Source organism: Acomys minous (assembly GCF_964271855.1).
Source record: "Acomys minous genome assembly, chromosome: 8".
In the NCBI taxonomy this organism is placed as follows: domain Eukaryota; kingdom Metazoa; phylum Chordata; class Mammalia; order Rodentia; family Muridae; genus Acomys; species Acomys minous.
Window position 1 is genome coordinate 20,916,755 of NC_140489.1, and position 144,179 is coordinate 21,060,933.

Genomic DNA, 144,179 nt, shown 5'->3' on the forward strand with positions numbered 1-144,179 from the left:
ATGTCTTTCACTCTTCCTGTAATGTTCTAGGTGCTTTCTTTTTCCCTGTCTTCTCTTATTCACTTTTAGAGTCCTTTATCTAGGGAAAGTTTCCTCTGCTTCCAGTTTCCTGAGCTTTTTAACATGAGTAAGAATTAGATTTGTTAAATGCTCTTTCTATGTTTGATGAGATTTTTATCTTTTTTCTGTTTATGCTGTATATTACACTGTCTGGCATCCAGATGTAAACAGCTCTGCATTCCTTAGATGTGTCATGCCCAATCGGTTTCATCACCCTGTTTATGCACTGGTGTGTGTCACTTGCTAGCATTTCAATAAGAGCTTCTGCATCTGTGCTCATGTGCAGTATTGTCCTAGTTTTATTAATTACAATATCATTGTTTGCTTTGGGCCATCGAATGATCCCTTTTAAAATTAACTGGGAAATGGCCTCTCTTCCTTAATTTTCTTCACTCTTAGAATTTTTAAGTTCCCTCACTCAGAGTCTGCTCAAAAGACAGAAGACAGAAACCACACCAGAAAAAAGCAAAAACGAAAACAACAAAAACCAAAAACTTAACACAAAAGATGATAAACTAACCATGTGAGATAAACTCCTAAGAATTAAAAGAACTCTAATGGACTCCAAGAACTGGCCAGACCTGGCAGTCCGTGTCTGCAATCCCAACACCAGGAGGCAGAGATTGGAGGAGTTTGAATTAAAGGACAGCACAGTAAAACACTGCCTCATCTCCTTTCTCCCCTGCCCCCTGCCCTGCTTCTGTTTAAGAAAAAAAAAAAAAAAAGAAAGAAAGAAAGAAAGAAAGAAAGAAAGAAAAAGAAAAGGCAAGAAAAGCAGCACTCCCCCACTTCTTTGGCTGCAGTAGCCTACCCAGGACAATGCAGAAGCAGATTTGGTAGAGATCTTTTCACTGACTGATGTTTGGCTCTCACTGAACATGGTTTACCTATAGTGCTGAAGGTTGAGATGTTTGCTGAGATGCATGCTGAAGCTGCCAAGTAGAAAACTGCTTCCTTGGGTAGACAAAAGAGTGGCAAAAAAAAAAAAAATCCCTGAAATGTGTTAGAGCACATGTAACACTATTAATGTCTAAGCCTAGATCTCACTTTATTAAAGGAGTAATAGTTTATGGAGCCAAATATGAGTGACTGACTGCTGCCCAGGAACACAGATGTAGGTTATCCCAGTGTTTCTGTGTGGCGTTTTCATGAAGTTCTTGTAGTAACAGAACAACAGACATCATCAATCAATGCACTTTTAAAGAAAAATTGATAGCAACATCTGTAGATGGGGAACAGCAAAATGGGGAAGTCCCCAGCTATGGGCTTCAGCGGTTATCTGGTGACATTCTTAGTTTGGGGTTGGTGGGAGCTTAGTGCCTGTTCCTACAATCTCAGAAGAGTTTTATTTGAGGGTCACAAGGATGTTAAGGTGAAGCAGTTGGTAGTGAATTAAGGGGACAAAGATAGCCCAAGATAGTTTGGTTCCAGACCCACAGTATTCCAGCTTTCCATGGTTACAGACATTCTAAGCGGCCAATCAGCGTTGGAGAACTTTTAACATAGATGCTATTATCTGGAAACATCAGTTCCAATATCTCATAAACCATGTGATAAGTTCTCAAGAACCTCTCTCTTGGGAAGTCCACACACACTCTTCAGTGCGTGTTATTCCCCACGCTTCTCTCTTTCTGAATGGCAGGATTTATGAAATCTCTGTTACAGGAGCTAGAGAGATGGCTCAAAGGTTAAGAGTGCTCATTGCTCTCGCAAGTGACCTGAGTTTGGGTCCCTACCACCCACATCAGGTGGCTCCAGGGCCCACAGCACCCCTGATCTCTTTAGGCTTCTGAATCATGTGCATGTACCCCCCCCACACACACACAGAGCCCCAAGAGAGGAGAAGTGGGGAGACTCGTGGGGCTTTGGGATCAAGAACATGCCCTCTTGGGTTGCACCTACTCAGCCACAGACTCCATTGCTTCACGTCTAAGGAATGGTAGAAAATTCTTTAGCCCTTTGGGACCGCATTATTTCTTTTCACGAAACGTAACAAATCCTTGGCATCTGGGAGCCAGCATGTTCAAATAAAGACTCATGAGTTCTTGCTGCGCCACTCACACTATTTTTAGCAGTGAATGGACTGTTCCCATTCTTAGCGTCTTGAAATACTATCAGCAGGCATTTATTGAGAATTAGTTTATAAGCTCCTTGGAAACAAGGATTAAGTTTGATTCCATGCAGAGCCATATCTGGAGTACCTCGCATAGCCCTGGATAATTGATGCCAAAGCAACAGATAGGTTAGCTGCTGGTAGGTATCTGAGTTTCTATTCTATTGCTGTGAAGAGAAAACATGAGCCGTGCAACTTATGAAAGAAAAAGCGTGTCACTCAGGCTCTACTTAACAGTTTTTAGAGGCTGAGTCCAGCGTGACATCAGGCAGGCAGGCATGGTGCTAAAGCAGTAGCTAAGAGCTTGCATCTAATCCATAGACATGAGGCAGAGAGAGAAAGGCTGGGCCTGGGGCAGGCTTTTGAAACCTCAAAGCCCACCCCCCAGTGATACACCTCTTCCAACAATGCTATATTTCCTCCAACAATGCTACACCTCCTAAGCCTTCCTGGGGGGGAAAAAAAGTTCCACCAACCAGGGAGCAAGCATTCAAACGTATAAAGCATTCAAATACATAATCCTATGGGGCTATTCTCAAACTACTGGAGTGGTAGGTAGAATATTTGTGAGGTGTGTGTTGAGTAACTCACGTTTCTGTCATTTCAGACCTGTGACAACCTCACCAATTAGATAATGCTTGCAATAATAGCTTACAGCATGTCTGTGCTGGCACCTGGATTAGTCAGCCCGACTCCTTCCTAGATCACCAGGGAAGCTGGGAACTGCCACTGACTATCATATGTGATGTCTGAAACTACTTTTAAATTGGAAGATGTGTGTGTGTGTGTGTGTGTGTGTGTGAGAGAGAGAGAGAGAGAGAGAAGAGAGAGAGAGAGAGACAGGGGAGGGAGGGGGGCACGTGTGCGGGGGAGGGGGAGCTGTTTGCCTATGTATATGGATGTCAGAAGTCAGCATCAGGTGTCTTTATCACTCCTCACCTTATTTTTTTGAGACAGGGTAGCTCTGAACCTGGAGCTCTTTGGTTTGTCCAGGCTGTCTTGCCAGCGGTCATAGGGATCTTCATGTCTCTGCCTCCCTAGTGCTGGGATTACAGATATGTACTGGTGCACATGAATTTTGACGTGGGTGCTGGGGGGACCTGAATTCGGGACCTTACCTGTATTCAGCAAGTCCTTTACTAACAGTGAATTTCCCTGCCCAAGTGGGGGAATTTTACAAGTCCATCTGACTAGCTGGCGTGTTATCAGGCACAACAATTAATCTTATAAACATTAGGAGAAAATGTTAAAAGGCTGCCATGATAATTTAGCTAGAGATAACTTGGGTATTTTGGAGGTGAATGGGGTGATCCTGAGTGGTTAGCAGTTAATCAAAAAAGCCTCCACCTTATGCTTTTGGAGTTGTTCATACATTCAACTTAGAAGTGTTGTCTTAGCATGTGTCGTACCTAGGTCCTGCATGAGAGACATTGATTCTTTCAGGATTTGGTTTATTTCCATGGTTATAAAGTTTCTGAAGGAAATCACAGGGTTTTGCAGGCCTAGAAAACAAAGCTGGCTCTCATGCCTCTGGCACCACCCTTACATCTCCATCAGGAGAGAAGTTTGGCATGCTTGTTTTATTTATCACTTGTTCTTCCTGAGGTTTTTTTTTTTGGCGGGGGGTACGGGGCAAGGGGTGCAGGCATTGAGACAGGATTTCTCTCTGTAACCTTGGCTATCCTAGACCAGCTTTGTAGACCAGGCTGGCCTTGAACTCAGTGATCCAACTGCTTCTGCCTCCCTGAGTGCTGGGATTACAGGCGTGCTTGTATCACTGTGCCCCGCCTTCCTGAGCTCTTTAAAAGCTCTTTACTAGAAGCCTATGTTAAGTGCTGAGACATGTAATGGAAGTTTTGGTTTCTTTAAAAACTCAGTTATGTTATATAAGCATGTTTTTGTTTTAATCCCAAAGTGGGGGGGGGGGGGGGAGAGTTTAGTTTGTCCACAGCTGATAGTTGCTTCCTGCAGGGGCGTGGTCTTTGCCAGCTGGGATTAGTTGAGTGCTGAGGACTCTGAGCAGTATAAAAAAAGAGAGCCTAAAGGTTGAGTGGTGGTTTGGAGGAGACTGAAGGAGGGCTGCCTGTGGCATTTGCTACTGACAACTGAGGCTGATATTGCCCCCCCCCCGCCCCCATCCCAAAGAATCTGTTGACCCTACCCATCTGGAAGAAGTAAAGAGGTCTGTCTATGTCCCCTGTTTTCCTCCTACTAACTTTTTTTCTCTCTCTTCCTAGGGTTGAGGGGTTGGAAGGGAGGCCGAGGGCATTTAACAACCCTAAATAAAGTAGGGTTGTGAAAAATCTAAGCCTACAGAGGCTGACTAACCTTCCATCTAGTGTAGGCTTCTTATGTCAGACTTAGGGACCAAATAAATCTTGCAGCAGCGACAGATATGGATTAGAATTTGTGGCTGGGATCTGGCCCTGGCATCCCTTCAGCATGCTGCTGGTCTTTGTGATCTCTGTTGAATTAATTTAGACAAGTCCCAGAAAGCAGAAGACAAGCAGCACTTACTGTAGACGTGCTCTCAAGGCTAAGAAGGGACAGTGGAGGACGGCCATTGTACCTACCCTTTATATAGTGGTTTTTATGCTAATTTATACAATCTCAGGAATAGAGGTGTTTAACTGGCTAGGTGATTGATAGCTCTATTTAGATGAAGAAAAACAGAAATAGTATGTCTTTGTTCCTTAGCAGGGAGTGTCTGATAGTGATCTTATGAGCTTTGGGGAACTCCTATCTTCACCCAAGGCTAGAAATATGACTTGGATCTCATTCTTTTGATAAGTGATCAAAATCTGAGTTCTTGGTTTTATAACCCAAAGATTATAAATGAGGGGGTCCATCCTCAGACTTCCAAGCCTGCTAACACCTGAGTCACTAATAGAGACAACATGGCTGTATTCCCATACGAGCTTTCATGTCTCCCTACTCCGCTCTTGCCACCACTGTAGAGTACAGTTGCCATCAGCACTAGGTGCACATGATGAGCATCTGTGGAGACTTAAAATTCAGATACCCGCCTTTGCACCCAGAGAATCTGGTTGGATTAAGGGAGTGGTTTGAGGATTGGTTCTTATTTTACAAGTACTGCCTGTGATTCTCGTCTGCAGTAAGGACCGAGAGCGATCCTTGGAGGAGAAGGCGGCTCTTCTGGAGGACATTTCTCCCTCTTTACCTTTCCTGTGTCTCTTGTTAATTTAAAAGTAGGCCTAATAAGTGTTTATTATTAGGCTAATTATTATTGCTGCGGTGCTTTCTAGCAGTCAATGAAATCACACACACCTGATGTATTTTATAACAAGCCTTTGCCTGGGGCAAGGCAGGTGTTACCTCCTAAGCCGTCCTCCAATAACTCTTGGTTCCTATCCCGTTCTATCTGCTTCTGATAATTTCTATTTGGGATACCTCCCACCCGTAATCCAAAAATACTTGCTAATGTTCTGCATCTCTTTCCATTCAGAATTCCTCCTCTGGGCTCACGTGCCTCTATCCTATCCCATGGAGAGATTCTGCTCCTCCTTCCCCCATCCCCTCTTTCCTTCTCCCAATATTCTCGGACTCATGCCTCATGCCTCAAAACCCAAGGAACCTTCACTCCGACCCCTTGTTCTGCCTCGCCCGTCAGGGAGGCAAGGTTCAGGGCAGTAACAAGATCTTGCGACCCAGCAATTAGCATCAGACCAATCTCCAACACATGTCCTTCCTCACATAGCTTGTGGGCTCTTGCTTTTGGTGGAAGGTATTCTAATGACCCTGAGAGACTGGGCTCAGCCAGTTTAGGTCAATAAGGGGAAAAGGCTATGAAACACAGAATGTGATGTACTCAACACTGAACTCTCTTTTAAATTACATGCTAATCAAGGGAATAAATACTAACCAAACCTAGGCTGGAAAGTTTCATAGGTTTCCTTTAACTGCTATGCCCAGGCGTGGATAACCTGCCAACAAATGGCAGAATGAGCCCAAATGAGTACTTTCTATGAAAAGATCTGAGTAGAACTAACTGAAAAGAAACGGAAACAAATGAAAATGACCAATTATCATGGAACAAAATGAGCCATTTGCCATAAAACATCAGGCAGAAACAGTTTCCATTTGGGCAAATCCGCTGACTAAGGAGCAGCCAGCTCCCTGGGCAGTTTGACAGAGCGAGGGAGAAGGGACACTTGCAATGGTCTCTGGAAGCAGGCCCCTGGACATAGTGGGCCAGAGCAACACTGCCCTTGGTCACGCTAAGAATATCGATATGAAAAACTGCAAATAAAGTGCAGAAGTGCAGACAACTAGGATCTAGCAAGGAACAAAATGATAGCAGCATGCCCAAGTGAAGTGCAGTGTAACAAATCAAAGGTAGCTCTCAACAGCGGAAATCTGCTAATGTAGTTCTCTGTATTAATGGGGAGAGGAGGCGGGAAGTGCGCGGACTTTAACGGGAGGGTGAAAGCCAGTGTGTGTGCTGTGTGAGCAGTAAAATGATACTGGGAAGAATTCCATGAGTTATTTCCAGTGTGCTACATGGTAAAATTCTAGAACCATTTTTTCCCCCAGAATGATCTTTAAAAAAAAAATTGATTAAATTTGTTCTTTGAGAATTTATGTCCTCAGTACATTCTGTTTGCTTTCACCCCGACCCTCTTTAATCTCCTTGCCGTCTCTGTTGTTCCTTGTCCTTCCTTCTACAGGTCCCTTTTCCTCACAGGCCTTTTGTTTTGCTTTGTGACTTTCAGTTGGTGCCAAGCTGTAGTCTCCACGTTTACGTTTGTCCCCATAGATAGAAGCCACTCCTAGTCAGAGAAGCTCATCTTTGCAGTAAACGGTGGCGATGGCAGGGGTTTATGTCTGCTCAGGGTGCTGAGAATATATGACTGGATTTTAAGCAGGGCATTTATATCCCCTACTCCACCTGCACAAGGCTCAGGGAACCCTGCAGAAGGGAGAGAAGAAGGAATGCCAGGACCAGAGAGAGAAAACCATTCTTCAAGTTAGAAATAAGCAAGGACGTGACTTTTCTTACCAGACAGCAACAAGTGTAGAGAACCAGAACAGTGTATTCTCTGCATGCCAGGCAACTCATCAAACCCTCCCAGACCCTGCAAGACAGATACGATTACTCCCATGTTACCCACAAGAAAATAAGAAGAAGGAAAAGTAGACCCCTAGAGTCTCACCGCCCGTGGGGGACAGCACTTAGATTTGAGTCTTTGCTTAGACTAACCCACAAGGGAAGAGGATTAGTGATATTCGGAGACTTAAGAGAAGAGAGACTGGAAGACAATTTTGTAAGGAATACATTTCTGCTAGGTCTGTGTATTTTCTTTCTTTGTAAATATGTGTATGTATGTGTGTGCTCATGTATGTACATAGCATGGTTGCACATACATGTGGGGGTCAGAAGTCAATTATGGTTGTAATACCTCAGGTGCCATTCACCTTGTTTTCTTAAGTCAGGGAAGAGCGAGGCCTCTGGCTTGCTTATCTTACTGGTAGGTGTATCTACTGAAGAAGGGGATGACCTCATAGAGCTACAAGGGGTCTAGTCAAGCAAGTGTTAGTGTTACTTGTCATTGCCAATATTTGTCACCAACCATATAACTACCCATCAAAAGGGGCAGGAGGATAGACAGTGGTACATTTATGCCACTTCCCTGCCGCTTGAGTTTACAAAGTTTACAAATGGAGACCACTTCCCTGCCCCTTGAGTTGGTGTGAAGAGCCAACAGAGCCTACTTCTTCTTCAGGATTCCAGCATATAAAAAAGACCAGATGAGACACCTAGCCTGATGGGACTGAGCAACTACTAGATTCTTGGACTTTCCATTCACAAAGAGCCATTGTTGGATTAGCTGGATTGCAGTATATATATATACACACTAAGACAGAAAGATTCATTCCATAAGCCTTTTGCCTTTAGATATCCCTGACTAATATAGATACCTTTGAGAAATGATAATTTTTCAAAAGTAGTAATATTGTTTGGCATAAATGTACCACTGTCTATCCTTCTGCCCATTTTCATCTGAGCAGGAACACCCAAATGCTCCAATACCAGTCAAGGAATATGCTAGCAAGGTGCAGCCAAGCAGGTAAAGCAAAACCTCCCTTCTTCCATGCCCTTATATAGGTTTCCAGCAGAAGGTGTGGCCCAGATTAAAAGTGTCTTCCTGCCTAAGGGTTTGGATCAAAGGCCTGTTGTCCTTCCACCTCAAAAGTCCAGATTACAAGTAGACTCACTCACTCACTCACTTCAAGGAGCCACAGGTGTGCTCTCCATTTCTGGATTGTAGTTCACTCCAGATGTAGTCAAGTTGGCAACCAAGAACAGCCATCACAGCATCTGAGGTCTTCAAGTGCACAAAGGCTTCAATCTCTCTCCTACCACATCCTAGCTATGTGGTCTTGGAGATCAGTACATCCCTTTGCTATTTGAAAAATAAGATAACAGTAAAATAGTCACAGTAACAAGTGACTTACTTGCTTGGAGTTTATGAGAATTAAATGAATTAGTAAAGTGTGCCCCTTTTAGTTTCTGTATATTTGAACTTAGGAGATAACAACAGCAATTTCCAGTGTTCTTTATATACAAGAAGCCTTCTTAAGTAGAATTTCAGGTGGTTTTATTTTGTTTGCATTGTGCAGTATTTGTATACATATAAATGTATTTGCTTATAATGTGTATGTAGTATTTTATAAAGTTATTAAAATTTATTTAAAGAACACAAGGCAACGTTCTGAAGTCCCTCATTTCTAAAAATCATTTTGACTAAAGTGAAATATAAGTCACTGCTGGCAGAAGGGATCTGGGGTCCCTGAAGGGAAAGGGGGTGTCTTCAAGCTTGGAAACTCACCATACCCCAGCAGGGAGGAGAGAGGTGTCCTAGCAGGAGGCAGGTACCAGCTCAGGTCACCATGGCAACCACAACCCAGCATCAACTATGGAACCTGGAAGGAATAAAGTGTTTCTCTTTATCATTCTCACCTTCTCCTCCCCAAATAGTTTAGACTCACCCTTCACAGCAATCCTCCTTCCTCTGTGGGTGCCACAGCAAGAATCCCAAACTTTGCCTATAGGACCAAGCAGCAAATGGATGATTTGGCACAAAAGTTCTTTTCCTAAATGGCCCTTCTTGACAAAGCCTTGTTCTTGTAATGACCCGTGGACCCTTGGAAATGGTTTAATAAGCATGATGAAAATGCAAGATCCAGATGAGTGGCTTCTTTTTCACAATAGAATTAACGAATCTTTTGAGTTATTTGGAGATCATGTGGGACCTTAGATGAACTCATACTTCTGTAGCTCCTGCAAATGATGGTGTGATTTCCACCTGACCTCTTCAGTGGCAGGAGCCTCTCTCTGTTCATCCACAGACATGTCTTTATGCCTTCAGGAGTTATCATCACTAGAAATTATTTCTTTTGAACCTACAGATATGGCTTTATAGAACTTCCACCAACTGATTCTAATTCTAGGTCAGATTCAACTCAAAGAAGGCCTGATTCTTTTTCTACATCTAAGCTCTACAATAGATTAGAGGCCACCGTTGTGAACAGTTTTGGAAAGTGATATTTATTGGCCCTGATGGGATATTTGGGGATTCAGAGATGCTCGATGTGGAAGACCAAATCATACCTATCATGTTTTTGAGTGCCATTTAAAAGACGAATGCAACTTCTCTTTGTCAACCCCCTATATTGTGATTTGCATTCATTTATTTTGTGTGACAACATCAGTGACCATGCATGTGGCTGCACATGTGTAGGTGTGCATGCATGTGAACTCCCAGAAGACAACTTCATGTAATTCCTCGGACACTGTCTGCATTATTTACTGAGAAAAGGTCTGTCACTGGTCTGGGACTCACCACATAGGCTAGACTAGCTGCCAGTGATCTCGAACCATCCACTTTTCACAGTGCTGGCTTTTTCTTCTGACTTGGGGGTTAGACCAACTGAACTGTCCCCTTGGTCCTAATAGTGTCCTGTTGATGTAGTCTACCCTTCACAACTGAGGACAAGGATCCATCTTAGTGTCCTGCTTCTCTCTCAAATAAGTGTTCCTTCGCTACTGTTGTCCCTGATGTGTGAGGGTTTAATTTTCAGATCCATTTTCTTAAATTAATGGCCACTCTGATGGCGTGAGGAGGTGGGATTGTATCCATCCGGGTTCCCAAATACCTCTCATCTTCTGATAAATGCCTGTCATATTCCTGATAAATATTGAATATGTGCTGTGGCTGGTCCAGGAGGCACAGGGACCAGTGCTTGCACCTGGCCCCTCTCCTAGTGCAGCCCAAGGTGCCTTTATTTTTTTGGCCCGTCAGTCGTTGGTATCTTATATTGAGCTGCTATAACCGAATGCCACATACTGGGAATAGATATTTATTACTCTATGTCTGGAGACTGGAAGCCCAAGGTCAGGCTTCTGGCATGTCCTGCATATGGGGAGGGCCCTCTTTCTTTTTTGTAGGCTGCCGCTTTTTGGCTGTGTCCATACAAGGGAGAGAGACAGCCAGTTCTCTGGTGCCCTTCCTTATATAGCTTTAATGCCACCCATATTCATGACCTCATCCCTACCCTAGTGCCTGCAAAAGCTGTACCTCCTAATTCCATCACACTTGCGGGTGGCCCGACATTGAAATCTGGAGTGCATTTATCCCAATGAGTGTGTGTGGTCTGTTTTCTGACAGAACCAAGCTGTCTTCTTTTACTAAATGATACATTACAGAACTTTTGAGAACTCTAGCCAAGGATAAAGAGTGATTTTTCACTGGGGTCTGCCCAAGATTTTGGGTCTTAAGCCATTATGAAAAATAAAAATAAGGTGTCACTGATAGGTAGGTAGAGAATGGAGTTACTTTTTTAGAAGTTTTCAGCCAAGCCCTACCACTGAGTATTGGTCACTCTGTGTAGTGTTTGCAGCTGCCTACCTCCCCATAGTTCAGGAGACACCAATTGGAGCTAAACTCATTCCTGTTGAATCATTTCTCTTATAGATAGATGATCTCCTCCAATAGAGAGAAGCCCTAAGATCCTAAGGATGCTTGAACCATTCCCACCTCTACTATTGTGGAAACAAATTAGGGGTCACCCGTTGTCTCCTCTGCCCATGCCCTGACACTGGGGAAGTCTGGAGCAAAGTCCTAGGAGAGGCATGGGGTTCTGGGCAGCCCTGCGAAGCTGCTTTGATATCACGGGTGTGGTGGGGACATCTTAGCTTTCTTGTGCTTCTAGTGGATGCTTAGGAAGGGATGGCATTCTATTCTGTTTTTCAGGTCTTTTCTAAAACAAGATTGCCTACTTGGATAAGACTCTCAGAAACCCTGTCCTAATCAGTTTAGGAAGCAGGAAAAAGTCAGTGGTGTGTAGTTTGAAATAAGATCACATTTCCCCTTGAAACATCTGAATTCTAACATTCTGCTTGCTTTAAGTTCAGAAATCCTGTCTCCAATGTAATTCTGAGCTGTTCTATAAGGGCTATCTGTCAACTATACTCAGGACCAATTCTTCCTTTTACTCTCCAGCCTCTACGTGCTGTGTCTACATTGCTGTCACCTGAACCATGTTTTTCTGTAACTTACAGAAGCATTTCAAAGACAAGAAAACCACGGAGATTAACTTAAAATCTCTACTAGTCGCTATGGCCTATACTTTTCCAGATTGGCCTCTGCAAGGCCATACCCCTCCCCGACTCACCTCTTAGCTGGCCAGTCAGCCCAAGAAGCAGGCCCTTATCCAACACTGGGATAACCCAGGGCCCTCTCTTGTTCAGAGCCCATAATATCTCCCTCAGTATCTGGAGAGAGGGGGTGGGGGAGGGAGATAAATAGTTTCACTTCACCTTAATATAGAGCCTGCAACTCTACAGAAACACACTCCTATCTGCCTTATGAAATAGCATCAGGGACATAACCATTTAGTTGCTCGACTGTCACAGTTCCTGATGGTACCAGATGGGACACTATTTATATATGAGTGGGATAGCTTTCCTAAATTAAAGTATGATCTTCTTTGAAAATAAGTTTACATCTCCTTACTTTGGAAGCAGACACTATTTGTAGCACCAACGATCTTAAATTCATATTTAGAGAGAGAGAGAGAGATTCTACTGCTTTACTATTATAATCGTGGCAGTAAGGCAGTATTCACTTGGCTGTCCCAACCTGATTATTTTATTACCTGATCATTTTATTAGAAGCCCAGGCCTACTTTGTAATTTTAACGCCATTTTTATTATTTATTTAATCAATATTTGTCGTATATTTACAAATTCTCTGTTTTGGTGGCATTCACAATCGATAGCAAGGATTAACAAGCTTCAGTAGCAAGAGAGTAAATATTCGAGGCTTTGAAGATTATGCATTCTGTTTTAACTAGTCAACTCTGCCCTTGTAGCACTTAAGGATGTCACCATGGATAACCTGCAAATGAATGGTGTGAGGGGAAAAAAAAGAGCATTGGATACTTGTTTTAAAATTACACACGAAACATTTATTGAAGTTACTGTAATAAGGAGAAAAGACTTTGCTATGGAACTACTCAGCAGATGCGGCAGAGTGAGCCTTGGGGGGTAGTAAATGCCCAAGAGCTATACGATGGAATATCACACAAAGGAGATTCTCATTAAGCTAACCTAATAAAATTATTTTGAAGAACATGCCAAATTTTTAGGTAATGGATTTGAACGCTATCAAAGGTGAGAAGAGTCTTATTAAACTGACTTTGTGGAGGTCTTGGCGAATTTTAGCTTAGCAGTCTTGGAGTCAGACTGATAGTGGCGCAGTTTCAGAGGACACTGACTGATCTATAGGGTCTATATGTGCAAGGTGTATGGAAGGCTGACTGAGTGTTAGGATTTTAAAAGGGAATAGCAACTAGCAGAAGGTAGATGGTGTAGGGATTTATGTTGGGTAGGATAGCCTGAAGTTCTGAGCAGGCAAATGATCTGACTGGGTGCCCAGAGAGAATGTGTCATTCCGGAGTGGCATGCTGCAGGGGCATGGACACTCAGAGACCAGTTAAGATGTTACTTCAGTGGTCTAGGTACCAGTGAATTGTGGCTGGCATCAGGGTGGTGGCCACTATTGTGGTAAAAAGCAGTTCAAATTGGATATAATTACAAGGTAGAGGAAAAGCTTTCCTGATGGTCCAGATTTAAGGCATATCAGAAAGAGCAAAGTCCAAGGAAGGCTTGAAGATTTTACCCTGCCTCTGGAAGAATGACTTTTCCTTTTGAGATGATCAAGGATGAGGCGAGCAGAGTTGAGGTAGAAGACCAAGGCTTATGTTTGTGACTTTTTAGGCTATAGACCAGATACCCAGTAAAGATGATGAATGGTCATTGTACTGATCTGTAATTGAGGAATCTGGTGCTGAAGTCTGAGTGTCATTGGCATGTAGATAATTATTTTTCCCTTGTTTTCTTTTTAAAAACATTTTTAGTTAAAATATAATGAGATAATTTTCTCCCTTCCCTTTCCTTCCTCCATTACATTCCATGTCCTTTCTATTCAGTGTGTCCTATGTCTTCCCAAAATCTCTCCTATGTTCATAATTCTTTTTTATGATTATATATATATATATGTATATATACACATATAACCTGCTGAGTTTGTTTAGTGTTTGCTTGTATGATAGCAGGGCTGACCACTGAGTATTGTATAACTAATTGGGGCCTCATCTCTAGGAAGACAAGCTCTCCTTCTTTTAGTAGTCATTAGTTATCTGTACTTCTTGTCAAGGGTTAGGGACTGTAGGCTTAGATTTTCAAAACCTTCAATCTCACTTCTAACCCACTGACCAGAGGAAGGGGAGAAAGAATGTTAGTAGGAAAAAGGGGTTGTGAGCCTGTTTAGACATAGTTCCTTGGGCCAATTCCACTCTGTGTTGTCAGGATACCAGCAGTCTAGTCCAATGGAAAACACCAAACAACAACAGGAATCAGTAGTGGTGGCCTGATCCAGCAAAAACAGCAATATTCTGCTGAATTGGCATGAGTCAGCGGAAGTAGCCAGAATCAGAGAACCACAAGAAGTTCTCTGGAATGCTTCTCTCTGCAAAGTGAAAAAGAGCAGCAAAGTGTTGCCCGGAGTAAGAGTATGACAATGCAAAAAGTATTGTCCCACTGTCCGAGAGGCTCTATTTATTCTCCTTCCAAACATCACGTGTCCTTCTCATGTGTCTGCTCCTAGCAAAACACCACACACATGCCCTCTCACACGACATCTTCCAGAAAAACATCACATGATACAACTGAGTCTCCAAGGAAACCAGAAGCTTCCACTTCAAGGGCCTCTTGGCATTTCCTCCATGTAAGCATGTCTATTGACCTTGTTTTCGTTTGGGACTTGATTAGGTGGCCATATTGTTGTGGTATCACGGGTATAGCTCCCCCGTCATTTCTAGGGGACAGGGTTGCACAGCAGATTTCTGGTCCTGTGGCTTTTATAATATTCCTGTCTCCTCTTCCCAGGATGTTCCCTGAGCCTTAGGGACAGGAATTATCTTGTAGATATTTCCAGTGGGGCTGGGCTCCCCATGACCTATTGATCTCTGCATTATGTCCAGTTGTGTTTTTCTGTAATGGTCTCCATTTGCTGAAAAGAGAAGCTTCTCTGATGAGGGGGTGAGAGCTACATCTACCTGCCAAAACCAGCTCAAGAACTGACATATGTACGGTTCTTTAGCTCTAGGTAAGATCAGGCGGAGATCTAGAAATAATGAGATGAGAGCTGAAAGGCCTGAGACCTGGCCTGTTCCCCAGTTTGGAGGGTTACGGAAGGGAGGCACAAGTCAGAGAAGCAGAGAGGTCGCCAGTGTGGTAGAGTGCAGGCCAAATAGGATGTGGGCAATGAGCAGGGCGAGAATGCGATGATGCTAAGTGCAGCTGCTGGGGTGATCAGCAAGAGGGCTTAGAGCATCTGCATCTCATATGGTGCATTTGAACGATGCATCTGCAGGAGAGTGAGCCTGTGGTCCTCCCTTTAGGAAGGACACCTTATTTCCAGCTTTCTGTTGCCTGCTGCTTCTCTCAGGTATCCTCTCACACCATTGTTCTTTCCAGATCCTTCTCTCACTAGCTAAGCTGTGTTTCTTGCACGCCTTTGCAATGTCACAGGGAAATGACACTTTCCCAATTGCTCACAACCCTAGGCTAAGCTGCCCTCTTTGTAGTGAAGGGGGAGGGGTAAGGAGAAGAATCACACTGAGAGAGTGATTCTATAATCAATTTCAAAATCTGGCAAAGCTAAAACATGCTGCACATCTATACATCGGCTCTTCTTCCCTTGGGCAGGATGGGTGAAATCCTGAAATCACCTCACTAAGGCAGCAGTGTTTTCTCTTGGCCGGGTAGATGTGTCTCAGCCACTGTCCTGAGCAGTGTAGGAAGCTTACTAGCTTTCACATGGACACAGAAAAAAAAGCAGGGCTGGTCTTTTGTTAATGAGAAGTAAGCAAGTAGGTATGTTGACAGCAACTGTGGAGTAAGCAGGAGGTGGGCAGAGAGGAGACAGGATGCCCCAGGCAAACAGGCACCAGGAGGCAGGCGTTTTGTATATAAATATGTCTTCAGTGTTTTGACCTGAACTAGCCCAGTGTGTCAGTTCCTGGAGTCAGGACATTGGTTGTTTCCTTTTCTTTCCCTTCTTTGGACCATGTGAAGATGACACCTGGTGCTCTGAGCTTGCATCTGCTGACAGCTTGGTTCTATTTTTTTCCTACTCAGTTCAATTTCAGTTTTTTGGCATGTTCAACTGAGGTTTGAAAGTGACACCCCAGCTGGTCCCCTCTATGCCCACTCCTACTGATTATTTTTGAAATCCCTTCTGCTTGGCAAGACTTTCCTTAGTTGCCGCTATGTAGTCTTCAGCAGTCCGCTCTGCTTTGACACAGGAGCATGCTTGCAGCCTCCCGCCAACGGTCCTCTTCGTTATTGAACATCTGTCTTCAAGGCTTCAAATTTTGGTGTTGGTAGATGTCCAGCTATCTTTGAAAGGAGCCAGGCTTCTTGGTAGTTTCAGTTCTAGACCAAGGGAATATATACAGCCCCCCTGTGTTTTAACACAGTTCCAGCCAGCAAACTGCTTTATATTACTGAAATACTCATAAAGATGGACTAGCCTTAAAACTGTTTAACGATGGTTTTTGTTGCCAGGATTCACCAAATCCAGAGCACACCATTTCTTTCTGGCCACCAAGTATCAAGCCATAGAAAAATTAATTAGATAGAAATAAGTCTAGATGGCAGGTTAATATTTGGAGAGTGTCTTGGCAAACCATTTGGGGAGAGAGCAGGGGGCACTGGGGGCTCGCAGGAGTCTAGAAAGTAGGTAGGCATCTCTGCGCGTGAGATCTTGGTACTGGAGAACAAGGTAAAGTGACACAGCTGGAACAATGTCCAGAGGCCACTGAAGTGGTCCTGCTGGAGGCAGGGAGGCCCAAGGAGTGTCGTGCACAGAGGTGATGGCTGCTCATTTCAAGGGGCTGCACTGTAGTGATGTCACGCTTAAGTTTCTGGCCTTTGGTTAAATGTATTGTACCCTCAAAGCATATTTTTAAAGCAGTATGTAAAGCATGTCTATGTATGGGTCTATATGTGTGAAGAGCTTTAAGGATATGCATATGTGTGTGTATGTCTGTATGTGTGTGAGAAAGACACACACACACACACACACACACACAGGCAGAGGAAGAAGCAGAGAAACATAGAACAGTGTGTGTATAAAGAAGAATCCAAGTTTCTCCATAGGAGGACACATGGCATTGCACAATAGCATGGATGATGGGACCACCCAGAAAGAGCGAGTTCAGCAAAAGCAATTCTGAATCCAAGGTGGGAGGTAGGTGTGGACACAGTGTATGTCTGACTAAAGCAAAATGAGGGTGGCAGACAATCTCATCTGTATTGTAAGGAGTTTGGGAATGCCAGGGCCTCTCTTCCCTAGCAAAACACAAAGGCCAAGGGCTAATGACGTCACTATCCAAACATAACTGCCCTCCATTCTCAACTGAGCAAAATCTGGACTGCTCCTTTGCCTTGGATTTCCTGCCTGGTTCTCACCATGGGATGGCTTTTTATGCCCCTTTATGGGTGTCACTCTGGCCTCATTTTAGCAGACAGAAATTTCGAGGCAAGGGTCTGATTTCTGTAGTGGCTTGGATGCCAGCTCTTTTCAACGGAATTTTCATTTTGGGACCTAAAAGTATGGTTCATTGCTGCCATGGTTGTGTGTATCACTCAGGAGGATGAGATAGGAAGTTAACTAGGTAGAGACTAGCCTAGGCTATGTAGCAAGTTCAAGGCCAGCCTGAGCTACATAAGGAGGCTTGGTTTTTAAACAAACAAACTGCAATTTAATAAAAATGCCTTTGTTTACGTAGAGTGACTAGGACACTGGTCTTCTAAGAAGAGATTTTCATGAAAAACTATGAATGACTGACGGACAAGACCCCAGTACAGTGTTTGCCTGCAACCTTACATGACTTTATAACTGTGCATTTATCTTATAACACTGGTGGGGCCCGTATCACCTCTCCCCTAGCCATTGCGGTGGGTGGCATCAGTGTCAGCTGCTGAGTCCTGTTCACGATAGGACACACATAAACCTGTATGAAAGACTCATATGAACAATATTTTCAGAATGAAAATAGATGCAGATGCCAAATTCACAAGGACACTCTTACAACTATTTAAGACCCAATAAAAGTCCACTTTCATAAGTATTGCCTACTTTCCTGGCACCCATTAAATGCATCTCAAAGCTAGGCAGAGTGAGATTTGTGATCAGATTCTAAGCTTTATTTTATTTATGCTGCTTTTCAAAAACTAATATAAATTGTCTAAATGAAGTTTTGGGCCATGTATATACTGCTCAACGAGGTAGAAAACTTTACTGAACTTTTCTTTTCCTGATACTTTTGTTTGTTTGTTTTTTGTTTTTCGTGGCAGGGTTTCTCTGTGTAGTCCTGGCTGTCCTGGACTCGATTTGTAGAGCAGGCTGGCTTCAGAGAGTTCCTGCCTTTGCCTCCCCAGTGCTGGAATTAAAGGGGTACACCACCTGGCTTGCTGATACTCTTTATGTGACCCTGTTTAGGCTGAGTTGTGTACTATATGTCAAAATTCTTGTATGATGGGCAAAGGCCACACAGACTATCTGCAGCTTGACTCTTGTTGCCTCCCTGATCTTGGACAAGGCAATTAAAAGAGGCAGACTTTTAATTCTGTGAGTATTTTGCAGGTAAAGTAAGGTGATGTATGCGATGTACTTGGCTCAAGCCTGGTGTATACTAAATATTCAATAAGCGGTTGCTGTTATTATAAGGTTGCAGTAGCAAACCCAATTGTTTTTTATAAATATAAACACTTATTTAAATAATTGAATATTGAAATTTCTATTTTTTAAAAATGATTTATTCGTGTTAAATTCTGATTGTTATCCCTTCACTTGCATCCTCCCATTCCTACCGTCCCTCCCTCTTCCACCCTGTCAAACATATTCATCCTGACTCATAGGTTGAATTATTTCCTTTAAGAACCATTATAACAAAGGAAAAGAAATTTTTAAAAAACCACAACTCACTCCCAATTCTTATATAAAGTCAAAGCCCTGTTTTTATCTTTTTTTTTGGGGGGGGGAGTTTCTCTTTCAGCTCCTTACCAAATACATTTGACATTATTGCAGCCTGTGTACACAAATAGCATCATTCTATATTCTGTATTTTAATAAAATGTCCTATTAATAGTTTTATTTATCCTCATGGCATAATATTGCCTTGTTTTTTTAAGGTAATTAGATATGCACATGACACATCTGCATGTGCTTTGACTCACTTAGCAAGATGAGAAACGCTGGCACGTGGTATGACGCTAGCTGGCTCCTTGTTTGAGGAAGGATCCAGGTCTCTGGTCTCTCCTTCGTGTTGGTTAGCCTCCCTGGTGTGACTTTACAACCACACCGATGTGTGTGAAGGCCTGAAGTGACATGTTCCTTTCTCAACAGTACCATGTTTATCACACAGCACTGTTCACACTTGCCTGGGAACAACAAGAAGGGAAAGAAAGTGACCTGTCAGAGTCCATCACTATCTGTTTGAGGTCTGTTCCCTCCAAGACACACAGCAGAGCTCAGAAAAAAAGGGTGTGGGGAAGACACATTTTCTCTACTGAGAATCTTCTCAATTTAGACAAAAGATGAAGGACAGGAATCCTACTTCAGATCATTGAGTGTGGCCGACACATTGGAAAATATCTTTCTACTAAGCCAGGGACCAGGGCTAGTGTGAAAAATGCTGCCCTCAGAAGAAAAACTACATTGGATCCCTGTCTACCGTTTCTCCGGGACAGATATAACTCAGTTCTGAGTGATGTCCACTAGATGGCAGCATGACTCCAGTTAAAACATGTTGGCTCAGAAAAGGGGGGTTCTTAATATTGCATGGGGAGGTTAGAATGAAAAGGCTTTCTGTATGTAAATCTACTCTTAAGGTATTCTAAGCTTGTGTGTGTGTGTGTGTGTATTTGCTTTCTTTCTGGTAGACATGTCTTGCTTGTACACATGTCACAGACCTCATAGGGGGGACTGAAGGACAATTTGTTTTTGGAGTCACTTCTCACTTTTGACCATGGGTTCAAGAGACTATGCTTAGTTCACCAGGCCTGCACTGCAAGTGATTTACCTTTTAAGCTGTCTCACCCACCCAAGAGTTTCTTGGTACCCTATGAAGCGCATCAGTACCCTCCCTGTAATCTTTACTAACAGTTCCTAAGTAATGTATGACTTAAGTGAGTCTATGCTGTAGCTGAGAGCTGAAAGCCTTCTGTCGTCTGCCTCCACCTTTGGTTGGTCAGTCACAGGTTTGCTTGGCTAAGGCTGTAGTCTTCAAAGGGCAGGGGATGTCAAGCTGCTAAGTGGCTCTGTTTTGAAGCTGACCACACAGCTATGATCCTATTAACTGCTGTTATATCATGATTTTTTCACTTGGTTGTGGGATGTGAGTATTTCTTCTTTTTCTGCTGCGATTTCATTTTAGTGCAACCTCATTTTTGACCTTTCACGGAGGCAGCATATTAAATAATCATGTTTGCACCGAATGCCAGGTGGTGTGTGAGCTGTTAGCCACGCAGAGCAAGATGTTTGGCGGTTTCACTCTAGAGGACCGTATACTATGATTCACACGTAAAGTACATTCTTTAATTAGAAGTAAATTCTTTACTAACATCAACCTAAGATCAAGATTCTTAATGTTATTGAGTAGAGAAATTCTTTCTAAGTCGCTGGGTGATTAAGGAGGACTAAAGAGTTTGGGCTGAAGAACACCAGAGATGGCTTTCCAAATTTAAGGATTAGTAGGAGATTTATGCCAGGATGTTCAGGGGAAACCAGGGCCCCACTGTGGCTGCCTACTATTGTCGCCATCTGTTACCTTTAAGACATGTCCATGTGGTCAAGACAAAGTAAGTTAGAGATGTGTGCACAGCAAGTCTGGTTAATTGAGTTAGTTAAGTGAACACACACACACACACGTGCACACACACACTTAAATTTATGTACAAGTGCATACACACACAGTCCCACCCAGGTACAGTGGTCCACTGATAGCACAAGCCACTTTGTTAGGCTTGGCCACATAAATCATTCTCTGCAAAGTCCCTGTAAAGTATTGATGAGGTATGCTCAAAAACGCTCCTGTGTGAGTTTCACAGCCCTGTGCTTTAAAAAAAAGAAGCACTTGGGGCCTGGAGAGATGGCTCAGTGGTTAAGAGCGCCGCCTGCTCTTCCAGAGGTCCTGAGTTCGGTTCCCAGCAACCACATGGTGGCTCACACCCATCTATAATAGGATCTGGTGCCCTCTTCTGGTGTGCAGGCCTACATGTAGGCAGAACACTGTATGTATAATAAATAAACCTTAAAAAACAAAAAGCAAAACAAATTATTGTATATAAAAAAAGAAGCACTTGGGGGCTGGAGAGATGGCTCAGAGGTTTAGAGCCCTGTATGTTCTTCCAGAGGACCAACAGTCACATGGCGCTTAACAATTGTCTATAACTCCAGTTCCAGGGGATCTGATGCCCTCTTCTGGCCTCCTTGAGCATGGCATGCACATGGTACATAGACACACATGGAGACAAATACCCTACACCTAAAATGAAGAATAAAAAAAAAATAAACAATTCTTACAAAAAGGTAAGTCATTAAAAAGATAGAAAACATAAAAAAGAAGGAAGTAACCTGTGCTCACATAGACGGCCAGTAATCAGAATTCAGAAATGCAACGATGAAACAAATATCAAGTGCACACAGAAGGCTCTCAGTAAATCGCTACTTCCCTCTGGCTACCACTCACTGCAAGCCTCGGCAGAGTGGTCTCTTACGTGCTCTTTCCAGCTCAATAATTTATAACGATGTCTTCAGATGCTTCTTCAAGCTCTTTCTTTGACTGTGTGCGCCTGATCTTCAAATTTTCCTCTTGGGGTTTCTCTGCCTCCCTGTGTATTGGCTCTGCTTCTGCTTTGGAGGAGGGAGAGCTCTGTCGGTTTGCGGCCTGCAGGGTGATGAACCAATACAGCGCTGTTACCAGGCAGTGTGTCCCTTAAGCAAAAGGCATGTCTGAGGATGCAATGTGAAAAGAGGACATCTCCCAGCCATCAGCCTGCAAAAGGCTTTCCCAGCCGCAGGGAGTGAGACTGTTCAGCGACGGATGCTCATTTATAACTTGGGCGAGCAGGGCTCTCACTGGGGTGGTGGATGTTGAAGAACACTGAGAAGCTAAAGGGAAAAGCGGTTGCTCAGGACCTTATACTATCGGATTTTTTTCCCCTCCCCTGCTAACAACAAGCACAGACAAATAGCAAAGGACACAGCAAGAGAATAAAACACCGCTGAAAGATGGAGGACTGTCAGCCAACAGGGAAGAAAGGTGCCAGGGCTCCCAGCAGTTGAATTTCCCATTGAGAAACAAATGTCTGTGGAAAGCAACAGCACCTTGTGACATTTGCTAAGTGGCTTTGATGCTTGACTTTTCAATTGAGCTTCTGTAGTAAGCAAGGGGGGTGTCGGGAAAAGCCATTTTTTTCCAAATGGGAGTGTAAAATCCTTCAGCCTAATGAAATGGGTTTTTTTTTCCTGGTCCAGAGATAACAACCCATTTTTGGTTTTTATGCCTAATATTGATTCTTTGTGTATTTTTAATAGAAGCCCTGATGAAATTCAGTTAATTGTATTTTGTTAGACTGTGAGATTATCTTTTAAAATATTCTCCCAACTTCCATGCTCATGGTCTCTCACTCCTCTCTTCCTAACAAGTGCTTAACTTTGATGAATGGTTTGTGGCAGCTTTAAAAAAAAAAAAACCTCAAAACTCTACCTTTTTGATCCCCTTCCAGTTTGAATAATTGTGAAAATGCTGAAAAAGCCAAGTTCTGCTAGGCAGTAAGATGTTGAAATATGGTCATTAAATCCTGATGGGTTTTTCATTCTGCATCCCATAATTTTAAGGAGCACCGTTTTCCGAGATGGTTGGATAAGTGCAAATGGTGGAAATAAGGTCTGAAAGCTGCTTCGCAGAGGGCTTGCTTTATTAAAAAAAAAAAAAAAAAGAAAAGAAAAGAAAAGATAAGCAACCCTAAGCCATGTAAGTCCTCAGGGGCTAGCCTCGCTTTGCAGGGGTGAGCCAGAAGCAGGATGTGAGGAGGAGGAGAGGGGAGGGGGGAGGGGTGAGTCTGTGGTTTGGTAGCTGGTGGTTGGGCTATTGTGTTTTCTCTCTTTTTACATCCTTGACGCTTTATTTAGGCATGACATTGTCTCCATAGCAGTGCTTTTTCTGTTGGGCAGTAAAGCGAGTTAATTCTGGAGATAAAGGTTCTCATCACAGAATTTGAGCAGGAAGACTTTGTGGTTTAGAGAAAGTGTAATCTTTATTGAATGGCTGGGGCAGGCATTGAAAGCGGAATTAAATTTATAATTGCTTAACAGACAAAGTGCTTTCCAATGGATTGCAACGCAGAACAGCAAAGACTCACACACATACAAAGAAGGGGGCACTTGAGAAGCCAGCCGCCAGGGATTGTGGTGCGAGCAACTCTGCTGCAGGATTTAGGAGTTTGCGTTTCAATCCTGGTTTTGCTCAGCAGCCACAAGTGTCTGAATAAATCTCCTAATGTTTGTCTGCTTCCGTTTTCCTACCTGTCAAATAGAGACTTTGTAGTGGGCTGAAGGGAGAAGTCCAACTGTGTTGCAACATACCCTGTCAGCAGTGCTGCGAGGCTGTTCTATTAAAACTCTACTTCCTTTTACTTAAGTAAGTGAACACTTTTAAAGTTGGAAACTTCCTGGGCTATTGAAAGGGGCAGAATTGGGGCCCAGACAGTCCAAGACTGATTACTAGCATCATCACAGCCTGGAGAGAAAAGCCTGGGTTAGCTTGCCCGACCGTGGTGTGGTCTACACACCTTAGTACTTATCAGAAGTCATCTAGAAGCCAGAAACTCACAAGCAAATGCAAGGTGGTCCTGTTTTCCAGTGCTTTTACCCACAGCTTCCTGCTATAGTTTGAACGAAGGTGTCCCCTCCAAAATTCATTTTGAAGCAATTCTCACTGAAGAAACAAGCCTCTAGTTGGAGGTAGAGCTCAGTTGGTAGAGTGCATGTTTACCACGCACAAAGCCGTGGTTTGATCACCTGCAGCTCACAGACTAGTGTCGAGGTGAATGTCTGCAATCCCAACACTCAGGAGATGGAGGCAAGATGACCAGAATTTTAAGGTCATCCTGTACTACGTAGCGAATTTGAGGCTAACCTGGACTAGGTGGGGAGTTATTACGTTCTGAGAGCTCTTCTGCCATGAGTTGATTATCACCTCACGAAAGGCTGAGAGGGGACGAGGATAAAGTTCTTTTGTTCCCCAGTCCCTTCTCCACTCACGGGAGTCCACAGTGTTTGAAATGCCGTCTTGGAGGTAGAGATTAGATCAGTGGTTCTTAGCTTTCCTAATGCTGTGACCCTCTTAATACAGCTCCTCACACTGTGGTGACCCCAACTATAAAGTTATCTTTCAGTGTTACTTCACAGTAAGTTTTCTATTGTTATGAATCATAAGCTAACTATTTGATACTCAGATTAACTGATATGTGACTCCTGAGCGAGTCTCAACCCATAGGTTAAGAACCATTGAACTAGATTCTCACTACATACTGAACCTGCTGGCACTTTGACTTTGGGCTTCTAAGGCTTTCACAACTGTGAGAAATAAACCCCCATAACTTAAAAATCACCCGGTCTCTGCTGTATGTGACAGAGGCAAAAAAAGGATGAGGACTCCCCCCTCCCCGCCCATTGATGAGACCTGGGAGTATCCACCTAACTCTATAAACTGAAGAGCTATGAGGACAGCTTCTCAGAGGCTTAGTGTAACAAAACGCCATCCTGGGATGGTTTAGAACAGCTGACTTTTATTGCCCCTGTGCTGGAGGCTGGTGGTTAAAAATGGAGGGATCAACCTTCCCTATGAAGGTTGACGGGTTGGTGTCCTTAACTGTGGGCAGCCTTGGGATTCCCTTTGCTTGTATATGTCCATCTTTCCACATAGCTCTTTGTGTCAACATTTCCCACCAGTGTCTTGCTTTGAAGCTTCCTACTTTCAAGGGCTGGAGGTGTAGCTCAGCGGTGGAGTGTGTGTCTAGCATGCCCAAGGTACAGCACAGTTAAATCCAGATCCCATGGTTAACTAGTGCAAAGTGACTCCACTGCTTTCCCATTGCAGTTGTAACAAGCCACACACAGTTAGTGGCTTAAGCACACACACCCATTTATTATCTTCCAGGCTAGAGGTTAGGAGTCTGAATGAGTCTTATGGGGGTCTTAGAGGGCTACAATTAAGATGTCAGTGGAGATGTGTCCTTGCGGAGCTTCTGTGGGAGAGAATTCATCCCCATCATCTGTTTCCGGCTTCCGGAAGCCACCTGCATTCCTTGGCTTGTGACCCCTCCCTCAATCTTCAGAGCTCACGGAGCAGAGTGAGTATCTTTGAACCTCTCGGTATCTGACCTTCTGCCCCCCCTGTTTTATCTTCTTTAGTGCCTTTGTGATTATAGTGGGTCCCCTCAGATAAAACCCTAAAATCGCTTCCTGTCAAGAGCTGGTCCTTACTGGCATCTGCAAAGTGTTTGCCATGAAAAGTAGTACAGTAACAAGCTCCCATGTGAGGGACACAGTCCCCACTTCAGGGACTTGGTTTGCTTGTTTTAGTCACTATTTACAGCCCATTCATAAAAGAAATTAGGGGGAACTGAGTTGTTTTCTTTCCCAAGCTCACCACCATAAATAGGATTAAAAGGAGTCATCCTCATGGCCTCCTTATCCTGGGGCCTGGCCCACAGCAGTCTCTCATTCTGTGGTGGCTGCACCCTATTTTAAATTCCTTTAAGCTGAGGACACCTGTGCAGATACCTGTGATGTTTGAGTGTTCCCAAAGCAAAGCATGTTTGTTCTGTTTCCTGAAGAGTCTGTGAAACTAAGTGTGCCTAGTGAGTGATGGACAGGCTGTCTTGAATGTCATTTCAGTCTGTTTGCTTCACTGTTCTGTCACATGGTCTACCAAGTGATTGTGCTTGCGAGAAGAGTGTATTGAGTCTGAAGGACTTCAAACTGATTCCATTTTCAGTCACTTCCATGTTTAAGACATTTTAATGGCCTCTAATGGTTGCTCTCTCACCTTGCCATCCTGCCTCAATTTAGATCTTTCCAGAGTATTTAATGTGTCTTATATAAGCAGCCTGGATAGGACAGAAGAATAAAAATTACTGTTTTTATAACTACAATAGCAACGTAAATAATTGAACACTTTGTAGCGCTACAAAGGAGTTTTTCATTCAACTATCAAATACGTGGCTGGTGGCCAAGTTGATGGTTCCACAAGCATCCTGGTGTCCAGATGCTGCCAGAGCTGACCTTGGGATCACAGTACCTGCTTTCTAACCCTACCACTGACCCTGACAAACTCAGGGACCTGAGACAAGCCAGGGATCTTTCTCGCAACCTCAGTTTCCACATATTACAATTTCTCACAGGGTTTGTAGTGATGAGTCACCCAGAAAACTTCCATCACACATCTCTAGTGCTGGCACCATCTCAGTGACTAAGTCACGCTGCTTGCTATCATTGTCATTGCTAGGATGGCTATGATTAGGTGAGAACAAAGGCCTGGAAGTCTTGATTTTATCTCTTCAGCTGAGTTACTAGAGGCTATAATCCAACGTGAGACTCCAAACCATAAGCAAAGCTTGCAAAGGCTTGTGATGGAAACCTTGGATTCCAACCCACTCTGTTCAGCCTCAGATTATAAAGGTGCTAGAGATCCAAAGAGGTGTGGGGCTCAGGACGCAGAAGGGCTGGAGTGTAGCTCATCTGGTGGGGGTGTGGCTAGCCTTTATGAAGCCCTGGGTTCTTCCCCAGCATTGTATAAATGCCGTGCGTTGGCACACATCTGTAATCTCAGCACTGAGGATGGAGTTATAGAGGGATTGAAGTTCCGGGCCCTTCTTGCCCAGTGGAGTTTGAAGCTAGCCTTGTCTACGTGAGGTCATGTCTTAAAAACAAAAACAAAACAACACTACTACCAAAAAAACAGGAAGAAGTTATGAGGTGGGTGTGATAAATCTCTCTTCTGGAGAGAAAGAAGTATAAAGTTTTCTGCCTCTATTCTTGAGAGAGCTCCCATGCAGAATCTACCTAGAAATACTGGTATTCATGATAAGTAATAAATAAGTTTTGTGGATATCATATACCAGAATGTGACTCAGCCCCAGAAATGCAGAATGTGATAGATTTGCTGGCCAATTTCTAGGAGATTGGAAGTAAGGAGAAATTGTCACCATGCTGGTGTGGGCTATATTCCAGCCTTTTTCTAGACAAGGAAAGGACGTTCTGTTGAGCAGATACCCAGAGACCACCTTATGTAGATGGCCACCAGCAAGCATGGATGTGGGAACCAACATGGGCTTCCTTACTGAACAAAATCCTGTGTCAACTGGAAGAAGCTCATTTGCCCACATGTATAGATTTTCTGGTGAGAAAACCTCAGTGATATGGCTTGCAAAGGAAGGAGAGAGATTCAGGAAATGGTCCAAGGAAAGAACCTAAGGGCTCCTGGACCCTAAAACATGAAGCCTCATTGTTTCTACCTTCCACTCACATGCTGCTTTAGAAGAGTCAGTAACCATCGTTCTATGACACGTTTAAATAGAAAAGATGACTATACAAGATGCAGAAAAGGGAAGTCAATTACCACTGTCTCCTAGGCAGCCAGCCTCCTCCAGTGGGCTGGGCTGTGAACACTGAAAGGCAGAGGATGGTATTCAATCCACTTGGATAGGAGGCATGAGTTGAACTGAGCTTTCTCTCACTAGTTGAAAATAGAGTTGTAGAATTCATTCTATATCTGATTCACAGGTAAGAGAGAGCCAGTCCTATGAAGAGAGATTTCCACAATTTACATTTGTACATTATGGTAGTTACATCATCTCTTCTGGCAGTAATGGAGCAGAGGTATCATTGCAGTGGTAATGACTATTCGGGATAGGTGATCACCACCTTTCAAAAAGGTAATATGAACAGTATCCCAGCTTGACAACTACTGGAGGCAGCACCAGGCCCTGATGCTTCTTGCTTTCATGCAGTGGTTCTCAACATGTGAGCCACAACCTCTTTCGGGGGAGGAGGGATTGAACAACCCTTTGACAACAGTCACCTAAGACCATCAGAAAACACAGATATTTACATTATGATGCACAACACTGGCAAAATTACAGTTATGAAGTAGCAATGAAAGTAATTTTATGTCTGGGTGTCACTACAGCACGAGGAACTGCATTAAAAGGTCGCACAGCATTAGGAAAGCTGAGACCATGCTCTAGTGGAACACGGAGAAGTGAGACTGTAGTCAGAAACAGTAACGGAATCAAAGCAGGTGAGGGACCTTGAGCTCAAAGCACATTCTCCTTCTTAGAAAGTCCTAGATTTTGTCAGATGGCCTGCTTCTGCCTTGTAAAGTGTTACTCATTCTGGGCCCGTGTGCATTCCAAGGTTATAGTTTGGATTCTAAATGCCCCTCAAAGTCCATGTGTTAAAGCTTGATCCCCACCAGTCTTTGGTCCTCCTGAGGTAGAATTCCTCCTGAGAAATGGTGGAACCTTGAAAAGGTGATTAGGTTGTTGGAGAAATGTTTTTGAAAGGGATGTTGGGACTCCCCTCCTCCAACTTATGCCTTCTTTTGTTTTTATCCCATCAAGCCTTTCCTGCTATGAGGACCTGCAGTGTCCTAAGCAATCAGTGTAGTTACTATTTTTCTGAAACTATGAGCCAAAGAACAGCTTTTCCCTCTGAATGTTGATTAATCTTGGGTATTTTTGGCACAGCAACAGAACACTTACTAACACAGGTCTTTGAATGGTAAAAATATATGTTAGGCCCTGCCCTGAGGACACTGGAGCAGAAGAGCCAGCCCTGCCATGATGACACAGGAGTGGGAGAGTGGGCCCTGCCCTGAGGACAAGGGAGCAGGGCCCTGATTGAGGGCTCTGAGTGGACCTCACCCCAACATCTACCCCTTGTTTGACCTGCTGGAACACATGAAGGGGCCAGATTTGCAGATACAAAGATTGAGAATCTCCTTGACACAGGCAACAATGGGATATCTGACAGCAGTCACAGTGAGGATCCAGTAACGATAGTGTAGGCCTCAACCTAGATCCATGACTTGTAGCAATGAACATTTGAAAGTAAACATATGTGGACAAAAGGCATGATACATTACAGCTTTTGTAACTGGATGTTTTTGTTTGTCTGTTTGTTTTATTTTACTTGGGAGAGGAGAGGATTTTGGTGCATGACGTGTAAATCATAGACATTCAATAAAAGTAAAAAAAAAGAAGAACCCCCCCAAATATATATATGTATATATATATATATATATATATATATATATATATATATATATATATATAATAGGATTAGAGTAATTTCTCTTTGAAAAAAATAGGGCTTTAGGAGAATTTGTTGAAGGAAAGGTGCCATTCTGATGTATTGTTTTTATTAAGGATGAGCATGCCAAATCTATTGATTACTTTATGATCAACACCCCAGATCTATTGTCTTAAAGGCTGAGCCATTCTGACAGAAACCATCTAGAGGCAAACTGAGATGATGAAATACTGCAGAAGGCCATTGTCAAGTTGCTCAGGGGCCCAGACCTATCAAGGCTTTTCCTGAATTGAACAGTTAAATTATTTTCCTGAAAGAGAACAAACTGACTTGACCAAATATAACATGCCTATGTGCTCAGCCATGAGAATGAGCTATGGCTTCTGCTTCTCTTTGGATGTTCGTGGCATTGCTGTGCTGCGGCCCGTTCCTTAGGCTTGTTATTTTCTGTGGAGACAGAGCGAAGCCACCTCCCACTACCTTCAGTGAGGTAGAATTCTTTCTGCCTCCAGGAAAATGATTCATTTGAGGAGTTTGGTTCTCACACCACTTCTATTTCCTGATCACGCACAGTAGGCCGGCTGTGGGGTGTGGGTCAGTGTCTGTGCCACCCCCACCCATGTGTCAGGGAACAGTCTGTGTTAGGAGTCTAAGATTGCCCTTCACTCAAATTATCTCTCCTTTGGCCAAGGGCTAGAAGCTGTGACTAGAAAGCTAAATGTCACATTGCATAGTCTTGATGGCAGCTGAAGGAAAATAAAAATAAAATGAAAATATCTCACTGCTCTCTCTCCCCATGTCCTGAGGCTTCCATCCTGCTGAGATGACAAAACTGAAAATTAAGGTCATAGTCATTTAGGAAGTCATCTGTGTTTGTGGCAGATCCTCAAGCAGAGATCTTGTCATACACCAAGGTAATTGAAGAAAAGGAAGCATTCAGCTCAGAAACAAATAGGAACGTAGGATAAAAGGCCTGTTGTATAGAGGAAGATCTACTTCTTCTCTGTGGGACTAAGGACAGACTCAGGGAAGGAGCTCAGTGCTGATCAAACATGCCTGGGTTCATTAGTGTGGACAACTTTCTAGCCCAGGGACTGTCAGGCTTAGATGTTCTTTGTAGATCCGGAACAAAATTAACCAAATGTTTGTTTCACTTTGCCCTTGGCCTTTTCTCCACATCTCTCCAAAAAAGCTAGTCATCACCAGTTATATCCAAAGGGAGTCACGAGGGATTGACCATGGGGTGGAATGTTCCAGAAGACATGTTTCTTTTGAAAGAAGTCAGGGTTTAGGTTTTGATGGCATATTCTCCCTTTGGTGGGGCATGGGAGAGCGCAGGTTTTAGTCAGAGTGCCATTAGTTCCAGTCTTGACTCTGCTGCTCTTAACTTGGGGGAGGAATCAACTTTCTAGGCTTTACTTTGTGGGATGCAAAAAATTAACATCACTTATCTCAGAATAGTTGTCAGGACCTGACATCTGACAATAGTAACAGATACAGAAAAGGCAACCTTAAACTACCCTATACAGCTAGTTGTCTCAAGTTCACTTTGGAATACAGATACAGACCAACAGTACTTTCCATAAACCTGTTTATGTGGGGGTGGGGCGACACATGGCTCAGTGGGTGTGGTGGTTTGAATGAAAGTGGCTCTATAGACTCATAGGGACTGGCAATATTGGAAGGTGTGGCCTTGTTGGAATCCATGTGGATTTGTTGGGGGAGGTGTGTACTAGAGGAAGGGCTTTGAGGTCTCAGAAGCTCAAGCCTGACCCTGAGTCATTGTCATGTCCTGTTGCCTGTGGATGCAGATGTAGAACTGTCAGCTACCTCTCCAGGACCGTGTCTGCCTGCACGCTGCCTGCCTTGCTTCCCATTATGATGATAGTGAGCTGATCCTTTGAACTGTAAGCCCGCCCCAGTGAAATGTTTCCCTTTATAAGAGTTGCTGTGGTCTGATTCAATCAACTGCTGGGTGAGGCCTCTCAGTGAATGGTTAAGTTAGGCTCCTGTCTGTTAACAAAGGTAGAGTATCGTTAATGGTGCCAAGAGTTGGTTCTTTCCCATGGAATGGGTTTCAGAAGTCAGATGTTGAGACTCACATCCAAGCATTAGGTGGAGCTCAGGAGTCCTGCTGAAGAGTGTGTGTGTTGGGGGCAGGGTGGGGTGGTATGGGGAGGAGGATAGAAGGAGGAGACAAGAATGCCATAAAAAGACCAACAGTGTCAACTAATCTAGACCCATGGTGGCCTACAGAGATGGAAGCACCAACCAAAGAGCATGCATGGACTGAACTTAGGTCTCCTACACGTATGTAGCCAATGGGCAGCTTGATCCATCTTCACGTGGGTCCCCTAGGATGTTGACTGGGTGCTGTCTATGACATGGACTCTGTTGCCTGCTTTTGATCACTTCATTTTATCTGTGCTGCTTTGTATGGCCTCAGTGGATGAGGGTGAGGTCAGTCCTGATGCGACTTGATGTGCTGGGATAGGTTGGTAGGGGGAGTTCCCCTTTTCTGAGGACAAGAGGAAGGGGAATAAGAGAAAGAGACTAGGAGGGAGGGGCCAGGAGGAGAGGAGGGAGGGAGCTATGATAGAAATTACATAAAGTGAATATGTAAATTAAAAATAATATTTAAAAAAGCATTGTTGTGGTCATGGTGTCACAGCAACAAGACCCTAACTAAGTCAGAAGTTGGTACCAGGGAATGGACATTGTTGTGACAGACCTGGCATGTGCTTTCGTTTAGAGAAATGTGCTTTGAGCAGGGCTTAATGGACCATACTAGAGCATGGAAGACAGTGATACTGATAGTGGTTTGAACTGTGGAAGCACGGCTCAAGAGGCTTCAAAAAAGAAGACTATTAACATGTGGCCTAGAAATTGTTCTTGTGATATTTTGCTGAAGAGCGTGGCTGCTTTCTGCCCTTGTCCAAAAACCTGCCTGAGGCTAAACTGAAGAGTTTCGGATTAGTTGCATCGGCAGATGGAATTTCAAAGCAGCCTAGTATTGACTCTGTCTTGTGGTTTTCAGTGTTCACTCTTGTGAAGATCTATAATGAAAAGGAGCAAGCTGAGCAAGGAAAAAAATACAAATGGAGACCTGGTGGCACTCAGAGGAAGGATAGCAGGCTACCAAGAAGAGACTTGATACCCTATGAGCATATAAAGGAGGAGGAAGTCCCCTCAGTCACAGTCATAGGGGAGGGAGGAATGGGAGGATACAAGGGATGGGATAACCATTGAGATGTAACACAAATAAATTAATAAAATAAAATTTTAAAAAAGGAAAAAAAAAAAGAAAAAAATCAATATCCTAAAAAACAAACAAACCAACCAAACAAACAAACAACAAATGTATAAATGTACAGGGAGGTTCAGGGAGGAAAGGAGCACCAGGAAGTGGGATGGGAGAGATGAACAGATTAAAGAAAACCCAGATTTAAACTTATTTTTAAAAATTTATTCATTTTACAGCCCTGTCATAGTCCCCTCCCTCCTTCCTACCCCCATTCCCCTCCCTTAGTCCTCAGAGATCGGGAGCTCTTACCCCCCTGTCAACTGATCCCAGCCTATCAAGTCTCATCAGGACTCCCTGCATCCTCTTCCTCTGTGACATGACAGGGCACCAAGCCAGGGGGAAGTGATGGCAGGGACAGCCCCTGCTCCCCTTAGTAGAGGACCCCTGTGGAGACTGAGCTGCCTTTGGGCGACAACCCAATGTTAAATAGAACAAAGGGAGTGGTGACCTCAGCATAAAATTCCACCCAGCTAAGCTTCCAACTTATGAAAATTAATTTTTAAAAAAGTTCAGAGCTCGGTGTGGTGGCACACACCTTTAATACCAGCACTCCATAGGCAGAGGTAGACAGGTCTTTAAGTTTGAGGCCAGACTGGTTTTAAGATAGCTAATCTTAAACCGTGCAGGAAACCATCAAAACCAGCAAGCTGTTGACCATGTAAATGAATGAAGATTCATGTTCCAGTTCCAGCTGGCAGCCTCAGCCACATGGTTCTGGCTTTAGTGCCACAGATAGAAAGAAGAAAGGGGTTATGAGACTAAGGGAAGCTACTGAGGCCAGGCATGTGGCAGGGGTGTCCCTGCATAGAGGCCTAGAGAGGCCATTGTGTGAAACTGCGAAAAGAAAGCCTGGATTGCCTTGGAGACCCCAAAATGTTGGAGATGACAAAAGCTGCTAACAGAGAGTGGATCAACCCGAGTGTGGCAGTCAACAACTCTGAAATGAGTTGGAGATCTGAAGGGCACTTTGACATGAGACATGGAGGTGCTGTGTTTGCCCAGATGGTTTTTGGTCTTTGGTATTTCTTCATTATGCTTTGCTTTGGAATTGTAATGTAGGTCCCATGGTATTATATGTTGGAAATATGTGATCTGTTTTGTTTTGTTTTTTTCACTTTGACTCTACAGGGGATTACAATTAAGAGATTGCATGAGTCTCAGAAGAGACTTTGAACTTCACTCTTTTGCTTCCCCCATCCTCAACCCTAGAGACAGAGTTTCTCTATGTAATAGTCCTGGCTGTCCTGCAACTCTCTTTGTAGACCAAGCCGGCCTTGAACTCACAGAGATCCGCCTGCCTCTTCCTCCCAAGTGCTGGAATTAAAGGCATGTGCCACCATGCAGGGCTGAAGTTTTAAGCAGATTTGAGACTATTATAGATGGTCTCACTTTTGAAATTGATTAAGTGCAGTTTTGCATGATGATACAGCTATAAGCCTATGGAAGTCAGTGAGTGGAATTTGGTGGTTTGAATGAAAATGTCCCATGGGCCCATAGGGACTGGCAATATTGGGGGTGTGTGTGGCCTTGTTGGAATCCACATGGATTTGTTGGAGGAGGTGTGTTACAAAGGGAAGGGCTTTGAGGTCTCGGAAGCTCAAGCCTGGCCAGTGAGTCAGTGTCACTTCCTGCTGCCTGTGGATGCAGATGTAGAACTCTCAGCTGCCTCTCCAGGGCCATGTCTGACTGCATGCTGCCATGCTCCCCACTAGGGTGATAGTAGACTAAACCTCTGATCTGTAAGCCAGCCCCAGTGAAATGTTTTCCTTTATAAGAGTTGCTGTGCTCATGGTGTCTCTTGACAGCAAAAGGACCCTAACCAAGACAGTGGGTAAAGTGCTATGGCATAAGTACGAGTCTCTGAGTTTGAATCCACCACACACATAGAATCCCGTCCTGGTGAGTGGATGCCAGTAATCTCAGTGCTCAAGGGAAAAGGCAGGGGACGGGAGGGAACAGGAGGACCCCAGGGGCTTACTGTCCACTCAGTCTAGCTGACTTAGTGACCTCCAGGTTGAGTAAAGAGACCCTGTCTCAAAGAGTCAGGTGGAGAAACAAATTGAGGAAGACATTGGCCTCCACACATTCCTGTATAGGTGAGTGAACCCCCCAAAGTATCTCACACACACATGCACACACACGCACACACACATATACACATGAACGCGTGCACATGCACACACACACACACGAACACGCACACACACTGATTTCTGCACATACAAAGTTATATAACACTACAATTATAAGCCCAAGTAAGTAATTAAAAAAAACTTCATTACATTTGTTTATTTAGTGTGTGAAAGTCTGGGTGTGTGCACATGGAAGCATGCACCTATGCACGAGCAGACATGCTCTGGCATGTATGTGGAGGTTGGATGACAAGCTACGGGATTTATTCAATAATTCCCTCTTTTACCATGTGTGTGTCAGGGATTAGACTCAAGTTGTCAGGCTTGTTAGCAAGGACCTTTACCTGCTGAGCCATCTTGCTGGCCCAATCTCATGTTTTTAAAGAAGAGATCTGACCTTGAGCATTGGAAGTTCTGAGTTTTGTTCCCAAAGTTGGTTCCATCTACCAAGTCTATGTGAGTCTCTACTTGCATGTGCTAGCATATGTGATACTTAAAAAAATAAGAAAAAATAAAAAACCCCACTGCTACAAAAGCCAATTTTGATATAATTCATATGTTAAATTCAATGTAATTAAATCTTGACTTAAATTGGGTTGGCATCCACATTTGGCTACTCCATTAGCTTTATGACTGGACAAATTACTTAACCTTTTAAAAAACCTGCCTGTTCACCTATAAAAGGAAATTTCTCTGAGGATTAAGTAGACACGGAAAAATTTAATGCCAACGTGTTTTTCAAAACCTGATAAAACTATTAGATTTTCCCTATGGTTTTACTCATTATCCAATTTTGACTATTGAATGCACAATGAGGTCACTAGGCACGATGAGGTCATGGTTGTAATCTTCTCAAAGGTGTGATGTTACATTGCACAGACTTGGCACCAGCCGGGATATGTTTTCTTATGGTACTGGAAGACGAAGGCAGATTTCTAAAACTGGTCCTACAGAGCTAAATTCTATAAGGCCAAAGGGCTGGTTCCTTGTGGACGGTATAGGAGACCAGCATTTTCTGGCCCTTGACTTTTTCCGGGTCCTCCAGGGCTTGGATTATTACTACTTTTCCTCCCATCATACTAAGCTCTAGATTTTATTAACATCATTTTTTCCCATAGCCTAAGTTCCCTTTATGGTGATATTCATAATTATAGTTAGGGCCCATCTTGATACTCTCTCCCTCTTGGAATGTATACATCGCCTCAATGTAGTCCTCTATGCTGTGTCAGATCCTGTGGATTCGAAGGTGGGCTTCTGGGGGGGGCGGGAGCTGTTATTCAAGCTACTTCATTGGCTGTTATAGGTAACAAGGACCCTCCCCTTCCTTTTGATTGGTCCAGCCAAGCTGTGGCAGGCCATGATCTCACCAATGAGCGTGATGTTTGGGGGAAATGAGTAGAGGCTATGTAGGCAAGTCATCTAACCCTAGGATGGAAGGCCTTGAGCTCTCAGCCCTGCAGTGCACGCTCACGGAGTTGTGCGTCCTTCAGTTTGCACTAGGCAGCAGTCAGGGTGAGCCCTCTGCAATTGGCTCTCTGATCCTCTCACACATACCCTATGCTTGCTCCAAACTGGCAGGTGCCTCATATTTGCACAATACTTTTATGGCAGCATTGCTCTAAACATTCCATGTGTTAACTCGTTTGATAGTTCCTAGTTCTATTTTATTTTTTACCTTAAAAAATTTTTTTTTTGTTTATTTTTATTTTTTAGACAGGGTCTCATTATGTAGCTCTGGGAGTCCTGGAACTAACTATGTAGACCAGGCTGGCTTCAAACTCACAGAGATTCTGCCTCTGCCTCCAAAGTACTGGGATTAAAGGTGTGTGCTACTCTGCCCAACTATGTCCAATTTTGATGGTGAGACAATTCAGGGAAGTAACAGCCCGAAATATGGCTTCAAGGCTCACAGTTTTACACAATTTACTGGATCCTTGTTATAATTCCTCAAGATATAGTTAGTTTTGTTGGTGGTGTTGGTGCTATTATTATTATTATTATTATTATCATTATTATTATTGTTGTTGTTGTTGTTGTTGTACTGAAATGTACCTATCTCTACAGTTCTGGCTCTGCCTCCCTCTTGCTTTCTTAAAACAAAACAAATAGTCCTGTTTTACAAACAAGTAACATTATATGGACTGAACAGGATGTAGTTCTGTGTTTATACCCATACATATGTATGTAACAACAATTAATGAAAATGGATTTGAGAAAGAGCAGAGCATGTATATGGGAGGGTTTGACTGGGGTTAGGGGGAGGAAGGGGGAAAGTAGTGTAATTATAATATCAAAAATTGAAAGAAATAATTTTGAAAAACACATCTATATTGGCACGTCCATTGTCTGTGTTCATCCCATGTTTTGGGCAGTCATGCGGCTGAGGCTGTACAGGTGTAGCTTCTGACATTTCTAGGAGTCACAGTCTCATAGCAAATTCCACAATTTTTATCATCCCTCTTCCACAGTGATTTCTGAAAGCTCTGCAGGCCTCAACCCTACGCAAAGAACTGCAGGCAACTAAGGAATGCTGGGGGCAGGAGAAATAGTCTTCTCTGGGCAAGAGCATACCGATTAGTTGTCTGGATACCAAGTGGTGAGCCCTAAGAATGAACACCCCTACGCCACCCCCGCACACAAGGGAGTATTTACACACCCAACCCCTCCATACACTCAACAGAGTATTTACACACCCAACTTCCCCCCCGCCCCGCCCACACACACACAAGGGAGAAGGAGATATGATATTATTACAATTTTAAGAAATAATTATAAAACAAACAAGAAAAGAAATGCAAGGAGATAGGAAAATACGGAGTGCAAGTCTCTCTGCAATTCGGTCTAGAAGCAACATGCCCTGGGTGAGTCCACACATAAGCTATTAGCAGATCTTACAGCCTAGCGTTCAAGCCAGCGCCAAGCAGAGACTGATAAATTTCACAGAAGCGCATAAGGTGATGATTAAGCTGAAAAGAATTCGACTGGGGTAAAAGTCAGTCTTGAATTTATAGATCTATGACGACTCTGTGCATTTATGTAAAAATTCAGTCTTAAATTTGAGGCCGAACCCTTAATTTGCAAAGTAAGAGAGAAGGTGAAAGGGCTGAGCACTGGCCACACCCTGGCCAGAAGAACTTGCTGGCTCACAGCAGGTGATGGGCAGCAGCATCTTTCTAAGAGAAGGGAGGGGCTTCTCCTTTCTTTTTCTTTTCTTTTTTTTTTTTGTCTTTAAAATGTTTTTGTTATCATATGTAAATTATGCACAATAATGGGTTTATTATGACCCTTTCATACATGCATATTATCATTTCTGTCATTGTCACCTCTTGCTTGCCTTTTGCTTCTGTTTCCATTGATCTCTTTCTTCTCTCTAACTTGCTCCTTTTCTGCTTCATGTCTTCTTTTCTATTTACATTTTTTTATATAACATGTTTTCATGTTTTCTCGTTCCTCCAGATCCTCTTTTCCTCTCTTCTCATCCAACTTCAAGTTTTCTCTTTCTTTCCCAAAATAAAAGAAAACAAAGACAACACCCCTCTCTCCCGCCCCTGAAACAAAACAAGGAGAACAAAATGAAACAGGATGAAAAAAAAAGTCAAAACAAAAAGAAACAAAAATCCCTGCAAAGGTTCAGGCCATATTGAGAAGGGAAAGTGGACACCAGGTCCCATTACTGACCAAGAGAGTAATATCTGCTGGCCAAGGTAAAACCAGTGTTCTCCAAAGGAGTGCTCTGGGGAACATCAGCCACACTGTCTAGGAGCACCTGGACCAACACCAAATGAACTCCGTGTTTTGTAGCCTTTTAACCACCTAGGATTTTCTTTAGATGGCCACTGTCCGGAAGGTCTTTCTATTTGAGAGAGACTAATAGGCAAGCAATACACACTTTAGCCATCTCAGCCTGGATCTTATACCATTTTGGAATTTGGGAAGCTTCAATTCAGTTTCTGGTGAATCCCTTTCGTCACACTTTTATAAAATGGAGCCTTCTTACTACTGTGGCCTCACAAGGCAGATTGAGACAGAGAATCTAGTTTGTCTTTCTTAGACTGCCCCTTATCCTGTTCTGAGGTTCCCCACCCTTATGACCTCACCAGAGGTTTGTCAGCCCTGACTGACAGTCTGTTGCATGGCCCAGAACATTTACGAAACTGAATATTTGACTCAATGCTATAGAGAGTGGGTCACATTCTTAACCCTGTTGGGTAGACGAAGGAGCTAAGGATTACATAGTTTCTCTCTTTTTAAAAAAATATAGTTTATTAATTTATTCATATTATACCTCAATTGTTATCCCATCCCTTGTATCCTCGCATTCCTCCCTCCCTCCCATTTCCCCCTTACTCCCTTCCCCTATGACTGTGACTGTTGGGGGACCTCTTCCCCCTGTATATGCTCATAGGGTATCAAGTCTCTTCTTGGTAGCCTGCTATTCTTCCTCTGAGTGCCACCAGGCCCCATATTGTACACAGTTTCTCTTATCATGAAGTCACAGGACCAGTTGGAACCCTGGAGCTTTACCTAGCTAGTTAACCCTAACCCTAACCCTAACCCTGTGTCTTGCTGCTGAGGAAGCAATGAAGGACACTGTTGCTGACAAGCTGACTTGTAAAGATGACACATAAGTATTAGGCTTTGTGTGTGTGCGGTGCGGTGTGTGTGTGTGTGTGTGTGTGTGTGTGTGTGTGTGTGTGTGTGTCTCACATAGCTGAGGCTGGCCTTGAACTCCTGATCTTCTTGCCTCAGCCTCCCAAAGGCTTGGGTTACAAGCATGTATCCCCACCTCTGACTCTTTCTTTTAAAGGAACACAGAGGCAGGCCCATGTAACAAGTCTAACTTCCCATCTCTTGCTAAGATGACTTGGAAAGGTCCTCAGCAAGGGAGCTTTGTCTATCCTCATGGTTTGTGTCTGGGGCTTTGGCAGGTGTCAGGGCAGAGCTTTCAGCGAGACAGGAAGCAGTGTGTAAACACAGTGGTCACTTTCCTTTCTTTAGGCTACTTTCCCCTGGTAATATATGTTCCCCACTACTGGCTTCAGACAGGTCGCGGAACAGTAAGTTCAGACTGGTCTCAAGGGCTGTGATTATTCACCAGGGTCTTCAAAACGTATTCAGTTAGTTGAGCTCGAGGCAATCTTAAAAGCTGCAGAGTTATGCTGGGCAGATGAGAAATGGAGTTTTTTAGAAGGGCTTGTAGGCATCCCTACAACACTGCCTGCTCAACCTCCCCCTGCTTCTGTCCTGTTCCCCTTTTAGGGCATATCCCCAAACCATCCTCGTTTGTGTGTGCAGCCACATTTCAGTCTAAAACCATTGTTAAACACTCACTGTTAGGAGTGTGACTCTTTGATCAATAAAATACTGCTGTATATTCAAGCATGGCCTTTACAGCATTATATTAAAACAATAAATCAGGTATCAGACTCAGCGTTTGAGCCAGCTTTTATTACATTATTCCATTCTCCCCACTATCCCGCTCTAGAATCCCACCTCCTGCATTTATGATTTTGAAACATTCCATCAGTTATGTCCCCACGGCACTTTAATCTAATTCAGCACTTTAAGGGGGTAGGTAAGTGTTTAGGACACTGGGCCAGGCTCTGATCATTTTATGAAACTGTTGTTTTATAGAAGAGCATTACCTTTATTGCCAGATTCTATGGTGTGTTTGGTGGTGGTGGTGGGGGGGACGACAATCTGGTTACAATTACAAACAGCATTTTTTAAAGAGCTGCAGTAGAAAGCTCAGCCATTTGAAGATGAGATACAGCTTCCTCAATTGGCCGTAGCATATCGGTACAAGATGCCGAGAGAAAGCGAGTCGAGCCTCAGTCTCAGGCTTCTCCTGCAGGGCTTTGTCCTAACTATTGGTGCAAGTGGTTCCAATGGAAAAACTGACATGCCTCTGCCCAGAGGCACCAGGAGGCATCCTAGCACAATCAGCACCTGTATGAAAGGACAGCCTTTATGGACTGGTCAGTGTAGTTTGTTAAACTCACCCCAAATGAACTGGATGCTATTAAAACTCCAGAGTGGCGGATACCCTCTAACAAAACAGATGGTCAGACTGTCAAAGGAAGAATTCCCACTGCAGAGCTGCCTCTCGGTCCCACGGGAAAGAAGTGGGTCTGATCACAAACTATCCCTTTTTTATCTTACCTGTATTGGGGAATAGCTCAGAGCTAAAGTGATTTTTAGACACTAATCCAAGCTAGGTCAGTAGTATGTTCTTTAAAATTCAAGTGGCCTGTCTTTCATATACCATATGCCCTGAGCAGCCAATAAATGTCAAACAAATGTCAATTATTAATGTATTTATTGGGTCCCCAGCAGTGCATTTAGGAGAAAGCATTGTGTCATTTGGTCATCATGTGCTTTGAAGTAAGCACATAAGGTCTGTGCTTTAAATACATGACATAAATTTCAGTGTTCATTTCTACGTGATCACCTGCCTGTCATTATGAAAGGGCATAAGGCATGCCAGCCCTGGGATTATCTTTGCTACTTGATGCTATTTTCTCTGCTGTCTAAAGAGGTGTGCAGGTATGTCTCACCAATCAGCAGATGTCTAAGTTGGTATATTTTTTATGGCCCTGGTGTTCTTGTAGAAACCTTTTACTGCTTTTTGGTATTGAGTTGCCTGTACATTCAGTGCATGTAAGCTGGGAGGAGAGTGACAGTAGTTTATTGGCATCCAGCCAGAACTAACAAATTTATCCCATGAGCATCTAACGCCCTACCTGGTAAAGCTCATGGGTGGGTCTTTCTGATCCTTGTAGAGACGTCTCTGAAGCACACAGTGTTTATTGTGAGCACGGCTGAGCTGAATGTGAAGGCAGCCAGTTTGAACATCTTCTCTATCAAAACTGAATGTGAACATGTCATAACCCTCATTGAAAAGTAAAGTTAAAAAGTAAATAAATATAGGAAAAACGTCATTGTGTTTGATATCCTTTTCTGAAGCCACTTTCTCAAAGCACTTGATTACTACAGGCAGCATAGCTTTTTCTTTTCTGAGCTCAGACGCTAACCCAGGGTGCATACAATTCCTAGGCACTGTGTGTGGAATTGATCCTCTGCTTTTCTAGTCAGGAAACTGAGGTTGCAACTCAACTAGTGTTCCAGACACGAGGGCCAGTGTTAGAAATTTGTTTTCCTGGACTTCCAATCTATTTTGTAGGGTTTCTGCTTATCATCTGAGAGAGCCACCTCCCCCCCTGCCCCCTGCAACCCCCCCACCACTCCAAGAAATACAGATATCTTGCCTATATATTGAAAGGTGTTCCACCAAGAAATGTGATCACAACAGAGGGGTTCAGGCCCCATTCTGGCTTATCTAGCTCCTCTTCCGAGGCATGGAACTCTATTATATTCATGAGTGCAAATTATGGCAAGAGCAAAATTAGTCACCCAAGAGTGCAGCTCAAGAAAAACAGATATTTACAGGACATAAAATGAAATTGAGAGGAGTGTAGTTACCTGCACTGATTATACACCATTTCCTTGAGCATCTTAAAGAGAATCATGCATAGAAGGCAGTGGCTATCAATAACAAGTGTTAGGCATGGTGATGTATAAACATGACTGGTGACAAAATGTGCTGTGAGACCTCAGAATTTCTAACCTGGTGGTCTCCCTGGCAGCTGAACAAGGGGACCTCAAAACTACCCATGGTCAAAATGGTGTCGGGAGACTTTGGTTAGAGAAGAAGCATCTTTGCAAGAAGACACCCCTACTCTGGGTGTATTGTTCGAATAACTCATCATTGTCCATTCGGCAAACATCCCTAAATTATCCTCTGTGTCTAGCCTGCCAGGAAACTTTGTTTGTACTTGAACCTACCTACATAATGTTCTTAAGGTTGGCCTTATAGGATACTGTGCTTCAAGCAGTCATTTCTGTATGTGTGTATTGGATATTTGTTTACATATTCTTCTGATAGGCCACTCTCTCATGTCTTCTTCTTCTTCTTCTTCTTCTTCTTCTTCTTCTTCTTCTTCTTCTTCTTCTTCTTCTTCTTCTTCTTCTTCTTTCTTCTTCCTTCTTCTTCTTCTTCTTCTTCTTCTTCTTCTTCTTCTTCTTCTTCTTCTTCTCTCTCTCTCTCTCTCTCTCTCTCTCTCTCTCTCTCTCTCTCTCTCTCTCTCTCTTCTATGGATCACATTGAAGGGATATTTTCTAGCCTCTTCTGAAATTACACAAATGGGAAATACTGTGTATCAGAAAACAACATAAAAGTCCAAATGAATAATGAAGTTGGACCAATCCAGCTTGGAAGAATATGCATGATTTGGATATCATTGATGTAGAATTAACTGAGTCAGGAAAACCTGGAAAAAATAACTTCATTAATATAAAAAACTTGGCTGCTTGAGATGTACTTGACCTTTCTGAGAACACATATTAAAAGTGCCTTTGGGTTCCTCATTCGTTATCAACAATCAGTGCTCAGATAGATTACCAATCACATAAATCAGATTATTAAAATGGATCAAGAAGAAGACAGGATTTTAATTTTGTTTTATCTTATTTTGGATAAAATGTGTAGCCAATAAGTTTGTATATCTGAATATCTAGTAGTTTGGGACTTGTAGTTTTTTGCTTTTTTGGTTTTTTTCCCTTAGTCATCATACATTTAACTTTTATATTCAGAAATTTATTCTCTAAGGCAAATTATATGAGGATTTTGAAACTATTAAAAATGCAAAGTACAGAAGGGCTCCTTAAGAGGGGTTTGGGATGCTTTGAGCCTCATTTCTTAACCTTGGCTGAGATGCCAGATTTGATAATTAATTTTATATGTTTAATATGGCCAGGCTTTGGGGCCCAGATGTTTGTTCCACTATTACTGTGGATGTATCTACGAAAGCTTGTCTTTCTTTTCTTTTTGGATTGTGGTGGGGCAGTGAGTAAGATTAACATTTCACCTGGGGACTTGAGTGGAGCAGGTTGCTCTCAGTAGGGTGGGTAGCTCACTGAGTAGTTGGAGGCTGTAGTGCCAACAGCTGGACCTCCCTGAACAAATGAGAATTTTGCTTAAAGATAGACTTTGTAGTCATTGTACCTGTACTTTAGCCTGTTTGCTGTCCCGTTCGTGTTGATATTAATGTCATAATCGTGTGATCCAATCCTTAAGCTAAGTCAGTCTCTGTGTCTCCCATCTGTCTCTGTCTTCATTTATACCATTTCCATCACCTGTATCTCTGTCTCTTAGTCTCATCTCTTGTCTCTATTCTATCTCTATCATCTTTACCTCAGCCTCTATCATAGCTCCTCTTACCAGCAATGTCTCCTCTTAACTGTGTAGGTGTAGGAGTAGCTGCAACTGGAGGGAGAAGCAGGTGAGATGGGGAAGGGAAGATTTTAAGGATTGCCTTGGTGTATAGGGGAGTCTGGAAATGGGCAGAAAGTGTGGAGATTCCATTGTCATCTTTCAGCAACCATCTTGACCTCTGAGCTAACTTCTCTGAGACTAGACTGTGTGAGTTAGAGCCTTTTGATCATTGCCTCAAAATCCTTTCACCAAAACCAAAACCAACCAGCCAACCAAACAATAACAACAACAACAAAAAGCAGGATGCCTATTCTTTATGAGGAATAGCACACAAGGATGCCACATATTTCCCTTCCTCAATTTTCTCTTGGAAATACTTCATTGTCTGAGGATAGTGGAGCACAGATTGGAGCCTCTTTTTATGCGTGATGATGACATCTACAAACCGCTTTTGAATGAAACACCCAGGCTAATTTATCAAGAAAACAGCTTTTGACTCTCCTTTCTCCTGGGGGAGGGGGTTTAGGAAACTTCAGCAGGTGCATTTGGCCTTTAGCATAACAAGCTCTCGAAGCTGAAATGCATAGCAACTGAGAGGTGGGCTGATGCTGCCTCTTTTATTAAGGAAAGTAACACATTAGGGTTTTTAAATGCCCCAAATCCTGGCCTGGGTGCCTCTGTTTATGTTGAAATTTACACATGCGTGCTCATTTTTATTTTGGCTCTTGGTCTTGCTATGTGGTCCAGGCTGGCCTTGAACTTGTTATGTAGTCCAGGCTGACTTTAACTTTGCAATCCTCCTGCCTTTATCTCGAAACTGCTGCACAGGTGTATATACACATTTAGCTAAATTTTTGTTTGTGTTTGTTTGTTTTGTTTTTTTCGAGACACAGTTTCTCTGTGTAGCCTTGACTGTCCTGGACTTGCTTTGTAGACCAGGCTGGCCTTGAACTCACAGAGATACACTTGCTTCTGCCTCCCTGAGTGCTAGGATTACAGATATGCACCACCACGCTTCCCTCCTAAAACTTTGGCCAAACCAGGAAGTGATAACATACCACATTTGTTCTACATCTTCCTGAGTTTTTTTTTTTGATGGATTCTTATTAAATCTGAATTTATCTTGTTTATTTGTCAGTTTACTCATTTATTGTCCAGCTTGACCAGAAAGGATGAAAGCAACATTCCTTTAAAAATATTTAGCAGCCATTATGTGTCCAGTGCCTAGAAAAATATTTACCATATATCAGGTCCTCAATACAATTTGTGAGCTAGAGACATGGTTGGGTGAGTATGACTTAGATTACCTTGAACAAAAACTCTAGCACAGATTCTCATGCCTGTGGTACTAGGATTTTTTATTACATAGTTTACAGCTCTTATGGGGAGCCCTGTCAGCCCAAGTGGCATAACTTTGTTTAAAATGCATATGCATGTATATAATTATATAAAATACATATATAGGTATATATGTAATGTATGATGATATGAGATAATATTTGAAATACACATTGATGAAAGGATGTTAGTAAATAGTTAATTGTAGAACAGAATGTGTCAAGTCATACCTGTCCTTATAATGCTAGAGCCTTAATCTTAGAATTAGAAAGGAACTCAATAATCAGTTATCTAAAGTAAGCGTGTCTCTTGCGTTTTTCTCCCTCAGGTTCTAGGAGAGCCTGGGGATTGTGTTATGAGATACATGGCTTGCAGAGCCTGTGACAGCCGTGTTCCGTGTATCTACACTTAGCACCCATCCATCAGGCAAAAGTCATTTGTGTGCTTGGGGCATGGATAGGAGAAGGGCTATACTAGCTAGCTTTCTATTGCTGGGCAACAACACATTCCCACACTCTACTGGCTTAACAACACAGTAGTTAGCTGTTTTCTTAGAAGCTCAACGGCCTGGCTGGAACCTCTGCTTAGGGCTGCATACTCAAGTGTTTCAAAGAGGGAGACATTTACAGTAAGAATCTGGGAAGAATGTTTCTAAGCTCATTTGGCTTGTTTTCAGAATTTTTCCTAGGATTTAGAATTGAACCTTCCATTTCCTGTCATCAGGAGCTCACAGGCACTATAGGCTACAGGTAGTAGCTTGTCACTCTGCTCACATGCTTGCTTCCATGAGGACAGCTTGCAGCAGTAGCCCTTAGAACACATTTCCATTAGGTACTGATTTTTTTTTTATCCAACCACCAACTGTCTCCAACTTTCTGTCTTACTCAGGTATATATTTGATTTAGCCTACCCTGGGTATTTCCTTTTAATCAACCCCAGATAAACTGAATGATGAATGATTGTACTTTTCAAGAAGACCCTTTGCCATACAATATATAATTGTTATAAAAACGGTATTACATCTATCAATATAATGCAGTAAAGTGAGATGTATTTACTCTCTGGCCAGACTGTGGCCACACCAGGAAATGATAACATAGCACATTTGTTCTACACTTCTTGAATTTTTTTTTTTTAAATGGATTCTTCGCTCAGGCTTCCATATCCTCTTTACCTGGACTAGTTTTCTCAAAAGATGGCCTCTCATCCTCTAGGAATATGGGCTCTTTCTATGGGCATTGGATTGGTGAAGCTGCAACATGCTGAATGTAATTCCCAAGGACTCAGCTGTGATCTGCTTCCTTCCGCAACAATTTTAAGTCCTCTTCTCTCCTTCTGACAACATGACAAGTGCAGGGTTCATAAACCAGTTTATGAAGAGCCTGGCTGCATCGTTTGCCCCAAATGATTTTTTTCTAGTGCCAGTATATAGCGCTGTTATCACCTGGGCGACTAGCTGGGCTCTTACAACCAGCTATTTTTGTCTCATAGGAACGATTCCTCTGAGTTTCAGAGGTTTTTACCCGTTTTAATGTTTAAAAGGAGCCACCGGGAAAGGGTAAGAGGTGAAGTAATGTATAGCGTTAGACTGACATTCTGGTGTTTGAGGGCGCACACAGAGACTGACCCAAGTCTTCAGTGTGCAGGCAGTCATGGCACGCCAGGGGTTCTTAGGAATGCCACAGTGTCTGTGGGTTTTAGGTTTGCGACATGAAAATGGAAATGATAATACTGCATCTCAGCAATCACTTCTGTAGTCGCTAGAGTCATGAAGCAGCTTTCAGATTATAGTGGTCAGGGGATGGAGGCTTAAAAGTATGAGAAGCCAGCCTGGAGACAACGGTGATCACAAAGGCGGCTTGACCAGCAGGGAGTTCGACGAAGCAGGTGTTAAATAAATGGAAGCTGATATTTAAACTCCGCGTGAATCCCAGTTGTTGAGGGTATCGGAGAATTATTCATAAGGTGTGCATCAGCAAATGCACTGTCCTACAAACAAGGGAGATAAATGTTGCTGCGGAGAACGTGGCTCAGGAACGAACGCCATTACTCTCGCGAGCAAAGTCACAGACAGCTAGAAAACTTGGCTCTGGTGCTGTATCGTGGGGAGCAGGAGTTTGCACATCCATATGTCCAAAACAACAGCGAGCAGTTGGTAGAGTGGAAGCGGAGTTTCTAGGGAGACTTTAAAGATGCAGTTTAACTCCAGACACTCTTCTAGGGTGGTAGAGATATGAGCGAATCCTAAGCTTCATTTCTTCACCAGCTGTGGGTTACACTCGCCCCCTTACCCCATTGCACAGCAGGAAGTCATTGTATTTCTTTGGCTGGCATGCATCCTGCCTCTTCCCAGCACTTTAGATGCTTTTGCCTAAACATTCCAGACCCTACTTGTACCACCCCTGGACTGTACCAGCACTCTAATTCCTGCAGTTTTCAGCCTCCTGTGCCTGGATGGACTATGCCTTATTTCTCACCATGGCTGCCATTGTGTTAGGAACACCTTGAGTGGGTTTTCGCATTGAGTTTGGAAACAGCTCCTCTCCTCTGCTTTACTGTGAGCTGCCTGCCCCTTTCCCACCTCACTCTCTGCCCTCCCGATGGCTGAAATACCTTTCTTTCTCCCATGATACACCTCCATTGCCATTTCCCCGAGTTGTTTCTATTTACCCTATAATCATTTTCTCCACCGGTTAATAAATGGTGGGCTGGTGAGCTTTCTCCCTGTTCAGCAGGTAATGTGGTTTTGATGTGCTCTCTGTCATCCGTCTAAAAACTGCTATTAAATGGCATAGTAAGACTGTCCTCCTTCTCAGAGGGTGGGTGCTTTCATCACCAATGAGGGCTTTCAGTGGGACTTGTTCTTATTCCCCTCTGACTTGCCAGGCTCAATTTGTTCACACAGAGAGTAAGTGCTGTAAATTCTTTTGCAGTAATACAAACACCAGGCTCTCCCTGCTGCCTTCATGCATGGCTGGACCTGCTGTTGGTCCCCTCTTATCTGATTGTAAGCAATAACTTGAAGACAGTCGTCGAGGTTAGCTGCTGAGAATTTTATTTTCCAGGATGTCTTTGGTCTGTTTTTTACTAAAATGACCAAACCAAACCAATGTCAATGGGTTGATTTTAAGCTGCCACATTTTTAGTGGAGTTCCTCTATAGCCACAAGTGAAACTGTTTCCTTCACAGAGCATACTGTAAATGGATAGCTATTGTTCTTAGCCTTGTTTCATTTAGTACTTACCCCAAGAGCTGCTTTTTACCTTCGTGTGTGTGTGTGTGTGTGTGTGTGTGTGTGTGTGTGTGTGTGTGTGTGTAAGTTCATGGGAGCCAGGAAATAACCTCAAGCATTGTTTCTTATGGACCAGATAACTGATTTTTTTTTTTTTTTTAAAGACAAAGCCTCCTATTGGCCTCTAACCCACAAAGTAGTCCTGGCTGGCTGGCCAGTGTCCCCAGGAATCCCTTGCTTATACATTGCTGTTGCTGGGAATCAAATGAATCTAATTATGTCTTGTTTTTCTATGTGAATACTAGGGATTGAATTCAGGTCCTTTTGATAGCAAAGCAAACAATTTACTGGTGAAACCATCTTCCCAGTTTCATAACATCTTATTAATAACCAAAGAAATATATTCGTCAAATTAAAATGATTAAGTTTAGATAAAAATAAAGAAAATGCCCTTCTAATCTTACCATTCAGAGATAGGAATGGTTCCTCTATAATTACAAATGTGCACATGAAGCTGTATAATCCGTAGTGTGGATTGTGTGCACGTTTTAAACTATCATAATTTGGAATCATCCATAGAGCCATACAGCATGCTTAATATAATGGAACTTGATTTTATGCTAAGTTCGATTCCATGTTTGTCTGTTTTCATTTTATTAGCTAAATAAGATATTATTGTATCAATGTAGCATATTTTTCTATAATTGGTTACTTAATCTTGGCCATTCATTCACTGTTTTAACCTTTACATTCCATATACCAAATCTGAGAAAAATCTTTACCATACTTTTATTTCCCTTTAATGGATTATTGAGTAAAAACAAACAAACAAACAAACAAACAAACAAAACCAAAAAGACATGTTTGGGTCTCTAAGAATGTTCTGGTATGTTCCTACCTCCAGTCCCTGCTGCCCAGGTCATTTTTACCAGTGTATTCATTTCTCTTCCTATGATTGTGTATGCCTGTTTTCTCTTCAGCTGATATGTTTGAGTAAGGGAGGATTTGGTGGTGCAGAGACAGTACTGGACATGTTTTTGGAGAGAGTGGTAGTGATGTCAAGTCTCAAAGCAGATAGACTGTGAACTCTACCATGCAGGCTTTAGAAGCTTCCAGATACTGACAGAAACTCTACCCAAACTTCTCAGTCTATCCAGCCCTTCCCTGCTGCCCTTCTTCTTGCTGACCTCTTTACCTTCACTTTAGACAGCATACTGAGCTGTATGTTCCAGGCCTGCATTTCGCACCATCTTTTTCAGCCTCTGCGTTGACGTTGATGTTTGCAGGTGAAGATTCTCCGCTTGACTGATCTTCTCTGGGGAGGAAGGCTTCAAATTCTTCTGCCAATTAACCCTTGGTTGGACATCTGAGGACAGACTAAACCCATTCGCATCTAGTAGGAGTTGTTAGTGGTCACTTCCAGGAAGTTAAGTTGTAGAAAAACAGTGACGAGGGTGGGAAAGATGTGTTCTTCACAGTTACTAGAAAATAGAGCCCTAAGCTGTGCTTATGGGAGCCGACTGCTAAGATCTCAGAGAAATCCATCACAGGTTTTATTATCTCCTCAAGGAATCATAGAGTTTGCTATTTTCAAACCGAGTTACACGGAGAATCGAAGCTTAAATCACATTTGCCTCTTGTTTTTGCTTAGTTCCAATCTCTTGATTTTATTTCCCGAGCCAAAATTAGTAGGAGGAAGACACTGTGCTTAGCTAGAGTGGAGACAACAGAGTGTATCCGAGTAACTGGTGCATGGGGGACACCTGATTTCTTTTCAAACCCCTCTTCCCCTTCCTGGTGAGATTACTCTTGCATAATTCGGGGGTGGGGGGAGACAACCACTTAACTTAAATGCCAATATTGAGATCACCTGGATTTACAGCCAAAGATGTTCCCCTCACCTACCCAATAGATTACTTTTCAACTTCTTTGCATTTTTTTATGTGGATGAGTTGGATGAGAGGACAGAGTCACAGGGCTTTTGCTCATGGGGGCAGAAGTTAACAGTTGATGTAGCATGTAGGTATATGTACCCAGGTAGACAGACAGCTCATGTGCATACCTTCTGCACAGTGGCTAGAGTGGTTTAGGACATTAAAAAAAAAAAAAAAGGAGAGGATGAAATAGTCAAAGGGAAGTGCATGGTAATCTCCTCGGTCAGGCTTTGGGATCAACCAATTGACCAGGGTTGGTGATTTATTAGTTGGGAACAGCCACACTCAAGCGCTTAACATTGATGGATATTTTTCTCGTTACATTTCAAACATAGAAAATGGTCCTCTCTGAAATGAAGAATCTGGGGGCATTTTAGTCATTAGTCATATGAAACTTTCTTTCTCTACTGGTGTTACAGAGAGGGGGAAAATGACAAGAACTAAAGCACATTCCTTGTTCTGAATGCTTCCATAGAGAACAGAACGAACGGTTTTAAGTTTAGTACCTCTATTAGCTTGGTGCTTTGCTTATTTTTTTTTTCTATTTCCTATTTCAGTGGCCTTGTTATAGTCAAACCTTTAATTATGTGAGAACTAAGAATAATTGAGTGTGTACTGTGCCGGGTGCATAAGCCGACACATTAACTTTCCAATGGGTCCCCATGGCACCTATAATAGCATCTAACTCTATCATAGCTCATGGGAGGTGCTCAATTAATGCTTGCTTGTGGGACCGAAAGGGGTAAAACAGTGTAACTTCAACTGCACATAAGTGAAGGCAGATGCTCAGAAAACCCTGGGAAACTTCAAAGAGATAATTTAACATTAGCGAGGCCAGGCTCAGAAACATATACTTAGCAGTTGTCTTTTGAGTTCCCCTGGGTGCAGTCCTGGACTAGTGTGCCTTTACTCTCAGCAGCCAAACAGGAACCACTGGGCAACCTACAGAAAGGTGTTTTGTTCTGATGGGCACATCAATGGTAGAACTCCTCACAGGTGCCAATTGACTGGCATAGTTGCCAGGTTCACTGCTTGTATACTTGTCGGCTCATCTAGGTGAGTTCTCTCAGAGAGTCTCTAGACTGATGCAGACCACGTGATAAAGATTCCTTACTCCTTCCGCTGTAGTAGTGACATTTCAGAGGGGGCAGAGACTGTTGCTATAACCGTTAGTTCGTGGAAGTAGATTCAGTACAAGTGTCCACAGAGTAGAATTGAAAGGAGCTCTCTCATTTAGTAGTCTGGAAACCACATGTACTTTATTAAGCCCAATTGAACGAGTCAATGACTATGTCTCAAATCACATCCAAATAAGGTCCAAATCACATCTAAGGAAGCTGTGATGGTGTTTAAAGCACTTAGCATGTTTTTGGAGATGACCTCATTCCAAGTCAGTGGAGAACCTAAGGGTTTGTTATGGTCCAACCCCATACCTTTACTTTATGTTTTAAAAAACTCATCTATCTGCCTTAGATCTTAGGAGCACTTACTTGTAAATCTCTGACTGCTAAACTAGCTAAAACCAAGGCAAGGCTCCTCTCACTTCATTGAATTTGTGTGGTCTATAGCACGCTGAGTTATTTTTCTAAGCAAAAGGAAGCCATTTGCTTGATGACAACCCACTAATTTAAATATACCTTAAAGTATGGATTTTCCATAAACTCAGTAAACACCCCAGCATATCTGTTTGGCTTTTAATTCTGAAATTTATTAGCTCTTTCTTGCCATTTGCAGGTGTAAGCTCATTCCTAATTGTTTCATTTTTATTCTTACCCCCAAACACAGTAAATCTTAATGGCTGTTCTGCTAACATTAAGCAGGAATGTGGTAGCTGTAGAAAAAGTATTTCAAACACATTAAATTTAGCAACAATATAATAGCGTTTACAAGCTGTTCATAAGAACTCATTTTGACTTTCAAAGAGTAATTGTGATGAGGCATTTATTAAAGGGACCGTCCAGATGGACACATTGTCCTCATCTCAAGTCATTGACATGACATGTTTTCTTTGTCCATCCCTGAGTCATTCAGAGCTGTGAAAATTCCCATCTTTCCAGTTTAATTATGGAACTGGTGGAGACTGTGTTCTGCTGTTTGGCAGTAATACCGACACACTCTATTTGTTTATGGCACGTTGGGAGAGCCATTTTAATAAGGTCATATTTGCAATTTAAATGAACTTTAATATTTCTTGCAAAGTCTGGGCTTGCTTATTTATGCAAGGGGTGAACATGGTGGAAATTTATGGTTTAAAAATATGTTCTCCAGTTTTCTTTTCCAAATGGTGTATCTCAGGTGATAAACGCTTACAACTATATTTAGAACTTTTTCCCTTAGAAAAGGGCAGAAAATCCAAATCAGTGAAATAAATCATGGCTCTAAATGGGGTTGTTAATACCATATTCTTTGTGCTTTTCCCATTAACATTTTTATTCCAAACTCCATTGTATGCATTCATGAGTCAATATCGCTCAGTCACTATCAAATGGGGTGTGTGCTTTGTTCAGCTCTGCTTATTATAACACAAGCAAATGCAAAGCCAAACAGAACAGAGCAAAGGGCATTGTCTGAACTTTAGTCAGTGAGTACTTATGGAATTTGTTTAATCATACCTGATGAAAAGGATCCAGTTGTTTCTAGGTGAGAGGGGCTTCAGAAAAAATTCACTTGCCATTTTTGGGAACTTGCTTCTTGACTGAGAGAAATGGAAATCCATTGCTGCATATGCCTTGAACTCTGCTACCCACTTTATAGAGATGCACTGTTGGAAACACAGGGAAGGATCAAACATGCTTTGGGCCACCCGTATTGAAACCTATCTGACCACATGAGAATAGGTTGACTCTTTCCTGTCTCTTTAAATTTTCCTTCATTCATAGGGATCTCAATCTTGAGCCTTTCTACTCTCTTCATCTTCTCTGTCACCAGTGCTATTACAGAGTAGATTATTTAGTTTAATTCACTATATACTTGAAGCTCTTGTTTGTACACAAAATGTAAGTTTACTGTTATCTTAAAAAAATACAAATTTATCTGCAGAGAAAAAATTTGCAAGGACTTAAATCTTGATGGGATGATTTTCTTTTTAATCTTTCCCTCCGTCTTTCTTTTCTTCCCTCCATGAGCACATGCTGCATTGGTACCTATCGGTGGCAAAGAGGGACTAGGGATGCACTTGCAATTTGGAGGGTGGTGAAGGAACGGCCCGCAGTGTGAGCCAGGGAATGGTTTTGTGCAGCAGCCAGGGCTTGGAGGAAGTACAGGTTTCTTCACCCTAGCACTTGCCAGGGTACAGGGCAGTGTGTACACTTTGATGTGCATTTTGAGTGCACTAAGGCTTGGCTTTCCCCCATTGACATCTTTGCAATTGAAAGCCTTGAAAGGTTGAAGACTTTTGCTCACAGGGATCGCAGCCAGCTCTAGGTAGTTGGTCTAAGCCTTGGAAGGCTGTGGGTTCTCTCTCTCCAGGGTAGAGATTGAGGCAGACTGGTGTGTGTGTGTGTGTGTGTGTGTGTGTGTGTGTGTGACGAGCTGGTGAATCTAGGCTTGGGGCATTGAGGAAGTTTTCCCATTGGAGAGGGATGTCAGTTTAATACTTGCTAATGCTCTTTGTCTGGGCCAAATCTCCATCCACGCCAGCCATGTGTTTCTTCCTTTCTCTAACCCATGGCCAGGCCTTCTCCTCTGGTCTCCCCTCCTAACAATATTCTCTCTGTCTCCCAAAGCCCAGGAACTGTAGCCACGTCTATCCCATTTGCCCTGCCCAGATATGATGGCCTAGGACTGAAGAAACTTCAGTGTAATTTCTAATCTTAATCAATAAAAATGATTATGGGATATTACTCTTTGAACATACACTGTTCTGATTTTTAAAATACTACTCCTATGAGTCCATAAAAAGAGGTCTCCATTCAATGAGCATCATGGTTGGGTCTCTGGAGTAGAGCCTCTTGTGTGGTCCATGCCACAGAGTCATTCTCCGCTTATCAGACCATCATCCTTCAGCTTCCTCCAAGAGCTAAACCACAGTGAAACATAAGCACCTTCCTTAGCATTCTCCACAGGACATTCGATGTTGTTTTTCTTTTGCCTTTATTTATTTTCTTCTTCCAATATGAGTATATGTGTATGAGGTGTTTTTGCTCAGTTCATTTCCTATTTAAAGCCCTTGTTCATGTTCTTCATTTCTTTACAATGCTTTGTGTATTCTGGATGGTTCCCTCAGCAGTGCTAGGTCCATTAATCTGATGTTTAATTTGCACCATGTATCTTCTAATATATGAATGCCTGCATTTTTTCCTTTTACTGTCTTATTGGATTATATTAAAAATTCAATTATTTTAAAGCCTAGTTTCCTGTCCTGATATTAATGTTCTTAATTTTTCTTTTTGTCCTCTTTAATGATTTTACACATACTGCATTTTAGGAATGTGGGCATTGTTGGCATTTCTTTTTTTATTTTATTTTATTTTTTTTTATTTAAGTAATTTCTTCAGATTACATCTCAATTGTTATCCTCTCACTTGTAACTTCCTGTTCCACCCTCCCTCCCTCTTTCACCCTATTCTCCTCTCTAGGCCTGTGACAGAAGGGGACCTCCTCCCCCACCATATGATCACAGCCTATCAGGTCTCATCCTGGTAGCCTGCTTACCCTTCCTTTGAGTGCATTCTAATTTTTGGAATGCCAGCTATATTTCTATTTACCATTTTCTCTAACTTCTGATTCTCTTTAGGTTGGTATATGCTTTCTGTGGCTTTTAAGGTTTTATGTGTGGGGTGCATATTTGTGTGTCATTCTAAAGTTGACATTGTTTATTTATTTTCTGATGATCAGATCCTCTCTACGTTTTTATTGAGGTAGGCCCTCAGTCATTGATATCTGGCAAGCCAGCTTGGCTCAAGGGTCCCTAGTGTCTGCCCCTTGATTGCTAGCATCATAGGTAGCCACCATGCCTTCATATCTTTTATAAGAGTTCCAGCCTTTATACTCATCTTCTCATGCTTGCCTGGCAAGTGTTTTATCCATTGAATCATCTTCAAACTTCTGATTTCAAGTTGAGATGGTGAACCTATTCTTCAGTAGAGGGCTTGCTTCCCTGTAACAGTCCTGTTTGGGTGCTGTGATAACTCCCCTTCAAAACAGATCTGTATCTTTCCCCTAAGGGTACAGAAAATTCACTGCTATGTAACCAGAAGCTTTTCTTTGCATCAGACAGAGACCATTACAGAAAACCACAACCAATCAAAATGCAGAGCAGTGAAGCCCAGCCCCAGTGGATACATGTACAAAACACTACCACCCTAAGGCTCGGGGAACACTGGGAAGAGGAGGCAAAAAGATTGTAAGAACCAAAGGATCATGGGTTTGCTGTGAGGTTGTGTCTCCTGGTAATGTCAGAAGCTACCCCCATAAAGTTTCACCAACACGACTGCCTGAACATGACCCGAACAAGGACAGCAACCATAGATATACCAAAGTGGACAGGACAAAGACCACGACACCTTAACCCTTCACAAAGAGCTACAGGCACTAAGGGACACTCAGCTTGAAGGAGAACAAGAAGTGGAGAGTTTGACGCAAGGGGAGGAGAAGGGGAAATGATAAAATTATAACCTCAAAATTATAAAAAAAGTTTTGGAAAAGACATTCTCCATTCCAAAATAATAAAAATGAGTCTATTTTTTTTTCCTTTGTGGAAAAAAAAAACCTTTGGGATGGCAAAATAACTCCTCACAGTTGGCTCTGACCTCTACATGGATGCCTGCCACATTCAATTCCACACACACTCCCATCATACACATACATAATCATAAGTTTTTCAAGTTAAAAAAAAAACCTGATGCATGGCCAGTTCTGATGCTAATTTCCCAGCTTACTTTTCCTGAACCATGCAAATGTGGATTCCATGTCTGTCTCAGAATCAGCTGGGTGCTGTGCCTCATTAAAGACATTTTACTTTACCCAGAAATATGAGGTGGTGACAAGAGAGTAGAAATCCAAAGTACTTTGATAAATAGCAGAATGTTTCCTCACCTGCTTTTTATCTTTGCTTCTCTGGTACACAAACCCTTCCCCAAGACACTTATAGGACACCCTCTCATCACACCACAGAGCCTGTCTGTGCCACTTGCAACATCAGGGATGTCATAGTCTCTCCTCCAAGGCTATGTGGTACCTACACATTCTTTACATCCGGGTTGAACACTACTTCTGGAACTCTTCATTTGACTCTCTAGTGCGAACAGTCTCGGTGCTTCCCCAGAATCTATGCGTTTTCTTCTCACGCCCCTTGCCATAATGTGTTCTAATGCTTTTCTTGCCCGACACCTCCTTTGCTTCTCATTCTTTCACACCACATGGCAGAAAACAGATAATAAAGAGAAAGGCCCATCTCAACTCATTTCTGCATCCTACTGTTGGCTATGGCATTTTCCCTCCCATGTCTACTCAAAAGGGATGAAGTTAACCCTGCATCCAGGTTTGGAGGCTCTTGCCTGTAATCACTGTATCTTGGAGGCAGGGGGCTATCCAAACTTCTTAGTGAGACCTTGTCTCAAAGAAAAAAAAATTAAAAATGGCAACATATCACCAAAAAAACAAAATAAAACAAAACAAAAAACAAAAACAAAACAAAAAACAAAAAACCAAAAACCTAGCAAGAAGAAGCTTGCAGTCATTTTTTTTTTCTCCACGTGTTTGGGTCAAACTTTTGATTTGGAAAGAACACACTGGCACCACATCACTGTAAAAAGTAAGTTGTATTTATTCCTTGTGAATTGCACCTCATGCACCCCAATCCCACTCATCTCCCCTTTTCCTTGTACCCCCCGCCAACCTTGCAACCTCCCCAACAACAGAGAAAAAAAAACCTATCTCCATGTGGAAGCTGTATTGTGTCAGAGGGTGTGCTACAGTGTACCCTTTTGTTCACACTTCTTTACTTGCCAATGTTCGTTGCAATGAGTTGTTGGTCTCTTTTGAGGCCTCTGGCTTCTGCTACTCTATCAATACTGGATCCTCACTGCTACTCCTCTCAGATATCCTGGTTTTGCCTTGTGTCGTGGAGATCCTATAGTTTTGGATTGGTAGGACTGACCCCTTCATCTACTCCAGTGGTTCATTAATAGGGTAGATATTGGGATGGGCCTATCCAAAGCCCTGGATCTGACCTGCCGACTCTCCCTCTCACAACCTTGGGGCTGGTTCACCAGCAGCCTCTAAAACCAGTGCCATTTCTACCCTGCTGGCCAGGTGAGGTACAGGACCAGCTCTCCCAAGTGTTGTAGCTGGCGAGGAACATGAGTAGCTCTCCCACCTGCCATACATGTTGAGTGATGGGGGAGGTGAGGAGGGTGTCTCTCCCTAGTGCATCCCACCACATAGAAGACAAAAGGCAGGGATGGTTCTCCTGTGCTAATGTCCTGCAACCCCCACTTCCAGGGCCAGCTCTACAATGCTGTCTTAAGTGACATGCAGGACCAGCTCTCTTGCTCTCCTGAAACCAGGGCCTGTTCTGCCACCTGCTGTAGATGATGGCAAGAGGCAAGGGTGGGGAGGGGATGTCTCCCTTGCCCATGCTGCTGGATGGCAGAACTGGCTCACCCACAAATTCCACTTCTAGGGCCAGCTCTGCTCAACTGCCCAGGTGAGGTCCTGGGCCAGATCTCCTGAGTGCTGGAGCTGGTGAAGAGCAGGACCAGCTCTCCTGCTCTCCTGGCACTGTCATGACCACCTCTTTCATTTGTGATCAGTGACCTAGTGGCAAGGGCAAAATGGAAGGGAGGAGAACTCCCCCTTACTAATGCCACTACACAGCAGATAAGAGGCAGGGATATCCCTCCCATGTTCAAGCCCTCGGAACCGGCTCACCCATAACCCCCACATCCAGGGCCAGTCTACTATGCTTTTTAGGTGAGGTACAGGGCCTGTTCACCTCAGTGCTAAAGTAGGTGAGGGGCTGGTCCAGATTTCCTGCTCTCTTGACTTCAGGACAGCTCTCCTGCCTACCATAGGTAGAAAGGGTCATGGGGACATCTCTCTTTCACCCATGTCACTACAAGGCAAGACAAGTGGCGGGTCCAGATCTCCCATGCTCATACCCATGGGCTGGCTCACTTGTGGCCCCACCACCAGGCTGCCCAGGTGAAGTTCAGAACCTACTCTTCTGAGTGCTGCAGCTGGTAAGGAGCAGGGACAGCTCCCCTGTTCTCATGATACCATGGCTAGGCCTTCTACCTGCTGCAGGTGGCAAGGAAAGAGATGGGAGGGAGGTGAGTGGCAAGGTCAGCTCCCTCATGCTCATATCCTTGAGCTCGGCTTACCCGTAACTCCCGCAACATGCTGCCCGAGTCTTCCAAGTACTGCATCTAGCCAGGGTCAGGGTCAGCTCTCTCGCTCTCTTGCACTCCAAGGGTGATGACCAGGTGAAGGGTAAGGTCAGTTCTACACATCCCTCAGACATCAATCTGTCACTAGGTGGCAGCCCAGATCAGGGATATGTGCCTTGCCTTTGGTGGTAATAGACCCTTGCTTCTCCAGAGCCAGACATGGCCCCTGGTGGCAGCACAGGCTACAACCCCACTATGGTCCCAGGTGGCATCACTGGGTACTCACAACAGGCTGTTCCTCACTACCCTCAAGTCTCCAGTTATGCCTCTCTTCATAGTGCCCACTTCCTTCTGTTTCCCTTTCTTTTTCATTTTTTCACCACTTACTTGTTTCTCTTAGTGGCTCCTGTTGTGTCTGAGCGTCTTAGATCATCCCAGGAGTGGTCTCAGGTGCACTATGCCTTGTCCACTGATTACAGCACCAAGACAAGTCATCGTGGGCATGGACTTTCCCTCTAGGCCTGCCTGCATAGTGCTGGAATGGTGTTAATCTTAGCTAGTTTCCTGTCTGGGCCCCATGGTGCTATAGTCTGATGGTCGTCTCAGGATCCTTTTTTTCAGAGAATGTTAGGCTGAGTTCACAGGTCAGAACATTGAGCATAGACAAAGAACACTCTCCTCTCTGCCACCTACTGACACACAGGTGACACAGCAGCCACACCTGTAGTGCCTCTAGGCGTAGGACCATGTCACCTTTAAAGGAAATTTGTTCACAGGGTGCCCACTGTAAGGCCACTAGAATAACCCAAGAAACCAAAGTCAGCACGCTCAGATTGGGATGGAGGGAGAATATGGTTTGCACAGTTGTTTGAGGAGCACTATCAGCAGATAGAATCTGTGACTAAGCAGCAGCAGGACCTAGAGGTTTTATTGCACTCCTAGTATGGACACTGTAGTATGCAGGGACTGTTAATTGAGAGCAGAATCATTAGAGACCAGGGTAAACGTTAGAAGGGAAGAAAAGGTTCTTGACTTTGAACACATTGCTTTAAAAGTGTTTGCTGATGAATATAGTAAGAAATCACTAGTCACAAGATGCAGCCAGGCAGTAGTTATAGGCAAGTAAATGCCGAGTAAAACCACAGAAAAAGAAGAGCTTCTTCAAGGGGTCCAGATAGTGTAACCAGAAAGGTGACGAGATTGGTAGGTTAAGGAATAACAGCAGACAGTGGGACAGAGGAGAGTATGAAGGACTCTAGAGGAGACCATAGATCAGTGTTGTGCTAGAAGGCAAGGGGGAAGAGATGGGTGGCAATAGCATGGTTCACCTGGGTGAAGTGCTACATGTGCTGACTTCAGCCCTCATTGGTTAACTCTGAGTGAGGCTGAAGGCAGAACTGCTATGATCCGTCCTTGTGGTGTGATAGGCTCCCCAGTGGCATCTTAACAGAGCAGAGAGCCATAAAATTATACATTCATGAATGAATTCACAAAGAGCATAAAGGACAGTGTTACACAACATTTGGAAATGTTGCTCAACAGGTCAAGTCCAAAGACAGAAAGTGTGTAATTAAATTACACCATCCTTGAAGGCATGTATGCTTTTGAAATTAAGTCAGACTCAGCCTTTTATTCAAGGCATTCTCAGCTTCCAGATCAACCCATTTCCCTTATTATCACCCATTTATATCCATTTAAGAATCTGGAGTCAACATGGGTCACTGTTCTCTGTCAGCTAACACCACTACTTGAACCTGTGGACTATTTATCCCTCTTAAATTCCACCTCCTTCATGAAGCCTTCCTGGATTCTCCACTCCATAAAGCATTGATACCAAGCCAACTTCATTTTTGGAGCCTTAATGTGTCAAGGCTTATGACCTGGATGGAGATGTTTGATACATATTTGAAAAACAAAGGAAGGAATGCTATGTTGCATCAGACATTGAGGCTAAAGATGTGCGTTCTATCAGGAGTTAGGACTAAAGACTGGATTTCAAGTGAAAGTCAAATCCAGTAGGTACCAGGAGGAAGGTGGCTCTGTGAAGACTTCCTTGAGATTTTCCTTGGAGTGGTAGGCTGCCACAAACACAAATAAAATACATCCAGAGGCAGAGAGTATACACACTTGTGTGCACGCACTCACACACATTTTAAACAGTATATTTGAGGTATCTCAGTGTCTCTCAGTGATAGGACCAGGACGCAGGGTTTCAAGTTCTATGTGACAGAGAAGTAAATGTGATGGGTCATTTTATGTGTCAGTTTTCCCGAGTTACAGGGAGACAAGGTTAAACTTTACTCCGGGAGTGCCTGTGAGGGTGTTTCCACAGAGATAGGCATTTGAAGTGGACTCTGTGAGGCAGATCTTTCTTCCCTCTGTGGATGGTCACCACTCAGTCCACTGAGGGCCTGGACAGAGTAAAATGTTGAGGCAGAGAGGACTGTTTCTTGGATTGGAATTTATACCATCACCTCCTCTGGTTTGAGACTTCAGACTTGCATTAGCGGGAACCGCACCACTAGAGATGCTGGGTCTCTAGTGTGTAAGATTGTCAGGCTGCCCAGAATCTACGATTATGAACTAGTTTTTCCTACTAGATTCTCCCTGTTCTTTGTTCTCTGCCTCCTGTACCCCTACACCCTAATGGCTCACTGGCTCTGTTACCCTAGAACACACTATTATTATACCAGCCTTATTCATAAAAGCTTTGAGAGCACTGCTCCCAAGTGCCTCTGTAGTCTGATCTCAGCTGGAGTCTATATTGGGAACTTTGCATCTTGTACCCACCAAGATGGATCAGTCAGCAGCCAAGCGCACGCATAAGTACCTGGGAGATGTGACCCAGATCACTTCAGTGTTTATTTGGAAACCGGTGGAGCCCGTCCAAAGTTCACCTGAGTTTTATTATAATTCTTGGTTAAACTGTTTCTTCTTCTGAGCATCCATCCAGTGGTCCCTCTGTTTCTCTTTTTCATCTTATTTTATTTTTCATCTATTTTCTGCTGCTCAAAAATCATTTACAAAAAAATGTAAATAGAAGAACTTGGGATAGAAGTTGTGAACATTTCCATTTGTATCTTATCTGTCAAATAATCTCATTAATGATCGAGAAGGTGAGGCATCGTAGGCATCGTAGGCAGGGATGTATGAGAAAAAGGAGTACAGAAAAGCAAGGTACTACATGCATCTAGCTTTTCAGGCACACTTTTATTTTCAAACAGGAGATCCACGGTCCTAATCATATCTTTTGAATCTGTTTATATTCCTCAGGCATATAAGCATCTGGGATGTGATAGCTGGCAGAATGCTATATTCAACTAGGCTACTTTGTGCTATAGATTATTTGACCTAGGGATGAATGGATGAGGAAATATCGTGATGGAGGAACAAATATAAGGAGCTTAAAAAGTGAGGTTTTTGTCCATAAGCATCAAAACATGCTCATTGTATGAATAGGTGACATCTAATTCCAGCTTATCAGGGTGATAGCCCAGAGTTTGTGGAACCTCCTGGCCTTCTTTACCAAAGCTGCCAAATGGAAAAAGAAAAGGAATTGCTTTGTAAATGATTTGATATATTCTCAGAGATCCTAGGACTTCAGATCATCAGCAAATGTGCTCACCTATCTTTTCCAAAGCAGAATCATCCCTGAGATTACCTCGAGGAAGCTTCTGTGTATGGAGAAAAACAGCCCAGAATATCCAAGAAGTAATGGAATCACGAGTGAATAAGCAGCTTGGTTTCGCCACAAATAAATCATCCGAGACTGATCTGGAAGCTGTTTAAAATTCACAACGGAGGGGAGCAGAGTTGCTGCAATACATCTTGATTTGGGGAATGCATTTGATACCACATCACAAAATTATACTTATAAAATTAATTGGCACTGACTTGGATACGAGCACTGTCACAGGGATTGATAATTTTCAGGGGATCTGTAAACAAGGCATAGTGATGAATAGCATGACATCCAGCGAGGGGTAGTTGATTAGTAGGGTGCCACAGAGATTGCTGTTAAGCCCGATCATATGCAACAATGTTATTAATGGCTTCTAAGAGAAAGTAAAGAGAATGTTAATGAAATTTGCAAATTATACGAACCGGGGTGGTGCTGGAATAAATCCAGTAAGAGTGATGGATAGAATTTATTCAGAGAGATATGGACAGGTTCAATATATGGGTAATAAACAGAAAAATAAAATTCACTTTCAAAAATGCAAAGTAGGCTAGATCAAGGTACAAAACAAAAGGAGAAGTTATTTCTGTAAGGGCAGTAAGAACTTCATGTGCACAATGTTTCAGGTCCCTTTAGTCAGGTACCAACAACACACCTTTCTCTATCTCCTCTGAGTTGTCACTTTTTTCTGCTTATTGCTGACTACCTTTGCCATTTTCTGCAACCCTCCTGAATGGTCTATCCTCTTTAGATCTGTATAATTTTTGTAAATACTTCTCCCTTTTATTTCTATTTCTTCATTAGCCGTTCTCTCTGCCTCTACAGATGCTGTCTATCTCTACTGTGTGGCCACATTAGTGATCAAATAGTCGTCACTGGGACTCTTGCTTCACTGAACTTTGAATTCTTGCCCTCGATAGGAGGAAAGGGGACTGGCTAAGCTTATGGATTTGGAAATCAAACAGAATGAAGAATGCAGGCTGAGCATCACACCAGCCAACTATGAGTTATGAGGACTTACATGAGCTATCAAGATCTTTTCAGACCTCAGTTGTTCTAATAATAAAATGGACATGGTTGCAAGAATTCAAAGAACATTCTCCTTTGCAAGTGTCCTATGAGCTAGTTTTCACTCTTTGTTATTAAAGTTAATAATAACATTTGCTTAAGACTTTTTATTTTTTTTTTCATTCATAAACACTTGGAGAACTCTGTCTCCATTTTGTATATTTCCCTGGTGTCTCACACAGCGGAGCACAGTGAGGCTTCCAGGGAACTCCAGGGTAACACACAAAAAAAGCTTCTTTCTGCAGCCTTTAGATTAGTTCCTTTTGCTGTACAGACTTTGTGTTTTGCAAGGGAATGGAGAATGAGATAATTTAAGCATGCTCTCAATCCCTTTCACAGATGTTGGGGGAATGCACATGGCACTTCCAGTTCACGGCTATGCATTGCTTCCAACAGCCAGTAGAAGGTTTCTGATCTCTCTCTTGAAGTCTCGTGACATCATGTCTGCAGCAGTATGGGTATATGTGGTCCAGATGTAGCAAGATGGGTCACAGGTGAGGATAAAGACAAAAATCCATGTAGAATGGTCAAAGGACCATCTAGCTGGATTTATGAGGAGAAGCTTTGGGAAGGGTATAATGACATTTGGGCAGTACTTGAATTACCTGATACAGGGCACCCCCAAGGAGGGGCCGGAGCCATAGCAGTTTGTAATATGTGAAATTAATAGTTTGGATAAGGACAAGAAGGAAGAACTTGAAGTAAGCATTTCTTGAGACTGATGCTGCTCTCTCTCTCTCTCTCTCTCTCTCTCTCTCTCTCTCTCTCTCTCTCTCTCTCTCTCTCTCTCTGGGCATGGAATAGTCATTTTGGGTGTGGGCTTGGCTCTCATATGCATGGAGTTTCTAAAAACTGCTGCAGCACCAGGGAGACTTGAGCCAGTCACTTTCTAAAATGTGTTATGTGTTGTCTGGCACGTGGGTTTGATAGAAACTTCCCTGCATGTGTTCTCACACCCTTACCAGACATTTACTATTTATTAGTTTTTGTTAAGTAACAAACATCTCAGCTGAGGCTGCTTGACAAGCATGGATCTGCAGCACCATACAGTTTGACTGATCTGTCCTAAGTTGTGGCCATGGTGGGCACCAGTTGCATTCAAATAGACTCATGTGGCTTCCTGGGACAGACCAGAAGACCACCAAAGATAAAGCCAAACCATGGAATCCCAATTAGAATCTTGGCTTACACCACCATTACTAATATCTATTGGCCAAAGTGTATTACAAGGCCAAGTTCAATATCAGAGAGGCAGTGAGGTATATTTAGTTTATTTTATAGATAATGTAAAAGCCACATGCAGAGAACATGTGATTATGCAATGGGAGAGAATGAAGCATCCTGAGCAGTAACTTCTGATAAGTAAATATGTTTAGCTTACAGTAGCTAAGGAAAGAGAGGGCATAAAAAGTGGGGTAGCATTCAATCAGTGGGAGGGGAAACGAGTTTGGGTCTAGCTCCTGGACATGCCGGTAACCCTGGAGATCTTTCCAAACTCACGATCTTGTTTCATTCTCTTTCATGGAGGCTGTGTGCCATTCACCTCCTTTCTGTTTCTTGACGCACTGTGTTCATCTTCTCCTCATGACCTTTGCACTCACACTAACCTCTGTCCTATATACCCTTCCCTAGCTTTTCTTTGATATATAAAGGAAAATTGACTATTTACTTTATATTGTGTAGATACATTTTTAAAAAATAACTATCAGATCTGTATTTGCTCCTGTCCTGTATTTTTTCAGGTATCGATACATTTTTTTTTTAATGCCCCGTAACTTACTCTTGGGATCAGAAAGTTAGAGGATGAAGAGGAGTCAGGACTTGACTAATTTTTTTGGGTCGGTAATATACCTTTATTGGGATATTTATCAAAAGGATACTTCCTGTGACCACAGGCTTCCCCCTTGTTTTGTCATAGTTAGAATGGGGAAGGTGGTTGATAATCTTTAGAAGTTGCGTCATCAAGGGTATTATAGACTCTCTGTGCCTCTCTGTCTCTGTCTGTGCCTCTCTCTGCCTCTGTCTGTGCCTCTCTCTGCCTCTGTCTGTGCCTCTCTCTGTCTCTGTCTGTGCCTCTCTCTGCCTCTGTCTGTGCCTCTCTCTGCCTCTGTCTGTGCCTCTCTCTGCCTCTGTCTGTGTCTCTCTCTGTCTCTGTCTGTGCCTCTCTCTGCCTCTGTCTGTGTCTCTCTCTGCCTCTGTCTGTCCACCTTCCTCTCTCTCTCTCTCTCTCTCTCTCTCTCTCTCTCTCTCTCTCTCTCTCTCTGTGCGTGTGCACGCACCCACACTTTGGAGGACTGAACCTAGGGCCTCACACATGCTCAGTAAGTGCCACACCATTCATTCATTCATTGAGCTACACCACTACACCATCAGCTGTTCCTTTCTCCTTATATGTCCTTTGGGTAACTGTTTCAGATATTTTACTGAAGCAACAGAATGCCCACTTCTATATGCCTGCTGCCCAATTACTAGATTTTTCTCCTCGTCCCCAAACTTGATTCCGTACTGAAGCCTTTCAAAAGTTTTTCACTGGATACTTTTCCTGTAAGCTTTACTTAGTCACTGTTTCAATTTTCCATTTACTTCCTGAAGGACCCTAATTAACACAGTGCCCATTTAAATATGTTGCTGCATTCCCCTTCAGTAGTTTTCTCTCCCTGTGTGCAGAAATACAGTTATATAATTTACTTATTTGTTAGCTTACACCTGTAATTTTGCAGCTGTGAATTTTGTAAAACTGGGAACAAAACTCATTTTATTTATCATAGTGTAGTCTTCACATGGTATTATGTTTCTGGTTCAAAAATATTTATTGTATTGGATGTAAAAGCAAATGGTACATAACAAGACAAAGACACTTAGTGGGATCCTAGAAAAGAATCATTTTTAGTTGAGCAATTGCTGTTTGTGAGGACCATGCCCATACCTAACCTTATGTATGATTCCCTATGGGGATATGTGACTAATTTCTGAATGTGGATAGAAGGCAGAAACTTGGGGTTACATAGTTTTCCAGAAGACACTGATGGTAGATGATGGCTTCAGGATTTGAATGCCTTTTTGCTGTGCTCTATGTGACCAGAGTAACATAACTGATTGGGCATTGGAAAGTTTCATAGTGTTTCTTAGGCATTCTCTTTCACTTGGTTGTAATGTAGAATAGAAACAATAGCCGCATCGAATTCCCCAGCCTCCCCAGTGTATGACCAGGGCAGGTGAATCAGGTTCAGACTCTGTAACTAGAAGAAGCCCTCCCTTTATCACTTATTTCCTGAAATGAATAGTTGAGCTTGGCTTTAGACTATGGTTGGCAGGGTAGCAATTCTCACTTAGAATATTCTGCTCCTGTGCTCCCGTGTGTACCACAGTCTTCTCTTATGTATAGAAGGTGTGAGAAGAGGTTAATTTCATACTAAGCAGAACACCTGTCAAAAAATTAAGGCCTTAGGTAGTCAAAGTCCTGGCCACCCTGATTATTGCTGTAACTCACACAGGCAGAAGATAATCTCTAAATTATACAGGACTCCATGATTAAAATGTTTTGCCTCCCCTTCTAATAGTTCAGAAAGAAAGAATATGTGACTTTGGGGGCTCAGTGTAAAATTAAGTGATAACAGAGCCAGAGAGGAATATAATAAATATGCAAAAAGGGACTAAAATAAGCATTTCTAATAGGTCCATCCCATAAGAAGTTTCTGTGTGTGAAATTGAAAGACTTCCTAGGGAAAATCTTTGGCCCATTTGCTTTTAAATTTACTTTTTATGCTCTTTTGTTACAAAAAAAATGTTTTAAGCTCCATTATCTTCCTGCGGTGGAACTCGGATCAAAGAGATGGTCTCTGAGCTATGCAGTTTCCAGAATGCTGCTCGGCAGAAAACCTCTGCAGAGGGCAGAGACCTCCTGAGCCCCCTGCCAGCCTAGGCTTTAGGTAGGCAGCATCCTTGTTCTGATTTTTCCTCCAAAGACCAAGGCTATAGCTGTTGCCAGACATAATCCATCAACGGAAAGAACTCAGAAATATTTATGGAGGCCATCTGGGTTAGGCCTGGCAGGTGAGAGAATGAAGGATAGCAACAGACCCGACGGGGTTCTTAAGTTAGCTGAGGAGACCAGGCAGGTATCTATGGGAATGGGTGGTTTCGGGAATTGGGTCAAAGAAGTAGAATTTGGAACGTTTTAAAATTGAAGAGTGGTTGCCATGGGAGGGACCTCTGGGCATGTGGGGTTAACCTGCCTGTTGGTCACTGGATAAACCAGACTACCAGAAAGGAATGTGGGGAGGAGTGGGTTCCTTGAACTAATGGCTATCATTGGCAAAGCTTTGGAGTCCCATCTACCCCCAGAAAGCTTCTGGTGAGGATGAAGTCAGCAGGAAAGTGTGTTCAGAGTCGATTTAAACTCTGAGAGTACCTTTGCTGCTCATCAGACTTGTGTCCTTGGTCTTCCTTCAACTCTCTCAATCCAAACATCAAGGAAGTTGTCCAGAAGAGATGAGGAGAATGAAAACACCTCAGTATATTTTATCTGTTCTAAAAAAAGCTTGGACAGTTTGCACATACCACATCTCTTTGCTCCAGATTTATCACGGTGGTGAAGTGATTCCCTCAGAGAAATACATATAGACCTTTTTTTTTCCTTCACATATTACACAGGGATTTTAGTTACTTTATCATTTCAGTGGCTTTGATGGCTTAAGAGGTATTGTTGTTTTATTTAGAATTTTCTTCATTATGATGCAAACATTAAAGTTTTTAAAAAGTTCCTTAGATTACTTAAATATTTCTTAAAAATATATTTAATGGTTATATGAGTTATGTTGATATCTGAATTTGAGTTATATAAAAGAAAGGTTGGTAAACAGACTTGACTGATGGCAAATGCCTTCATTTTATTTCAGATCTCTTATGAGGCAGGTTGAATTTTAACTCTTGTGAAGCACATTATAATTACATGGCAACAAGAAACACAAATTTGCTAATGTAACTCCTATATTTTTCACCTTATACACCATGGGCTGAATATTTACAGCTAATGCATTGCTGAAGTTTGCTTAATTTTTCTTTTTTCCTAGAAGCAAGGGAATGAGAAAATAATGGTTTATAGAGCACCTTCTACCAGCTTTGTACTCAAGGTTTGCAAGAACTTTCTTGTGTGGTTTGTAATATCACCCTTGAGGTAGCTATCACATCTATTATCTATAAAATGAAGTCATAGAGCCTGTGTGTCTGAGATACTGGCTATATAACCAGACTATACTTGTAGACTACATAGCATAATGCCTTCCTCATAGCCATTATCAGTATTATTACCATTTCAACTTTATTTACCTTACAAGGTTATTCAATCACTAAGGAGCCCAAAAGGATTCATAACATTTGTGAAGAAGACAAGGGAATGACTTTACTTGTTTCATTACTTTTTAAATTACTTACATGTGAGAAAAAATGTTATATTCCAAGACTCCTTAGAAGTTTAGGCAGATTGTAATAAATTCAAATTTAATTGAAGGAGAACGCCTACCCAAATCTTGGTTTCTAATAATATTCTCCCATGAAAAGACCCAGAACTCTTTGGAGAAGTGGCTGATTCTAGGGCTGGGAGGAAGTACTCAGAATAGGTCTGGATCATTTTGTTCTTCCAAAAAGAAAATTCTTAAAAATTGAAACTAAGTAAAATAGCACACCATAATGATGGGGTATGTCTGAGAGACATAGTAGCCAAGTGGAAGACTTCCCATTGCCAAAGTTGGAAGATTACGAACAACTAAACAGAAAAAAAAAGAATATTGGATTATAGCCCAAAGTTTAAAATAAATGTTTATGAGTCCACACTGACATAAATAAGTGATTGAACACAAAGGACCAATACAGAAGAATTCACATGGAGATTCTAAAACCTCAAGGAGCTGGAAACGTAAGGTTCTCATTCTGTAAATATCGACTGAGCATCATGGCTTCCTTCCAAAGAGAATAATACACAAGTGGTGAGAAAGAGGAATTTCATAGAGGAAACTTGAGAGACATGATCTCAGCTAGGGCTGAAAAAAGACACCTGCAAAGATGTCACTTCATCTCTGTGCTGTTCCTCCCAAGAAACTAGAACCTCTAACTAACCATAAGGTAACAGACAGCAGTTCCACTGTAGGGATGGTTTACAAAATGCTTGGTCAGTATGCTTCAAAACTGTTCAAAGGCAACAAGTGGGAGTTTAAAGATATGTCAAAGGAGCATCAGGAAGATAAACACAGCCTGGTAACCTAGGGATGGTTCTAGAACAGAAGACACAAAGTAGGTAGTAGGTAAAAGCCTCTTCATAAAGTGTATATTTTAGGTAATAGCAAGTTAGCAATATTGTATTCTTAATTGTAACAAATGACTCATACTAATATAAAATTTAATGACAGAAAGAAACTAGACATAGAGTATAGGAACAACTTCCCTCAAATTAAATTTAACAAGAGTTTAGTTGGGGAAAGAAAGACATGTGGATTGGGAAGATGAGAGCAAATTATGAGGGCGCCAAATTGCAGCTTGGTCTAACAAATGTTATGGGCAGAAAAGGAGCAGTGATATACAGGAAATGGAAATGAAATACAAAGAACGGTACTTATAAACTTGATGTAACTCCTGATACTTACATTCTGGAAGGGATCAAGCAAGGCCTTGCACCCAGGGCTTGTTAGTTTTTCGAAAAATACTTTGAGACACACACACACACACATACACACACACACACACACACACACAAACAAACACACACACACACCCCTAAATAGCTTGTTGATTGGGCTGTGCTGAAAAGAACAAAAAACTTGAACAAATGTGTGTGGTGGTCAAAGCATGCTTCAGTATGAAGTCATTTGGGAGTAAGAAGACGGTGGTGATGGTTTGGGAGTTGCCTTAGTAACCTGGGCTGTTGAGAAGAAAAAGTACCTTTTTTCCCAAGAAACATGAAAAGCAGGAAGGATTGATTTTTGGCTCACAGTTTGAGGGTACATCATAGTGGGAATATCAAGGTAGTAGGAACTTGAAGCAGCAGTCACGTTGCATCTAAAATTAGGAATCTAGCCACTCTCCTTTTTATGTAGTCTAGGATTACAGCTCAGGGCATGCTGTTGCCAGTGTTTAGGATGGGTCTTCCACTTCAATGAACACAACGAAGACAATACTCACAGAGGTGGTTAGGGGCTGGCTTATCTAGATAATCTTCATTTCTTCCCAGAGGCGTATCTCCTCATTGGTTCTGGATCCTGTCATGTTGACAATAAACACTAGCCACTAACCATTAAATTACCCATCATCTGTGCTAATGAACACTAGGGCAGGATGCTATCCTTGAAAAGGGAAAGGAAGAATGAGATAGATGTCATTAGAGAGAAAGGATTATTGGATGGGGACAAGAAGTAAGAGAAGGGAAGTCATACGTAAGTGTAAGGAGTAAACGTAGGGAAAAAAAATGGATGACAAAAGAAATATAAACCAGATAGGAAAGAAAGCACAGTTATAGGGAGTAGCTGAGTTGATTTGTGGGTGAGTTGAAAGTTGAGGAGCTATTGGCACATTCAGTTTGAGTGGTCCTATTGACATATGAAACTCAAACTGCACCTTGGGATTAAAACTGAAAATGCAAATTAGAGGTGATAATTTTGGAAAGTTATAGGGATTCTGACTGAGGTTGAATCAACAGGGCAGAGAAGAAAAAACAAAACAAAACAAAACAAAACAAAACAAAACAAATCAGGATACGAATGCATGGAATGATCAAGGTCAGGGCTTGACGCCCAGGAGCAAGAATTTCATGTCACAGTTGTGCTCCTTTGCTGTGTCTCTCTTTTCATGCCAGAATTGAGTGCAAAATAACTCTCCCAGATCTCTTGGTAAATGTGGCTCTGTCTGACCCCAAAATTACCAGAACGTGCAGCCCTGTAGTGAGTGATTTGTGTTGAGTCTCCAACTGCCGACTGGGAAGTTATTCCAAGAGGGTTCCCATATGGGGTGACACATTATGGTGTTACTGGGATCTCTGTGATTGACCAGGGCACCAGATTCTTGAAGGACAGAAGAAGCGGTGCTCGGATAGTTGACAGTGAAAGGTCACTTCAGGTGCAGATTCACCCTCAACTGGACTGGTACCCACTACTAACTTAAACTAGCCTTGTAAGGTATTATCAACTTGACACAATCTAGAGTTACCAGAAAGTAAGTTTCAATAAGGAATTTTCTATATTTGGATAGCCTGCAGGCATATCTGTGGGGAATTGTTTTAAGTTGATGTGGCAGGAGCCAGCCCACTGAGAGTGGCCCCATTCCCTAACAGGGAGTCCTGACATACATAAGAATGGAGAAATGGACCCGGAACATAATTAAGCAAGAATGCCTGATTCATTTCTCTCTACCTTTTAACTGTGGTGTGTGTGTGAGGTGACAAGCTTCTTCGAGCTCCTGTCAGCTTGACTTTCATGATACAGTGGACTGTAGCCTGGATCTGTAAGCCAGGCTCAACCCCTCTCTTCCTTAAGTTGCTTTTTGTCAGAATATTTTATCACAGCAACAAAGGTGACACTAGAACACCTCATTCTCTTTCTATCAGGAAGTTCCTGACCACAGAATGCCTCCAGAAAGGTGGGAATTGAACATTGTCTTACAGGGTAGGGACAGTCATACTTTTTCAAGGGAAGGTACCCCAGAAGGGATTAGGCTGTTCCTCTGCTTACTTCCCTCAATGGGGCCAATAATATCTTTGCCATGAACATCAAGACACCTGGGAATAAAATGATGCACCATGGACATTTGCTCGCAAAACCAGAATAAAAGAACCAGGCTCATTCCAAGCAAACACGGAGGTGTATTTTGCCCAAACAATTCCATTTCTTTCAAGGTCTGTTGGATGCACTAATGGACCATTCTGCTACCTCTTCTTCTTTTCTCATGGGGGTTTTGCATACCTTGAGGCAGGCTTATATTTTCCTGTTAATTATTTCAAGCAATCCTTCATTCCATGCAGTATTTTAGCATTGATTACACTTTTATGAAATGTATAAATAAAACGTGCATCTCTGAGAACTGATTATTTTCCTAAGAAAAATTCCAAGGCTGGAAGGACACTTGGAAGATAAAGTCAGGGTTCCATATGTCGGGATGGAGTAGGTTCAGGATCTTCAGTGAGTGGAAGATGATGAACCCAGAAGATCACTTTGGGCCTCTCTTTTCCAGTGTTGTAAACTCTCTAATAATTCCAACTTTCTAAAGCCCCAGAATAATTCTTTTCTGATCACTCACAAAGTTCCCACTCAAGACTTTCTTCATCCAGCCCCACATATTATACGCAATTAGCCACGTTTCATGTTTCAAGAGCTGCGATTGATAATTAGCCATTACTGCAATGCATACCGACCCCAGAGGGAGTTGATTGCCAAAAATAAGCAGAATAAGCAGAGCCGACAGAGTGCTGACAAACCAGAGGGAGGCGGAACGGGTAATGGTTTTGCCTACTGCCCTCTTCGTCAGTGAAGCATGCACCAAGTTGCTGAAGGAGGAGTTTAATGTAAAAGCTCTTTTCATTCCTCTTAAAAAGGCACTAGATTAGAGAAAACAGTTGAACGGGGCCTTGAAAGGCGAAGTGCCTCTCAGTGCTGCTGCCCTTCTGTGAGTGCTCTCCCCATGGCCTTGTTACCTTTCATGAGTCCGGATGAGATCAGATATAGAAATTATAAGCACGGCAAGCACTACAGGCCGTCTCGAAACAGTGTAATTTGGTGGCTCAATCTATCTTCTCTGTGTGATATCTAATATGCATGTTGGGAACAGAGACTAGGTCATTTGGAAGATTTGGTGGCTACGCGATATCTGTGATTTTTATGATACGGTAATGCTGATTAGTTTCTTTGAGTGTTGATTTGGTCACGGGATGCTCAGTTATTTGGCCAAATATCATTTTGGTGTGCCTGGAAAAGCATTTCTTGGCCTTGGTAGGACCAACATTTGAGTCTGGAGGTTTGTGAAGCAGATTGCCTCCTTGATCCTGACCCCTCAGTTCTATTCAGTCATTTGGTGCTCTGGGAAGAATAAAAAAGCTTTTGTTCTCTCAAGCATCCCTTGTGATGACTTATCTCGGGCATCAACTTGGAGGGGTTTAGAATCAGCACGGAAACACATTTGTGCGCATGTCTATGAGGGGCATTTTAGATGCAGTAGTTGAGGAAGAAAGACACATTCTAAATGTGGCTGGCAACGTTCAGTGGGCTGAATAAAAGGGAGCAAGAGAATGGAATGGATAGTGGCATTCATCTCTTTCTCCTTCCTGAGAGTAAATTCAACGTGGTTCACGTGCCCGTCACCATCACTTCCCTACCACTATAGACTGAATCCTTAAACTGTGAGTCAAAATAAGCCATTTTTTAAGTTGCTGTCTTACTTAGGGTTTCATAGAACATGAAGAGAAGCATTGGCTTTTCTCACATCACAAAATTACTGAGTGATAGTCATCCTATTCCTTTGTTCTCTGGAGAACTCCCAATCCCTACAGATGATTTAGTGTTCTAAGACAATTGTAATAAATGTCTGTGGCTTAGGTAATGTTAACAAGAGTTCTTGAGGCTCTAAGTCCAAGATCAAATTGGTGTATTAAGTCTTCTGAAGACAAAATGGAACAGTTATGTTTGTTTTGCTTGTTTGTTTATTTGTTTTACTTATTCATTTTCACTTCATGATTCATTTTCTTTCCTCAATACCTGGCCATTTTCCAGTTTCCTATCTTTGTACGATGCAGATTATGTTGGGTTAAGACTCACTGTGGTGATGTCATCTTTGTCTTAAAAACCTATCTTTAAATATGGATGAATTGTGAGATTTGAGGGACTTAGGACAAAAGCCTTTGAGATGTAGGCAGCAAAGACCATTCCATGACATTAGTAGAGTCTGGTCTTTTTACTAAACATCTGCAAGGCCTTAACCTTATACAAACAATTACAGGCAACTAAGAAATCCTGAGAGTTCAAGAAATAGACTTCTCAGGGACACCAATTGGTAATCTAATACCAAGTGGTCAGCCCTGAAAGCACACATACAAGAAACATTATACAGACTAAGCAGGTTGTACTTAGGAATATATATATACATGCAGTAATAATAAGAAAAGTCTGTGAATTTGGGAGAAAGCCAATAAGGGAGGGCTTGGAGGGAGGAAAAGGAAGGGAGAAATGTAATTATAGGATAATTTAAAAAAGGTAAAAACAAAAATAAATGCTGGAAATGGCCTATATAAGAAAAAGGAAAAAAAAAAAAAAGAAGAGACATTTTTAATCCATGGTACTATGAGGTCCAATGCCCTTTTCTTTAAAAGTATCTTCTGTTTTCCTTAATGGAAATGGTTGAGAGGATAAAGGTGTTTGGCTGACTCTAGGGATACACAGAATGTGAAGAGGAGATATAAAAAAAATTGTTTTTGGATGTCTAAATGGTAAGTAGAGAAATTGCAGTAGATTGCTTGGGGGCAGCTCAGTATAAGAGGAAAGGCTTTTAACTGTGTAGTTCCTCTGTGAACTTCCTGTCATAAGATTCTTCTTAAGTGGGACACATGCATTAACCTTCTGTCCGAGTTAGGGCTCCTTGATCAAAGGTGGCAGGAAGCAGAATCATTCCATTTACGGAAAGAGTTGGGCATTTATCAGCAGGAACCCTGGTATTTTGCAGCATAACTGGAATGATCAATGACAGATAAGGCTGAGAGGGAGTTAGGGTCAGAAATGAAAAAAAAAAAAGCAGGTACTCAAGTGGCATCAGCATCTCCATCTTTCTTTCTTGCAGCAACTGGCTTCATTCTTTTCCTTTCCTTTGTTCTTACCTTTTTCTCCCTCTCTGTCTCTCTCTGTGTGTGTCTCTGTCTCTTTCTTTCCATGAAGTCAGAATATATTCACTAACATTTCTAAAGCTTGTATCATAGAGCTTTACCTATCCAGAAAGCCATGGGCTCTCTCTGAAATATGATGAACTTGTTTGCTCCACTTGTCCCAGAATGATATTTGGTTGGCATCAAGTATCTGTCTCCAGACCAATTCATTCATTTTGTCTAGGGGCAGGAAGGACTTTTATTTATTTATATTTTCACATTGGTTGCTCATAGTGGGATTAGGAGGAATGATACTGTCATAGTGAAAGGTACAAACAGACAAGACTAATGGTGTTTGGCTTGTCTTGTTCTAGGACCTTTTATGTCATTTAGAAGGATGCCTATATTATCTAAGTCAACATGTATAACTAGATTGCCCATGTCTTCAATTAAGGATCATTAGGCTTTTGGCTGGACAACTCTAATAACAAACCTTTGCTTTCTGTTAACTAAACTCTGTTCTGAGGTCATTGCAACGAGTAAGCAAGACAGCTGTAAAGTTTCAACATCTCTAAAAGTGAACTAAAAGACCACAAAACACTTCGAATACAATAGTCAAAGAACTTTTCAAAAGCCAGCCTACATTAAATCTTTTAATAAATAAACATTTGACATCTTTCAAGGCAATGTTCCAATAGGAAAATCATGTTTTACCCAGTATAGGGCAGGTCTGAAATTGAAATGAAGCTTTATTCAAATTATGAGGAACAAATGTACAGTTAATCATCTTACATATCAGGTTGCTCACAAGGTCAGAGAAAATGCTGAAACTGTCTCATTTCTTCCATTTCTTCAACGAAGACTAATTCTGGAGGAGGGTTCCAGATGGAGCCATTCAAAAGCTCTCAATTTGAATAGTGAAGGTACATAGGAGGCCTGGCACACCCTGGAGGCACAGACTAATCTCATTTGAAGAACCACAGGATGGCATGGGGCATTGAGTCTTCTAGCTGAGCACAGTTTATATCCTTGCTCCAGCATTCAGTCCTCTTCAGTGCCCTGTCACCTAGTTCCCCGTCAGAAAAAAATGACTGTTACTTACGACTGACTTACCACCTGATGGAAGATGCTGAGGAATCACTATCTTTCATAATTTGTGCCTACAAGTTTTGTATTATCTTCTTCTTGTAAGTTCTAACCAATTAATAATCAACATAAAAGCAGCAAGTGTTCAGACTACAACCATGATCTCGAGGGTGTTTACCTTTGTGTGAATCAGGTAAATGGAAGTTATGTGAGTTTTACATTTTAATAAGGGAAGGATGGGGATGAATGACAATAAAGGGGAAGAAAAGAAGCCATCATTATGGCATTTGGTAGATCAATCACCGCAGAAGCAAAAGGCCCATGGAAATCTTGACTGACAGAGAATAGAAGTTCACCCTTCTGGCTTTGGCTTTGTGTCATTATCGTAGCAACACCTGCAAGCCCTTCTGTTCTCTTCTGGCTCATCTGCTAGGTTGACCTTACCAGGTGACCCTCCACATTGGCTTCAAGACTCACATGGAGTGGGATGCCAGCTGGGCCAGCTACTACTTGGAACACACAGTTATGTCTGTATTATGCACACATATGAGGGTTGCATTTCTTATGTGAAAAGTTGAAAGACATGATTTCTGTTTTAATTAGTGTTAATAATCAAGGTGGAATTCCACTAAGAAATTTTTACTCATTTTCTCTTTGTAAACATAGCTTAGACAATACTGAAATTATGTCATATAGATGCTCAGCTCGTTGACTAACAGTGTTATAGTCTCACAGACTCATTATAAATGGAAAAACCTTGAAAATCTAAAATGAACTTAATATATTCAAAGCTACTGGGCATGGAAGCTTAGCAATCTTTAGGCTGTAGGGTGTTGGTGGTTCCCTCTTGAGATCATGGTTGACTGAGGGCTACAGCTCTCTGCTGCAGTCTGGCACCATGAGAGCAACATATGGTACAATGCTCAGCTAGGAAAAAACTGAAACAGTGTTTGAAGCATAATTCCTATACCATAAAGCTGAAAAATCATAAGTTGACCGAGCCATCATAAATCACCGGTTACCTAGATGAGCCACCTAGAATTAACAAAGGAATGTGTGGCTACATTCACCCAAAAATGTCGTGCCTTGGCTTGGTGGGAGAATTAAGGGTACATTACGAGACTGTAGCCCCAAAGCCAGTGGCCTCAAGAGGTAGGGTGTTAAGCAAATCATAGAGCCAAAAAGAACATCCTAGGCAGGGAAGACATTATCTACCTACAGAATTACTGTTGCCAAGTGCTGCCTGCATGGTGCTTTGAAGAGGAAGGGGCCTACTGGCTGAGAGCGCTCACTGGAGATGGGCAAGTCTGTTTTTAAGTCCCATTGTAGTCTCATAGTAGACACATGGTCTTGGCAGTTTAGTGAGAGTTTCTGGCCACCTATTTTCTCACACAGTGGAAAGATGGCTTTTTAACCTATGAAAAGTGGATCAGAATACATACTACACAGCAAGTGCATGAAAAACATCCACCACCGTACTCCTGTTGCATTATTATCTACCACATTGTTAGCCTTCTTTCATCTTAGTTCTATATAATGAAGTCTTTTTAAAATTTTAGTTGTTCAATACGCTCTGCATTTCTCTAAAATTGGTTTGCTTCCCTATATTTTTCAAGAGCGAGAATTACGGAGTTTTAAATTAAATGACATTTACAACAGAAGCTGGTAGGCTGGCTTGCATAGCTTCCTGATTTGTTCTTTTGTCCTATATTTCTCATTTTCCACTTTCATGTATATTTTCCCAAATATAAGTTTGCTACTTACAAATTACTATAGCCTTCTCATGTGGAATTTGAAATATCTTTCATTACCGATGAGTCAGATCTTTTATACATATAAAAAGATACAATGAAAAAAACTGAATTTCAACAAGAGTAAGAAGAAAATTTGAGTAGGGTATGAAAATACCCAGACAACATTTACTCATGTTTCAGAAATTTCTAGACACTTTTCAATTCAAAGAACTTCTTTTGTAGTTTATACGTCAGTTGTAGATAAGGTGTTTGTTCTATCATTTTTTTTTCAGAGATTTTTTTGTTCTGGCTTCAATGTGATATGCCCATGTGGAGATTTTGGGGGCATTGATCATGATTTATCTTTTCTGAGGTTCTCAAATATATAGTTTGATATCTATCATTAATTTTTAAAGAATTACCATCTGCTATATCTTCAAATATGTCATCTTCTATGTTCTTTTCCTACAGTTCTTAGATAGTTCTATTTTATATTCTTTTGGGCTTTCAATTTGGTAGGTTTCTATTGAGTTTTGAATGTCACAGTTTGCTTTCTCTGCTGTGTATAACACACTGATGGCTTCAGGTTAGCAATGCTGATTTATACTACAGTGCACAATGAATTGCCGAATGTCCCACCAAAGCATAAGGATGAGGGACAACAACCAAAAGGCTGCAAAGAAGCAGTCATTATAGAATTTAGTAGATCAATCAGTCCACAGCCAAAGGCCCAGGAAAGGCCAATCCCTACTACTTGCTCAGAGACTGGGTTTTTGAGAAGTGATTAAATTAGGAGTTTAAAGACAAAATCATCCTGGATCCAGGCTGGACCTTTAATCTGATGAAGATGGGATTTAATGGCCAATTCCTACAGTTTGACAAGGAATAGGGTTATGTTTAATGTTTTCAGTAGCTAGGTGACAGGGGTTTCAAAGGCCTTTTGTGTCCTTGTTTTTCTCTCCCAAATGGGCTCATGGCTTACCTTAGGTCTCTTCCTCAGGAAGAGCCTATATCTTATAATATTTCTGGTCGTTTTTTTCTCTATCGAGGCTTTAAGTTCTCGTGACTAGGTCTGCCTTTAAGGGGACCTATTTTAGAGATGTGATCTTCACAAGTGCTTCCTAGCTTTCCCGTCTACAGAGATGAGGCGAGGCAAAGGAAAGCATGCAGAGAAGATGCTCTTGTTTCAAGTGGGATAGTCTTCCTGCTTGCTTCTGCTACAGAGGGTGGTAAAAATGCTTCATTTTCCTTGCTCACTGCCAGAACCATCAGAGAAGTGTTTTGGATCTATACTACGAAAATACTGAGGGGCTCCACAAGGTTAAACTTCAGGTCTGAAACACCACTAAGGCTGTAAGGCTTAAGAGTTTGTTTCGCAGGCTAGTCCCCTCGGCCCCGGTAATTCACCAGCATAACCATAGAACAATTCTCATCAGCCTAGAACTCTGGTGTCTACAATTCTCGGATATTGTGCATTAAAGAACAGTAAGATTGCAAAATCAGCCAAGAGCCCCAAGAACCACTTTTGCATCATAAATCCCAGATGTTGAATAGAAGAGAAGCTCTTTATCCAGCAACACAAATGGAAACAGCAGGAAATGAATAGTTTACTGTGCGTGGTGGTTTGAATCAGAACGATCCCCATAGGCTCATATATTTGAATGCTTGGTTGTCAGGGAGTGATACTTCTTGAGGGATTAGAGCAGTGATTCTCAACCTTTCTAATTCTGTGACCATTTAATACAGTTTCCTCATGCTGTGACCCCTAACCTTAAGATTATTTTGTTGTTTCATTACTGTAATCTTGCTAGTGTCGTGTGATATCTGAGATGCAGGATATTTGATATGAGAGCGCCCAAGTGGTCCCACAGATGGAGACCATTGAGGTAGATGATGTGGCCTTGTTGAAGGAAGTATTATTGGGGGGTTAAGCTTTGCTGTTTCAAAAGCCCAAGCCAATCCCACTGTCTCTTCCTGTTGCCTTCAGACCAGGATATAGAACGCTCTCCATGATAATGAACTAAACCTCTGGCACTGTAAGCAAGTCCAACCCAATGCTTTCCTTTATAAGAGTTGCCACTGCCGTACCGTCTGTCTCTTCATAGCAATGGAACACTGACAAAGATACCATGTGTAGCCAAAACCCACAAAAAAAAAAAACAAAAAAAAAAAAACTAGAAAACAGGACATCCAAGCAAAATAGGAAGCTGTGGTCAATATCTGCTTGCCCTACTGAAATACCAGAAAATACAGGAAAAAAAAATCCAAGGACTCATGCCAGTTACAGAGAGCATAGAGAACACAGATATTGCTTTTATGGATGCTGATAGATCAAGGGATACTCTTTCAGAGTTGGGCCAGAGAAAACCTTCCCTACCATCCTTTGGTAATGAGTCTACCCCTGTCCTACCCCTACATGTTGAACAGAAGTGACAAATGCACTGACCCCTTCACACTTGAATATGATCAGTTGGGCCTTTGTATAGCTGGAGTGCCCACTCTTCTTGACAGCATGAAGTGGCCTTCATTGGGTGACACTAGGGAACAAGGCATGTGGGATGGCTTAATATTTGCCTTCACTTAGCAGGAGAAGTTGTTCCCTCCTGATTCCCACTCATCTCTTCCTTTAGGATGGGAAATAGATGTTAGCAAGGGGAAGTTGAATATTTTGAACATGTAAGCTAGAATTGGAATGTGAAATGTGATATTTGGGGACAGAAAGCTGACTCAGTCATTATGAACACTTACTGCTCTTCCAAAGGTCCCAGTTGTGGTTTCAAGCACTCATTGATGGATCTCAGAACTACAGGTAACTCTAGCTCCAGAGCATCTGATACCCTTTCTGTCTTCCATGGGAACACGGACATATGTGGAATATACTCATACATACACATAAATAAAGCAAGTAAAATACCACACTTATGCACGCAAGCTTGAATCAAGTAAACCTAAGACAATTAAATACAAGGGAGTCACCAACGTTTTTGAGGTAGCAATGACTGCCACCAGTAAACAGTGGTTTTATCACCTTTTTCATTTTATAATGTTAACTAGGTCATATTAATTATACATAATGATGCGTTTCCTTATGACATTTTCGTACATGTAAATAATGTATTTCACTAACACCTTTATTTTATATTTTAATACAGTAGGGGAATGTAATTAAATGCTAGTTGTTTACTTAACACCAAGAGCTTTGAAAGGTCACCTTCCCACATGTGCAATTTAGGGTCATTACTTAATGGAGAAATAATGTGAGATAGGGATTTCTGTTGCTTTGTGCACAACGTTAAACCTCACGTGCTTTAACTATAAGTTAAGCTGGTGAAAGAATGGCTTTGGAATAATGCATAAAAGCCATATGTGAATATTTAGGACAGAAAAACACGCAAATGTTTAGAACATAAATGACAAATAAGGATAGTTTACTCTGGGCATGAGCAAGACTGAGAAGGGAAAACAGAATAATCATCTCAGAGAACAGTACTTTCATCCCAACATCGGTATGGGAGCCAGTATGTAAAGAGCAAATAAAATGCATCTGCCATGGTTGAAGGTGGAAATGCGGGGCCCAGAACTTTGTCCTTCACCCTCTTCAGTCTACCCACATGACAGGAAAAGTCCTCACCCCGCACTGTGAAAGCCATTTATCTAGCGTGGCTCTCATTTTACAGCTGAGGAAACTGATAGGGAATCTGATGTCAGAAACAGCTTATACCATGGTGTCATGTGGCTCTTCCAACCTAGAAGTGATAAATAAAATGACATTTACTCTGTGCATTATCAGCCTGCTAGGCACAGCTGAACAATTCCAGATGTGGCTTTGGAATTCTTCTCAATGCAATAATAAGCTGTGAACAATTGATTGGAGATGACATATGAGCTGCACTTTATTGGCCATTTGTGTTCTAAACCTTGATGTGTTTCTCTCTCCTTAAATATTCGCGTACAGAGCCTGGGTGAACAGAAAACTCTTCTGAGAGTTGTAGCATTTAAGTTTGCACTTAAAAGAAGAGGAAGGGATTTTTTGTGAGATGTCATCATGTTTTAGTCTAATATGTTAGTATACTAATATTTCTAAATGGCGTATAATTCTAAATCTGAGGAATGAACACTAGGACAGACAGACAGACAGACAGACAGACAGACAGACAGACACACACACACACACACACACACACACGGGGGGGGGGGGCGGGGAGGAGACAGAGAGAGGTCACTGGCTGCCTGTCATTAGCATCCGTATAGCAGCATAATTGAAGATAAATAAAAGCCTAGAGTCTTGTATAGAGAATGGGCCAGGTTGGCCCAAAGTCAGATAAATGAACCAAAATATAAGCTTGCTGAATTGCAGATATGATACTTTCTTAAACTCTCGCATCATTCTTAAGTCTTCCCTGAATCCATAGAATTAAAGTTGTAGGCAGAGATTATTTGATGGAAAAGGGATGGGTTGATAGAGGCTTCAGTTGGGCTGTTGGCAGGTTTCTAGAACTTCCTGTTTCAGGCGTGCCCAGTGCTCTCATCTGCCAGGCACTCACTCACTCGCTTTGCCTTGGCCAGCTCTGGATGACTCTTCATATATTATCGCTTTTCACACTTCTGGACCCCAGAGCCTATCTATCTTAGCATCCTTCTTCCTTCTAAAATTGCCACGATCATAGCCCCCCCTTTTTTTTTGCTTACAATTCAAGCCTGGAGAAACGCCCCCGTCTAGTGACTTCTGTGTGTTTCTGGAGCCCCTGCAGTGGGGTCGTTCGTTTGGGTAGGGTTGAGCAACATGTGTTGCCTTGACTGCGCTCCCCCAGAAAGCGACTTTGATCTCTGTATCCAACTGTATCATTGTTCCACTGCCTTTGGCTCTCAGCTTTTCATGTTGCCCTGTTCTATCTCCTCTGTAAAAAAAAAATAATCAAAAGTCAGTTGTAATCAGCTGACGTGCTCACTTTACTTTTTCAGAAGCCCACGCATACCTCTGTGTCACCTTTGGTTCCAGCTGAGCAATTGAATCTGACGGTGGCTGGAGGGTATCTTGGAATTCCTGAATACTCCCTACATTCTCTTTCAGAAGTAAGAAGGATGCTCAAATTTGAGCATTTAAACCCACTTAAAGCTGGAGAAGACTTAGACACTTCAAGGCTGTTTTCTCAGGGAGCTGTGTGCACCCATATGTTATAATTATGCAGTTCTGGAGTTCATAGTACACACAATAGCTATAGCTGACGAGAGAGAGAGAGAGAGAGAGAGAGAGAGAGAGAGAGAGAGAGAGAGAGAGAGAGGGAGGGAGGGAGGGAGGGAGGGAGGGAGGGAGGGAGGGAGGGAGGGAGAGAGAGAGAGAGAGAGAGAGAGAACAGGAGGAGGTTTGACGTTTGGCCAGAGGGGTCATCTCGTGGGTGGGGGGCGGAGACAGCAGATCCAGTGAGGTGCTGGGAGTGGAGGCTGCTTCATTTGGGATCTTGCTCCCCCACACCATTCCTGTGGGAAAGTATTTCTTTGGCAAGCTTAGAGGCACTGTTCTGTGGCTGCAGCTATTCAGGAGCAGCAAGAAGAGACTTTTGTCTTTTAATGCTTTAGTGTAATGAAGGAGATAACTTAAATGATTATTATAGTAATAATAGCTGGTACATTGACCTAACATGAATTGTGGAAATGTTTTTAGGACCAAACTCTTTCTTTCCTTCAACACTCATTTATACCTGCTCACTGGGGTTGATTTTTCCCAATCCTTGGATAAAATCCAGGAAAATTCTCATGGGTTTTGGTTATAATTAAAAGGTTTCTCATTGCTTTCAGCAAAGAAACAACCTCAATTATTTTAACGCCTAAACTATAATAGAAAAAATCTCAGCTATACTTTAGTTTTCTTTTTATTATTTTTTTCATTTTTAACCAATAAACAGAAATAAAAAATTGTACCTATTAGTTGGTGATTATATAATGTTCAATACATGTTTATGGTACAAAAGGTTTCATCAAGTTAAGAAATTTTATTTCCTCAGATATTTGCTCTTTCTTCATGTTGAAAACTCACAATGTTTTCTTCTGCCCCTTTGAGATGTATACTATATAATTCTTGGCTATAGTTACTGTACCAAGTGCTACTTGTAACCTTCTAACATTACCGTCACTGATCAACTCCAGTCTCACACTGTTTCCAGATTTTTGGTAACCTCCATTTTATGTCCTACTTTCAGCTCCTTTAAGATCATTGTTTTAGGTTCCATTTGGGAGTAAGACCATGCGTGGCCTTTGTTTCGGGGGCTCCCTCTTGTTGGGTGGCCCCTGCTATAAGGGAAATATGGGCACGTAGAGGCTGTTGATAAAAAAAAAACTAAGACAATGGAAGCATCTTTTCTGGATGCAAGAAGTGTTAGTCAGTTTTCTGTTACTGTCACAACTACCTGAGGTAGATAGCTTATAAAGAAGAAAGCTTATTTTGACTCAGTTATGAGGCTTCCCTCCCTGGTCAGTTGATGGGCTGCCTTTGGGCCTGTGGCAAAACCATGTGACATGGAAAGTGTGCATGGCAGAGTAAAACCCCCAGAGACAGCAATCAAATGAGAGGAAAGAAGGGAACAGATCCCAGCAAAATCTTTCAAGGGAAAGATCCTAATGACCCTAAGACCTCCCATTAGACCTCACCTCTTAAAGCTTCCACCATCGCCTAACTGTGCCACATCTGGGCCAAGTGGTTACCTTGCAGTTGGTTTCCTAGGAGAGACATTCAATCCAAATAACTGCGCCAGTTTAGCATCTTATTCCTTTGTCTAAACTGGCCAGGTGTCCATGACTCCTTTGAGGGAGGATTTAAGGCGATGAGAGAATTTATGGTCCTTATTTATTGTAGAAGATACAATAATGGCTTCCCAAAATAACTCCAGCCTATTTCCTGGAACTGATGAATAGATTATGTTGCATGGCAAAGGATAATTAAGTTTATGGGCTGACTTGAGGTTGCTAATCAGCCAACCTTGAGATAGTAATCTTATCCTGGATTACCGAGGTGGCCTAGATGTAATCTCAGAGGTCCTTATATGTTGAGAGGAGAGGCAGGAGAATGTCAGTGTAGTGTGACATTACATGGGAAAAATTCATCTGGATGATACTGGCTTTGAAGAGGGAAGAGGACCATGAGCCAAACTGGCCATCAGATGCCAGAACAGGTACAAAAACCTATTCTCTTTCTTCTAGCTTTTAGGAAGGGAAAACAGCCCTATTGACACCTCCATATTAGCTCATTGAAATGCAGTGAGAACTTCTGACCTCCAGATAAATAAAATTATATACCTGTGTTGCTTTGAGCCACTAAATTTGCGGTGAGTTGTTATAGCAGCAATACAAACTCATATACTGATTCATTCTGACTTAAGCTTGCCTTGTATTTCTTGGGTTTGACAGTTACGGCAATTTTTCCTCTCTTAGGATTGTTCTCTTGTGTCTTTCTCTGCTCCCTCAAGTCCTCTTCTCTCATATCACACCCTGTAATCCTCCCAACACATGCAGAGATTTATTTTTGCTATTCCCTTGATATCGGAGAATGCATGTTTGTTCTAAATATTTACTTGTGGTTTCCCCCCTCAGCTCTTAGGCATTTGTAACTTATTTGTCTAAAGTATTCCTTATGAATGACGCCCTAGATCTTTCCAGATCTTCTTACATGTGACCTGTACATGGTCAATGAAAGTTACTGATCCCTTTGGTACAGGCTAATTCATTTTTGTCCCTCTTCCATCCCACAGGAGAGAAGAAGCTGTGCTCTTCATGTTTGTGGGAATAAACCACATACCTGCTCCTCCAAGTGGCCATGGTGAATAAAGACTTTCCCTACTTTGAGGTGAGTGAGTGATGCATTTTCCTTTGGGAAGGCCAATTATAACCCTTTCCACCCTCAGTGTGAGTGAGGAGCAAGGAGTTCCAGTGTCCAATTATACTTGCCTGGCAAGTCCTACTTGGTAGCCTTAAATGTGGACATAGTCAGCCTCTTGATGTTCACATACACACACACACACACACACACACACACACACACCAGAATGAAAAGGCTAGACTAAGGGAACAGCACATATAACACCATGCCCTGTGTTAACTCTCAAGAATTAACTTGGACGTCAGCTCAGCCCAGTGAGTAGCAACAATCCATTGGTTAAGAGATAAGAGGCACAGAAGACCCTACAGCCAGTAAAGGATGGAGCCAGAATAATGTGGTGAGAAATCATGCTCACTGCTCCTCCGTGGATGCATTTCTGTCCCTTCTCTTAATTTCCCAGACCCTCTCTCTGCTTCAGGTCTTATCCAAGTGTCAGCTACTCTGTAAACTCTTCCTGATCACAGTGACTCTTACTGTCTTCTGTCTCCTAATCATCTCTCTCTCTCTCTCTGCACATATGCAGAGTTTCTAATTGCTTTGTGCCTATTAGTTTAGCTTCCTGACTTCAAATGAGAAGTGGAAATATGATTTAGAACATTTCCTGAAAGACAAGTTACGTCCCATTGCCCTCATCTATCTGAATTCAAATGGACCAATGCACAGCATCTCCTGTCCAAAGCCACAGACGCAGTGAGGTGTCATTCAGACCCAACTCTGCAGTTGTTTTGCTGCCACAGAGAACACTTACCTGGGCCCCTAGATGCTGGTGTGCAGGTGTGCAGGACTTTACTGTTTTCCCCAAGACAAAGTGGTGGGTTTTTTTCTTGCAAGAAATGGTTTGTAACAAAGAACCGTTCAATTCTCTCCATCTGCTGAGGCAGAAAAAGTGCCTGGAGATTTGAAATACAGTCTTGTTGTTCAGACCTCTACTAACACCAGTGGTCTCCTGTGATGTGGGTGGGAGTCATTTCACACAAGCTAGACATGCTGTTGGTGAGGACACCCACATAGACTGGACCTTACTGGGAGCATCAGAAATTGGGTTCTTTTGTCCCCCGGAATGCATGAACTAGTTTCTGGAGAATTATGTTTTGCTAGAGTCTTTCAATTTTTCTTCTCTTATTTTATATACTACTGTCTCCTTTTCATTGCTTCAGAGACTGGAAGTCACGAGCATGTTCTTTCCAAGATAAACTCACTCCCTTCACTTCCTCGCCTCTGCTTTTGTGATGACAAAGGGAGGTCTGGATTCTGTCTTGATCTAACCTTTCTTGGAATCTGATGCCAAGGATGGTTTCTTCTCTCTCACTTAATCCACTTGTCCCCTTCTTCCCCAAAGCACACTCTTCCACTGGATTATGTAAATAACTGAATTCCCACTGTTAGGAAATAAAACCAAGCAACAAACAAACAAACAAACAAACAAAAAAACCACACAAGCAGTAAAAGGCAGACCCAGCAGTCCTTCCTCAGCTTTGCCCCATCTGCAGCCAGAACTCCGTCCCTCTTCAAGCTCTGACTCCTCTCCTTATTTCCCATGCTCTCAGCTCCATCTTAGGCCCTCCATGACACTTGGTCCAGATGACGTCTCATATTCATCTTCCTGACTTCTCAGTACCATCTATGTCTCTACGTCCTTTCTGTCCACATTCATTTTACTTTGATGTCTGTGTTCCAGTATCCCAGTTTTCCTCCTGCATCTAGTGCTCCATATCCTTTATAGCAGATGACTTCTGTACACAGGCAAAAAATGCTCCTCAGAGTTTTGCTTAGTACTTTCTCTTTCTTCCCTTTCCCTTTCTCCGTGGCAAGTCTCATCACATAACCAAGACTCCTGTTAGCGCTGATGCAGTCAATATGTCTTCATGTCAGAACACTCTAGTAAATCTCTATGTCTCTAATATCTTAGCTGATACATCTACTGGGAGATCCCAGGTCATCAAGTCAGTGTACTCAACAGGGAACTGAAAACCCGTAGCTTCTCTTCACATTTTCCATCCGAGGCCTCATCCCAGCTAACACAACACCACTCATTCAATTATGTAACCCAGATCACGTCTGATTAACCCTTTTTGGAGGAAAGGGATGCAAGCCAGATGCCTTGCAAAGAGTAGAAATTTGTCTTTTACAGTTCTGGAGTTTGGGAAATCTAAGATTGAGATGTTAGGCATGTTGATGTGTAGTGAGAGAGCCTGATTCTAGGTTTGTCGATGGCATCTTCCCTGTGATCTCATGGTACATAAAGAGTAAGGGGCTAATTGTTTTACTTTATAAAGTATGTCTTATTCACAAGAATTTCATCATCATGATCTAACCACCCTCCAACAGCCTTGCCTCTTGGTAGCATCACACAGGAGAGTCAGGATTTTAGTGTGTGAATTTGACATCTGAAGGACACAAACACCCAGTCTACAAATTTATATATGACACCTGCTTCACCATTTCTCCTCATGACTGATCTTGAAGGAAATATGAGCATTTTACTCCTGCTATCTATCCATTTCTGTAATTCTTTCTTTTTTCCACCGTTCCTACTACTGGCCATGCCTGTCACCCACCTCCTGGTTTGCTCCAAAGCCAATCAGCCAGCATCTTCACACCCATCCTTACCTTGGCTGTACTCACTCCCATAGGATAGCCACAACATTTATAAAATTAAGGTATGATCATGGCATCCCTCTTATCTGGGTGTGGAACTTCCCACCCCATTCCCACTCAGACGGTCAATCTGAGCATACTTTAACACTTGCTCTTATTATAAAATTTGAAAAGCCTCATTTTACTGAGGCTCACTGTGTAATTGATTCATGTCTGATTAACCCTTTTCAGAGGAATGAGATGCAAGCTAGATGCTTCACAAAGTTCGTCTTACGCCAAGGTCCTCCCCCTTTCAGGTCCTTTGGGACACTGTGTTATGTGCCTCTATTAACCTCTGCCACTTCTGCCTGGGCTAGTCTTTTCACTCCATCCTTCTGCCAAGTTAGTCATGGCTGCCCCTCTTAATCACAGTTCTGTTGTTGTAAAGAGACACCATGACCAAGGCAACTCATATAAAAAAGCATTTAGTTGAGGGCTTGCTTCCAGTTTCAGGGTCTATTATCATCATGACAGGGAGCATGGTGGTAGACAAGCCTGGTGCTGGAGAAGTAGCTGAGAGCTACTTTCTGATCTATAAGCAGAGGGAGGGAGGGAGGGACAGAGGGAGAGAGGGAGAGAGAGAGAGAGAGAGAGAGAGAGAGAGAGAGAGAGAGAGAGAGAGAGAGAGAGAGAGAGAGGCTGAGCCTGGGCCTCATGTGGGCTTTTGAAAACTAAAAACCCACTTTCAGTGACACAGTTCCTCCAGCAAGGTCTCCTAATCCTTCCAAATGTGACTAAGTATTCATATATATGAGCCTATGGTGTGTGTGTGTGTGTGATCATCCTTATTAAAATTAACATATTCTTCTTAGATGCCAATAATTCTACTGCTTCCTTGGAAGCCTCTTTGCTTGTATGAGATCCTCCAATTGTCCTTTCCAAAGTCCATGCAATTTGACAGCATTTACCTGAGACATGACATCACCTTATTTAGGGACTATACTACTGATGTCTCTTTTCCACTGTACTTTGGACTCCTCTAAGGTAAAGACTGTGACTAATGTTTGTGTATGATATGTGCTACATTAATAATCTTAGGTAATACTTATTAAGCCTTGTCTAATCTATAAATCATAATTGTCAATGGATATACCCAAAGAGACGAGGCAGGTTGAGATCTTGAAGGCCTGAGCATCTACAATTTGTCTGTTTGTTTTTAAAGGCAAACAATAAACCATAGACATGAAGTGTCTGCACCCATGCCCCCTTGAAAACTGTCTCTTGTGTTTAAGCTTCATTGCCTTTGTAATCAATAGACTTCTGACCAGGTAAGCTAGTTTTTCAAAAGTGACTCTAGGCTTGGTTGGGCTAGGTTCAACTGCTGAGAGATGTCTTGGGAGATGATTGTATGCAGAGAAGGGAACTATTCTGTCTGTGGGTTGCAGCCAGCACAGGATTACATAATAAGGGCCATTTGTGGAAAGCAGTGTCTTGGGCATGCTGGCTTCCACTCTGAGTGCATGAAAAGCATCAAGAAAAAGGCCAAAGACCCTCTCTTTCAAGGGCTAGAACTTAAGTTCATGTGGTATTCAAGACCTCACATCATTCTGGAAACAAATGACCTGTGTTTGACTCCTTTTTATTATAATTACAAATCGTTTAGCCCTTTGCATATTGTAATGTGTGGAACCATGGCCCCTAAATGATAGGTCCACATTTAAATATCAGGAACCTGAAAATATGACCTATTCAGGATTTAAAAAAAGGTCTTTGGAAATGTGATTAAATTAAGCATCTTGAAATGAGATCATCCTGTATTATGCAGCTGGGCTTCAAATCCAATAACCAGCATTAAAAGATTTAATTGGCTTATCTTTGTGATTCTAGACCAGAGAGGCACATATGCTCTAGGTAAATTGACCAGAGGAGGATAATACAGGAGGCTCAAGAGGGCAGACACAGAACAGGAATTGACTACACTGTCTCTGAGCCACTTTCCTTGTAGGGTTAAAACAGCAAATGGTCATTTTCTTGTGACATCAACTCGAGTTGACTGGAAACCATTTCCTTTTTTGTTAAATGTTTTTTCAAACTTGTTCATTTCTTAGTTTAGTTTAACTAGGTGACACTTAGAAAAAAAAATGGTTCTATTCTGGTTTTTGACTGGCCTTCTGGAGTCCAGAGATTAGTTCCAGCCCACGGCCAAACATGAAACTTGTTTAACCAGAGAATCTTTATAAGGGGCTGCCAAAATGGGAGTGGAGGTTGGAGTGATGCAGCTACAAGCCAAAGAGTTGAAAGGGGTCAGTGCTGGAAGCAGGTTACACCTCTAGAGTTTTGGAGCAGTGTGGCCTTACCACATTTTGTTTTGAAATGCCTCAACTGCAGAACTTCTAGATAAAAGTTCTATTCCATTAAGACAGCAGAGGTGTTGTCATTTGCTGGGAAAAAAAATCTTATAAAATTCACAAAGTACCTTACATTTCAACTTACACTTTCTGTTTTTAGCTATTACTTTTTTTACCAGCCAGCGAAGTAAACATGCATATTTTCCAGAGCAGCAGTAACAGTGGCCACTCTGTGCATCTCATTCCTAGAAGTCTCTGTTCATAAAAGTTATTTTCTCTGCATTTATAGATTTGAAGGGAAGCACTGGAGTATGCTGAATAGAAGGCAGATATTCTCGGAAGCTGGGTGTTGCCTGCCTCAGATCTCAAATAAATGGCCTGGTACTTATAAATAAATATTATTAGTGATTACTATTTGACAATCATTTGAGAAATTGAATTTTTTCTTTGTAACATATCTGGCAATTACAGACATGAGTAGGATTCTATCTGACATGTGTTTGGAAGATCCAGACTTAGCTGGACTAGAGAATATGGCTCTTACAATGTGAGATTAGAAGATATAAGCTCCGTTTTTCTGAGGAGGAATGTGTCTATCAAAGTCAAGCTGCAAGACAGCAAACCCCTTCCTTTGCCTGTCAAAGTCAGTGGTGAAAGAACAGAGATTAATCATTGTAATAACAGTGGCAGTGGGCTGTCAGCTTGGAGAGCGAATACAGATGAATATACCTCTTCGTGCCATCAGTTTTAAGCAAATGAAAGGCCCAAAGCAAAGAGCAAAAATAACAGCTGTAAACTGAGGGAATGACGCTAGACACTGGAGATATTAACTGACAGAATTTCCCTTTTCTTACTTGCTCTGCAAGGATGACTGACACTGCAAAGCCCTATTAAATCAAAGGCTTTACATTTGTGATTTCTTTATAGTTCCCACAAAGCTTGTACCTCTGCATGCCCAGGGTTGGCCACACAGTGACGATAATGTTGACAACAGTCATGACAATATGTTGCATATTTACTTTCATTGATTCTTGCAACAACCCTAAAAGGCAAGTGGTCTCGTTATTTTCATTTGCACTTGAGGAAACTGAGGTGCAGCACGGGGAGGCAGGTTGCCTAAATTGTGTGGTTAGTAGGAATGGAGATGGCTTGACTCTAAGCTTCTGAGCTCCAGATCCCTTGACTTTGTGCTCTTACTAAGAAAGAACAGACATGGGGCCAGTGAGATGGCTCAGTGGGTAAAGATGCTTGCTGCTGAGGCTGGGAATCCGAGACTGATCCCTGAGAGTCAGGAAGTGGAAGAAGAGAACAGACTGCTGCAAGCTGTCGTCTGACTTCCACATGTATGCATGCATGAGAGAGTGTGTATTCACACACGAGTGTTCATGAACTCTCTCTCTCTCTCTCTCTCTCTCTCTCTCTATCTCTCCATCCCTTCCCCACTTCTCTAAAAAAGAATAGTAGAAATACTCAATAGGCAAATAACGATAAACTCAGTTTTGCTGAAAACCTACTGCACGCCCAGTGCTGTTGTCTGTCTCAGATGTCAACTCATTTTTATATCCCCCAGTATGTATAATTACCCTTTTATTTTGGATTTATATGTACTATAAGAAAACCAAACCACAGGCACAAAAATTACCCAGAGCTCATAGCTATTAAGTGGTCTTGGCAGATTTCCAAGCCAGCATAACTGACATATCGTCCATCTACCGTGAAGAGTTTCACCTGCCATATTAATAAGTCATGAAGTTCGTCTTCCCTGTAGCTCTGGGGAGGGGTGCTTGCTGTAAATGACAACGGCAGTATTTTAAGGCAGTTTTGAAGCAATTCTTTTTTTTACACTCTATTGATAAGTGTCAAGAAAGAAAATAAAAATGGAGGAGAATTTGGCTGGAGGCCCTTAGACCAGGATCAGGAGACATGGTTAAGTCTCATCTTATTCATCCGTAGCAGATACTCAACAGAATGTGAGCTGATGATAGGACTGAACCAGAGTACAGGTTCCCAAATCACAGCTGCCCTTTGTTAACTGCTACAGCAGACATCTTCCTCCAAGACTACCCACAGGCCACACTGTACCCCGCCCCTTTCTTCCAGCACACTTGAACTTTTGCCAGCACCAAGCCTAATAGCTGACATAATCCCACCCCTCCTCGTGATTTAAAGCCATGAATAAAGACGTATAGGATTATTTTCATCTGTGTCCTCCCAGATGGCGATTTCAATTAGACCCAAATAAGTATTTTATTTTGCTCGCGGCTGTTTTGGTTTTACGCTCTGTCAACATAAGTGACTAAGTCAAGCTGATTCCTGCCCTTCATCAAAGCACCTTTCCCAGAACTTTAAAGTGACTGCACAGTAGAGATGGCTACACAGAAGGTGGCATTCAGATAGAGCCTCAGGATTTGGGAAGTGCCTTCTCTTCAGCTTCTTCAAGATTTATGGAACCAGAAGCTGCATTGTGGCAGGTCCTCATGCAATGCAGATCAAACTAAAATCTGAGATACAACCTTGTTTGTTTGAGGGTCTCGATTTTTTTGTATCAGAATCACCAGGAAGTGGAGGGTTTTATTTCATTCGTTCAGGTATAATCTGCGCAATGGGATTTTAAATCCCCCCTAGGTGATGAAAATTCATAGACAAGGTTAAGAACCACTGAACTAGAGCCATGGTTTGTAACCCTGGCTGCACTTTAACATCATCTGGAGAGCTGTAAAAAAAATATCACAAGGACCAATCAATCTGTCAAAAATGGGTGACATTTTTAAAAAAATGCCTGCCCTAGTGATTTTGATGTGCAGCCCAGGCAAAGAGCAGCACGTGTGGGAAACAAAGTGTGAGATGTGCAGTGCTTTGGCTATTTAATTATTAACTCAGCAAGAGTTTATAGCACATCTTAACAATACAGGCATTGGGCTGGGTGCTAGGACTATGTAGCAGTACTTAGACATAGCTCACAAACTTGTGTGTGAGCCGGATAACTTACTCATTATCCCTGTGCCTCAGGTTTCTCATCTGTGGAATGGGTACACCAGAGGTATCTCAGGTGACCATGCGAAACCACCCGTGGGATAAATTTCAGTCATTGCAATCCAGCTGAGTGACTAGCAGGCTTCAGGCATCTACCTTCCACAAGACCACAGCCAGTTAGATGTGGTCAGGAGATGACTATCTAAGCAAGTTATGGTCAGTCCATGGCCTGGCTTGTTGTCTTGAGGAAAAAAAAGAAAACCAGTGACTTCTTGGTGCGTATCTGGGTCAGAAGATACTGAATTATGAACCTGCATCATGATTGAGACAATAGACCACATATATGAGCACTTGTTTGCTACTACTCAAACTGACGTTTCTGAAACTGCTTCCCCCAGGATGCTTTGTAGAATGAGGCCCATCTGTCATGCAAAGCAAGCAGCTGGTTAGCGGAAGCCCAGAGAATAACATTTTGGCTTGACCTGTCACACAATGGACTCTTTTTTATTTTACTTTATTTTGAGGGTCTTACCAAACAATGCAGCAGCTGTTTATACTGTAAAGATCCTCGGTGTTCATTTCAGAATAACAGATCGGGAAATAACTTGTCTACGTAGAGTCACTTGGTGTCAGACATGTCTAAACTCCTGTGACTTTGAGAGGGAAATGATATTGACAACTAAAGGAGAGCGGTGCCTAGGAGGCATCTGCCGCACTTCACAGTATAAACTCACGTACATCTGGGTTCGGAATCAAATGCTCTTTGTATCACAGTAATGTGATGTTTTCCTTGTTTTGCCAGTTTGACCTCCAATTCACGCTTCTTATTATAGCTCATCAGCTTGTTAAGGAGAGTCTCCTAAAGACTGTTTTTTCCTCTGTTAAAGTAAGTTTTGTAAGAAACTGAGGATGTACCTCACCATTGTGACTTGGAGAAGTGGGCCTTGCTTTTATTTTTTTATTTTTTTATTTTTTTATTTTTTTGATATGTGTTTACCTGTCTGAAATGCTCTGAGAAAGGAAAATTACCTTAAAGCTAAATAAATCCAGGACCATTTCTATGCTGCAAATGTCTTTCTGTTGTTTCTTGGCTTTCTTTTTCATTTTCTGCCATAACTCATGTTGTATAACTTGAGAGCCCTTATGGACACCTGGTGGATTTTTGTAATTCTTGAACAGTGTATCAGGCTTTTCCTAATTTCTGTTAATGCCAATGTATCTACTGTTATACTTAGAAAAACTTGTTGGGCAGAGTTACTTGCTAATTACTGAAAAGACAAGTTTCAATTGAGCTTGGCATGCCTTTTCCAAAATGGAAGCCGTAGCCTATATAGCAACTGAACACTTGAAATGTGGCTTGCTTTTATTGAGATATGCCTCATATGGCTGAAGAGCACACATTGAATTTCTGTAATAAAAACAATATAATATATTTCTTTCAATGTTTTATACTTAAAGTATAATGTAAATTATATGTTGAAATGATACAATCTTGTGCATGGTAAGTCAAACATAAAACTATAATTAAAACCAATTATACCAATGCTACCTTAACTATGGGTTTCATAATGTTTGCATTGGAATAAGTTGAACTAGAGCACACAGGAGAATCAGAGAGGATCAGAAATCTGTGCAGAGTGAATACTTATAAAGGGAAGAGTGGCATCTACTGAACAATAAGAAAGTTACAGAATTTTGTGCTATTTCATATTTTGGTACTTGTTTGTCTTATTTTGCAAATACAATCTGGTATTGATAAATATCCTTTACTTTTTTTTTTTTTTTTGCTACTTCTATTCTAATTAGAACTCACCCATCACCAGAATACAGCTGACAACTCCAGCTGACAGTTAAGCAGGAATCTCATAGCTCTCTGTGGGCTGCCATGATGTTCTGGCACTGAAAATAATGACTGTTGGGAACACACTTTCTCCTGAGGCCCTAAGATGGGCTTCTTGGACACAGTGGGGTTTTATTCTGATGTGATGAATGTTGTCTGGGTTGCTGAGTCAAGACTGGGAGCCCCAGGCCCACCTGGCAGCCTCAGAACAGTTATAGAGAACAGCCTTGGCTCTGGGCAGGGCCTGACCATAACAGCCCTTACTTAGAAGACTGCAAATTAGTGGAAGTCTTAAGCATATCCCCTAGAACTCACTGGAACTGTTTTTTGGGACTGATAGGGATTGAGACATAAAACTCCACAAGGATTCTGGAAATAACCTGGAGGGAAGAGAACTATTCCTCTCATCAATCTGTGGTGAATCTTTAGAAATTTTAAATACTAATGTTCTCCCTGCCTAGTGCTAAATCTTTAATTGTGCAAAACAAGGACTGTCATATCAGCCACGGTGATTAATTTTCTAGGATGTGGGATGCCTACACAGACACTATTTCTGGGTGTATTTATGAGGGGTTTTCCTGATGTGGTCAAGTTTGCATGGGGGGGGGTTCTGATTAAAGCAGATGACCTCAACATTGTGGGTGAGCATCATCAAGTCTTGGACAGTCTGAATAGAAGAAGTCAACAGAGAGCAAAATTCTTCCACTCATCTCTCATCGACTTGGTTTTTGGAATGATGCATCTGATTTCTTTGTCCTCAGCCTAGAATCACCCCCTAGTCCTCTTAGTTCCCAAGCCTTTATAATCATAGCACTGGCTGCCCTGCATCTCCAGCTTGCGTGTGGCCGGCCAAGACACTTCTTAGCCTCCGTAGTTGCATGAGATGGTTCATCATGTTGGTTCCACTTCTCTGGAAATGACTGACTGATCCACCATCATGAAAGAATCCTGCTGGCTACCTGATTCATTTATTCATTGCTGTGTGTCTCAAAGCACAGTAGCTTAGCACAATAGTTATTTTATTTTGCAGGATCCCGAGAAATAGAAAGTACATTACATGATAGCGGGGACAAGTTGTCTTTTATCCATTATATTTGCAGTCTCAGCTGTGTCACTCAATAGGGGCTGCCCAAGATGACTATAGTCCCACGATTACGGTTCTTAAGTTTTTCTTTCAGTTAGGCATCATGCATTTCCTTGGCATGGTTTCTCTATGTAATAAACTTGGACTTCTGTCTTGGTGGTCTCAAGATGGACTTCTTATATCATTAATGGAATACTCTAAGCAAATTTAGAAGTTTCTAAGTCTGTCTACATCAGTCTTTTCACCCTATGCAGGTGAGGAACAGACATTGACATAGAGACCTTGGCTGAACACAGGCAACTACACTTTCAATTTAACATGAACTATCCTAGAATTCACTACTGTATGATGGATTTTTCCTATTGCCCATAAATATTTTCTTAATTTATTGGCATCCGATAAGATCATTCTGTGGTCTTGTCGGTAATCATGGTTTAAAAAAAAACCAGACAAACTAATGGCATTGTGACTCATACAAATGGCTACTGTCTTTTTAATAATTCCAACAAAAATCTCAATCTATTCCTTCTGATATTAAGATATCAAATCATAACAGAGTGTATTTTAGGGCAAAAACCTTACTGTTTCAAATCCCCCCAAATTATCTACCATAAACCTAATGGTATAAGAAATCCTTTACCAAACACTCTTAGTGAGAAACTTAGAGCTCCCCGTGGGGCACAGTGATCTTCCTGTATCTAGCCAACAAATCCAAATGATTTCCACAACCATAGATGTGCTCCTGATGACCTTTGTCTATGGGCTATAGACAACCAAATGTCATGATTGCCCCTACTGCATTCTATTAATGAGGCAAGTTACAATGCTCAAGGGAAGAGGAAAAAGATTGTCCTTGGATTAATGCAACAAAGCAAGAGATTATTGTTGATACTAAAGTTATGTCATTGGAAACAACCTGGAAAGGTACCACAGGACACACAGTTACAATTTTTAGAAGGCAGCTAAATATTAGTTTTAAAATATCTATGTGACAATGTTGCTGGCCATTTGCTTAGGTCATATTTTATAGCTTGGCTTTACTCAAGTAACAAAATGATTTAGCTTCTTTCTACATCCTCAGAATGGTGGCTTCTGTGTTTGAGTTCTTAAGTACAGGGGCATTTGTACAGTTTGATTTCATCCAATATGCTCACAGGACCTCTGCTCTTTCCTGTATTCTGAGGATTACTTCATGCTTTGCAGTGGGTCTTCTTGATGGTCATCTTCTGGAACTGGGGACCAACAGCTCTTCTGGGTGTGCCACTGTGGATATGCCTGTAGGAGTCTTGCTGGGACCATCACTGCCCTCTTTCCATGTGTACCTTCATTCCTCTCAGGAACAACTAACTGCCAGAGCGTCATTTGCAAGATACTTTTGTGCAGTGATTACTGAGCCCCAGAACCTGACAATCTAATAGCTCAGACCTCCACGTTCATCTGTCTCGGGGTGAGATATGCCTCTGTTGTCTCTTTCTTGCCTCCATCCACAATAAGTGAGTAGCAATATTGTCTTGGTATTTATAGCAACCAGATAGGTGTTAAATAGGTAGGTATATCAATAGATAGAGATAGGGATAGATAAATGACAGAGCAAATCATCCTGTATTAACTCTGGGTAACTGTGTTAGAGTGTTGGCATTTTTTGTTTTTTTGTTTACTTCTGAATTTTTTTTTCTACAGTGAAAATGTACTGCTTTTTAATATAGCAAAATCCAAAAGATAAAGTTTAATTACAGCCAAGAAGCCTGTAATCAGAGTACTGAATAAGATATTTGGAGGTCTTTCCTCTGAGATTGACATTTGTCACTACTTTCTTTTTAACATTGCCACCAAGCATTTAGAACATGGGCTGGGATGAAACAGTAGAAATGCCTATGAGGTTTGCTTGTTTGTTTTGTTTTGTTTTCTAAGACATGGTTTTTCTATAGCCCTGGCCATCCTGGAAATTGCTCTGTAGACCAAGCTGGCTTTGAAGTCAGAGATTCTCCTGCCTCTGCCTCCCAAGTGCTGGGATTAAAGGTGTGTGCCATCACTGCTCGGCTGCCTGTGAGCTTCTTCAGTACTTTAAAGAAGTGTGATGAGAGCAAGTCCTTATAAAAAATGCAGTCTGAGAAGCACATGAACACAGGACACTGGGTAAACTAGAATAGTCAACGTAGTTAGGGACCAACTTGGGGAAGGAAAGAATTGAATTTCCTGGCAGGGAGTGAACGCGCTCCAGGCTGTACGCTGGAGCCTCAGAATACAGCATCAGAGGATTCCTCTGTGGAAGCAAGGTGGAAATGATGTCATCTTAGAATACAATCCTTCAGGGTCTTCACCCTGCACAGAGCTCTAACAAGTCCCAATACAGACAAGACTCCTTCAAGTAAGACATGGTCTGCTTCTAAGGGTGAGTGCTTTCCTGCTGCCTGGTGAAACGAGAAGTCAGGAAAGATAAATACATGCCCTTTAAACACAATAAAGGGGAACAGCATGGCTACTTTTCTCCACTTCCTTTTTTAAAAATGTATTTCTTTGCACATTAACTTTTTCATCCATATACAAAAAGAGTGACTGAAGCGTGTGGAGACTGTATAGTTTAGAGCATACATAAACACCCCAATATACACCCTACTGGGCCATGCATGTGTTCACATATTACAAACCACTCACAATAACAATAATAACAAGAACTGTTTGCTGAACACCTACTGTGTGCCAGATGTTATAATCCGTCGATGTGCTGTTCAGACCAAACTTACTGCCTCTTATTTCAGAGATGAAGTAACTGACAGAAAGGTTAAGTAATGCGCCTGAAGCCGTGTAGCTTGCGTGAAACCGTTCTAGGAGATGGAAGACAGTATAAAATCTCTTGCCTTCAGTCCTGAGATATTTCCATTAGCTTCACTGAAGCCTCTTCAATTCTGACTATTAAACATGCCTTTTCTTCTGAGAAAATGATTTCTTCCTGTTTTTCATTTTGATTTTTATGTGTGAGAGCCAATCTTTAGTGTAGAGGTGGTAAAAAAAAAAAAAAAGACTCCAACAGATTCTGCTTGTAATGTTCCTAACATTTCCCTCGTCTGACATTTATCTATTAAATATCTGGTCTAGTGCAAACATGTGCAATGATTCCCACTTACAGTGTTTTACTACATATTACATTTTCTCTTCTTGTTCCTTTTGGGCAAAACTATAAAAGAACAACCACAGCAATCTGCTAACAAGAGAGAAACCTGTGGGGGATGCAAAGAGTCACGTGAGTATTCGGTATGAAGCTGACATTTTCCCATGGAATTTTCCTCTGTGAATGATGCAATTTGAAATAAATCCCCTCTAGTGAGCACCCAAGGGTTCTCAGTAGAGAGTTATAGAAATGATGAAATGCTGAAAAAAAAAACCCGAGGAAGAGACAAGAGAATTGAACATGCTCAGCTTCTGGATGAGATCTTGGAAAAATAACTCCATTGGCATGTGTGTGATGTAATGAATCAGACCGAAGGAAGCCATTCTTATTATAAAGGCATGCAATTGTGAATTAGTGTGATATATATAATATATAATACATGTTACATGCTTTGTATATAATTTTTAGCAATTGAAAATTTATTTGGTTTCTGACTTAATAGTAATAACAGCTAGCAATGAATATGTCCTATCATTAGGCACTGTGTTTATAAGTGTCACATGTGCATTGTTAATTTAATCTTCACAATATCTTGGTAAAGTAGAAGTTTTTATCTTTTTTTAAATTTTACATATACATTTATATTATTACAAATACATACAATGAACTACATACAGCAAGAAGGGCAACAAAACAATTAAAGATTATATAAATGTTACATTCATAGTGTTTTGTCTATTTGTATTTGGCAACTTTGGAGAAAACATCTTTCCTATCTTGGTGAGTCTATAACTCTGTACATAAATCAATATCTATCATATCTATCTCTAGCAACCTAAAAATGTGTATCTAGACCTAAAAACATCTTAGCCCCTAAACAACTAAGCTTAGTTTTAAAACTAAACTATCTGGTCTTCAACCCCATCAGAGGCTTGAGAAAGAATAAAATTAATTATCTGAGTAAACAGGAAGTACAAGTTAGAAGTTCCCAAAATGAAAAAATGACAGACAGTTTGCTACCTAGATAGTCACTCAAAACTCCATAACACTGGAGCATCATCTTCAGCCTTCTGACCCATTATATCTGGCAAACATATTTGTGAAGCAGGAACTGTTGAAGACTTGCTTACCCTGTCAATGGCAAATTTTGGCCATTGACTCTGCCTGCATCCAAGGTTGCCCACTTTTAGGCAGAATTCTGTTTGTAGCAGAAACAAGGACATTTTGTCCTGTGGCTGGTTTGCCACATTTGAAGCCATCTCCATAGGAGGTTCTTTGATACTCATCTTCTTCTCTGAGGTAAGCTGGGTATTGCAGGAGTTAATCTGTCTTATTGTCAAAGGACATATTAAAATTATTTTTAAAATCTTTAAATGCCTTATTCTGTAGGTCTCTGAGGGTTTTGAAGACCTTATCTATTTTACCCTATCTATCTATCTATCTATCTATCTATCTATCTATCTATCTATCTATCTACCTATCGACAGAATCCTATCTATAGGTGTATATTCTTGTGATGAAAATGTCTAGTAATTGACATGGCCATGAGTTGCATTAGTTAATTATCCTTAACAGCCTGCAACAGTACCTTTAAAGTATTGGAAGTAAACCTTGTATTATAAATGAGTTGTATGAGTACATTACCTCCTATTAGAGTAGCAAGAAATGTAATGTGTGTGAAGAATAACCTTGAATTTGAATTCTATACCAATGTGTCAAAATTGAACTTATTTTGCATCAATACAGAAAATTCTATACCAATTAATTAAAAAATAACCTTGTTTATGAGTAACAGTTAAGGTTCAATAATGTACTTTGTGTCCTGCCATCCCTATATATTTCGATATTCCCCCTGCTTTCTTTTCTACCCCTATCTCCATACCTAAGAAAGAAAGATGAAGGAAAAGAGAGAAATCCTTGAGTCCAACCTTGTTTTCTCTCGGAATAAGATCAATAATAACCAACTCCAAATGAAACTAACATCCATATCCCAAGTAAACAACCAAAAGCCTACTCAACCCTCCTTAAGGTAAATGGGGATAGAACATGAAGGATGTAGGGTGTCAGTATCTTGCATGCTGAGAGGAGTGGGTCCTGTCAGGTCTGATCCAGTGTCAGTGTCCAGTTCTTTTGTTATAAAAACATATAATTTCTCACAAGCATTATACAGTCCTAACATTATAACAGTATGTGGTGTGTGAAGGATGCACAGAACCGTTAAGGCTGCTTGTCTGCTCTTTGTATGAACAGAATAAATAAAAGCGTAAATCCTCATTTATACCATATGTAGAATGGCATCTAAAAATAAGTCACAGGGATTCTGTAACCAACAAGAAGCATTGTCTATGCATAGACACTCATGTCTCAGCCAGTCTCAGGGCTATTCCCATGTAGTAGGATTAGCAATATAAGTTACCTACTTGTTCAGCAGTTTACATTCATATAAGTATAGACTGACTTGAGTTAGAAGTCTCTCTGGACGAGGTCAGTGTAAAGTAGAAGTTAACATTGTTGGTTCATATCCTGGACTGGGCACTGGCTTTCTCAAGTAAGAGACGTGTTTGGTGGTCATGACTACTATAGGTATTTAGCAAATGGAAGCTACAAATATTATGTGCCCTTCTATGCCTAGGAGAATTTCCTAAATGGTAACTTGGTCATCTGTGAATGCCAAGTGAATTCTTGTTCAGGGTTTCTGAGAAGAAACTTAGCCAGCCTTCAGTGTGACATGAGGAGTTTCATTCCAACATGTCTTTGTTACAAAGGACACTGAAAGACTGCGCTATTCACTCATAATACATTCCTTAACAATGGCATTAGCTACTGTAAAGGAAATGGAAGGTGAATATTGAAGCTGTGGTGCCCAGGGTTTTGTTTATAGAGTTCAGTGATTTTTTTCAGACTTGACACCATAAGAATCTTCCAGAAAAAATTTGAAAGACACAGATTCCTTGAAATTCTGATGCAATTGATTTGTTGAATAGACATTACACAGCTATAATAATCAGTCACCATTTCATATGGGAACCATCAATTTAGTTACATCTGTTCATTTACTCATTCACAAGTGAGAATGTGAGTTCTCAAGACTACGGGTGCAAACTCAATACTGGATTTTTGGCTTCTTCATTCCATGCCCTTACTGTCATTGCTCAGTGTTACTTCTCAGTGTTTGAGTCTTTATAAGGAAACAAAAATGGAAGAGTAGTAAATATGTGGCTTCCTAAATCTCCAAAGCAATAGTCACGGGGTGGAGGGTGGGGCATGGGGAGATGCCCTCTTACACACTCATTCTGCATTTTAAAAATCACAGCTGCTTAAGCTTTATCATTATTACTGTATTTATCATTAGAATAGACCTATTATTGATTATGGACACAAGTAGAGTATGCAATGACCAGGTCACTAGGAAAGTTTACTAAATAAAAGCTACAACTTTAATTTGTCAGTAGTAGGTAGCCCTGTGATCATCATGGGGTAATCAATAGCTTATTTATTTATTAAATTTTGATGGTTTGGGGATGATGTCAGAATGGGAAAAAAAATTTAAAGAGGTGGCTTTGCCTAGTGACCCAACCTGATGTCTCCATAATATGGCCAAAGGAAATACTTTTCACTTGACCCAGCATTTTCAGAGTTCCAGAGTCATTAAAAACACTATTGGTGGTATGCAGAGAATACATACCAGAAAGTGACAGATTCTATATATGTAGAGTGCATGTATGACAATTTAAAAACTTGACATTGGAGGTAGACCCTACTACATTTTAGAAACCAGGAACAGGCACCCAAGAAGAGCTATGTAACTTGCTTAAATTAGGGGCCGACCTGGAATTTGACTCATAGTCTTCTGAGATCCCAGCCTGAACTCAGGTTTGTAGTTTTTCTCTGTGTTGTGTTCGTGTTTTGTTTTGTTTTCTGATTACACTGTTTAAAAAAAAAACTGTGTCAAATCAGGGTAGAAGAAAGGAATAAGCCATCCAGGGAGCCACAGCCATACATGAATTTGAAGGTCATCTGCCCATTCTCAGCCTTAGCACTCCATACTCTTGTTTCCTGTTTCCTGATTTAAACTCTGGGCTAAGTTTTTTGTGCATTTAAAGGCAGCCACTGGATCCCTCCACACCAGCTACCCCAGCTTTGAAAGCTCAACCAGCCTGGACCATGGGACTCAGGGCCTTGTCTGTAGCTTACAGTCCAGACATTCTTTATAGTCAGGACTCCCAAATGGCACCTTTTTGTGCACAGACTCTGTCAACCTCCCGCCTTCGTGTCCATCAGTGATATTCTTTATTATTTGCCCTCCATGAGAGAACATAACCTGAAGAAGACTGTCATTCTGAAGCCAGGAAAGGCTAAGGCTGCACGGTGTGGCACAGCCTGAGGAAACAAGCTGGGGACAAGGACTTACCTTGATGCCAGCCTGTGTGACAACTGCCTCTTGTCTGCTGTAACGTCACTCTGTCTCTGAACCACTGCAGGAATGAAGGAAATGAGAGGGTGGTGGGTGAAACATGAACAGAATTAAATTGCTTTTTGTAGAATTTAGGGTGCTTTTAAAATGATACTTTGTAGATTTGTTTTGCAAACCCAGGATTCTAAGTGGACAAGCTATAGCCTCTTGCTCCAGGCATCTCTTTACAACAGGTTTTTATCCCTGGCTTAGCCAGGGAAACAAAAAGTCTCAAACTCTGGATCAGTCCACAGCATCTTCTTTTGCTTCTGTTCCCCTTGGTGGTACTGTAGATCACTGCCTCTCACAACCAGGCATCCTCCCCTTGTGGGCTGCTGTGGCTTAATCTCTGCATCATTATTCTTGTTATTACCACTCCAACCTATCTGGGGTGAACCCAGCATGCTGCAGCTTGCTGAAAGGTAGGTCTGCTAGGAGGTACTAGTTATAGCAGTAGGAGAGGATAATAACACGCCCAGCTGACTAGCTTAGGCGTTTGACTGACAGGCATTTAGAAAAGAAAGCACTGTCCCTGGATTCACGTGCTTCAGAGTAGGCCTGCAACATCACAGGACTGTGTGTCAGTGTCTCTAATGAGGTTGAGTTAATCTGTATCAGTTGACTTAGTTCATGGTTCCAGCCTCCTGGATTACTCACTGTGTTCCGGGATCTGAATCACATGACAGAAAGACATGGATACATCATCCGTGCAACCTCAGTACTCATGTTCTGCTAGTCATCTAGGCCAACAGGACAGGAAGATTTATTTAAACAGTTGTTTAGAAAAATACCGCTGGCAGCTGAGAAGGCATGGTTGGTAGAGGTGCCTGTTGCTAAGCCTGATGAGGTGAATTTGATGCCCAGGACCCACATGGAAAAAAAAGGAGAGAACTAACTTTTGTATGTTGCTCTCTGGCCTGCTCACTCACATAAATATGTAAGAGCACACATGCACACAGTGAATGAGTGTTTTTTAAAAACTAAAAATTACTAAGTAGTTATTTGTGCCAGGCTGTATGGAACAGTGTCTGGGAAAAAAAAAATCAGGTGGTTTCTGGATTTAAGGAGCTTAGTACTCTCAAGGTGGAGGAGTCAGGTGTTTTAGTTGAGGGACTTAAAAGGCTTACCCATCTTACTTTTCTTCTATCCTGTTTTATCTCTTCATCCACTTCCAATGCCTATTCTGTTCCCCATTCGGAGTGAAATTCAATCATCCTCCTTGTTACTTAGCTTCTTTGGCTCTGTGAATCATGGTATAATAACCTGTACTATATGGCTAATATATGCTTATAAGTGAGTACAAACCATGCGTGTCTTTCTGGGTCTGGGTTACCTCACTCAGAATGGTCTTTTTCAGTTTCATCCATTTGCCTGAAAATTTCATGATTTCCCTGTTTTCAAGAGCTGAGTAGTGTTTCATTGTGCAAATGTAGCATATTTTTCTTTATCCATGCTTCAGGTGAGGGACATCTAGGCTGTTTCCAGATTTTGGCTACTATGATTAAGGCTGCATGAACATAGTTGAGGAAATGTCCTTGTTGTATGGTAGAGCATCTTTCAGGTATATATATGCCCAGGAGTGGTATAGCTGGGTCTTGCAGTAGCACTATTCCCAATTTTCTGAGAAAGCTCCAGGTTTATTTCCAAAGTGGTTGTACAAGTTTGCATTCCCACCAGCAATGGAGGAATGTTCCCCTTTCTCCACATCATCTCCAGCATGTGCTATCACTTGAGTTTTTGGTCATAGCCATTCTGATACATATAAAATGGAATATCAGAGTCGTTTTGATTTGCGTTTGCCTGATGACTAGGGATGTTGAGCATTTCTTTAAGTGTTCCTCAGCCATTCGATATTCCTCTGTTATGAATTCTCTGTTTAGCTCTGAAGCCATTTTTAATTGGATCATTTGGTTTGTTGGTGGTTAATTTTTTGAGTTCTTTATATATTTTGGTGATTAGCCCTTTGTCAGATATAGGATTAGTAAAGAACTTTTCTCAATCTGTAAGTTGCCATTTTGTCCTATTGATGGTGTCCTTTGCTTTACAGAAGCTTTTAAGTTTTATGAGATCCCATTAATTAATTGTTGCCACTAGAGCCCGAGTTGTTGGTGTCTGTTCAGGAAGTTGTCTCCTGTGCCAATGAGGTGAAGGCTGAGTCACATATTCTCTTCTAATAGATTTCGTGTTTCTGGTTTTATGTTTCAGTCTTTGATCCATTTGGACTTGAGTTTTGTGCATGGTGGTATATATGGATCTACTTGCATTTTTCTACATGTAGACATCCAATTAGACCAGCACCATTTGTTGAAGAAGATGTTATCTTATTTATATTGTATGTTTTGGAGTAGGTGTGCGGAGAGCAGAGGTGGGAGGACAGAGGCCTTGCAGAAAGAAGACAAACTGTGGGCAGTGGCATTTCCGAGACAAGCTGGAGGTTTACAACATGGTAGGCTCCAGGGAGGAGATGGGGATGACTCTAGCTGAGACCCCTAATAGCAGGTGTCATGGAGACTGAAGAGGATACTCTCTAATTAGACAGGATTCCTAGTGGAAGAAAGTCCCCCCAAAAACTTTAACCCAAAATGTATGCTGCCTGCAAGATGTGCAAGCATAAAGATAGAGCAGAGATGGAGGGAATGTCCACTCAATCCCTGGCCCAACCTGAGACCTACCCCATGAAGAGAGCCAACTCCTGACATTAGCAACCACAGTCCGCTATGCTTGCACATAGAAGCCTAGCATAGCTGCCTACTGAGAGGCACTACCCAGAAAAGTATCAATACAGATGCTGAGATTCACAAGCAAATATTGGGTGTAAAAATAGTTTTTATTCTCCTGGCTCCATTGTTGTCTGGGAGGCATACTACTTCCTGCTGCTGGCCTAGTCGTAGTCCTGGAAGCTTCTAGACTCTGTATAATCTAACCTAGGCCTAGAATGTTTTCAGCCTCTGAGATTTACTGCTTAATAAGCTCACCCTTACTTGTTTGTTCTGAGCTCTGGGCTGCCTGGTTCAACTCAGCCATTCTGGCTGAAACTCTTCTCCCAGCTGTCCTATTTAATTTGACTTCTCTCTTAGCCCAGAATTGCTCTGCTTGGCCTCAAACTAATTCAGCAATCTGTTCTAATCTTCTGGCTTCTCATTTTCTGGCTCATCCTGTCTTCACCTGAGTTCTCTCTCTGCAACCCAACTCTCTACTATTGTCCTAATAAAACTGCCTCCTCTCTCTGTAAGACAGTCTCTAAAGTAGCTTGCCTTTTCCTCTTTCTTCTCGTGAGAGTTGGGCATATTCTATTCTGTCAAATCTTCTCTGATTCATCATTTTTCTGCCACTCAGTTAGACATCACTTTCACACATGGGTGTTTCTTTCTACAAACTAACTTCAAATTCGTTTGGAACTAAAGGCATGTACCACCATGTCTGGGCCTAAGCTTTTCTTTACCTGATACTTGCTGTACACCAGGCTGTCCTTGAACTCAGATCTGTGTGTTTCTGTCTCTTGGATTAAAGGCATGTTTGTATTCCAGCCAGAGCACACAGACCTAGAAAATCTTTGGATATGATCTCTTGTCAGAACAGCCATGTTCTGAATTGACATTCTTCTACAATTGGGCAGAATACAGGGGGCCTTGTAGAAGATTTGGGGGAAGGATAGAAGGACCCATAGGAGATAAGAGATTCACAAGAAGACCAACAGAGCCAAATAACCTAGGGCCATGTGGGCCTTGGAGACTGAAGCACCATCCAAGGACCATGCATGGATCTAGGACCCCTGCACATATATTCCCAATGGGCATCATGGTTTTCTTGTGGGTCGCCTAGTAAGAGGAGCAGAGGCTGTTTGTGACATGGACTCTGTTACAATGTTTTTTTTTAATCACTTCCCCCCTGGAAGGATGCCTTGCCAGGCCACTGTAGAAGAAGATATGCTCAGTCCTGATGTGACCTGAAGTCCTGGGGTGGGTTAGTGGAGGCTTTCCCTTCCTGAAGGGTAGGGGAGTATGGAAGAGGGAAAGAGGATGGGACAAGGAGGACGGGAGGATGGGGACTTTGATTGGGATGTAAAGTGAACAACTAAATAAAGTTAAAAGTTTTTTAAAAGGCTTACCCAGCCCCATTCCACCATTCCACCTCATCATTACCCTCTGTATGAATAAAGATGTGCATGAGGAGGGATTCCTTACAGTTCCCAAAAATAGCTTTCAAGATCATTTCTATTATTAGATTCTAAGTTGTGCCCATTTTGCCCCAGTTTAACCACCTGAACTTGTCACATTGGGATTGCATCAGTTGCTTTTCTATTGCTGTGCTAAAGCACCATGACCAAGAGAACTTATAAAAGAAAGAGTTTATTTGGGCTTATAGCCCTGAGGGTTAAAGTCCGTGATGGCAGAATGAAGGCATGGCGGTGGCAGGAACAGAAATCCGAGGGCTCACATCTTCAACCACCAGCACCAGGCAGAGCAACAGACTAGAAGAAGGGCAAGTCCTGTGCTCTCAAAGCTTGCCCCCAGCGACATGCTTCCTCCAGCAAGGCTGTGCCTCCTAAGCCTCCCCAGACAGTACCAGCAACTGGGGACCCAGTTGAAATTCCTATGATCTTAGATGACATCTCCTTTAACTAACCACAGGGATAGAAGACTTCTTTTCTTGATAGCTTGTCATCTTTCCTTTTTAAGTGTATTATTAACTACTATCATTTCTAATATGGTATGTGCCAGAGTGTAATGTCTGAATGTGATACTTTCTCCATATTATTTCATCACACACACACACACACACACACACACACACACACACACACTTCAAAATAACAGCAAAAGTCTACTGAAGGAGGAATTATTAAGCTAAGAAGAATCTTTCAAGAAAATGATTGCTGGAGAGGTTTGTTCCCCCAAGTTAAACTGATCAGGAAGTGGAATCTGAAATTTGATCTTCATTCTGTGTTCCATTCTGGGATTCCTATAAGAAACTGCTCGAGGGCTCTCCCACCCTTGACCTCTTTAGTGCTCACTACAGCCTTTGAAAATGAGAACTGTATTATGCCCTAGATCGGGAAACCAGGTTTCACAGGGTAAGAACTGGCCCACGGCTGTCATTTAAGTACCAACAAAACTTGAACCTGCTCTTTCTGACTTGGAACACACAACTGTACCTTCCAGCATATACTGAAACAACCGTTCTCATGTGGAAGGGAAGAACTGATATGTATTGAATTTCTCCTTGATAACATAGCTTATATAATTTTTTTTTCTACAAAGCATTGCCTTTAGGCAAGAACCATCTCCACTTATCTCCACAGTAGTATTCCAAGGTAGTGAGAATTTATTCTGCTTTTGTTGTTGTTATGTAGGGCCATAGGGCAAGTTAAGTTTGAATGTGGTATGGTAACTGGTTTATTTTCCTTTCTTATATCACTTTACTTTTCAAATAAGTAATAAAAATTCAACTACAAAATCATTTTCTGTATCAGTTTGTTTTCACTTCTGTCTTTGTTTTCTTCAATGTTTCCTTGATCTCCCCGTCACTCTGTTGGGACAGGAACATCTGTTCTGTGCTATTGTACATTGGCAGTAGTAGTTTTTCTTTTAATTTTACAGGGGTTCACAGCTGTGTGATTGCTTTGAATCTTTGAAGAGCCAAGACTAGCCTCTGAATTGCTTGGGGCCGTTAGGACTTTATGGATTCTTGAAGTTAAACTAATGCATTTTCAATATAATCTCGCCACAATCCCACAGGTTATAGAAGTAGAAGGTTATGGTTGGAAAGTTAAATGTTCCCTGGAGATTCTGTTTTATACATTTGTTTCCCAGCTTGTGATACTATTTTGAAAGTGGTGGCACACCTAAGAGGTGGGACCTGGCTGACAGGAGTCTGTCTTTAGGGGAAGGCATCTGAAGGTTGTACCCACCTCTGATGAGGGCCTGTGGCCTCTGTTTCCTGGTCTGGACTACGTGAACAAGTCACCTCTAGATAGATGCTCCACTGTCAGAAATGAGCCCCTCCCATGAGGCCTTTCATGCTATTGTGGACAGAAACTTCTGAAATCATGAGATGGGATAAAGTCTTCTTTCCTCTAGTTGCTTCTGTCAGGTAATTTGACACTGTGACTAAAGTAATGAACATGAGTAAACATGAAGAGGCTGTTGGTGGTATGTAGGCAGAGCTTATGTGCTTGGCAAGTTGTTCATACTCTTGCTAGAATCTCCTCACAGTACAATGGCGACTGAGGGTCCTGAGATGACTATATAGAGGCTTTGGCCTAAGGACTTGCCAACCTACTCCTCCCACGATCAAGCACAAAACTCTAAAGATTCTGTCTGAAACTGGCAAGTTCAAGCTCCCAGCTCATTGTGAAGATGTGTTTGTCAGGGCAACTGGTAGAACTGATTTTACAGTAGTTTTATCACTCGGTTTATAACACCTGAAACTGGAGAACGATGGCATCGAGGTCTTCATTTGCTCTCTTGACTCTGAGAATGTGAGGGTTAGGATTGCATATGGGACTAGTTGCATATGGAAAGGGTGTAGAGTCAAAGCTTGGGGATTTGGTCTACTGTTAGGCTGAAGACAATCGGATGTTCCCAAAGATGACTTGGCTGGTCTCTGAGAAGGACTGGTCAGAGTTGGATGGGATCAGATTCCAGTTCTCTTTGGGACTCACTTCCTTCCTTTCCTTAAATACTTGGACTCTATGTGTTCCTTCCAGGGCTATTTGAACTGGTAGACATTGGATACCAAAAAACCTTCAGAGCTAGAGAGATGGAGAAACAATCAACACTATTAGCCTCAATTTGCACACTTAAAATCAAGACAATAATATTTGAGCATAAAATGACACATAATCTCTCTCTCTCTCTCTCTCTCTCTCTCTCTCTCTCTCTCTCTCTCTCTCTCTCATATATGTAAGCTATGGCCCTAGCACATGGCATGTACTGATAAAGTTCAGTCAAGGGCCCTTCTCTCATCTTTCTGCTTTGATTAAATGAAACGCACTTATACTTTATTTCCTTGGATAGTTTGCAAATGATTTGTATAATATTTAATATGCCTCTATCTAGCAACAATATTTGAATACTCTCAAAAGTAGCTTTGAGAGTCCTATGCTTTCAAGCCACAAAAGTCCTGGGTCAGAGGCACCTTGACCCTCCTCACTCAGTGACCAGCACTTACAGCCAAATGCTGGGCTGTCTTTAGATGTGAGTATCATTGCTCCAGTGTCGCCTCCAACAGAGTTACATTGGCTTCATCTCAGCTATTTTGATTTATTGCCAGAATTGCCTGCACTAAGTTCAATGCCAGACTAATACTTGGAATGATAAATTATAATACAGACTTCATTTTCTTGAAATGTCACATGTTCTAGTGTTTTCTGGGCAAACAATAGCATGCATCATGCTTAGCTTTGTGTGTTAACCTTGTTAGGCTTTAGTATCCAATTATTCAACTTAAAGCTAATCCAGGGGTTGTTGTGAATGTAACTTTGAGATGTGGCTACTTTTCACGAAAGACCTTACCTCTGATGATGATTTGGATGGACCTCACCAAATCAATTGCTATGACTTAAGAGCAAAGCTAAATTTCCATTGGGGAAGAAGAAATGAATTATCCATCTAGGAAGCAAACTGAGCTAATGGTTGGTTGAGAGTTTCCATCTGCTGGGCTGCCCTGTAATTTCAGGCTTGCTATTCCCTATGATAACCTTGCAGGTGTTTTTAAATCTATGCAGATATAGGGTTAGGGAGCTAGCTCAGCAGTTAAGGGTAGTTGTTGTTCTTGCAAGGGTCTGAGGTTTGGTTTCCAGTACCCATGTGGTGGTTCATAACCATGCTTAACTCTAGTTTCAGGGCACCCCATGACCTTTTCTGACCTCTACAAATGATGTGGGCAAAATGCTCACATACATAAAACAAATCTGCATATATTTTAAAATATGCAGAGATATTATTTACATGTTTTATATATTGCTGGTTTTTTCTTTTGTGGTAGAATTCTGAATGATTCAGAATTTGATATTAAGAGTGGTTCTAGAGAAAGACTAAAGGCATTAGATTTGATATGAAGATGCCATTAATGCTTTTTCTATGGGTGAAGAAGGCAGTAGCAGTTATGGGGGCATATAACATGATGTCATTAGATATCCCCAACAAATGTATATAAAAGCAAAGTTCTGTGACACCATGCATTTGATGTTTTATGATGCTTTAACCATATTGCAGCAGAGAATGAGACTGACTGATTTTACTGTGTTAGAGAAAGTGAAGAAAGCAAGGATGAGCTCTATGCTTGTATTTTCAGCTGTTTAATGACCCAACATCTGTTTAAATTATCTAAAATCAAGATGTATTACAAAGTACCATAAAAAGTATTTAGTATAGAGTAGAAATTTATTTCTAGCCATTTTAGAAGCTCAAAAGCTAAGGTGCCAAAGATTTTGTGTCTGGTGAGGGCTTACTTCATGATTTCATTCATGGACACATTCTGCAGTGTTCTCAAAGGGTGGAAAAGGCAAGAAGGCTCTCTGGATCTTTTATAAGTAAGGGCAAAAGTCCCATTCCATTCATAACAGCATTGTATTCATTGCTCAGTTGCCTGACCATCGCAACTTATAGACAAGGGTTTATGGTTCCAGAGGGTTAGAGTCCATGATGGAGAGGTAAAGGCATGGAGATAGAAACTGGACCAGTAGCTGAGGACTCACATCTGTATCTACAAACAGGAAGCAGAAAGAGCACCGAAGATGGCAGGAAACACTTGAATCCTCAATATCTCAAGTGACTCATCTCTCCCAACAGTTCCACACCTCCTAAGCCTACCCAAGCAGTTAGACCAAGTATTCAAATATATGAATCTGTGGAGGCAATTTTTATCTAATCCACCATTGGGACATAAAAAAAAATCCAAATGAACCTGCAGCTCCTGAGTCCCTAGAGTCGGCCAAGACTTATTTGCCAGTGGAAGCAGACCTGTTCTCCCTGTCTAAGAGGCAGCTGTACTATGGAGAATTAGTAAAGACTTTCTCCAATGCAGTTGCCCTTCAAGCCGCCATCAGTTCTTCTCCAAACGGACAATGCACTCAACTTTGTTTCTAAAATTATAACTAGATCAAAGTTTGGGAAGGCCAAATAAATAGTGTATCCCATGAAGGTGTATACTATGTCCCAAAGAACTGTGTGTTATGTAATTATATAGACAACAAAGAAGCCCATTTCAGAGACTAGATACCAGGGACACAAAATTGGGTAAGCTCAAGTTTTTGACATTGGCCGCCTAAACAAAATACCTGGATTATTTGGCTTAAGAATCTAGATAGGGTGCTAGCAATTTATTGGTGGTTGAAACATGGCTGCCTACACTCAATGCAATTGAAATTCCAAGACCACTTTGACACATTAAAGCATGCTTGCATTTTAAGGCTTTAGGCGACTAAGCAAATTCAATACACAAGACTGACTCCTTAACTCTGAGAGGCTCTGGAGGACATAACTTCCACTATGACTTTGAAAAATAAATCTGTGAGGTCAGCCTTAGTATCCTTTGAATGAGCTGTATGGCCACTGTAAATCAGAAAGTATACTGGGAACCATAACCACCAGAGCAGTAATCAGAGCACATGTAGTCAGTATTACTCACCATAGCACTTTGTGAGTCGGACAAAAAATTCAGCTACCAAAGCAGTAATCAATAGGCTAAGAGATGCTCTGCAGACTTTTGCTAATCAGGATCAACGATCTCAGTTACCATAGAAACTCCCATCCTTTCCTATTGATTCAGAGGTGTGAGGAGCCCAAAGTGGCCACATGGAAATCTTGGACTTCTAGCTAAACAGAGTAATTGCTATTCCTCATTAGAAATGAAAACCTTAGGGGCTGAACAGATGGCTCAATGGTTTAAGCGCACTGCCTGCTCTTCCAGAGGACCTGGGTTCAATTCCCAACACCCACATGGCAGCTCACAGCTGTGTATAACTCCAAGATCTGACACTCTCACACCAATGCACACAAATTAAATAAAAAAATATATATATAAAGAAATGAAAACCTTTAGAACAAGGGAAAATAAGGTCCTGAGGATAAGACAGGAAACAAAAGGTTGTTAGTGAATGATTAGGAGTAATAATAATTGTTCATTTTGCCACTTATATCCTAGATCCATGAATAATAGGACTATGTATTAACTACTGATTTGAACATATATATCCACTAAATGTTATTGCTCTGGCCCTGTGAGGTCTGACTGCCTAGCTGGCATTGTGATTTGGTCTTCAAATAGCCATTCCACCATTTGTCAACTCCAGCTGCTATTTCAGAATGATAGGGGAAACAGTATTATGAATTCCATAGCCCTGGGACCATGGCCACACTTGCTTGGCCAGACGTCAGTCTATGACCAGAAGCAAGGTTGTATGCAATGCTACCATGGGAAATATAGATTTCTGTAAGTCTATGGAGGGCAGTTCTGGCAGAAGCATTGCATGCAGGGAATACAAAACTATATCCTAAACAAATGTTTCTTCTAGTCAAAGCTAAATGCCTTCCATGATGATTGTGGTCTCATATAATCAACCTGCTAGTGAATAGCTGTCTGATAACCGGGGAATAATGCCCTAAAGAAGACTTAGTTTTAGCTACTAACAGATTGGACATTCAATGAAAGCTGTATCCTTGGTTAGTAGAGTCAGGTTGCTGGGTTTATACACAGCTTCTATTCCATTGCCACGGCTATTTTGTTCAGGAATATACTTGACAACAGCAGCTTTATAGAATGAATCTGATTGGCATCCACTGTGTAGGTCAACCTATCTCTTCCATTAATATCTCCCTCACCTGTGGCCATTCTAATCAAGATGCTTATATGACACTGATACCTCCATGGGTTTTGCCCATGGGTTTTGCCCATGGAGGCATGTTAATCTATCTAATCTTTCCTGAGCACCCCTGTTGCCACTTTGCCAGTGTTGTTTATTCTGATTCAGCAAAACCGTTGTCAATTGGTCATAGGGAGAACTCTCTGTGAAGTTAGGGCCACAACTTTGTGGATAAAAAGGTGACAGGAGTAGAGACCATGGTAATTATGGCAACCTCTTTATATCCAATATAACGCACAGCACTACTATGCCTATGAATACCACTGTCTGTAAACACCTGAGATTCCATATGTCTGGTAATGTATGCTTGTGATATATGTCTAAGGTCACAATCTCTGCTAACACCAGGAGCAAGCTGACTGTTGTTCATCAAAAAAGGAATAGTTTTTTTTACAAGAATAGTGGGGCTTTTCACAATCTTAAGGGTTTTTGCTGTTCAGTCAGTATGTTTTTAGTGTAATGGACCAGTGTCATGTCTTATTAAAGAAAAAAATCAAGCCCTTTGTAGATGAAATTATGATTTAAGAGTGGATAACTGGTACATGTCTGAGATATTGCTGGTGTTGTCAGCTGAATTCTAATTGCTTTTGATAATATTTACTGATAAATTTTCAATTTAAAGAAAATTTATGAGTATGGGTGTTTTGCCTGAATGTCTGTTTGTGCACCGTGTACATGCCCTGTTCCCAAGGAGGCCAGAAAATGCCAGATCCCTGTGACTGAATTGAGGTTGTGAGTCACCATGTGAATGTTTGGAACTGTACCTGGGTCCTCTGATGGAGCAGGCAGGCGCCCTTAGCTAATGAGCCATCTCTGCAGTCCATGATGGATATTTAAAATAAAGCAAAAACATAACAAAACCAAACCAGTACTTACCAGTTCAACAGATGAAAATGAGGAAGATACTGACTTTCTCAGGCGATGAAACTACATTGGAATAACATCTGTAATTGGAGTCACCATCTGGTTAAGTTAACAGTAATATGCTATCATTCTCTGAGATCCATCTGTCTTTTGTACAGGCGAAATTGGAGAGATGATGGGGGGTATGATGGGACCCATCACCCCTGCATCTTCCAAATCCTTTCCATTCCAGTCCCTACAACCCCTCTAGGAATGCAGCAACACATTTGGTTCAGTATTTTCCTACATAGGAACCTCTTTTAGTCGTTTCCACCTGAGCTTTGCTTTCATAGTTTCTTTACTGCGCAGATCGATGGATCAGTGTGTGGATTCTGCTAATTGCTAACAGTGTTCACTGTAATTGTGCCTTGTACCTGAGAGAACAACCACAGGAAGGGCCCAGAAGTCCACAGAACCTGATGAGTTATGAATCTGAGCTAAAATTCCATTGATCATCTGACTTCTACAAGCCTCTCTAGGGCTTCCTATGTAATGTTTTGAGTTTTCTGAAATCCTTGTCTGTTGGGAGACAGAGTACGGCAATCTTCAAAAAGTGTATTTTCCTTTCGTCAGGGAATAGTCATCTAGGTAAAAGATCATAGGTCCCTTTAGAGAAAGCTGGAAAAAAGATTAATGGTATAAACTTTTGAAAAAGTAGTAAAACCTCTTAAGGATGTTCTCTATCCTCCTGGATACAGGGTATGTAAAGTTGATTGAGCCAGAGGATTAACTAACTCCACCCCCAGTCTGTCTTAGTTTGCTGACTCCGCCATAACAAAATAATACAAAGTGATGCCCTGAACAGTAGACATTAGAAGTCTAAGCTCAGTATGTTGACAGGTTTTACTTCTTCAGAGGTATCTGTCCTTGTTTCATAGGTGGCTAGTGTGTTAGGCAGCTTTTCTTTACCATGTTAAAATATATATATATATTTTTAAAAAAGCAAAAAAGAATGAAGAACCTATTTTGGCTTTCGTTTCAGAGGCTACAGTCTCTGGTCATTTGATTCCTTTGTCTATGTGCCTGAGTTGAAGCAAAGCATCATAACATCAGAAACGTGGAGGAGGCTGCTTGCGTCTTGAGAGAGAGGGAGAGGGAGGACAGACAGACAGACAGAGATGGAGAGGTAGAGTATGTGTAGTTTTAAAGTGCATTCCCCAAAGAACTACTTTCTTGCACTAGTCCCTACCTCCGAAGTTTCCACTACTTCCTCAAAAGTCATTAAATTGTGAGTCAGTGCACCGACATTCTTAGAGCCATCTATGATCCAAGCCAAGCATCTTCAGAAAACCCTACCTCAACAATACATCACTGAGATCAAAGCTTGAACATGTCAGTGTTGGGGGTAAATGTCAAACCCAACCCCAAACCGTCTACATTCCTCCTGTGTCCTCACATGACCTCTTCATTGTATTCATCCGTTCTTGGTGTCTCTCTCTTCTTCTCATAAGTCATAATGGTGTAGGGACTCACTCTTTAGAGCTCAGACAATACAACCACAGTGGGGACGTGGACTTCAATGCATGTGTTTACAGGATGTAATTTGCACTATAAAGCTCTACTTTGATAATTCAAATCTGGACTTTTTTGACTTGACCGAGAACTTTTCCCACTCACCCTTATCAAGAAAGTATTTGGGAGAATTTCCACCTATTCCTCTCACAGGGACACCACGCACCATGAGGCAAATCATAGAGCTCTGTGAAACAGACTTTGACCTAATCTGTGAATAAGACATTGAAAAACTCAGTAACCCAATTCAGGCAACACTGTGAGTGACCCGGACCCTTAAAGAATGAACTTTTGGTTCACTCTATGTCTTAATTTCTTTTATATTGTTGCTATTAAATATCGTGACAAAAGCATCTTAAAGGAGAGTTTATTTTTGGCTCACAGTTCTAGGATGCAATCAAGTTTCTCATGGTAGAAAAGTCATAGCAATTGGGCCTTTAGGGAACCAATCACATTGTGATCACAGTCAAAAAGTAGAGAATACTGAATAAAATGCTGAGATCACTTTCTTATTTTTGTACAGTACAGTATCAAAGACAAGGGGATGATAGTGCCATGGTCAAGGTCTTCCTATTTCAATTAACCTAATTAAGATAATACACTATAGGCATGTTCAGAGGCCAGTTCCTCGGACAATTATACATCTCATCAAGATGACAGTTGAGATTATTCATTGCACACTATCATGCAAGGGAAACTATGATCTGAAGTGATTGCTGAGGGCAAGAGAAATTTGGAAAGAACTGTGAAACAAGCTACTTATATCTATCATGATGATAACCAACCAGCCTCAGGTTATAATTCAGATTATAATTGTTCCTAATATTCTTTCAGTTTTAGGTCTGACATGTTTATGTGAATATTAAAATAGTTTTGTCATTTTATGTAATATAACATGTAGTAGCAATAGTTAATTTTTTTCACAGTAGTTAAGTTACAAAATAATAGAGAGCATGTGACGAAGAGCTGAAGAATTTGCATCCTCTCCTGGAGAGTTAACTTATTTGGAACTGTAAACAGAATAGTTATATCCTTCTAGCTGGAATTAGTACTTTACTTTTGTGAACATAGTGTACAAAGATATGCATTGTTGCCGGCTTGTCAAGGGATGGGTTGTTAGTTATGTGTCCACTAGCCTAGATTACTGTTTGTTATTTACTCAGACACCAACTTAGGTGTTGTGGTAAAATCATCTTCTAGATGACATTACCGTTTACATCCAGGGCCTGGTTGTAACCTTAGGACTCTTAGGAAATAGAGATTGGAGGTCTCTTGTGAGTTCTAGGCCAAGCCAGGGCTACATAGTGAGACCCTTTCTCAAAATGATAACAATAACAACAACAGCAAGCAAACAAACAAGTAGGAAAAAGCAATAGCTAATAAGCAAAAGAAATAGCATGACTTATCTATTTAGTTGAAGGTTCTCAAGAGTAAAACTTAGTTTCAACATTACTGCAACCACATAGCAAAATGAACTTCTCTTGAAGCTGGCTGATTATCATTACCGATTGTTATAGATACCTTGTTCCACAGTTCATGCTAAATTTGCCATGCCCTCAGAAGGTAGAGTGCAATGGTTAATTTCAACCATCACCTTGACATGAGCTGCAGCCATCACAGAGACAGGGCTCGGAGCCTGTCTTAGGAGTTCTGGACTTGTCAACTGCACCATAAAATAAGCTAATTTTTGAAAAAATATTATATATAGTGTATATTAAAATTTTATATTTTCTGTATGTGCATGCTATACACATGCATATGCATTTGCAATAATAACTCACAGAAGCTAGGGAAGTGCTAATGTTCACTATGACAGTTCACTGTAAGGGATACAGTTAGGTGGTCTAATGACATGCACAGGGTGAGGTCTGACAGGGCCCTAAGTGTAGGAGCGCCTTCCCTAACACTCTCCAGCTGTTCCACTCTGTTCACCAAATTGAGAGCTCTCTAAACCACCTGTTCGAGAAATTTTAATAACCCAACTTCCAGTCCAACTCCCCTCCCCAAGGCCAGGCTGGTACAAAGAGCTCCTGCCTCTAAGTGGCACTTGGTCTTTCTGGTAATCAATTCACAGTCTGAAGTTGTCTGGGAGCTCCACCCCCCCCCCCCCACTCACTCCATTGGAGTAGACTCCAGTGTTTTCTAAAGGGGTCCATTGTGAGGAGCAAAGACGTACCAATCGTTCAGGGAATTCCAAGGGTCCCAAGGGTCATTATGCAAGAGGCCCGAGCCCAAACCATATATGTATATATTTATCACCCTGAAGTAATATTTAAGTCTTTTTTTTTTTTTTTGCCTTCCTCTCAGACCCACTTGAAGTCCTTGGATTCTGTTTTCTTCCAATGTCAGAATCTCCAGGTTCTCATTGATTGTTAGCTGCAGGACCTGCTCTCTGCCAATATCCTTCCAAAGAAGTTCTTTGATTAAGAGAGCTGGGATTTTCTTTTATTGCTTGCCATTAGTCCAGCTGACACACACGTGAAGCACTCCAGTGAAGGCACCAGCAGGATGGGACCCAGAGTGCTGCTTGCATATGTCATTATGTGAAGTGAGTTTGCAACGTTTCACGTGGGTGTAAAGTTCCAATTCACTTCCCTAATAAACCCTTCAACAATGGACCTGCTCCCAATTTAGCTGTACATTATTATAGCTAACTATTGCTTGCTACAAAAAGACCTTGTTTTGACCTCATAGGAAAACAACATTGAAATCAACTGGAGGAAAGCAAAATGTGCCCTAAAGTCAGGAGAGAAATTCACTGTGTTTGTATTTCACGGCTGGCTCTGTTCTTATTGCTATCTTTCTGTAAGGTAGGGACACCTCATCTACATTTGACTACTGTTTAATGTTATGAAACAAACATTATCCTAAAAGGGCACATTATGTGCAAAAATGCTCTCTGTTTCTTGGGTGTGTTTAGCAGTTGCTGAAGCTGAGGCCACAAAAGGCCACTTGATTAATGAGCTGTTTTATTGGGATGCAAATAATGCATGATATTATAAGATCCATATGTCGTGCATTATAGGGGCATAAAACTTACCTTGCCACAGAATGAAAAATTTAAAGCACGTCTCTTGAAAAACTTATATCATGCTGAACAAAAATCATGTGGGTATTTGTGCTATTTAAGAAATGGATGGTTTTCATGCCAGATTTGTTTAGGTTTGATGTTAACTCACATATGTGTATGTGTGTGTTCATCAAAAGTAACTTTATGATGTGTGCCTCTCAGTCTGTTCAAACTAGTTGAAAAGAGCCAAACAGCTGGTTCTGATAACACACAGTAGCTATAACTATACCTGCCTGGCTGAGAATGACAGAGCTAGAAACTGGAAAGAAATTGTAATTATAATAAAAAAAAAAACAGTAATGGGAGATGAGAGACTGACTGTCCATGTGTTATCAGGCAGCGAATATGAGAACAATATGTAAATGATGAGTCCATTGGGTAAAGATCTTAGAATAACAGAACTCTTCAGGGTTCAGAGACAAACAAGGCAGTGGATGTGATGCCTGATGGACTGGGATGCTGTGATCAGGTAACTTTCACATCTGATGTAACCGTTAGTGAGGCAGAACCAGGCTGACCACTGTCTTCAATCTGTCTCTGGTTCCTACCTGCCTTATTGATCACTCCTATTCTTGTTATCTTGTTTTACTATCTTCATGGAATATTTCACTGCTTGAAATAATATTATTTACTAGGTTTTATGTCAGAGAACGGGATCCTCATTGGATGCTTTCTTTTACAGCTGTAAACATAGGTCAGTGCTTGGAACATGTTAACTCAATGAACAGGGCCTGGGGATATGGCTCAGTGGGTAAGGGTATCTATTTCACACTCTGAGCATCTGAAATTGAATCCTTAGCACCCAGGTAAAACTAGGTGTGCCTGTGCATGAAACATGACCTCTAAAATGGCACGAAGTGATGGCGCTCGCTGGTTGCCAGCCTAGCTTTGGGTTTAGGAAGAGACCTTGTCTCAGGGAAATGAGATATAGAATGACACAGAGAAACACCCAGTGTCCTTCTTTGGCCTCTGCACAAGTGCATGGACACCTGCATGCACACATCTGTGTACAGTACATGCATGCACTCATGCACAAGCATACACAAGAAAAGACAGAAGTAGAAGAACTACTAAATATGTACTCAAAATTAAATTAAAAAGTGGAGTGGTAGCAGTCCTCTTCTTGAAATCATTTCACCAACTTGACAGAGAGGGGAGGTGCTGGGCACAGAGGAAATAGCATCATTATCTTGCATTATTTTGTAGTCTTTATAGTACTTATAATAGTAATGATAATATGTAATAATTTCCACAAGATAAATCTAATCAGCACTCCTAGTAAGTAATTTGCATTGGCTGTGTTATTCAGTAACTTTACTTAATATGTTTTCACAGTAAAGTTTCATGAACTTGGCTCACGAGCTAATTATACCAATTATTTAAGGCAGATAGCCTACACGGTTGAGGGGAAAATCCTTTTCTTTGAAGCTGTAGTCTATAAAACACCCCCCCCCCCACCAGTGCCAAGTGTAGGATATCCCTCTTAAAGAGTTTTTGGTCAGAAAGACCCAGAGGCCTGCAAAACAAAACATGTTCTTGTCATTATTCTTGACTGCCCATCAGAACTACATGATAAAACCATTTTACTGAAGGTACCATAAACCTTGGCTGTATGACATTGAGAAATCAAGCTGGAATGGAGCTGAAAGCTTCTGCTAGCTACCAGCTAACTTTCATGGTGCTCAAAGGCACTATGAAGGCTGTCGAGGAAGAGAAGACACCAGTGGTCTCATCTCGCTGTCTACTCTGTAATACTGCCATGGTGGCCAGGCAAGATGTGCCCACTTTCACAAGAGTGGCACAGCTGTTATGAGGGTAAGTAACCACTCTTGGATTAAAGGCCCACTCAAAAGAACAGAATCAATACCTACTACTGTAAACTTACTCAAAAGCTCATGGCAGAGAAAGTCATAGATTCTGGGGGGACTTAACTTTGTTATTTAGCTGAATTAACAATGTTGAAAAAAGTATATTATGTACACACACACACACACACACACACACACACACATTTATACACATAGATGATTACCACTCTTAGCTTTAGTCAAAGACAGACATTTATGGTTGGACAAAATGATAAGAATAAGTGAGAGTCGCATGCTTAACCCTAAAGAAGACATTCATACCATCTTCCACAAAGATTGATGGACTTTGTGGAAGAGAGGATGGGAAGATTGTAATGTGGGAAAATAAGGAGATCTATGAAATGCCATCTTCTGAGTAATATACAGCCACTGCAATTATGAACTCTCAACAGCTATGGATGACTCTTGCATAAAAATGTCCCATCAAAAACCAAGTAAAGATAGAAAATGGACTTGGAACCCTACCATTCAATACTGAACTATTTCTTATCAAAAGACTCAGGGGGAAAGAGAAGCCATGCCCTTCTGTTGAGATGATTCCACTCCAGTAGTCATAGAGATGGTCCTAGTTATACTAAATGGTTCACACGGAAAAACAAAAAGTCATAAATCTGGGGGAAAAGACAGATAGGAGATTGATAAGATAGGAGGGAGATAGAAGACATTGGGGGAAAGAGTAACCAGGATACATTGTATGCATGGATGAATTGTCAAATAACTGACAATAAAATATATTAAAATGTGAATTTAAAAATCTGTTACAGAAATAGGAGTGTGTCCCTTTGCATAAAAATTATGACTTCATCAAGAATTAGGATGCTATGGTAGTGACTCAGCACTAAAATCTCTAGGCTACAACTTATACTGAACTCAATCAGAATGCTCTTTGGGACTCCATGGTGCCTACTGGTCCTCACCAGAACATCCGTTTTCTCTGAATGTTAGGAAAATAATATTTTTTTTCTCAGAAATCTCCAATCTTCCAGACTGGTAGACTCTTACGTGCTTCCCTATTACTTGACAGAATTTTATTGTACATCTTTAATAAAATTGTTCTTTAGGGCAAATACATATCACAGCTACTTTATTTATAAAACCCAGCATATGTAGGCTTCATCCTTGTTGTTGTTGTTGTTGTTGTTGATTCTAAAGGCAATGATTAGATATTCCTAAGACGTAGAGTTGCCAGTTGCTTGCAATGCAGGGATAAAGAGAATATAATATCTGACTTCAAGGGACCCTTAAGCAGCCGAGGCAGGCTCACACAGAGACAATTATGTTGAATAAAAGAAATAATTGGATATCAAGTTAGTTTTGCCTGGAAGCACTCATATCTTTTCTCTGAAAACCCAACTGCTTGTGGAGCCCTGTCACGGACTCATCTAACTCCCGACAAGTCACTATGACTGTGCGAACATCCCCTTTAAAATCTGGTACATCAAGAGCAGGTTGTGGTATAGCCCAGATTTCTCAAGAATCCGTAAGCTGCCATGGATCCCGAGGTCTGGCCAGCAGATAATTCAAGTCTATGTCTCCACACGAGTGACCAGTGGCCATCCCAAACTCGGTACTCCAAAAGCAACCCCAGCCTGTCATGCTTCCCTACTTCTTTGATGTCAACTCTCTCTTGCCTTTGGCTCTGTGCTTCCATGCTGGGCATCTTTCTCTCTAACCTGACAAGTCCTCCTGGCTCTCCTCAAAGAACATACCTCTCATCTCACTGCTTCTCTCTACTTCTATTTCTACCATCTAGTCCAGGATTTCACATGCATTGCCATTTTTTTAAAGCGTGCCTCCCAGTTGTAGTACTGGCTAATTGGACGTCTTTGTCTTCAGCTCTTCAGCTCTTCAGCTTCAGCCCTTCTGCAATTCCCAGGGCCTACTAGGCTCTGGTGTAGACATATTGGCCTGGCTGTTATTGATTGGTTGTGTTTTCACTCTTGCATCTATGCATCTGGGCTTGGGAATAGTGTAAATCTAGTTGGTGATATCTTGTCCTGCATTTGTTTTGTTGGGTGGGTGTTTTGTTCCTTGGTTTGTGTGGCACATTCTCTCTCTCTCTCTCTCTCTCTCTCTCTCTCTCTCTCTCTCTCTCTCTCTCTCTCTGATTCTTTGGAGAGTGTGGTAGCTATGTGTTGCTGGTGAGGAAATTCTCCTGGGATTCTGCTAGGTATTGCCACTGGGGATTCCAGATAAATGTGTTTCTACATATTGGGAACTGACACTTAAGAATTGGGGTGGGGCTGAGAGAGGGTGCACAGGAGGGAACAAATCAGGATTATTATTTTTTTTGTTTTGTTTTGTTTTTTTAAACCAGGTTCTGCTTAGTTTCCTGGGAATAGGGGGCAGAAGGTGGAAAGGCTCTACAACAGGCAGTTTGCTACAGAGCTGAGGATGAGACTGGGGAATTGGATTTGGAGGAGAGGATGGAGAGTGAAGGCCCAAAGCTCATTTTCCTTCTTCCCTAGCCTACTTGTTTCTCTGTCAGGCCTGGCTTGCAAGTTCCTAGGGAATTCTCTCTGGAGTTAGGGGCTGGGATAACAGGATAAGTGATGTGGAAGGTTGGAAAAGATCTGCCTGATCTGATGGGTATGGGGGAAAGAGGCGGAGGGGCACTGCGGCAGCTGAGGAGAGGAGGAAAAGTGAAGATCTACAGTCAGGCTATCTGCTTCCCTGACCAGCATGGTCAGTGGGTTCCCAAGAAGCAGGCTTCATTCTGAAGCTTTCACAGATAAAGTAGTGAGAAATTAGATTCTTCATGATTCAAGTCCTTCGCTTGAAGCCAAGTCGTGAGTCTATGGCTATTTCTCTGCTCCTTGATAAAGTTTTACTTCCCACCGAGGTTTGTCTGCCCTGCTGGAAGGTTGGGCCATGGGCAGTCCTCAGTGGTGGGGGGTTGTAACTATGGTGAAATCCCCCTTGCTGGTTCACTGCCCTTGGAGCATCAGCTCACAGGCATTGATTTTTCTCACAGTTGAAATTCTGATCGTTTCTTCCAAGGGGTTGTTCTCTGGTTAACAGCTTCTCTGTTAACCCCAGAAGAATTTTGGTCTTTATTTACAGACTTCAAAAAACCATGTCTCATATAATAGGCCACTCAAGTTCAAAACAAAAGCATCATAATAAAATGAAAATAATACTTTATATTAGCCATCAGGTTTTAATACAACACGCACTAGGTATCAAAGCTCAAGAGATTTGGGAACAATTGGTGTTATTACATGTGATTTCTGTGTGTGTGTGTGTGTGTGTGTGTGTGTGTGTGTGTGTGTGCGCGTTTCATTGCTATATGGGCTGGAAATCTCAATGCACAGTTATAAATTTTATTTATCATAGTAAGTAAACCAAGTTTTTCCCTATTTCTATGAGAATATGATTAGTAGGATCATCTATAATATGTTGCATAGTGTCTGGAAGGAATAATGATAGACAGTAAGTTTGCCAGGGCCTAGGTATCTAAACTTGGCACCGAGGTTTGTTTTGTCAAATAAGCACATATTTCTTCTGAAAGTGAAATAGTTAAGGGCTTGTGAAGCCTATGCTTCCCACTTGGTTTATCAACAGAAGAGATGAAACACATCTCAAGAAAAAAGACAAAGAAGCCTATCATACTATACAAAAAGCTCAAGGCAGGTACCATTAGCTTGGCTTCCAATAGTTCTTGGTTGATGGATTTGTGTTTGTAAGTGTAACAGTAGGCTCCACTAGCCTTCTGATTGGTCTGAAGAAGTTTCAATTTTCTAAGTGGGCATTATTCAATTCCCAGGGACTTAGCTACTTGACAATATTTTTTTGATCTGCTCTGTCTAGCCTATTAATTATTTCATGAATTTGTTTTTATGAATGCAACAGAAGCAACAGTTTGGGAGTCAAATAGTAAAAGGCTTATGATGAAAATTAGTTGCATACATGGAGGGACTAGATTAGTGGTTCTTGTCCTTCCTAATGCTGAGACCCTTTAATACAGTTCCTCATGTTGTGGTGGCCCCCAGCCATAAAGTTATTAAGTTGCTACTTCATAACTGTAACTTAGCTATCTGATATACAGGATATCTGATCTGTCACATCCAAAGGGGACCACAACCCCCAGATTGAGAACCGTTGGACTAGAAAGAGGGAAAATATTCTGATCTTGTTCTTGTATCTTGTAGTCTTGCAGTACTGCCAATTGTCTCATCTCTGTCAGACACGGGAGCCTGGGCAATGGCTTCATCTCTGGACAGTGAAGAAAGTAGCCCAATAGTCATACATTCAGGAATATATATATCCAGACAATGAAGGCAGCATATAATGGACCTACATAATATTTTTCTTTCCTATCTCATTTCCTTTTCACATTGATCAAAATATGCTCTCTTAAAATTGAAATTTGTTTAATTGTACAAATATTAATTACCTTAAACATCATTTTAACAAAAGCCAAGACTAATTCAAAGCATTTTAAGTTTTTTTAAAAATGTTAGTGACTCAGTGAATAGTATTTGGTGGCAAGTGAGTAGGAAAAACGCTCTCCTGCTTCCTCAGAGTTCATACCAACACAGTTGCCTGCTCAGCGTGGCAGGCCTTGGGGATTGAGATCTTTCCTGAAGTACTCATGGTCTGTGATATGTCTACAGTAGGTCTCAGGGTGGCTCTTGCCTCAGGAAGGTATTGCAATCCCCATAAATCTCTATATAAACTTGGCTCAGACAAAGAGTCCCAGTGATGTGTACAACTTTCTGCACTCCCTGGGCCTGCCTGTAGCAACCTCCTGTGAGTCTTCCCGTGCCTACGGAGTAAATCTCTCCCTGCTAGCACCTCTTGTTTCCCATCAGGAGTGTCCACGATGCTATGTGCTCTGACTGGTCTTCATGGACTCTTTTCCTTTTGCTCCTGGCCCTTCAGTGAACAGAACTGAAATTCACAGATTCTTTGGAGAAACCATCAGAGTTGAGGAAGCAGGATGCTTTCCTGCATTGCAGCACCTGTCTCAGTCCTCTGAGGATGAGCTCATTAGAGATGCTGAGTCAGAGCTGCTGGCCTATTTTAGAGACATTTCTGGTCTCTTCAAGGGGCTGGATAGCACATTGCTGCTGAGAGTCAGGCTGGGGCTTGTCTCATAGGTCCAGGACACACAAAGGGAAAGTGGGGGGTGTGGGCCATATTTGAATGGTGCTTACTCACGTATGAGATGGCATTCTCTTAGTTTCTCCTCTCCATCCATCCACAATCCACTCCTTTTGGGTTCCTCATTAAAATAAAAACCATCAACCTTTTAATGTGGCTCTTTGTGTTTCATTTCCTTTGTTGGTTGAAAAGTGTTTCCACTGAAACATTGTGCAAGGTTTCTATATAGCACACACATTTTGAACATTTTGTTCCTATTAACATAAAATATTATTCTCATTTCCCTCTGTTGGGAAGAAAGTGGAAAAAGGCATTACAAAAATTAAAAAAAACTCTCTTTGTTATGAAAGAGATATGAATGATTTATGAACATAATAAAGGCAAGTCTCTTTGGTCAACATTATGAATTTAAAAATAAGGCTTCTTTTCAGATATTTGAAATGATTTAGATGAAAGTAGGCACTGAAATAACAAAGGAGGCCAGGTAATAATGGGAATTTCCTCTCTCCCCCAGAGATATGGTATGCTCTCTAACCTTGGGAACGCACATAAAGTTGTCCCAGGTTGGATTGAGGGAAAGCCACATTAAATAGCCTGATTCCATATATGTCTGCAGCCCATCTGCTCTACTGACAGACACACTGTGAAACTCCTTCTGCCATTTTTATAAATCCTTACAGAGCACACATCACCAAATTCTACCAGAGAGAGGAAGAAAAAGTCCTTGGCCTCAGCCATTACTGTATTTGAATATGCCTCCCCAAACATATGTTGTCAGAAGCTTGATCCCTAAATTCCATGCTACTGGCATTTAGAAGTCAATTAGGAAGTCAATCAGGATAAGATGAGGTCACTATGAGGGTGGAGCCCATAGGTTGGCCACAGTGGGATTATAGAGAGAGTGACTGGGGTTACGTTTGTTTTGTCTTGCCTCATTATGATCTCTGCCATGCTGTAATGCATCAAGAATGCCCTCATCTGTGGCCCACCTGATACTGGTTTTACAATCATTAACTTTTCAAACCCTAGAACCATGAGCTGAACAAAGGCCTGTTTTTTTTTTTAATTATAAGTTACCTGCTTTTGAGTATTCAACTAAGAATCAGAAAACGAGCCAAGACACCTATGTGACTACTCATCATTGTGAATGTCTCCCAAACATACCAAAACCTCTATCTCCTGCCACACCACATTGAGGCATCCCATGAAGCCTTTTGGCCTATATATTTTAACCAGTTATGGTTCCTGCAATGGTCTGCATCTGTTGAAAAAAAAAAAAAGAAGCTTATTTGATGAGAACTACACTTATCTGTGGATCTCAGGGTAAGTATTTAGATTTGGAATTGTGCTGGCTTAGCAAAGTGGTGGTAGATTCTCCTCTAAGGTCCATGATGTCAGTAATTCTAGGAAGAAGGTAGGGTTCTAGTCCCAAGCATGACTTCTCAACTGTCAAGAGGGGCTTAAGTCCAATTAGATAGCTGTTGGCTAATGACACAATCTGTGTGCCGCTATTGTACTTTTAGGTATCTTGACTAGTTGGTCATTATTGTGTTTTTTTTTTTTATAGGTGAAATGGCTGGGTGGGACTAGGACTGTGGTTTGCTTTCTTCCCTCAAAAGTTTGCATGGCATCTTCTAGTATCATGAAAGGTAGACCTTGGGGAGGAGTTTTCAGGTAAGATGCAGCTGGAATTTTTTTGGTTTAACAATTTTATCTTTTTTTTTTTTGAGAACTTCATATATGGGTACAGTATCTATATCACTTGCATAATCCTCCTCCCAAATTCACAATCTCTTCTTAACTGTTATTGTTGAATGTACACGTGTGTGCATGTGTATATACAGCCTAATGTAACCATTTGGCTTTGCTCATACGTACATGTGTCTAGGGCTGACCACTTGGTATTACACAACCTGTGCTGGTGCTTGCCATTGATTCTTCCTCTCTCAACAGCCATCGACATCCATAGCTCTTCCTCTGGGGATGGGGCCATGTGACATTCACCCTGGCTACTGTGGCATGCCAGGTGGTGTTGCCATTATGTTGATCTTGCTCAGGCAAGCGCGATGTTGAGACATTATGGGCCCAGTGTCTTTGTCATATATATAGAAGACATTATCTCATAGCAGACACATACAGGTCTCCTGGCTCATTCGCTCTCTCCACTCCCTCTGCTCTGATCCTGAACCTTAGTGTAGGGATTGCATTGGAGACGTATTTTGACTAATAATTTTCCAGTTTTTAAAATTAGATGCCTTCTATTCTTACCTATGTAAACACTCTACCTTTTAAATATCCACAATATCTTGTTTTCCATTCAATTCCATTTACTACAGTTTAAAATGACCATTTTCTTTATTGTTTTATTGCTTTATTTAAGGCTTTTGAAAAAATGTTGTATGGTTTTGCTTCATCTTGGGGTATTTTTATGTTGAAAGCTTTTCTCAACTGTCTGACCATCCATTTACATGTCGTAGATTATTAAGAACTAGATTAGAAAACATGAAAGTATGTGTGAGATGAGCTTATTTTTTATTTTGGGTGTGTGTGTGTGTGTGTGCATGTGTGTGTGTGTGTGTGTGTGTGTGTGTGTGTGTGTGTGTGTGTGTGTTTGTCAGTATATAGGTTTGTGCACTGTGTGTGCCTGGTGCTCGGGGAGATTAGAAGAGAACATCAGATCCCCTGTAACTACAATAATAATAGATAGTTGTGAGCTGTCATGTGGGTGCTGGGAATTGAACTCGGGTCCTCTGTAAGAGCAGCCCTTTCTCTTAACCACTGAGCCATATCTCCAGCCGCTGGGTGGTGTGTGCTGATAAGTCATATTGAAATCGATGGAATTGGATTAATTTGTGTATGGCGATAGAAACTGTCTTGGTTTGTGGTTTTAGTCTACGGTCACTGGCCTCACCTGTGAACAAATCAGCACATCATGGTGCTTGCTTGGTAGAGCAAGATTCTGAGAGGGTGTAGAGGGAAGGAGGGAGGGATGGAAGGAGTGTGTGTGTGAGGGGAGGGGAGGGAGACAGAGAGGGAGAGAGAGAGGAGATTGTTTCACCTACAATGACTTAAAAAGATTTAACAAATTTTATTATCCTTAAGTTATTATGGAATATTTCTCCAGTTTCCCTCCTTAGAAGATCAGATCTAGAAGCAGATATTTCATGTGAGCTTCTTTTTTCAACTTCTGACCTCTCTTTTCCCTGGGTTTTGACCAAAGTCTTGATGAGTATTTTCCATTTGACATCGTGTGTGTGTGTGTGTGTGTGTGTGTGTGTGTGTGTGTGTGTGTGTGTTATGAGCTGAATTGGACTACAATCATCAATGACTTAATGAGAGTACAATGAGTAATTAAGATGGTCCATAATTTAATACAACTAGTGCCTCATAAGAACAGAAAGTCTGCGTATATACAGTGTGATGTAAAGAGCAGTTGACTGCCTGCAAGCCAAAGGCAGGGCCTCAAAAGAAATGAACTCTACTGACATATTGGTCTTGGAATTCCAGTCTTCAGAACTATGGGATATGTAAGTTTCTAATAAGTCATTGCATTAACTTTCTGTTCTTGGAGCAAACAGCTGAGATAATAAATTTGCATATGGAGGTGGAGTTTATTTTGGTTTATGGTTTCAGTCTATGAGTCTAAGGTCATGTGGCCTCACTGCTTTTGGATGTGTGACAAGACAGCACAGCATGGCGCTTGGTGGAGCAAGGTTCTGAGAGGGGTGGGAGGCTATTATACCTACAATTTTCCCTTCCTCTCCCTTTTAGGACATCCCCTCAATGACTTAAAAGAAGCTACTTACTAGATTACTAGATGCCAAGTCTTGAAGGTTGCTAGCACCTCCCAATAGTGCCAAGCAGCAGCAGCAGACTAAGTCTGTGAGACTTAGTCTTACATTGGGAGGAATATGATAGCTCTACAGTGCAGCCCTCATCTAGGCGGGTGTACAGCAGTGCGGCAGCCTTGACAAACTAATAAACTGTGGTGAGGGCCTTTAACATCATTCTTGACTTCATGAAATCTGCTGTCTCCCAATTCTACAGCTATCAAAGGCTCCACGGAGTGAACGCTATCTCCGTAACACTGGGGCATCCTCGACTACTCTCTCCATGGCCGTTTTTCCATTTGCTTGCTATGTTCCTCACATTTGTTGAAGTTGGAAAAGATTCTTTAGGTCTTCTCCCAGTTCTCTTTGTCTGCTGGGGTTTTATACTCTGACTAGTTCCTTTACAGCCATCTTAATGTGTTTTCATGAGAAGGAGAAGTCATAGATGGGTTTTAACTGAAATGACTTTATTCCGAATTCTTTTTTTCTTTAGTGATTGAAAGCCCTGACATGACAGATCTTTGAAAGCCTGAATTTGTTGCTTTTCAACTCCCGATGAGACACCTTTGCCTTGTTTTGTGGCAGGAACTACAGATATTAACATTTCCTTTCTAGATGAATTTGCTTCTAGCCTTTGCGAATAGAGGTCTCTGGAGGGATGCTTGTGGGGAAAGGGCGTGTCTATCCCTGCCCTCCCAGGTTCTGTGACCATTGAAGTCTGGTGGGATAAGGCTGTGGACAGTGTGTAGAGTCACAGTGACACAAAGCATCCACAGAGTATGGCAGGCATCACAGTCTGAAACTCCCATTGCATTTCAGTTATCACCCTAATAGAAATATATTCCCTGAATTATGACAATGGCCACAGACAGTGTGTACATGAGACTGCAAGGGCAGTCACAGACACAGGCCACATGCTGACTCCTGTTTTGATGTATTCTTTTAGCCCTTAGTTTGGCAATCCCTTGTACCCAGCCAGTAAGTCTTGCTTTTAAATTTTCCTGTTCAAATTAACAGTGTGGTTTCTGTCCCCTGCCTGGACTCTGATCATTGCAATGGCACTTTAGATAAACATGTGGCTTGCATCACGGGCTAGCAGACAGCTGTTGCTCGGAATTTGACAATTCTGTACAGCAATAATGAGGGAGGGAATGACAGAGACACAATGAGCACAGTTCCAAACGACTAAATTGATAAGCCCGCAAACACTGCAGGCAAGCCCTTCACCGTATGTAGAAGGATGTTTAGGGAAACAATTGAAAGAAGTAGAGAAGCAGAGGAAAGAAATCTCTCCGCTTATCAATTATAAAACACACGGTTTCCAGGACTTTTCTCTAACTACCTACTGAGTAAAAGGCTCAGGTTTATTTTAGCAGAATTTCCTCAAGATCTTTAAGTGAATTTGAGACTTAAGAAAGATTCGGGGTATTTCTTCCTATGTCCCCTTGACTCAAGGTTCATGCATCTATCTTTGGGAGCCTGTGTTGAATGCTCTCTAAGGTGATGGTCTCACCCCTCCCCAAACACTCTCTAGGCAACGTACATCGCAATTCATTAGCTCTCTGTTTCCTAAATGGTTGTTGCAGTCTTGACTCATCTCCCTGAGATTATCCCCATCATCTTTATTGGAGATTTGGGTGTCTGCAAATTCTTCACTGACACATTTACAGGCTGCTTTTCCTTTGTGCTCACAGATGGCTAATCACAATCATACCACATATTTTAGTAGCTGAATTCTCAGAGGGTAACCTTTTTGTTTTTCCCCCAAGGCTTCATTCCCATCCCGATATATAGTCAATTCTGTGAATAGACGCTGTGATAAAAATTACGACAGAGGAATGCCTATCTCTAGCTATCCCAAAGACATGGCTGTAGCACTTTCTGCAGACTGGAACTGTGCTAGGGACATTTCTGCCAAGTCCCCTACAGCCTTGAATTCCTGTGGCAGGATGGGGAGGGAAGCAGAGGGAAGGAACATGCTCTCTCGCTCACGGGCAGCCCTGATGTAAAAGCGTCAGCAGCTGGCAAAGCCTTTGCCCTCACTGCTCATCAATTTTCCTCTTCATTATGATACAAGCAGGGAAGGTTGAAGGGTCAAGTGTTTGAGGTGATGAATGGAGATGGAACAGTAAGCACGGGACGCCTTATTGCTGCTGTCAGATTTAAACCTCTACAGGGGAAAGGGGGACGAGGGAAGTCATTCTTTTTCCCTTGCTCACTGACGTTGAGAGCTTGAAGGGACTTGGATCGCCAGCTGAGCAATTTCCACTGCCCGCCCCTCTACTTTAGATCAACAAATACATTTTTACAGATAGACTATGGGGCCCACAAAACATCCTGTAAGTACAGACGACGGGGAAGATTGCCCTTCCTCTATATAAAATAGGTCAGTCTGGAATATTTCCTAGGCCAGGACACAGTCTTGTATGGACATGAGCAAAGAGACCAAGCATTTAGCACAAAGAAGCTGAAGTGGGAATGCCTGTGTGGGCCGCCTCATTCTGCAGGAAGGAGTCTCCACCAGCACACTCCTCTCTCCTCCTCCCCTCCTCCACAGAGAAAAGGCAGGGTGAATCAGCCACTAGCGTCTTTGAAGCCTTCTTCCTACTTCAATGCCATCCCTACCTAGCAATGGCTACTTCTAAGCTTGTTCTCCGTTTGGATTCACCTACAGAGATAGTGGCTCAGGTCTCAAGCCTGTCTGCTGTATCTGTGAGACAGCTATTTAAGTACTAGAAATGAACTAATAAGCACTGTGGACCTAGTTGATTGGCCGCTGAAACCAAAGGGGTTGCCTGACTTGTTAGGTCATGAGCAGGTAGGGATCCGGTAGATTCTCCTGACACCTCTACATAAGACTGAATCTTTCTAGGCTTGATTTTTTTTCCCCTATCATAGCATGGATTCAGCAACATTTACTTGCAAGAGGGGAAGATATTAAAGAGCAACCATAATGGAAGCAGCTTACCATAATGAAGAATCCACAAGGTCTTTTTTTTTTTTTTTTTAGAACATGATGCTGTCTGGGTAAGGAGTGGCTATGGGCATAGGATTCTCTCTCTATGTGTCTAAGTGGTTTCACATAGAAATTAAAAATAACAGCAAGGCAGTGGAGGTGTATCAAGTAGTGTTTTCCTTTAAAAGAAATCAAAGTTGGGCTGAGGAGATCATTCAGTCTGTAAAGTGTTTGGCAGGTAAGCATAAGAACCCAGGTTCTATCCTCAGGACCTTTGTAATAAATCTAGGATTGGCAGTGCACATTTGTATTCCCAGCACTGAGGAATTGGAGGTAGGCAGGTCCCTGGGACTTGTTGGCTTGTCAGTCTAACTAATCTGGAAGCTTTGGGTTTAGTGAAAGAAGAGCGTATCAAAAATAAGATGAAGAATGATTGAGGAAGACACTGATATTGACTTCTAACATCCACACATAGACGTGTGCACATGTGGTCCCCCTCCCCAACTTTAATAATATATGTTGAACACCTACTAATATGTTGTAAGGTAAAATATAAAAACAAACTATTGCAATTAATTCTGGATACAAATAATTAAAATTAAATGAAGGCAAAGACTGTGACGTAAAGACTATTAGCTTAGAGTGCTCTGTTAATTTTAGACAAGCAATTGGGTTTAGGGTAAGTGGCCTCTAAGCTGAGACCAAGTGAAAACCTGAAGGAAGGGTTTCAGGGACTCATGTGCAGAGGAAGGAAAGAGGGTGATGCTCTCTAGGCATAGAGAGGAGAAAGGAGGGAGGACACAGATGGAGTGGGTGCGTGGGATACAAGGGGAGGGAACTGGTGCGGGATGAGGTGGAATCAAGGCCTGTGGGTGTAGGAGAAGGACTGGCCTGGAGTTCTCCTTTGCACAAACTCAGGAAGACTGAAGTAGTAATTGGGCCAGGTACGAGAGGACAGTTGGATTAGATTGGCTCAGAAACAGTGGCAATGAACTCAACTGAGTAAGTCTGGGGTATAAAAATGGACAGGGCTTCCTAGTGGAATTGAATATTGGGGAGTAGGGCCAGAGAGTGACCAAAGAGAAGACGCTTTTCTTAAACGATTACAGGAATACTCATTTCACTTGGCGAAGATGGGTGGGGCTGAGATAAAGTCGAATGTTTTCTGGAACTTACCTAGACGAAAAGATGCCAACTTAATATGCTGAGTTTTAGATTCCTTGGTGGTCTCTACAAGCCATGTTTGTGTTTTCTATAAAGTTTTATAATCCAAAAACTGTTACTTGAGTTTTTTATAATATTCCCAGCGTTTTAGGGCTGACTGACAAAATATTATATATATAGTCCTGGGATTGCTACCTCCTTTAGTGTTTTGTGACACATGGAAAAAAAGACATTATTTAGATACTGCATGGTGACAAATGACTGTAATGCTAGCTATTACAGAGGCCAAGGCCGAGGATCAGAAGTTTAAGGCTGCCTGGGCAACAAAGTGAGTTCAAGGTCACTGTGGGCAACTCAGTGAAAGCCTGTCTGAAAGCAATCATAATGAAATTCCCAAACTGCAACAGGAAAACAAAGCCAAGCAATCCACCAAAATCGGCACAGTTTCATTTAGAATGGTAATCCCTTACTGAGTTAGTGGTGGAGCTGGGCCTAGAATTTGAAATATTGTGCTCTCTTATTTCTGAAGAGTTGTGATTCTAATCTGAGCTCCTGCCAGTCCTAAAATTCTTTCCACAATTAGGAAACTCTTAGGAAGCTGTAAGCCTAACAATGCCGCTGGATAAAAGCAGGATCTTGTTTTCATGCAAATAAGGTTTCATAAATAAAAAATGAGGGGGAGAAACAGACTCAGTGCCAAGTTGCAGAAAAGTAGATTTTCTGACGCCAACAGCTTTTTAAGGAATCGTTTTCCCATCTGCATTTGCTAGGATTGCTGGGAAAAAAACAGATCATACGATCTTGTCTGAAGAGTGGACCGTCAGCTGCAAACGAATTGTTTAGATGCATATTATTGGGATCTTGTCTGAATCCATGCTCCTCGGAGAGATGAGGAGTAGCCAGGGAGCCGTTAGTAATTGCTGAGAAACCAATACTACAAACCTGGAAGAAAACTGCACACAATGTCCCATCAACACCCCATTACTCACCCCTGCTCTCTGAATCAGCATTCTGGACACTGCCATAGAAACCCTGTAAATTACACACTTGTAAATTACCCATTAATAACATCTGCCAATAGCAGTGCAGAAGTAGATAATGCTTTTCCCCCTGCCTCTGCCTCAGCTCTGTAGAAGCTTGCTTTCAGATTTTTGTTTGTATTTTTTCTAGCATGCCTGAAGAACTCAGATCAACTATGGCCTGGCTTGGTAGCACTTTGATGTTTGTTCTATTTAATCCAGACTGCCTTTCTGATCTATTGATAGGAAAAACTGCAGTCTAGCCCCATGCAGGTGTTGTGCTAGGCATTTGGGATTGGAGTACCAAAAAGGACAGTCCCCATTAGAGGCATTGTATTAGATCAGTTTTTTTTCCCCTTGCTGTATCAAAATATTGGAGAGTGCGTGCTTTATGAAGAAAAGGAATTTCTTTTGATCACAGATTTGTGGGCACAAGCACAAGACTTGGTGACCTATTGCCTGGACTATAAGGAGAATATACAATCATGATTTTCACCATTCAACTGAATAACCATATCATGGAAGAAGAATACATTATGAGATAAGGGGGGAAAAAAAGCTCAGGGGTGTGGTTCTCACTCTTATAACCAATTCTGGTGGAATCTAGCTAGGTTCCTTGAGAGCTGCCTTAATCCCTTCCAAGGACATTGTTCTCAATGGCTTAATTGCTTGGCAATTTCCTGAAAACTAAGGAAGATTTTTCTTTCTGATGTCATTCCTCAGATCTTCCAAGAATCATTAATTTCTCATTCCCTGAATTAAATAAATCTCTTCTTGCTTGAGGAATACAGCCTGTGAGTCATTGCCCTTCCCCCCCCCCCATAGCAAACACTGAGGTAGTTTAAGCAGATAACCTGTGATGTGCTTGCTGGTCTATCAGAGCAGCTGGCACTCATTGGCTTCACTCAAATCCACATTCCGTGCAGCAATGCCGTCTGATCTCTACCTTCTCACTCATTTTGCATCTTTGTGACCATGTCCAGTTCCCTCCCTTCTCTCTGTCTCTTATAGGCCCATCTCAGTTTCACCTTAACAGGTCTCAACTTAGGAGTCTATTTGCAGAGAGCCCTTTCTTGACTGCTCACCTACACATCACGCTCTACCATCTCTCTGAGTCACCTCCCTTCTGAGCGTGTATCTCCTGCTGAGGTCACCTTGGTTGTAGAGTACCTTCCTAGATTATTATCTTGATTCCAGGAGGGACTGGAGTCCTAGTGGCAACACCCAGACCCTAATCACATCATAAGAGCACAAGGAAGCTGTGCACATTCTTGTTTGGTGTGGAGGGGTGGCAGGTATGGGAGCTGGAAGAGTGATGGAGGCACGGTGTTTAGGGTGGATGCTGTGACAGCAGCATGAGGTGAGTGACAAGGTTGAAGACAAAGACAGGTCTCATTAATTTTAGAAAAGCCATTTAATGTCTCTAAGATTTTCGTTCTCCACTTATAAAGTGGCATTTCCTATGTTTGACTCGAGGTTCATGAGGGTTGAGGAAATGTGCTCATAGATATGAGGAACTTACGAAAACTACACAATGACCCACTCACACATTTAACTTTAATGTGTCTACAGAGTCCAGGTTCTGGGAACTCAGAGAATGAAAAGTATATATTCTTTCCCCTAAAGGAATCTACTGTCTGTTGTGGAGAAACACAGAAAAAGCCATAAAAATGTTTTATGAGACTATTATTTCAAGCTCTCCCAGACCTAGCATCTAATCTCCAGTTGTTTGTTATCACAGGATGTTGGTTCATTTTGTTTCACTTCTGGGCTACAACCTTCTCTAGTTTTTCATGGGTCTTCATATCTTCCAAGTGGCCTATAGGGTTTTTGCTAGCTCCGTGTTCTCAGAAGGCACTTGGGCTAGAATTTCCAGGACACACACACACACACACACACACACACACACACACACACACACACACGTATTTAAATTTAGACCCCCAAGTCTTAGACCTCCTAACTTTGAACCTTGACCTTCCTCCTAGGTCAGGTATCGTTATAGTTTGTCATCTTGTTGCAACCTGTTGAAATTAAGGAGTCTCAACTGATGAGTTGCCAACTACTAGGCAGGCCTGTGGACACCACACCTGCTAAATGATTTAGAAAGACCCAGCGCACTCTGGGCCATACCACCCCTATTCAGGTGAGCCTGGGTTGTATTTAAAGAGCTGGTTGAGCAAGCCAGAGAGAACATATCAGTAAGCTGTGGTCCTCCATGGTTTCTGTTTCATTCCCTTCCTCAAGGTGGGACCCTTGTTTCCTGATCTGGTGTCCTCAATGATGGATGGATCATATAGCCTGTACACTAGAATTAAACCCTTCCTCTTCCCAAAGTTGTTTTCAGTCATGACATTTACTACAGCAGCAGAGAAGAACATTAAGGACAGACACTGGTTCCACAGACCGGGGTTACTGGTTTGATGACCCTGTCCACCGCTGTTTGAAGGAGAATTTCGGAAGGGGTTTTGAGCTCTGGGCTGTAAAAGGTCATTGAGTGGTAAGAGCTTAATGAGCTGTTATGGGAGCTTTGAAGATGGGAGTATTGAAAGAGCTGCAAGGGACAGAGACCTGGCTTGTGAAGTTGCAATGAGAGAAGCAAAGACTCTCCCAGAGCTGTTCGCACCATATTATGGATTGAGAATCTGTAGAAAGATGGCTGCAAGGTTAAGAGCAGTGGTCATTCTTCCAGAGGTCCTAAGTTCAATGCTCACAAACCATTCTGTGGCACGTAACCATCTAGAACGAGATCTGGTGCCCTCTTCCGGCGAGCAGGCGCACATGCAGGCAGACATTGGATACATAATAAATAAGTAAATCTTAAAAAAAAAAAACATCCGTGGAAATGTAGCCTTTGCTTTACTGGGATAATTGATGCCTGTTAGTTGGAGCTGAAGAATTATCTGTGATTATAAGAGACCAGAAATACGGAGGTGAAATCTTCTGGGAATTTCTTCTTCAGGTCCAACAAACAGAAGCTGTGGTCAGGTTGGGGCCATGGCTGCATGTTAAGCTGGAAGCTGATCTTGGCAATGTTTAAGGGTCTCCCAGGCTATACTGCTTTGGGCAATATGAATGCTGCAGGGGTCATTGGGGAGAATGAGAGGCTTTGTATCATGTGGCATGCTTGGAATCCCTGGAGAGAAACCAGGAGAGGCTATCAGTGAAGGTACAGCCTCAGTGGAGATGCTGGAGCTGTGGGATGACCAGAGCTGGAGAAATGTATAGTGGGTACCACCCAAGCCCTTTGTAGTCCAGAGGTCATGAGTGACTCCCATCTGCCAGGCTGAGCTGTTTACATTGCTTGCTTTTGGGTTTGTTTGTTTGTTTTTTGTTTGTTTCTGATTTTAACTGTGCTGTGGTGCCTCCTTTTGGAAAAAAGAAAGTGTATAGCTTAATTTTGATTTTATAGGTGTCTACAGATAAGAGATATTTTTCATATTTAGAGAGATGTTTGGCTTTTTAAATTTTATATAACTTTCCCCCCATACAGTGTATATTTTGAACATGATTTTCCTTTTCTCCAATCTCTCTCTCTCTCTCTCTCTCTCTCTCTCTCTCTCTCTCTCTCTTTCTCTCTCTCTCAAAGAGTTAAGACAAGTAAAAACCAAAACAATGAAAAAATAAAACAAACACAGATAAACTGGGGGTAAGGGTTGTTTTGTCTTGTACATGCCTCCTGACCATGGGGCCTGCCCTGGAGTGTGATTGACATATTCAGTGTGGCTCCATTGGTGAAAACTGATTTTCCTTTCTCCAGCAGCTACCAATTGCAAACAGCCTCTTGTTTAAGGATGGGAGTTTGTGTCCACTTCTCCTTTTCCATGCTGCAATTTTGTCTGTTGTGAACTTGTGCTGGTTTGGCGTGTGCCGCCACAATCTCCTCTTCCATAGATACCTGAGCCTTGAGGGAAGAGTTTGATGAAGACACCCATAATGACTGAGTGGTCCAAATCTCTCTGTTTCTGCATATTGTCCAACTGAGGGTCTCAGTGTCAGTTCCCAACAATTGCAAGTAGTTTCTCTGATGATGGTTGAGTGCTGTACTGACCTATGGATATAGCAGATGTGCTTAGCAAGTATTTTATTGCTATGCTCTCTTTAGCAGAATAATAGTGGTAGGTTTTCCCCTAAACCCATGAAATATCTAGTCTCAGGTTCTTGGTCACTTTTGATGTGACCCTGACTCCTTGTTCTGACTGGCCTTATTCATATTTTTCCTTTGACCAGCTCATTCATTTTCCCTCTTTTAAAGCCTCTTTTCTTTGCCCATGTTTGATCCTACATATCTTCACAGTTTGCAAACTACTGGGATCCATTGTGCCCGAGGAATGTGTTTTAGGTCCTTCTGGCTCTCAGAGATAAGTCATGTTCCCAGAATTCCCTGTTGTGGCCAATAAACGTATCCATCTCTGTGACTTATTTGGGTTTAGTGCATGGTATTATGTCTACTTCTCAGCTTGTTTTGACTGTGGACCTTTGACTGCTCATCGTTTACCCTTTGCCGCCATGTACGTGGTTGGCATACAGAAGGAGAACACTGTTAAATATAGGTTGCTATGAGGGCTGTGTGGTGAAGACGATGTCAAACCCGTCCCTGCTACTCACTGTCTCGATCTAAGCTCTTCCTTCCCGTCTCTGTAAAACCAACCAAGACCAAGCATCCGCCTTCCGCACTGTGGAGTCGAGGAGAAAATGTCATGTCTCAAGGTCAGGTCTCCAACATCAGGATTTCTCAAAGCCCTTGGCCCTCCATTTCTCTTTATTGGATAGCTGAAGGTCTAAGTATTATTTGTCCTGCTTGTGTTTCACCTCAAGATTGGAACCACAGCTGGTGTGAGAGAGGGACTGTCATCCATGATGACAGATGAAGAGCAAGAGGGTAGGAGTTGATGCAAGGAAGAACAAAGATTTACAATATGCCCACTCAATAAACTCATTATTTATTGCCCAAAGCTGATTCCTTTGTGATGATTACTCTGGCATATAGTCTATAAGTAATGGCAGCTTAACAGAATTGGAAAATTTTAGACAAGGGGACCTTGAAGAGTAATTATTCTATCCAGTTTACCTGGAGGGTTGTTCCTGGTGGGGGTTGGGGTGATGCAGGGAGGAAGAAGCCCCCTTGAAAGTCATGGTCATGTGGCTGATGTCCTGGACCTAACGTTGGTTCTGTAAGACTGGTGTCTTGCACTTAGCTATGCCCGCTCCCTATCAGCTCTTTGTTGAAGAGAATTTTTTTGCCCCCTTCTAACACTACCTGACTGTTCATTTGTCAGAGTTTTGATCAAGAGTTCTGCTCTTAATGAATATGGTGTGTGCATTCCAAAGTGTTCCTTCTATAATTAATAACAATAAAATCTGGTTACCTGTGGAGATCTGAGACATTGAAAAAGTCCCAGGGAAGGTACAAGATGGTACCAGCAGGCTAGCCCCAGTACCATCTGCTTTCTGGTTCCCTTGCCCAGACTGCACCTGTTATCCAGAGTCCCCACCTGCTTTGGGGGACTGCCTGCTCCTCAGGCCTTCTCTTGATGCCTTCTTTAAATAGGAAGAAAAGTTGCGTCCCAGATGGTGATGCTCTCATTTAGGAAAGGTGGCATTTTGCTCAGGTTTCCTACTCTTATCTGTTCATAGACAGATTGGGATGGTTTACATGGTGTGTTGACAGAAGTCCTTACCCTGTGACACAAGGCAGAGTCGTGCTGAGGATGGTCTTTCTTCTTTTCAGATGTGGACCCATGTGTGGTTGGCTAAGGATCTGGTACACATAGTAGGCACTCACTAAGCAGCTCTAGATGAGCTTCTCACCTATAGCAGGTGACCATGGGGATATACTGAAGCGAAGTACTTTGGCCAAATGGCATCACTAATGCCCTCATCTGAACATGACACGTTAGGGTTGTTTCCTCTGGCATCTCTATCTCTAGTGTTTTCATTTGTTGGTTGTTTTTCAGAGCTAAGTACTGAATCTGGGGCCTTACCCTTGATAAACAAGCACTCTTCACTGAGCTAAATTCCCAAACCCTCTCACTCTGATTTTTCAACATCACAAGCCAGTTGATGGCTGGCTGCCTTTATCTAGTTCAGTGGTAGAGTTTTGGGTCAAATAAATCTCCTTTCTTTATAATATACCTAGCAGCAGGCATTCTGTTATAGTACCACCAAGCAGGCTAAAACATGTAATATGTTAATATTTATTTTTTTCTTTCTTCTTTTTTGAGAGGTTTCTTTTGCTGGTGCCTGAAAGAAGAATAGATATTTTCCCAATATGACTACATAATACTTTCTGAAATAAGCAAGAGCCAGGAAGGATAGCGAAGAGATGATAGCTTGCTTTCAGATAATTCCTCAAAATGAGAGAAGCTACAGTCTTCCTAACTCTAGGAGGCCTAAATACACAGTGGTCTGTCCATCTATAATAAATTCACCCTACTTCAGTCCTTCAACTATAGTTTGGAACATTGCCTCAAGGGGTCTACTGAATGGGGAGGCAAAGTTTAAAGTTGGAATGATTCTAGGATGCTACAAACAGTAGAAGAAACAGAAATTTTCATTTATATCCGATGCCTGATACCTTTTCTTAGCAATGGTTATGCATCGCTTGTTCCTACTCCCTCAGAAAGAGAGACGGGGCAGGTAGAGGGAGAGAGAGAGGTAAATTGTCTCTTTGGTAGTGACACTCAAAACATACAGTAGCATTTTGATGTCTTGACATTGAATACTTGACTTCTCCATTCAAACTACTATTGACTAACTTTTATTTATCTGAGACCTTTACCAGTTAGAGGCTTTCCCTGACCACAATGCAAATACAGAACATCTTCTTTTTATTGAATTATCTTTGTTCAGATAAATAACTTTTACAGGCATATGTTCAAGTAAAAGGGGCACTACACTGTGGTCTGAATGATTATATTAAAAGCTAATGGGGATGGAGTGCTTTGGGATATGGTTAGGTCACAAGGGCAGAGTTCTCACGATTGGTGATAGTGCCCCTGTGAAAGACATCTCTGGGAGCTTGCTCATCTCTTTTGCCATGTGAGGACAGCTGTAAGAAATGGGGTTCCACCAGACACTGAATCTACTAGAGTCATGAGCTTGGTCTTCCCAGTCTCCAGACCTGTGAGAAATAAATTTCTCTTGTGTTGTGAGTCTGTGATATTTTGTTACAGTTGTCCAAGTTAACTAAAATAAGGCTTTTTGGCTTAGGATTTTCTTTGATCACCTCGGAAGTTTGTTGTACTCTCCTATAATATCGAAAGCTACCATCTACTGTGTGGAGAATCCTGTTCCTCCTGTTTTATTGGAAATAACTTTAGCTTTTATTTGTCGAACTGTTCTACGAGTCATGTGCTCTTGCTAAGGTGCAGCATGTGTTTATCCGGTTTGGGTTGATCCAAGACACACACACACACACACACACACACACACACACACACACACACACATCCTCCCTCTTCAAATTAAATGACCCTGATCCCAAAGCTGTTTTTGGTGCTCTTAGAGATAAGAGACTAACCAGTTTGTTAGTCTGTCTCTCTC

The 144,179-nt window shown here is 41.8% G+C and overlaps 1 long non-coding RNA gene across 1 annotated transcript; it reads left to right on the forward strand.

Annotated features, from left to right (window-relative positions):
• The first annotated feature begins 4,318 nt into the window (after window positions 1–4,318).
• LOC311603517 lies at window positions 4,319–91,257 on the forward strand. The gene is made up of 4 exons (XR_014781111.1): window positions 4,319–4,355; window positions 85,828–85,922; window positions 89,405–89,576; window positions 91,170–91,257. It is a non-coding gene; the product is annotated as an uncharacterized lncRNA (long non-coding RNA).
• Window positions 91,258–144,179: the final 52,922 nt, after the last annotated feature.